The following is a 144179-nucleotide window of genomic DNA, read 5'->3' as shown; positions in this document are numbered from 1 at the left end:
CAAATCAGGGAAGAGTTTCTATGCATCGCGTTTAACAAGCACCACCAGCAGGTTCTTATCATCAAGGAAGTTTTGGAGACCCTAGTCTAGGAGGATGATTCTAGGCTCATATTCAGAAACCTGAAAACAGGGTCATGTGCTCCCAGGTGTGACCAGGAGTTAACATGCCTTTAGATGTATAATTTAGGTGAATTTGTTTTGTGAGGGAGTGTTGTCGTTCTCCCCAGTCATTTGGGAAGTGCAGTGTTGGTAGTGCATAACTTTCCATTCAATGTGTTCTCCACATGGAATTATACAAGGGCAGGGGGGATGATTTTGGGATGAAACTGTTCCACCTCAGGTCATCAGGCATTAGTTAGATTCTCATAAGGACTGTACAACCTAGACCTCTCACCTTTTGCTGTGTGGCCTGGTTCTCGACAGGCCACGAACCAGTAAGTATCTGTGACCTAGGGGTTCGGGACCCCTGATCTAGTCCATGTCAAATGATGTAGAAATTAAGGGGAAAAATATCTCACGGTACCTCTTTCCTCAAAGTAAGAGGATCTGCTGTCTCTAGTGAAGAAAGTCTGAGCTAGTCCCTAAACCTTCAGATCATCTGAAGTAGCTTATATCAGACGTAGGTTCTGGGAAATATATCATATTCTGACTGACACATAGTGCTCATAGGTGGGGCTTGGTGATCTGACTTTAGCACAGAAGGAGATAATCAGTCAAATTCAAGAACCACTGATCTGTTCTACTCTTGTTCAATAGATGAGTAAACTCAGTAATAAAGTCAAAGTGATGCATTAAGTCAAATTTGTGGTAGGTCTTCGACTTGTCTGCAGCACTGAAGTCTGTTCCATGTGAAATCACATAGAACTCTTCTGATCTCTCAGAAAGTCTGAAGGGCAGCGCCGTCCCCCTGAGTCGTAGAAGAAACATGGGGCTTAGAGAAGTTTTCTCAGTAATGACTGACATTCTTCACTAACACTGCCTTTCATTGCCTCCTCTCCTCACCTGTCAATTAATCAAGAATGGCTCCAATCAATGGATTCTAATCTCTGAGCCACACACAAAGACGAGGGTTGGGGTGGGGGGAAATTGTCGAGACATTGCCGGGAGAATGGAACGGCTCAGCTATTGTGACTGGCTCATTGTGGGTCGCAGATAATGAAGTTCTTGCAACAAGTCCGCATGAAATGCAGAGTCGTGAGCATCTTATAAACTACTGAATCCTGGCTTCATTATTATTTTCTTTTTCTAAAATTGTAGAAAAAGTAGTGAGGTTCCAAAATAATCTCCAACCATGCTCATCCACTAGTATCCATCGCCTGGCGTAGTCCTTCCTACGTTGAAGAGGGATGACTGTGTAACCGGTAACACATTGTGTGATTTCCACGGTCAGGCCACAAAAGGCATAATGGCTGCTGCTTGGTTGCCTGTTAGTTCATTACTGTGGGGAAACCAGCCACAAAGTTGTGTCGACCCTTAAGAAGTCCTAGAGAGAGGTCCACACAGGGAGAAACTAAAACCTCCTGCCCACGGCTAGAGCTATGCTGCCAGGCATGAGAGTGAGCCTCTTAGAAGTGGACCCTCCAGCCTCGGTCCAGCCTTCGAACAACTGCAGCCTCAGCCTCATGATGGTGTTTGTGCCACAAATTTCCTGTAAACTTCTGGATTTTCAACCTCCAGAAACTGTGAGTAAATAAATGTTTACTGCTTTAAATCTAAGTTTTGGGGCACTTTGTTATGCAGCAATAGATAATTAATGCAAATCTGTTGAATGATTGTCCTACAAGATGGTAGTCTTTTTTGCTAGAGAGTGACATGATTCTTTTGTAAGGTCTTTTAGGCTGACTGATGGCGCCATGGACACCATGGCAACCCCCGTGACCTGCACATACACCTCTGGATGGCCTCCTGGAATTAGAAAATCTGAAGTAACTGGAAGACCATGAAAAAAGGGAGAATGATCAACCCCTGAGGTGCCTAACTAACTTTGAGACATTCTCTATTGTTCCTTATTCCTGCCTCAATTGATAAGGCAATTCAACTTTATAACTGACCTTAGTCAACCTCGTGACTCCAGATCCTATGACCCTCCTCCCAGCTTGCAAAAACTGCCCTAAACTGTAACTTCTGTAACTTTCCACTGCCTACTTCAAACACATAAAACCAATGCCTGTCTCACTGCCCTCCGCTGACTCTCTTTTCAGACTCAGCCCATCTGCACCCAAGTGAGTGAACAGCCATGTTGCTCACACAAAGCCTGTTTGGGGGCAGGGGGGTCTCTTGATTCAGAGCACTTGTTTTAACATCTTTAAAGTCAGAAGAGGTAAGGGAAGCAACACAGGTCAGATTTACAGGCTGAAAAGTCAGGGTCAGGGCAGCGTGATTTCTGCCTGGGCCTTGTGTCTAACCCCTTCGATAACTGTAAATAGTACAAGATTCCAACTGGAAAGAAAGAACTCTAGCCAGAGCAAGAGGCAGAGTCCCTCACCCTGAGCGGAGCAAGTGTAAATTAATTTTCTTTATTTCTCTGGGCTGGGCCACAGAACTATGGCCTAGTCATGAATCACAGGGGACCTTTATTCCTACTGGGTGGTGAGGAGAACTGTGTCCTCTGGATAGAATGGAAAAGGCCGTTTTTGTTGTTGCTATTTTGTTTGTTTGTTTGCTTTTAATCCTAAGGGGCAGAGAGCAGAGACATCAGGAAGGAGCACCTTTGCTGACAAAGAGCAGAGCTCGGGCAGCTGCTGCTCAGAACCTGCTCCTTGCAATTGTAAGCCCAAAATAAAATTCAAGGGACTCCCAACCAATCTGAATGGACTCCCTCTTCGTCCAGGGCACCCTGAAATTTAACCTGAAAGACGAGTTCAGGCTGTGATGGGAAATGGAGCTTGGACATGCCTCAGTATTCCCCTCCAGCATCAACATCAACACAGACCTTAAGTCTCATAAGAAGTATGTACAGTCTGTTCTCCCTAAAGCCCCTACTGGGAGGCTTCATCTGCATGATAAAACCCACTCTCCACAACCCCTTAACATAACCCAGACATTCCTTCCTATAGATAATAACTCTTTTAACCAATTGCCGATCAGAATATTTTAAATCTACCTGGGACCTGGGAAGCCCCCCTTCATCCCCCAACCCTGCCCCTGCTTCAAGTTGCCCCACCCTTCCAGATCGAACCAATGGAAATCTTAAATGTATTGATCGAAGTCTCATGTCTTCCTAAAATGTGTAAAAGCAAGCTGTACCCCAACCACCTTGGGTACAGGTCGTCAGAACCTCCTGAGGCTGTCATGGGCATGTTCTTAACCTTGGCAAAATAAACTTTCTAAACTGATTGAGACCTTATGGTTTACACGATCAACAGGGACATCCACACTCTTTGCTGTTGCTTCTTAGTAACTTTTGGGAAAGATGCTATATTCATTTTCCATTATCGCTGTAGCAAGTTATCACCTACTGAATACTGAATGGCTTGAAACCATACAAATTCTTCATCATTTTACAGTTCTGGAGTGCAGAAGTCCTGTGGTAGGAGTTATTAAGAAATTATTTTAGGCACATAGAGAGGAAACGGGGGTCCTTAGAAAGTTTTTGTCTCTTTTAAAGCAGCTCCAAAATGTTTCTTGTCTAGCAGAAAAGCCCTGGCTCTTAGATTCGGGCAGGCAAACTTTGTTATTCAAATGCCAGCCATTAGGAACTGGGTCCACCGAGGCCTGCCATCTTTAATATGCAAATACAAGCCTTTAGAAACTGGGTCCACTCAACATGGTGATTCCCACGGGGTTCTTGTCCTTGCCCCAACATGTGCCTGGCAACATGGCTGCCCCCACATATCCCCACATGTATAGAACATCACGGCGCCCTGTATTTGCATATTAAAAGGCCAGGGTGGGAGGGCTGGTTTTATTTGCGGGCTATATGAGTGACATGACTGGTCAAACCAATCCCCTGAGTCCTGTGCAAATCAGATGCCACCTCGTTCAGCCTGCTTATGTAAGCAGCCACTCTTCCCTGGTACATCAGGTCGCCTTTCTCAGCTCTGTCTCTGTTTAGGGGAGCTTCTTCCTTCTTTCTTCTCCTTTCTTTCTTGCTTATTAAACTTCCACTCTCTACTCCTTAAAACTACTCCATGTGTGTCCACGTCATCTTCTTTAATTCAGCATGAGTCGAGCCCTGATGTTCCTACACTTGTTGGCGCCGTATCAGTTCCAAGCGGGTCTCATGAGGTTAAAGTGAAAGCATCTGCTGGACTGGCTCCTTCTGGGGCTCTAGCGGAGAAGCTGTTTCCTTGCTTTTTCTAACTTCCAGCTGCTGCCCACATTCCTTACCCACGGCCCCTACTTTCATCTTCCAAGTCAGCGACGTTGCCTCCTCCTGGCCCTTCTTCAGCAACAGGTACTCGGACAGATTCTTCCCTTGTAGGACCCAGGTACTTTGTTAGGGCCTGTTACCCGTGGAGGGTGACCAGGCTTTTGGGGCTTTGAACAAAGAATTGGACAAAACGCACCAACAAAGCAAGGAAAGAATGGAACAATAAAAGCAGAAATTTGTTGAAAATGAAAGCACACGCCACAGGGTGGGAGCAGGCCTGAGCAAGTGGCTCAAGGGACTGGTTTCAGAATTTTCTGGCGTTTAAATACCTTCTAGAGGTTTTCACTGGTTACTTGGTATATGCTGTATGCAGGGAAGAGGATGAAGCAAAGTTAGAAAGTCATTTACTCGGTGTATGTAAATGAAGAGGCGCTGAAGCGTTTCCATTTGCTTTAGTTCTGGGAAGTCCTTCGGTTCCCTGCTTCCAGGCCCTATTCTCCTGCCTCAGGGCCCACCTGGCCAATTCAGGGTCATCTTCCTGTCTCAAGATGTTTAATTTAATCACAGCTGCAAAGTCCCTTTTGCTATGAGAGGTGACGGATTCACAAGTTCTGGGGATTCGAACCTGGATATCTTTAGGGGCCATTATTCTGCCCGTCACAAGTACTTTTCGTTCATTGGAAAACATTCAAATGATAGAGTGTTTTCAGGCTATCTCCTTCGGAATAATTTTCTCCCCTAAAGTCCAATCCACGGGCCATTTCCCAGGCTGTTCTCTACTGATCCCACTGCTGAAGAAGCTGCTACATTGTCTGAGGTATATACCCTGCAGTTCATTATTGTGTGCCAGGAAAATTTAGGACAGGGACACCTGCAAGGAGTTTAGGAGTGGAGGTTTAATAGGCAGAAGAGAAGAGAAAGAGAAACAGCCCTTTTTTTTCTGTGAGACGAAGTCTCACTCTGTCACCCAAGCTGGAGTGCAGTGGCATGATCTTGGCTCACTGCAACCTCCGCCTCCCAGGTTCAAGCGATTCTCCTGCCTGAGCCTCCCAAGTAGCTGGGACTACAGGTGCATGCCACCATGCCCGGCTAATTTCTGCATTTTTAGAAGAGACAGGGTTTCACCATGTTGGCCAGGCTGGTCTTGTACTCCTGACCTCGTGATTCACCTGCCTAGGCCTCCCAAAGTGCTGGGATTATAGGTGTGAGCCACCGCACCCGGCTGAAAAGCAGCTCTTTCTACAGAGAGAGGGTCTTCCAGCAGAAAGGACCCATAGGTGGTGGATGTGCCAGATTTTATAGTCAGGTTTGAGGAGGCAGTGTCTGATTTATACAGGGCTCACAGATTGGTTCAATCAGGTATGATGTTTACATCAGGGAAGGCTGGCAGCCCCACCCTAATCTTATTATGCAAATGAACTCTCCTTACTATACACATGGCTGATAGAGAGAAGGGAAGATGGGGCTGCCATTTTGAACATGATTGGCACAACTGCCAGCATCTATGTCTGCAGCTTGATTTTATAGGCTGGTCTTCGTTAGAAAGGAAAATGGTTTGGGGCTGCTTTTCATTAAAAGGAAAACCTTACTGAGTGTGCGACCCCGGTGGTCGGTGGTGGGACCCCAAAACTCTTCGAGGAAGGCACCCAGTAAACACGAGGCAGGACACGCGGCTGCTGATGGCGACTTTATTGGGATCTCCGGGCGACTCAAGCGGGCAGGGAGGAATCGCGCGCGCTTTCTTTGTTCGGTCGGCTTTATAGGGACAGAGGGCCAGGGGCGGTGGAAGAGCTGACCTGGCAGGTAGTAATTGGCTAGGTTGGTTGCTGGGCAGGAAGCCTGCCGGGCGGGAGCTAGTGTGATGGAAGGTTACGGGAGAGCTGATGGGGCGGAAGGTGATTGGTTTAGTGAGTTGCTGGGCGGGAAGGTTGCTGGTCTTGAGTCGGGCCAGGGTAGAGTGAGATAAGGGACCCTCCCTGTGGGGGAGGAAGGGCCTCCCTTATCGGGAATTAGACCCTTTCCACATGGCTGGGGGACGGGGCCGAAAAGCCCTCAACCAGACACTGAGGACTTCCGTACCCTCACTATCTGCCTAAGTAATTTCTTCTTGACTCTAGCATCACTGGGGAAGGTGGCTGGGACTCACCTGCCAACTGATGGCTTCAGATGGCACCTCCTCCTCCCATCTGTGGCATCTGCCACTCCAATTTCTTCCACCTGCCATTTAGTGGAGAAAGGGCAACCTGGGATCGAACTTTTCCTTATACAGACTTTTAGGTGGTCCCACTCTTTTTAACCAGAGACCTCTACCGTCAGTTTTGAGCATTTCCAGGAGCCTGCTGCGGGACATCAGCTTGCTCTTCTTCAGCCTCCCACTTTTTCTTTTGCTGGGCACATACATTTTCTTTTCCTCCATTCTGCCAGCCAAGTTACTTTCTCTCATCCATTTTTTCATTATCAAACATTTTATTTTATTATTTATTTTCTCTTTTAAAAAAAGTTTTATCTTCTATTTTTTTCCTCTGCGAATTTGTTATATTTTTATATCTGCACAGACATTTCTGGGGCAGAGCAAAACAAATGCATGCCAATCCAACATGTTTAAATGAAAAGTTTTGCCTGGATTTTTGTGAGTTCTTTAACTCTTGGGCAGGGAAGTAGCAGGCAAAGAGCATGGAGCTAGATGTCAGGAGACGGGGTCTCACCCCAGCGCCTCCCTGTCCTGCTTTGTGGTGAGAACCCTCGGTAAGAATGACATCAGGGCGTCACGTCTGTGTCACACAGCTTTTCTCTGGCACCATTAACATCTCCCTGAGCTCACATCTCGCCCCTGCAAAGCCCTTCTCTAGCTTCCCAAGGCACGAGCGCTAAACCCCAAATCCTTACTGTGGCTTTTGAAACGCTGCATCATCCAGCTTGGGCTTATTCTGGGTTCCTCTTGTGTGACTCACTCATTTTTCGTGTTTTGGCATGGGTTTTGTTAGCCCTTCCTGTTTCCCCTCTTCTGGGACTCTTCCTTCTCTTCTCCCAGGCTGGGCAACTCCTGGTCATCTTCCTTCTTTGTATAGCCATCATCTCCCCCTGACAGGCCTTCCCTGAACCCCAAGTCTACGCCAGGCCCATCTATTATCACACTTTGAGGGGGAATGGGAGTTTGTTAGGCTGCAAAAGTGAATCGTAAAACCCACATGCAGACGTATGTCATCAGCCTCTGCTGCACCCGCTGGGATCAATGAGGCCGGAGACAGTGTCTAATCTGTTCACCACATGCATCTGGTGAGCCCCTAGCACATGACCTGGGGGCAGCAGACAATGTTATGTGCATGAAGTGCCCATTTCCTCACCTGTAAGTGGGCTGCAGGCAGAAGACAGATGTGAGTGCTCGGAAGTATTGAACATGCTATGGTGTCAGAAGCAATATTCACATTTGAGGATGCCTGGGCACTCACGTGATGAGAAGCCTCTTTGCTCCTTTATCGACTGCTTCTTAAGGTCTTCTGTGATTTTTCAGTAGAGAACAAAAGGGCACAAAAAGGAGAATGGAACTTATCACTTCACTTGTTCACCTCTCCAGAAGGCCTTGATGTCCAGGGTCTAGTGTTCTCGGAGTGAGAAACTGAACGCCATGGCTTGTCCCAGAGCCAAGTATGGGAGACCAGCCAGGGACCTGGAGCAGCTTCCTCCTTGCTGGCCTCCTGGGCTCAAGGGGAAACATCTTCCTCTTGCTTGCATCATGTTAGGATCCAGCGGCCCACCGCAGACTGGGTTACTGGGTTCTCCTGGAAGACAGCCTCAGCTCAGCTGCAGTTATAATTAAGAATCAGGAAAGTCCCCGCAGACTAGATCATGTTCTGATTCTCTCTCTTTTGGAAATAATTAAAAAGGAAGGGATTTGGGGTGAGTTCTGAGTCCCCCGATTTGAAACCAGGGGAATGGATGAGTGATGGGCGATAGAGCCCTGTATTGGGAATGTGGAGAGGGCTGGCCCAAGTGCAGTGAAGATCAATGAAGTACAAGAGGCATATTTAATCGATAAAACAGCGCCTTTTCTCATTTTCCTGTATAACCACTTTTCTTAAAAAAGAACAAATGGATTCTATCAGGTAACGTTAAAGAACTAAATTCTATCAAGTTAGTGTCGCTGCATGATGTCATTCATTTACCAACCACTGCCACTTTGATATTATTTTTATCAGTGGGACTTTCTCTTAATCTTTTTCTTTTGAAATTATTTTAGACTTAAAGAAGAGCTTCAAAAATAGTACAGAGTTTCCATACATCCAACATCCTATCTCTCTTCAGTCACCATCTTAAACGATCATAGAACTGTCATTCAGAACTGAGACATTAACCTTTATATGATGCTATTCAATAAAGTACAGAACTTATTTTGATTTCACCAGTTTTTCTTTTTCCAGTAATGTCCTTTTTCGGCTCCAAGATTCCCTGTTACATTTTGTCACCTTGTCTCTTTGGTCTCCTGCAATTTTTGACAGTTCCTCAGTCTTTCCTTGACTTTCATGACCTTGACACATTTGAAGAATACTGGTGAGGCATTTTATAGAACAACCCTCAAGTTGAGTTTGATATTTCTAGTGATCAGATCAAGACTATATGTTACTAGAAAGCAGAGATGGCATGTCCCTCTCAGAGCATCTTATGAAATGATACCGTCTTTCAATTTGTGTGTTTTGGTGATGGTGGCCTTGATCGTGTGACTAAGGGGCCTCTCTACTGTGGAGCTGAGTTTTCATTCTATTTTGGGGAAGATACTTTGAGACTATGAAGATATCTGAAATGGTTTGGCTCTATATCCACATCCAAATCTCACCTTGAATTGTAATCCCCATAATTCCCAGTGTCAAGGGTGGGACCAGGTGGAGGTAATTGAATCATGGAGGCAGTTTCCCCACGCTGTTCTCGTGATAATGAGTGAGTCTCACGAGACCTGATGGTTTTATAAGCATCTGGCATTTCCCCTCTTGCACTCATTCTCTCCTGCCGCCCTGTGGAGAGGTGTCTTCTGCTGTGATTGCAAGTTTCCTGAGGCCTCCCCAGCCCTGCAGAACTGTGAGTGAATTAAACCTCTTCTCTTTATACATTACCTAGTCTCACATATTTCTTCACAGCAGCGTGAGAACTAATACAGTATCCTATCTCTGCATCAAGTTTTACTCCCTAATTTTAACATTTATCAGTGGATCTTGCCTGCACTGATATTACTCTGTGGTTCTAATGGTAATTTTGGATTTTTCTCTTTCCTTCTACATTTATTCACTGGAATTCTTCTGTAAGGAAGGGTTACCACGTCTTCCCTTGACTTATTTATTCGGTTATTTATTTCTTTCAGTATGGACTCATGGATGTTTATTGTATTCTTTGAGTTATAATCCATCACCATTGTTATTTATTTTATGTAATTGTTTCCTCAGGTTGTTCTAACTCTGGCCATTGGGAGGTTGGTTCCCGTCTCCTTTCAGTATGTGTGCTATTTTGTTCAGTGTTTTCTTATTTTCTAGCTCCACAGGATGGTCCAGGATCATCTTACATGTTCTTTGTTCCAGTCCCTGAATCAGTCATTTCACTAAGGAGCTCTGACATTATTATTATTATTATTATTATTACTATAGAATGGTATTTAGAAACCAAGATGTGTGTGATAATTGTGCTCATTGATACCAGGGTCTTGTTGCTGCTTCTAGGCGCCCTCAATGCATAGAGCTAGGAATATATTTATGTAACACATGCATATACACGTCTATGTTTATTCCTTTAGTTTTCAGTGCATATATTAAAATAAAACTGTAAATCTGTATTGCTCCAGTTCCAAATCCAGCACCACAGAGTTCTTCCCAGTCTCTCCCTTTTCTTGAAGAATTTAAGTCTTCCTTCAACAATGAGAGATATTTTTATTACTTGTATTTATTTATTCAACCCCAGAACACAGAACAAAATAGTTCCAGAATTCCCAACTCCTGTGACTTGCTTTTTATTCACAGCCCGTGAGGATTCTTTATCTTTTCTCAGTCACTTTAGGTTTTTGCTTCTTTCAGTCTTCAACATGATTATTTTCAGATTATGATCTCCAGGGACTGGTGATTTGCTTCTACACGTGTCTTTTTAACAGGCTGCTTTCGCCCCTTTAGCCTGCGTTCCTCCGTGCTGTGCTGCACCTGAGTCTTGCCCTCTTCAACAAGGCTGTAGTAGAGGCTCTTGTTTTGTCTCTGGCAGTGGGGCAGGGCCGGTGTGTTCTTTGTTCTCTTGGACATTGTGGACATTGCTTCTTGGAGATTCCCTTATCGTGTTTTCCTCACACTAACTCATTTCTCTTTCTCCCCCTTCCCAAGTGCCTCACTTTCTAATGCTACCTTCTCTTTACATGTCTCCTATTTTCTTTTAAAGATGAAGCATGATGGAAATACAGAATTTCTTTCAAAACCAGTAATGACATTTCTGGGAGATTCTCTTCACTTCCATGCTATTTAAAATTCTGTTTTGAAGTTGGATGACCTTGAGAATTTTTAGTACACGACAAATCTAAAGGAATTTCTGGTGATTTAGCATAGGAAAAATATTCCTAATTTCTCATGAGTTCCACTCGGGTCATTATTTTGGTAATTTATATGAGAGAGGGGCTTCCAATTAACAATACATTCATCAGGAAATTATCACTTCAAGAATATCGAAGTATTTTATGTTTTTATAAACTCCTGAGGGCAAATATGAAAATGCACTCTTGGGCCCATCCTCTCATTAATCCACACCTTAAATAGTATGGCAGCCACAGTAGTGAAAACAGAAATAAAAGAAACTCCACAGGAAATGCAGTCTGAACTGCCAAATTGAAGGCTTTTTGGTATTTAGAAAATAATACTAAAAAGTGTTGGTAATCACTAAAAGCCAACATTGCACTCGCTTTTTCAGCTGAAAGTTGAAATGGAGCACAGCTGTGAGTACCCGGACCTTCCCACACTGCTCTGTGAAGACCCAGGCTTAATGAGTTTACTGACTCCAGGCTCCGTGGGTTACAGGTTTCCCATTTTTAGCCCCTGTTCTCGTAGCTGAGAGCTCAGACGTCCACCCAGGTCTCACTTAACCCTTGCGTGTAAGTTTTTCACATCGATTAGTATCAATTTGTCATTTATTCACCCAGTGATTCTGCTTTGCTGTTGGCTGGTGGTTTCGTCGAGCCTAATGATGACCTCTGTGGGATGACTTTCCGTCTCTGTATCTGCATGCTCAGTGTTTCTCTGTAAACACCTCAGCTGGAGAATGTTAATGCAGCTGTCACAGCATGCCGGGTTGGTAATGAGAGAGGAGGCAGGCAACTTAGAGGTGTTTGTGAGATCCCGCTCACCCCTGCCCTCTCTCTGCTGTGGGAAAGAGGATCAGTCGCTGCTGACGGTCCTTACTGCTCTCTTGGGGGTGGCAGCTCATCTTCATCCATCCTCTGGGAGGTGTAAAATATTTATTGCACCTGCAATCTACACACCACCCAATGACTCCTGGAAAGAGACACACATTCCACTGAGGGGCAACGTCAGTAAGCCGAGACCTCAGGATCATCAGGTGGGCATGATCAGCACCAAGCAAGACCACCTGCTTAGTGAAAAGAAATGATCCTAAAATAGTTCAATGGACTGAGTGTGATCTGTCTATATTAGCTACCTCCAAATTCATGCTTCACTCAGGCCTTTATCACATCTCTTACTCTTTCTTAGTTTAGATATATTTCTAATAAACTTCTCACCTGGTCTCACAATCTGAATCGGAGATATTCGGGGAGGATGAGGAAGTGCCTTCCTTGACTGCCTCACTCGGAGCCTGTATAAGCTGGGACAAGTGATCTCAGCAGCCTGGAAGCTGGGTTCATCCTCTATGTGTGGAGGGCCTGGAGTAGATGCCTGCTAGAACCCCTCTGGGTGAAATATGTTACTTTGCTGCATTTTGTAAACCTTCCCAAGCCCCAGCCAGGGGCTAGGCACGATGAACCACTGAGTGAAGTCAGGCTGGCTGCAGAGAGAAACAGCACGGGAATGACAAAGAGCAACTTCTTGTCTGCAAACCATGGGTCACTGCTAAGGTCTGAGTGTTGTTCCCTCCCACAGACCCCACATTTGTATGTTGAAATCCTAATCCCCAAAGTGACGGTTTTAGGAGGTGAGGCCTTTTGGGAGGGGATTACATCGTGAGTGCAAAGCCCTCATGAATGAGAAAGGGCCCTGATTAAAGGGACCCCAGAGAGCTCACCTGCCCCTTCCACCATGTGAGAACACAGGGAGAAGGTGCTGACTGAACCACAGAGCCGGCCCTCCCCAGACCCCAAATCTGCAGCATCTCGATCTCAGACTTCCCACCTCCAGAACTGTGAGAAATACATTTCCGTTGTGTATAAGCCTCCAATCTATGGCATTTTGTTATAGCCACCTGAATAGACTAAGACAGTCACCAGAGATCAGGGACATCGGGGAATTCTCCCCTGATGAGGTGAGGTAGACTCCGGAAGGACTGTTGGAAGAAAAGGACCTCCCGAGAGAGAAGCTACCCGGGGAAGAAGGTTGGTTCCATCTGACTCGATGAAGCCTCCTGTCCCCGAGGGTCCTCACAGGGCTGAGTCCCATTGAAAAGACTCTCATTCTAGGCCTGGAATGGAAGTCCTAGGGGACTTCCTGGGAGAAGCCCACTTCCTCCTGTGTTTGGGCTACAACAGGAATGACCTGGAAGGTCAGCTGCTTAATGAAAACTGTAGGCAGCTGGATCTGAAGAAGCCCAGCCTAGGCTGAGTGTTAAGTAGGGAAGAGACTTTGCCGTTGAGTTCTGCTCACAGAAGGCGGAGACAGCTGCTGTCCATACAGAGACGAAACCAGGGAGGCTCTGACCACACAGCAGTTTTTGGAAGGCATTTAATAACCCCTGTGATTTCCTTCCCCATGAAGCGTGAAGACCACTGGCTGCTAGGGCCTCAGAGAGGAGGCTGGACAATGGTGCTGGCTGCCTCCTGTGTCTCCACCTGCTCGTCACCAGGCCTCTCTGCCCAGTGCCCTGCACGTGGCCCTTGCTTAAGGAGTGGCCCCTGCTGCTGCTGTGATGACCCGGGGCCGGTGCTCTTGGATCTCAGAGATGGGCAAGATCAGTGTGGGTAGAGCAGCAAGGACATCCTTCATGAGAGATGAGACATGCTGGGCACTGGGGGAGTCACTCAAGTTTTATCTTCCACTAACAATAGAAGACAAAATGGAATGCGTAGGAGGAGAACCAGAGCATAGAGAGGTCAAGAGAGGAAATGAGAAGGGAGTGAAAGTGATGAATGCCATGGAGGCGAAGTCGGGGATGCAGACAGGAAGGAAGCTCCCATGCCTTTTAAAAACCCTTCCTTAGAGACAGTGTATCCTGTGACATCCTGGACTTAATCATTTTGATGATCTCACTGGTGCACCTGAGAATGAATTGGCATAATAATAACTCACACAGAAATAACTGGAAATTAGCAAAGTACCTAACAGTCCTGGTGCAGGAAGATGCTTAAGAGCAGTAGGCAAGGAGCGTTCAGGAACCCATAGAGGTTTAGTGCACCCAGCAGGCTGAGGGGAGGAGCGGGGTGGCTTCCGCAATGTCACTCACGAGTCCAAGCCGTCCCGCCTGCGGGAGCCCCTCCCTGCCTCCCAGGTAACCACCCACACTCGGGTGCAATGACACTGTCTCCCCAGCACACCCACATGTGCCTTGTTCAACTGCTCCCTGGCCATGTACCCTGCCTGGAAAGCTCACTTTTCTTTGTCCCCACTCATCCGAGTCTTCCCTTCAGATCCCTCTCTGGTCCTGTCTGCAACATGAATCCTTCTCTGAGTGCTCTGTGAACCCTGAGCTCGTGGTCACCTCCATACATAAGCATTCTGTAAGGATGATTTCATGTGTGAATTTTGTGACTGTATCGTGCTGTGCTGTTCTACCCTAGATTTCCCAATGCCTTTCAGAGAGCTGGAGGACACGGGGCACACCCAAGACGTAATCCTGTTGGCCCCACTCCGTGGTTCAGAGTCGGCACCTTCTAGCTGCGTCCTCACATGGTGGACGGGGCAAGTGAGCTCTCTGGGGTCCCTTTACTAAGGGCCCTATCTCATTCATGAGGGCTTTGCACTCACAAGAAGGGTGTGACAAACACAAGAAAGGCACAATGATCTACCCCTGCTGTGTTCGTTGATGTACTGGTAGGTTTCCTAAGATGATCTTAAGGATTAGTGTCTGAGTAAAGTTAAAATTCGTATTTCCTCCTTCATTCTTCAGGAATTTTTGGAAACTTGAACAGCAAAGACTCACCCAAACTTCAAATTCCCCACTCTCTAAAGCAATGCTTCGTAAACCGTCTTTTGCAGCAGAACAGAAACCCTTCCAGAAAGGGCCAGGCAGCGCAGGAGTGTCGAGTGTAAGCTTTGGGTTTGGATGTTGACTGTGGGCTTTGGGTTTGAACGTGGTCCTAGCAAGTATGGGAGAAAGAGAGGTAATGTTTCTTCATCTGTTAAGTGAGAGTCATAGGTAAGAGAGAGAGACAGTGCACACAGAATTCCAGACACATGGTAAACAGCCCTAAGTGTTGACTGTTGATAATTATGATTTATTCAGGAATCTTCAGACCCTCCTCAAGCCAGTATCCTCTGTTTAGCATAAATGTTAATTATTACAAAATGATTGAGGTCTCATTGAAAGTAGGATTGAGCTGCATTGCCCATCAGGTTGTCAATCAACTGCCACAAGCGACATTCAGTTACTGAAATGCTTTGCCTCTGTGTCCACCCAAATCTCACCTTGAATTGTCATTGCCATAATCGCCACGTGTCTAGGGTGGGACCAGGTGGAGGTATTGGATCATGGAGGTGGTTTCCCCCATGCTGTTCTCATAATAGTGAGTGAGTCTCACAGGATCTGATGGTTTTATAAGTGTCTGTCATTTTCCCTGCTTGCATTCACTCCATCTTACCGCCTATGAAGAAGGTACCTGCTTCTCCTTTGCCTTCCACCATGATTGTAAGTTTCCTGCGGCCTCCCCAGCAATGCGGAACTGTGAGTCAATTAAAATTCTTTCCCTTTTAAATTATCCATTCTTGGGTATTTCTTCATAGCAGTGTGAGAATGGACTAATACACTTGCCTAAATGAACAGGCAAGTAATATTAAATAAAGCCTTGACACTCTGTCTTGTTGATAAAACTTTTAGTAAGAATAAATCCTGGGATATGCTGATTAGGTAATAGCAATATTAACTGTAACACTTTGCAAACAATCTCAGGAGAGACCTATCCAAGGTGGATAGTAAATAATAGATATTTGCTTGGGGTTATTCAAGGGGAAGTGCCATGACCCAGTGCCAAGAGAGAGGAGAACTGGGCTTGGGCAAGGCCGGGGGGAAGTGCTCCAGCCACAGGGTCCAGGCTAGCATCTGTGTGCAGCACACAATGTCACCCCACAGGACACACGGAGAAGGGCACCTCTTCCCTGTGCTGTTCTTCCCAGTAATGCAGGACCCCAACCGAGTCAGTGGAAAGCATCAGGCATCTGGCTGCTGCTTTGTCTTTTTTGCTGCATTTATGCCAGAGCTCACTCAGGCTATGTCATGGGGCACTGCAAGGTCTTTGAGAGTAACCGGCTGCAGGAAACATATATCTTCATTAGAAATAACTGTAGATGCAGAGACTCCCCTCTATTTACTCCCCAACATTCTCTTCTGAAGCAGACCTCTCTGTAAACCTGTAACCACACTGAATGCCTTTGAAAAACATCCTTCAAAAAGATCCATAGGGAACTTTTGCTCTTCTCCTGTAGTTTTAGAGTGCTTCACAGACTTTTTTTTTTAAACTTAAGTCAAAAACTCGGTCCACTTGGAGACTAAATTATTCACATTCACTCTAGAGCCCTTCTTAGCTGCCATTGCCAAGGGTATTTGGATGTCCACACTGTAGATCCTTGGCTTGTCTTTAAAATTATTTTTGACATCCCTTTTGCCTCTTCTCTCCAAGTGCTCAGAAGGTGCACAAGGATTATGCCTTTCACCTATGATGTACAGAAGGCTGTCCCAGGTGTTGAGAGCTTAAAGAAAGCACTGCATTCAAGTTTCCTGGAGTTCTGTGGGGACAGTGAACAAAAAAGATCGTGTTTAAGGAGCACAAGCAGACTGCGCCCTGCTGTCTGCAGTGGTCAGAAAAGGCTTAATGGACAGGCGATATGGACTCCACAGGGCTCCGCAGGAGGTGGGACTGGGGGGAGCAGGGGTGTGTTCTAGGGTAAGGGAGGATTGGGGACAGGGTCTCAGATCAGAGCATCCGAGGTGGATTCTGAGAACAGTGGGCCAACGCAGCTGCCTGGAGAGAAGGATTCTCCCTGGAAGTAATCTTGAGGATACATGGGGGTCTCACATGCCTGAGAAAAGAGTTTGGGTTTTATTCGACAGATAATAGAATAACAAAGACTATGTTTAGGAGGCGTGACGTTGTGATGATGTTGTGGGAATGGACACATGTCAGGGTGCTTTACTTCTACAAGTGAAGAACTTATGAGGGCTATTGTAAGCATTTAAGGTCAGTTTTATCCGATGGCAACTGCAATAGGATAGGAAGATTAGAAGACATGTCGCGATGAAAGCTTGGATAACACTGTTACTTGCTGAATATGGAAAGAAGAATGAAGAGGAAGCATTGTCGGTGCAAGGCAATGGGGTGGCCGGAAACCTGGAGCCTGCTGTTCTGGTACAATGTTTTCTTTCACCAGCTAGCCCTGTGACCTAGGAAAGCTGGTGACTTCCTTGAGGCTACCATTTAATCATAGATGAGCCAATACCAATAAAATGAGGCCTTCCTTCTCAAGTGCACTTGAGAATGAAATGAGAATTGATATGAAAGCATTTTGAAAAGTCAGAAATATCACTGAAACAATTATCGTCATTAATATTACTGTGCAACTGGAATCTTTCCGATTCATTAATTTTGCAAGCCCAGCTGAAGGGAGTTGGAGGACACACATTTTGCCAGCGTATGTCTGTTTCTGGAGGAAGATCAAAAGACTGCTTTGCCTCATTGCAGGAAGGGAATTTCCTATTTCCAGGCAAAACAATAAAAATGAGCAATCTCTCCTGAGCTTGTCTCCGAAAGACATGATTCTCATAAAAATCATAATTGAGGCATAACCATATGCAGTGCGTGAGCACTATGCCTAGCTCCCCTGCTGTGGGAGGACGTTTGCCCTGGCCGTAATAAACATAAAGTACCAGATAAAGCCACAGTCTGCATGATCACTTGGGCAAAGCACTCGCTCCACTGCTGACTTTTGGGGTTTAGGCTTCCAGAACACTCTAACTTCCAAGCCCCATATGAGAGCTGAGAGCGCTATTGCACACCTGCATGTGTGGCTTTCAGATAGGAAGAACTTGCATGAGGGCATGGGGCTCCTGGGCTATCTTGCTGACAACTTGGTCCTCCTTCCCTGTGCCTTTCCCAGCCAGAGGTCAGCAGATGTGGGACCGAAGGCAGGAAGGTGTTGGGGCAGATGTTGTAACTGTGGGAATGACCCGTCTTTACATCAGTCTTTACATGATGGATGGGGACATACCCAGCCTTCAGGCTCAGCTGTCAGAATGGTCAAGTGTCCTGCAGATGTCAGGGTGATTCGTGTTGTCATTTTGCCAACTCAACATTAAAATGAGGGGGTAATGAGATCTCAGTAGGTGTTTGTTGTGAGTGCTGTGCATCCCATACTGTGACAAATGTTTCACATAGATTCTCTTATTTAATCTTCACTGGCACCTTCAAAAGTAGACATTCTTATAATGCCTGCTTTGTGGCTGAGAAAACAGCCTGGAGAATGCAAACGTTTTTATAAAGCTTCAGAGCTAATAAATGGTAGTTCCAGGATAACAGCAAAGCTGACAACGCACCTAAGAATTTCACTAATTTTGGAAACTTTCTGACATCCTGGGAATGAAAGTCCTTGCCCCACAATTTTACCTCTATACTTGGCACATGCTAAGCACTCAGAAAGAATTTTTGGATTGATTCATCACGAGTGGAATGAGGGTGGAAATATAGCATCTGCAGCCCAGCATGAGAAGGAAATTAGTTGGACCAGAGCCTCCGAGATGATGGCAGCGCTGAGGCTGACCTTGGGAGAGGAGACAGGGACACAGAAGCCATACAGAACTAAAGGAAGGATAAATCAGAGAAAAGCAGAGAAGATAAAGCAGAAAGAGTTGAGAAAGTGGAGGGAAAAGCAGAGGCAGCTAATGGAATCGAGTGTGAGGCCTTAGAAAACTTGACTTCAGGTACTTAAGACCACGCTGTTCCCAGGTAATGGCTTTCTTATACATTCATATTGAAGTAAAGAAATGGGCCCAGGCCAGGAGCAGTGGCTCACGCTTGTAATCCCAGCACTTTAAGAGGCAGAGGAGGGCGGAACCCCTGAGGTCTGGGGTTTGAGATCAGCCTAGACAGTATGGTGAAACCTCATCTATACTAAAAATACAAAAATTAGCTGGGTACCTGTAATCCCAGCTACTCGGGAGGCTGATGCAGGAGATTCGCTTGAACCCAGGTGGCAGAGGTTGCGGTGAGCCTAGATCGTGCCACTACACTCCAGCCTGGGTGACAAGAGTGAAACTTCATCTCAAAAAAAAAAAAAAAGAACAAAAAAGAAGAAATGGGTCCAATTGGGCAGTTCATAAATTAAATGTGTGTCTTGCAAATAAAAGCTCTGGATATCTTTGCTGAACAAGAATACTAGGTACATAGGCTGTGGGTTTATTTTGTCAACTTTGCATGTCTTTGCTCCCTTTCTTCTGAGAAAGGGAGTGAAGCTGTTATTGAGAGGACACATACCTCTTTCCGGTGTCCCTCCTGTGGCAAAAGCCCCACAGAACCAGGTGGTAATTCGCCTCTTCTGGGAATTGGGGAGACTGTGTTATAGGCCTGCCTAATCCTTCAGGGACACTCAGCTGTCTCAAGCAGCTCCTCAGCCCCTTCCTAGCGGCGGGGGTGGGGGGGTGGGGGGCGGGGTGCTGTCTGTAGTCCTTTCTCTCCTAACTTATTCTTCCAACGCAGACATCTCGCCTTTGGTCCACTGTGGCATATTTTTTACTTTATATTTTATGGTCCATGAAGCAAGCCAATCACTTTTGCTTCAAATTGTAGGACATCTCAGGAAAGACAATAAATACAAAATTTTCCACTTAGGCAGGCCAATCCTCCCTCTTTTTTTACTGAGTCCTTGTATGGAAACTCATGGCATAACAAGACCCTTAAGACACAGATAATTTTTCACTTACAATTTAATTACAAGCAAAACACTTGAGAGGAAAACAAGCTGTGTTTCGGTCAGAAGTTGGAAGGTGATGGAGGAAGAGAGAAAGCCCAGTGGTGATGGCGGGAAGGGGAGGTCACTGGGGTTTCCAGTCGCGGGTGGCTCTCAGTAAAGCTAGGTGTGTAGAGCTAGGAGTCACGGCTTCAATCCGTGCTGCCATTTCTCCTCCACATCTCCTCACCCCCAGGCCTGTTCCTTTTCAAAGCTCTGAGTGCCTCCTTTTGTCAGGACTTGTTTCAATGCTGGTGGTGACTTAGAGACCTGGGGGAGTCCTGCAGGTTGGGATGTGCCTGTGCAGAAGAAAAGAGCGTGACATGGGCCAAAGAAAGAGAGAGAGATGGCCTCAGCTGTGATCTTTATGGGTTTATAGGGTCCTGTGCGCCGGTGTAAAGACCTCAACACCACAGTGGTGCTGGGAATAAAAAAGTGCTTTCCAAATCCTAAACAACCGCCTTAAGAGAGGAATACCTTCATAAGTTTAGAAATGCCTTTGAACTGATAATGAAGTCATTTCCCCTTCAGGCTGTCCTGCAGTTAGGTGTGGCCCAGGTGCAGAGTTTTGGACGATGGAATGCGAGTGTCCTGAGGTGCACCGCTTCCCCACTTCCCAAGCTAGGTCCTCTCTGCTCCTCCCCACTCCCCATCCTGATAAAACAGCATGGCACTGGTACCAAAACAGATACAGACCAATGGAATGGGACAGAGGCTCAGAAGCAACACCACACATCTACAATCACCTGATCTTTGACAAACCTGACAGAAACAAGTAATGGGGAAAGGATTCCCTGTTTAATAAATGGTGTTGGGAAAACTGGCTAGCAATGTGCAGAAAGCAGAAACTGGACCCCTTCCTGACACCTTACATTAAAATTAACTCCAGATGGATTAAAGATCTAAACATAAGACCTAACACCATGAAAACCCTAGAAGAAAACCTAGGCAAAACCATTCAGGGCATAGGCATAGGCAAGGACTTCATGACCAAAACACCAAAAGCATTGGCACCAAAATAGACAAATGGGACCTAATTAAACTCCAGAGCTTCTGCATGGCAAAAGAAACAATCATTAGAATGAGCCGGCAACCAACAGAATGGGAAAAAATTTTTGCAATCTACCCATCTGACAAAGGGCTAATATCCAGGATCTACAAAGAACTAAAACGGATTTACAAGAAAAAAACAAACCCATTCAAAAGTGGTTGAAGGATATAAACAGACACTTTTTTTTATTGCATTTTAGGTTTTGGGGTACATGTGAAGAACATGAAGGATTGTTGCATAGGTACATACATGGCAATGTGGTTTGCTGCCTTCCTTCCCATCACCTATATCTGGCATTTCTCTCCATGTTATCCCTCCCCAATTCCCCACCCCCCACTGTCCCTCCCCTAGTTCCCCGCTACAGACCTCAGTGTGTGATGCTTCCCTCCCTGTGTCCATGTGTTCTCATTATTCAATACCCACCTATGAGTGAAAACATGTGGTGTTTGGTTTTCTATGAACAGACACTTTACAAAATAAGACATGAGGCCAAAAAACATTTGAAAAAATACTCGCCATCACTGGTCATTAGAGAAATGCAAATCAAAACCATATTGAGATACCATCTCACACCAGTTAGAATGGTGATCATTAAAAAATCTGGAGACAACATATGCTGGAGAGGATGTGGAGAAATAGGAACGCTTTTACACTGTTGGTGGGAGTGTAAATTAGCATTGTGGAAGACAGTGTGGCGATTCCTCAAGGACCTAGAAATAGAAATACTATTCAACCCAGTGATCCCATTAGAATCAAAGAATTATAAATTGTTCTATTAAAAAGACACATGCACACGTATGTTCATTGTGGCACTGTTTACAATAGTAAAGACCTGGAACCAACCCAAATGCCCATCAATGATAGACTGGATAAAGAAAATGTGGCACATATACACCATGGAATACTACGCAGCCGTAAAAAACAATGAGTTTGTGTCCTTCATTGGCACATGGATGAGTCTGGAAACCATCATTCTCAGCAAACTGACACAAGAACAGAAAACCAAATGCTGCATGTTCTCACTCATAGGCCGGTGTTGAACAATGAGAACATGTGGACATAGGGAGGGGAGCATCACACACTGCAGTCAGTAGCAGGGGGCTAGGGGAGGGACACTGCGGGGTGGGGAGGGGTAACATGGGGAGAAATACCAGATATAAGTGATGGGGGGATGAAGGCAGCAAACCACCTTGCCATGTATGTACCTATGCAACAATCGTGCATGATCTGCACATGTACCGCAGAACCTAAAGTACAGTAAAAAAAAAAAAAAGTACGGTGCAGCCTTGACAGCTGTGTGTTGGACATGGTGGCTTCTCTGGATGACAAGAGTTTGGGTCTCCTTATAGACCAGGAGCGCTGCCAGCAGGTCAGGAGCACTCATGTCGAGTATTATGTGAGTGAGGAATGAATCCGAAAATGTGCCATAGCTCAGACACAAACGATTCGTTTGTTATGGTAACAAATGGACTTGAGAGAGCTCCCTGTTTCTCAGGAACACCGTTTTTCATTGAAAATAGCAAAAATGAATCTAGGTTAAAAAGAATAACCCATTCTGAGGCAGGCCAGATTTTATTTTATTCTTTTTACTGATAAGTAATAATCTTACACATCTATGGGGTGTGATATTTTGATACACGCATACAATGTGTGTCGGGTGTCCGTTGCCTCATTTATCATTTCTTTGTGTTGGAAACATTCCAAATCTTCTCTTCTAGTTATCTTTTGAAACATATAATAAATTATTGATAACTACAATCACCCAGCTGTGCTGTCAAACACTAGAATGTATTCCATCGAACTGTCGTTTTGTACTCATGAATCAACTCAGGTTCCATTCCACTCTCTACCTCCTTGAGATCGACTTTTTTAGCTCCCAGATATGAGTGAGAACAGGAAGTACTTGTCTTTCTATGCATGGCTTATTTTACTTAATCTTTAACAAATATTTGAGTAAGCAATTATTTTTTGAGGGCGCTTCATGCAAAAGAGATGTCTTTAATATGGCCATATCTCTGCCCTCATGAGGCTTACAGTCAATAGTTATGTAATGAATGACTTTAATATATTCAAGGGGACAGCTATGAGACAATATAACAGGATGACCTACTCACTCTTTAGGGCTCCATAAAGACTTCTCTGATTCTACAATTTAAAGTTATAATTTACAAAGTGTGTGCTAACTTAGTATCTGTCCAAGACAGTAGTATGTGCAGGGGTCCTGAGTCGGAAAAGACCTTCACTGGAACGGAAGGATGAACAGGGTGACCAGAGCACAGTGAGTCAAGGGAAGGGGTTCCTTACAGCCAGATCCTCCAGGGTTTCTTGGACCCTGATGCAGGTTCTCCACAGCAGCCCATTCATGTATGTAACCTATTACATACTTTGAACAAGAAGTGATATACAAATAGCACTTTAGTTGCTAGGTATGAAATGGTTTCGAATCCATCAGAAATGGATAGCAATTAGGAGCCTATTGTTCTAGTTCAGGTGAATGATGATGGCTGCCTTGAAATAGTAGTTGGTAGAGATGGCGGAGGTAAACTGATAGAGATGAGATCCCTTGTGTGGAAACAGAAATGACAAGACCTAGGGAGGGATTGGGCGTGAAGGTTATTGATGGCAGGAAGAGGAAATGACTCCCAGTTTCCAGGGTCGAACAGTCTGTTCATGGAGATGAGAAGGGCTGGAGGGCAGCAGGCGGGAAATCTTACACAGTGTGAATCCCAGCCCAGGGCATTCACCTCCTCCAATATACATCCCCTGGGATGTCATCAGCTGAGGATTGGATTTTGAAAGATAAACATGTTTTAAATCAAATAAAAATATGTGGGGGTTACGGAGAATGAGAAGAACTTCAGATGATGCTGTATTCATGCCCTTCTATTTCAAATAGTACCTTAGCAAAAATTCTAGGTCTTATTTTGTTTAAATAACCATTTTGATCTTTTATAAAACTCCAGTGGAATGGCATTTTCTCAAATAAAACTCTTCTGGGATTACCAATGAATTATTTACTACATACATTGCTATGACTTTTTGGAATTCAGGACATGGGAATGACGGCACCAACAGAGCCCAAAATGTAACCAGTTGCTTTCCCAAACGGTGGCTCAGAAATCGGAGGGGAGAAAGGACTATTTCTCAGTTAGAAAACTTGTCAATACCTCGTATACTTGTACAATTTACAGAAACAGTGTCAGGTGCTCTGGTCTGGAAAAAAGAAATGCAAGTAAAACTTGCAAATGTTCAAACTCTGGTTCACGCTACCTCTTGCAAGTGTGAAAGAATTTAAGTTTTTTTTATTATTATTAAAGAGAAATAGCTCTATGAGAACGAACAGCCTATTATTTGCTTTAATTTTATATGCATTGGGTACACATATAAAGTTTATTAAGCTGTAAAATATTGGTTCTTGTTTTGAATGAAGAGTTGTATATTAAAAAATGTGAGAGTTTAAAGGGAACTCCCAATCATTTCTGCCTGAGAATGAATGAGTGTAATCAGTAATTTTTATCCCTGTGACAGCTGAGGAATAGTGGGCAGAGAAGATATGATTTTAGATATTGGGAAAAGACGCACTGGGCATTTGAGGGTAGTCAGGAGAAGCAGGCTTGTGCAGAGGGAGAAAGGGAATATCATACGAGTGCTTTTCCAAATGAGGATGTCTCCTTTCTCGACATCTTTGCAGCCACACAATGTAAGACAGCAAATTTGCATGCTTAGGAGATATTTATTGAATTGAAGTGCAATGAAAAATGTACAAGAGATACTGTGCCTATTTTAATCCTAGGATTGGTCCCAAATTTTAAAGGGCCAGACAGGTGGATTCCTGTGCTGGCTCTTTCCACAGGCTCCTCTGCGGGCTCTGGGACTGCAGAAATGTCCTGGAAGAGCCACTGACCCGAAGGACTCCAAGGTCATCACTCACTGGATAGTAGAAGTTTCTTGATGTTTGCTTGAGTGGAGGTGGGGTGAAAGCCCAACTACTCACCCTCTTCTACCTATGTGGTAGAGCATAGGTTGAAGCAGGCTGTTTATTTGGGGTCTTTGATTATTCTTTAGGGCTGTGTTTGATAAGAACATTTTCCCTCATCTGGCTTAACAGAGACACAAGCAATGCAGAAACCACTGGAAAATGTGTAGTGAAAGGTGACTTCTGACTCATAGAACGGAAAGGGTTTTACAAATATTTAAGGTAGGCACAGGCAATTCTCTCTCTCTCTCCTCTCTCTCTCTCTCTCTCTCCATTATCTATCCGTCACCTGTCCATACAGATAGAACGGATGTAGCGTGTGGGAATCACTCTTAGAGAAAAAAGAAATAGTCATTTTGGCCCAATTAAATGAGAGAATGCACTTACCAGTAATTGGTTTTTGGAAGAGTATGGGAGTGGCATATTTGGGAGGCAAAATCTGGTTCAGTTTTGAGTGTTCTGTTTGAGATGCCTATCAGACATCCGGGAGAGAGGATTTATGCAGAACTCAGGGGAGAGGCCACAAATGTTTGACCACCCCTGCCTATGGATGGAAGTTAGAGCCAGCTGAACGGATGAGGTGAGCTTGCAGATAAATGTAATAAAGGCAGGAGGCATTTGGAGACTGAGTCTTCATGCAGTGCCATGTTTTGGCATTGAGGCTGGGAAGGAGTAGGGTGGCAGGAGGAGAAATGAGAAAATGGAGAGAATGGGTTTTTGGAGGTCAAGTGAAGGCAATGTGTTATGAAAATGAGAGGCGTCATTGGCATCAAATGCTGACTTAAGATCATCCTGGAAAAATGACTGTTAGATTTGATGACATGGGGTTGACTTTGCCGAGGGTGATTTCCCTTTTATTGTCAGTCCAATGGAAGTGATTTCAAAAGATAACGATGGAAAAAAGATGGGGTTCAGGGATTGTAGTTGCTTTTGATGAGTCCTGCTATAAAGGGAAGAAGAGGATCGGACAAGAAGCTAGAGAGGCACGTGAGTTCAAGGGAGGTTCTTTTCTTCCATTGTTTTTAAAGATGGGAGCATCTCTGCATCTCCTGTGCCATCGCTCTGATGGTGGTATGATATCTGGGAGAGGCAGTGGCATGCCGAGCTTTGTGGGCACTCCCTGGTAGCTTTGCCAAACAGGGCTTCCTCATGCAGCTGTGCGTATTGGACGCTGCACAACTCCAGAGGAAGCTATTTACATTCATTTGAGGTGAACGGTACCCTGTACAATGGTAGCTCTTTCTTCATAGGTGAGTGACACCAGGGGCATATGGGGTTTATTGTTCCTCATTTTACTGATGCGGGAATTGAGGTGCAGATGAGTCCAGTGACTTTCCTGATTTCACCTTGCTATCAGTAATGGAACCAGATTTTGATTCCAGCGTTTGTAACTACTCTTGAGTTCAGTGCTGCCTCTTGAGTGCCAAGATCCCTCTGTCCCTCTGAGGCTATTACTAATAATCAAAAACAAACAAACAAACATTAAAATGCCCTTGAAGGGAAGAGAGTCAATGTATATACGATAACAATTTACAAACAGAAGCTGTCTTTGATGTTACAGGCTTGCTTCAATTTTTTGATGGCTTCTGGCTGTCCATTATTTCAGAGTGAGAGATGAAAGTCATTAGAAGCCATGTGTCCGTGGTCACTGAATGCTAAGATTCCATTTAGGGTTGTTGTACTGGGACCTGATCATTTCGTTAGAGAGATCCCAAAGTATCAGTATTTATAGGTCTTTCACCTTGGGCTAGATTATTTCTCTTGGGAAGCTCCTCCAGCCTCCTGCCTGAAGTGTCTGGCCACCAGTATCCTGAGACCAAAGCAAAGTAAGTGGGCTGGGATAGCCTCCTTTCAGTATTTGGGCTTTATATTAAAGCCTTTGTTTCCAGCCCCTTGCTATGACCTCCCAGCCCCTTGCTAAAATCTCCCACTGAATCTGAAACTTCCAAACCCAGAACCTCCAGTTCAGTAATTGTATTATTATAGAAAGCTTTTGCACTTTAAATCCTCTCTGTCTACCTCTTACTCTAGCCACTGCTGTGATGACGAATCCCACGCAGGTGTGGCTAGTCTCACGCAGGGGCCCTAGGCAGCACTTGGACCCCAACTCCTGCCCCTGCCCCTGAGCTTTCTGGGGCGTAGCAGTAGAAACCCAGTGGGCACTGGCACAGGGCAACCTGGCAGGGCAGGGAAGACGGTAGATGGAGGTCAGTGGTAGACGGAGATGAGAGAAAGTGCACCCCTCTTTCCTCACCCAGGGAAGATGGTTCTGAGCCTCATTTCACAAGCCGCCTTAGAGAGTCCCATCGGATGGAGCAACTGTCACCCACAACCCTGGCCAGTATGATGATGACCCTGGCCGTTTCACTTTTCACTTCTGCGGTTCCTTCACTCCTGCTTCTTGGGATCATATTCCTAGATAAACGACTCACACTAAGTCCTTAGCTCAAGTCCTGCCCCCCGGGGCATGCATATGAAGAGATCGGTATTTGCATAGAGGCACAGCTTTCAGGATCTGGGTTGGCCGAGTGGCCGGGGAAGGGGACAGAGCCATCTGAGGTTGTAAGCATTCTGCAGGCAACCATTCCGCATCTCCTGTTTTTAGCCCCACCCCATAGTCCTACTTTCAGCTCAATTCCTGAGGCTTCCTCTCAGTTCGGTGTGTGAATCGCCCTGCTTTTTATTGCTTTCTTTCTCCGCAAGAGATTAGGTTTCAGCTTTTTCCACTGTGATATATTATTTACCACCCATGCATCCACGCTGCCTCTTCTGACATCTCGTTGGCGTCTCTCATCTCATCTCAGCTGTTCTTGTTGGCCTTGTGGGTTCCTACCTTCCTGTCACACATTCGCCTTCTTTTTAGGGGGCCTTCCAGAGGGACGGTCCGGAGATACACACGCTTCTTCTATGCCATCCTCATCTTGGGTCTTGGCATTTTCTTTGTCTCATACACACTGTCTCATCAAGAGCCCGAACCCTGAGCTTTCATTATTTGCAACTTGTGATTAATGAGATCTGGGGAAAGACAACAAATGCCTCAGAGCCTTGATTTCCTCATCTGTAAAATTAGCTGTGTGAATTGATCTCTGAGATCCCTCCTCGCTCTAAAGCACTATTGATTATCTAACCTCCACCTTTGACCCTCTGAGAAACTCACAGAAGCCACTAGTGCTCAGTATCTAATGGCAGAATTTGATGAATGCTTTGGTTTAAGGAACCAAAACGTGTGCACTGCCTCCCAGGAAATGCCTGGATGGATGAGATTTCCATCTGCTCAGGCCCTGGAGACAGCTTGTATTAACTCGGCAGGAACCTTTCACATTCAACGTGTTTTTGTCTCTCTAGATAGTTTCTCTCCTTTGGCACCTTCAGAAAGCTTTGTAGGACATCAGCCTTCGATTTTATAGAAACTCCTGGGCTGCTACATTCAGTTTTCCTTTTTCTAGGATTACTTATCGTCTAACATGGATTTGGATAGATGGGTCAAAAAATAGACCCTAAAACCATGACCTATTTGCACGTGCACACACACTACATACACACACACACACCCCACACACACCCCACATACACACACATACCACATACACACCCCACATACACATGCACACCACATACACCCCATATACACACACACCACGGACACACACACCACACACACCCCACATACACCACATACACACATACCCCACACATACACACCCCCACACACCCCACATACACACACCACACACATACACCCCACATACACACACACCCCACCCACACATACACATCCCACACACACACCCCACATACAAACACACACCACACACACCCCACATACACACACCACATACACACCCCCCACACACCCCACATACACACACACCACACACATACACACCCCACATACACACCCCATATACACACCCCCCACATACACATACACACCACATATACACACACTACACACACCCCACACATACACACACCCCCCACACATACGCACACCACACACACACCCCACATACACATACACACCACACACATACACCCTACATATACACACACACCACATACACACACACCCCACACATACACCCCCCCACACACCCCACATACACACAACACACACAACACACACACACATACACATACACGCAAACACCACATACACACCCCACATACACAAACCACAAACACACACCCCACATACACATACATGGACACACCACATACACACACACACACCCCACATACACATACCACACACATACACATACACATACATGCACACACACCCCACATACACACCACACACACACCCATATACACATATATGCACACATCACATACACACACATCCCCCACATACACACACCACACACTACATACACACACCCCACATACACATACATGCACACCCCACACACACTACATACACACACACCCCACATACACATACACACACACCCCACATACACACACACCACACACACTACATACACACACATACCCCCCACATACACACACACCACACACACACTACACACCCCCCACATAGACATACACACCCCACATACACACACCACACACACTACATACACACACATACCCCCACATACACATACACGCACACCCCACATACACACACACCCCACATACACACACCACACACACTACATACACACACATACCCCCACATACACATACACGCACACCCCACATACACACACACCCCACATACACACACCACACACACTACATACACACACATACCCCCACATACACGTACACGCACACCCCACATACACACACACCCCACATACACACACACCACACACACTACATACACACACCCCCACATACACATACACACCCCACATACCCCACATAACACACACATACACTACATACACACACACACCCACATACACATACACACCCCACACACAAACTACATACACACACACCCCCACATACACATACACACCCCACACACAAACTACATACACACACACCCCCACATACACACACCCCACATACCCCACATAACACACACATACACTACATACACACACACACCCACATACACATACACACCCCACATGCACACACCACACACACTACATACACACACACACCCCACATAGACATACACGCACACCCCAAATACACACACCCCACATAACACACACACCACACACACTACATACACACACCCCACATACACATACACGCACACCCCACACACATACACCCCCCACACACACACACGGGTTGGGGAATGGAGGGAGAGGGAGAGCGAGCGCACGGTGGGAATATGTCATTGTCTTGGAGTCCTACGGTCTCCCAGGCATCAGTGAAGCGTATTTGCAGTCTGGGGACAGGGCTGGCTTCTCTCTAATTCGTTTATTAAATCCAGTCCTCACTCTTCTCATTCTCCCTTTTTTCCCCTACAAATAATTTGCCATCCAGTGTGTGGTAGCTCTAGAAACCGTTTTTGAATTCTCATCCGAGCTAAAGAACATGACAGGGAAGTATCTGGTGACATTCAACCGAGAATAGCACCTGTCCCTCCCTGTCTCCACCCAGAAGCCCAACCTTCAAACTCAGCTCAAGTATCACTTCCTTTGAAAAGATTTCCTTAATTGTCCCAGACAAGGTGAGACACTCCCTCCTATTTTTTCTCCTCAATTACATCATAATTCTATGGCAATATATACATGCTTCTCTTAAAATAAATATCACCTTGAATTATAACGCTAGATGAGAAACAAGTTAGTAAATTGAGACTGATGAGTATGTCCTGGAAACAACAATACTGTATTTCCTCATTTTATGGAGAGGAGCTTGGTGGTTATATAGGCATTGCTTGAGGAATGAACTAAAGCTGGCTGCGTCGTGCATCCATTAATTTTTCACTCCATCCCCTATGAGAAGGTGCATTTGAGGAGGCTGAGGAAGGAAATTCCTTTGAGGAGGGTTTTCAGAATAATCAGACACTTCCCTCCATGTGGCTGCCTCACCACCGCCACGGGGAGGGGGAAAATGGGATGTGCCGTTTTTGCCTCATGATGAGCGAAAGGTGACTCAAGAAAACCACGTGGAGGCTGCACACGTTTCCCCTGGAGTGTGCAGAATCCACGGCCTGGCATCTGACCCCCAGGTGGGCTCAAGGAGAGAAGCTCGAGGAGAGAGGACGTGGCTGCAGCTCCATGGCCGGCAGCAAAGCCGAGAGAAGCGTCGTCTCCACAGACAGCAGCACGCAGCCGCGCAGCTTCTGAGCATTCTTCTTTTTGGAGATGCCTGGGGAATGTCTTCAAATGATCCCTTTTAGGAAGATCGCCCTGGGGGAGAGGAATCCTGAGACGGAGGTGGTCCACAGACACTTGGGGGCAAAGGAGGAGTTGCGGGGAGTGCTGGGATGAGGCGTTGCTCAGCTGGAAGGACGCAGAATCTTAAGAAATACAGAAAATGCAGAAACACAAGAGGAGGGAGAGGCAGAGATAGAGACAGAGAAAGACAGAAACACAAAGATGGAGAGACAGACAGAGACAGAGAGACAGAGATAGACAGAGACACAAGAGGAGGGGAGATAGAGAAGGGAGGGCTGCACCTTCCCTCTACCGCCCTGTAAATGTAAAAGGCACCTTCTCTCCCGATGCCCTTGGACCGTCAGCCATAGGAACTGGTGAGGCAGGGATGAAATTGAAGAAAAAGTAGCCACCGACCACATGTTCCTTCATGGCCTTCCCTGCCCGGTGGCTGACGCACGCGCTCCTCTGCTGTTCCAGGTCTTGTTTGCCCCCTGACGGACGCCCAGCTCTTTTCTGAATCCTGCAGCCTGAATGCCTTTTCCTCTCCCTTACCACTGCCACCCCCAACCTTCTGAACTCAGCTGAGGCACACATTTAATATGATTTTACTCCCGGACGGTTTCTGTCTCTGAAATTCTTCACCCACGGTGGGCACTAACATGGCTAAGGGCGGGACACAAGGCGCATGGGTGTGGCAGCACCCCGTGCAGGACAGGGGAAGCTTGCCCATGGCAGAAGCTAAACTGGTCCGTGGAGGGTCTGCCAGGTGGGGAATACGGTCCAAGTAGCACACAGCTGTATTTGATTCAGACAGAGGTTGGCGGAAGCAGAATCTCGAATGAAGACTGCAGAGTTCTGCTGCAGATCAAGGAATCTGGGAGTGCGGGGTCTGGGACTTGCTACCACATAGCCTGTCCTGCCAGGCTGGGTGTCAGCAGGAGAGTCTTGTGCTGGGAGAAGGAGCACTGTGTACTGGAATGGGTAAACAAAGTGACACTTTTATTTATTCATCCATATAATTCAGTTCCACTTTAAAAAAAATTAGGTGTGGTTGACATGATTCTGGACTCATGGTTTTCAAACATTTATGTGCAAAGGCTTCACTTGGGGGACCTTATTGATATCCTGATTATTCCAAGTCTTTGCTATTGTAGACAGTGCCACAGTAAACATACGTGTGCATGTGTCTTTATAATAGAATGTTAAGGATGAGTTCATGTCCTTTGCAGGGACATGGATGAAGCTGGAAACCGTCATTCTCAGCAAACTGACACAAGAACAGAAAACCAAATACTGCATGTTCTCACTCATAAGTGGGTGTTGAACAATGAGAACACATGGACACAGGGAGGGAAACGTCACACACTGGGGACTGTCGGGGGGTGGGAGGGCTAGGAGAGGCATAGCAGGGGGTGGGGGGATTGGGGAGGGAACATTAGGAGAAATACCTAATGTAGATAACAGGGGGGATGGATGCAGCAAACCACCAAGGCATGTGTTTACCTATGTAACTCCTGCATGTTCTGCACATGTACCCCAGAACCGATAAAAAGATACTGATTATTGGAACTCACACTGTGATTCGACTTTAGGGTGGGCCCTGGAAATATGTACTGGAAGTTTTCCAGGTAACACGATACACGTTCCCCAGACCCCCAGACCCTCAGGCATGTGACTGAACTCCCACCAATTTCCATTTTCCTAGATGCTGAACGCAGACTTTGCCTTTTCTGCTTCTCCCTCCCAGTGTTATGTAATTAAAGCTAAGCCTGTGAGCAACTCAAGAGGGGCTGCGGGATGGAGGCTGCAATTAGATTTTTCTGCAGTAGCATGACAACGGATTATTTCAGCCCTCAGAGAGGCAGATGGGGACTGATTCTAACAATGGGCAGAAAGGTCTGTGAGTCACCCTCCCGTCTTACCAAATGTTTGCCCACATGGAGGATTCGCTCCATCACTTCTTAATGGTGCTATGAAAGTGTGCTTCCTCCTTGGCACTGCCTGCTGAGTAACTTATAGGCCACAGAAGAGGAGGCAGGTAACTGGGTTTTGTTTTTTGTTATTGTTGGGTGATTCAAACGCAGTTGTTTTCTTGTCATTCCTGATTTCTGGAAAGTGCACTGGTCTGACACATCCACACGTGGAAGCCAGAGGATGTTTACAGTTTATCTGAAAAGTAACTTCTTTCAAAGCTGTTTTTCTTTCTGCACACAGAAGAGATTAAAAATAGAAGCCATTAGCCCCAGAGGGAGTGGCGAGCAGAACCCCTGGGTGCAGAACAGCTTAAGTAGTTTAAAACAAACAAACAAACCTTTCTCCTCTATTTTTAGTAGAGAAGGAAGTATGCCCAACGGTGGACTTAAAAAAAAAAAACAAATTAAAAAAAAAAAACTGTGGAGATTGTTTGTTAGTGGCGCAAATCATTTCTCAGACACTCACTGAAGGGATGACTTGGATGCCACGTTTGCAAACAGAAAAGATGCTCTCTAGCAGATGCTAATGTGGCCTTTGTTTTTTCAAGGAATGGTCAGTTTCTAGATGACCTGTATTGTATCATTCTCTCCCTTGCTCAGTGCTGCTATTTACAACCTCAACAACAGAACAAAGCAGGTCAGCTTGTTGTGGTACTGAAATTACACGGTTAGCTTCACAAGTGTTGTGGCTAAATGGCCCCTGTCATTCATTCATTCATGTCTTCATTCATTCATTCATTCATGTCTTCATTCATTCATTCATTCCGCATATGTTTATAAAAAACTTGATGCTGGATATTGTTCTAAGCCCTGGGGATACAGCTGTGAGCAAAGCAGCAATAAATTTCTGTGATAAGGTTAGAGTTTGATTCCAGGGCCCTTCCATTAGTGTTTGGGTATGACTTTGGGAGAGGTGACAAAACTTCTTGAACCTGAATTTCCTAACTTGTCAGATGAGTTTATTGTGTTATGAGTGTTTCTGGAAACTTCCTCCTCACTGCCAGGAGCAGTGGCTCATGCCTATAGTGCCAGCACTTTGGGAGGCTGCAGTGGGCAGATCACTTGAGCTCAGGAGTTCGAGACCAGCCTGGCCAACATGGTGAAACTTCATCTCTATCAAAGATACAAAAAATTAGCCTGGTGTGGTGGCACACATCTGTGGTCCCAGCTACTCAGGAGGCTGAGGTGGGAGGAGGGCTTGAGCCTGGGAGGCAGGTTTTGCAGTGAGCTGAGATCTCACCACTGCACTCCAGCCTGGGTGACAGAGTGAGACCTTGTCTCAAAAAACAAAACAAAAAAATCCTTCATTGTAAGAATCCCCAGGAATACTTGGTGAGCAGAAGCAGCTCCCCAGAGGCTCTGATTCAGAACGTCTGGACCAGCTTCGTCCAGTGGAAATATAATGTGAGTTACCCATTCAATTTCAAATTTTCTAGCAGCTATAGTTTTTGAAAAGGAAAAAGAAGTAGATGAAATTAATTATAATATATTTAATCTACTATATTTGAAATCTCAACATTTCAACATAGAACCAATTTAAAGTAGTAACGAGTTATTTTGTCTTCAAAATCTATTGTGTATCCTGCACTTATAGCACAACTCAATTCAAAGTGGCCACATGTCATGTGCTCAGCAGCCACCGGTGGCCAGTGGCCAGCATATTGGACAGTGCATGAGGCCTTGGAATCTACATTTAACAAACAGCCCAGGTGGCTGTTATGATGGAGAGTGTGGAGAGAGTCATCCAGGTGCTCTCTAAGCAATCTCCCAGCTCTAATACTCTACCAGAATATGAAGGGTTGGGGGAAGCACATTAGTGGGTCTACCACTCAACTGGCAATTAACACGTATTCGTATTTTCAGAACATCAGTCTCATGACTGATTTTACTTTCCTCTGTTTTCTCTCCCTCCCATCCTCTATGTCTTTTAAGCTGACAAGCTGACAATACTTAACGGTACTGGAGATAGAGAAGAGAATTTCAAATGATCAAGGGGATAAGAAAGCTGTCTTATAAGGATAAACTACAAAGAACAGAAGTTTCCAAGCTAGAAAAACCAGGCTGAGGAGTGAAAGCGATCAAAGTCTGTAAAGTCATGAAGTCGATGGAAAGAATGAACATGAATGTTTTAAAATCCAAAAATAGCACAGCAGGAGCTATTGGGAAGCCTGAAGACAAAATAATGAGAAAAAAATACGTTGGGCAGCAGATACAGAAGTTAGAGAACTCATTCCATATGGTATAGCAAAGGCTAGATTGCAAACAATTCAAATAATGTTGTGGCATGAGTCATACCTTCTTATAATATCCCAAGACATTCTGTATATCCTTAGTAAGTAGAGTTAAGTTTGATTTTAGAAAGAACACTTTCCATCTGTCCATCTATCCTCCTGCCCGTATATCTGTTCGTTACATTTTACAAGGATCTAAACGGTTACTACAAGAAAGTTGTGGATGTGCTGGACAAGCTTGGTTTGTTAAGCTTTCATGAGACAATACTGTGTGACAACCTTTAGGAAATACGAAACCTTGTTAGAATCGTAAAAGTACACACTATCAACGCTAGCGGAAATCATTAACATGATATTTTCCAACTTGATTGTTCACGTTAATGGCTCAACGGTTATGTATTAGTGACCTTAGACCAGAGCTGGAATTAGAATCAGTAGCCCAGCTCCCAGCCAAAGCCCTTTCCATGTTAGCAGGTTTTGCAAACAATGACCTTTCGTTGCTATCTAGTTTGCAGAGTAAGTCAGCATAAATTTGACATTTTATTTCTTGGTATTTGATTGAGATGCCTGAAATACATCACATTGAACTGAAAAACATCAGAACTAGTAATATGCAAAAGTGATTTCCAACTTGTAATTGAAGATTCAGTGTTAAAGAAAAGTGTTCTGGGTGACCTCAGAGGAGAGGCTTCCATTTCTCCTCTTTCTTTTTGATATGCTCTACTTTTGAGTTCTTTGCACATTACTTTCTGCATCTGGAATAGGCTTCTCACTCATTTCTCTCCATTCGGTCCATGGTATTGTTTGGCAGTGCATCCCACCCAAATCTCATCTTGAATTGTAATCCCAGAATTCTCATGTGTTGTGGGAGGGACCTGGTGGGAGATAATTTGAATCATGGGGGTAGTTTCCCCAATATTGTTCTCATGGTAGTGAATAAGTCTCACGAGATCTGACGGCTTTATCAGGGGTTTCCGCTTTTGCATCTTCCTCATTTTCTCTTGCTGCTGCCATGTAAGAAGTACCTTTCACCTCCCACCGTGATTCTGAGGCCTCCCCAACCATGTGGAACTGTAAGTCCAATTCAACCTTTTGTTCTCCCCGGTCTCAGGTATGTCTTTATCAGCAGCATGAAAATGGACTAGAACGGTAGATTGGTACCAGTAAAGTGGGGTGCTGCTGAAAAGATCCCCAAAAATATGGACGTGACTTTGGAACTGAGTAACAGGCAGAGGTTGGAACAGTTTGGAGGGCTCAGAAGAAGACAGGAAAATGTGGGAAAGTTTGGAACTTTTTAGAGACTTGTTGAATGGCTTTGAACCAAATGCTGATAGTGATATGAACAATGAAATCCAGGCTGAGGTGGTCTCAGATGGAGATGAGGAACTTGTTGGGAACTGGAGCAAAGGTGACTCTTGTTATGTTTTAGCAAAAAGGGTGGTGGCATTTTGCCCCTGCCCTAGAGATTTGTAGAACTTTGAACTTGAGAGAGATGATGTAGGGTATCTTACAGAAGAAATTTCTAAGCAGCAGAGCATTCAATCTGTGACTTGGGTACTGTCAAAGACATTCAGTTTTAAAAGGGAAACAGAGCATAAAAGTTTGGAAAATTTGCAGCCTGACAATGCAATACAAAAGAAAATCCCATTTTCTGAGGAGAAATCCAAGCTGGCTGCATAAATTTGCATAAGTAATAAGAAGCCAAATGTTAATCCCCGAGACAATGAGGAAAATGTCTCCAGGGCATGTCAGAGGTCTTCATGGCAGCCTCTCCCATCACATACCTGGAGGCCTAGGAAGAAAATGTGGTTTTGTGTGTGTGTGGGTGGGTGGGTGGGGATGGGGTGGGGGTCCAGGGTCCCTACGCTGTGTGCAGCCTAGGGAGTTGGTTCCCTGCATCCCAGCTGCTCCAGCTGTGGCTGAAAGGGGCCATCATAGAGCTTAGGCTATGGCTTCAAAGGGTGTAAGCTCCAAGCCTGGGCAGCTTCCAAGTGGTGTTGAAGCTGCAGGTGCACTGGAGTCAAGAATTGGGGTATAGGAACCTCTGCCTAGATTTTAGGAGGCGTATGGAAATGCCTGGATGCCCAGGCAGAAGTTTGGGAAATGTGGGGTTGGAGCCCCCACACAGATTCCCTCTGGGGCACTGCTTAGTGGAGTTGTGAGAAGAGGACCACCATCCTCCAGACCCCAGAATGGGAGATTCACCTACAGCTTGCATTGCGTACCTGGAAAAGCCACAGACACTCAATGCCAGCCTGTGAAAGAAGCCGGGAGGGAGGCTGTACCCTGCAAAGCCACAGGGGTGGAGCTGCCCAAGACCATGGGAACCCACCTCTTGCATCAGTGTGACCTGGATGTGAGACCTGGAGTCAAAGGAGATGACTTTGGAGCTTGAAAAATTGACTGCCCTGTTGGATTTCAGACTTGCATAGGCCCTGTAACCCCTTTGTTTTGGCCAATTTCTCCATTTGGAATGGCTGTATTTACCCAATACCTATACCCACATTGTATCTAGGAAGTAACTAGCTTGCTTTTGATTTTACAGGCTCATAGGTGGAAGAGACTTGCCTTGTCTCACTTTGGACTGTGGACTTTTAGGTTAATGATGAAATGAGTCAAGGCTTTGGGGGACTGTTGGGAAGGCATGATTGGTTTTGAAATGAGAGGACAAGAGATTTGGAGGGGCCACGGGTGAAATGACATGGTCTAGCTCTGCGTCCCACCCAAATCTCATCTTGAATTTTACTCCCGAATTTCCATGTATTGTGCGGGGGACCTGGTGGGAGATCATTGAGTCATGGAGGCAGTTTCCCTCATACCGTTCTCACGGTAGTGAATGAGTCTCACGAGTTCTGATGGTTTTATCACGGTTTCCGCTTTTGCTTCTTCCTCATTTTCTCTTGTCATCACCATGTAAGAAGTACCTTTTGCCTCCTGCCATGATTCTGAGGCCTCCCCAACCATGTAGAACTGTAAGTCCAATTAAACCTCTTTTTCTTCCCACTTCGGGTATATCTTTATCAGCAGCATAAAATGAACTAATACAGTCCACATTCTGTGATCCCCACTGTATTCATTGGAATAGAATGGATATGCTGTAGTGGCAAAACAAAAGCCCTGGAATCTCAACCCTTTGATGGGTAAAGACTGTATTTCTGACAACATGTCAGGTATGGGTTGAATGGGTTCTCTGCGTGGGCTCTTCTGCGTGCTCCTTTGCATAGGTCTCCTGCATGGGTCTCCTGAAGGTTCTCCTGCTACCACCTTTTCTGCATCCCCTCAACCTTTGCTTCCCCTCCTCCTCATTTTTCCCATTCATGATGTTAAGTATGATGCTTTGCTCATCACAGGTGATCAGCATGGGTTGGAAGTTAGGTGTTAGGCTTCATTGAAGGCAGAGGGATAAAGGCTACTTCGATCACCCATTTGAACAGAAATGGGAGTCATGGCTTAACAGCTAAATACCTGAGAAAATCATGGGGCTGCAATTCACTATAAGTGCATTAATCTTTGGTCAACATGTTGTCCTGATTATACAAGTGAATCTAGTCCCAAACTGCCTCGTGATTCTAGACTATAGAAGGGGACCACTCTACCATATCTTGGAATATTGTGTTCATTTCTGGAAGCCCTGAAAGTAGAGATTCAAATAAATGATTAGGTGAAGGAACTGGGTCCTGGAGAATCATGAAAAACATGACTTACTTGCAAATATTTGTAGGCCTATATTATAGGCTGCTAAGTTGATGAAAGTTAATTTGTTTGACCTCCAGGAGCAAAGTATAATTTATAGAGAGAGAGTTTTGGATTTCATGTTCAGAAAAATGTTATTAATGATGGGAAGTTTCTAAAGGCAAAGTGGAGCTGTGAGTTATTGTCCATACATGGGCAGGAGCTGGTGTATCTTGCTGAGGTCGTAGTAGCGAAAGTTTCAGCATCGGACACAGCGTGGGAATCAGTGCTGCGCTTTGGTTTCCTCCCTGGGATTCTGTTACACCATCTTGTCTTTGAGTCTTAGATGAGCCAACTGAATTTGGCTTTTGTGCATACAACAGGTCTTGAAGAAAACAGTGTCCCTCTTAGGCCTTTAATAACTGTGAGGGGAAGGTTTGTCTTCAGAGTAAATTCTTAGAAGTGGGGTTGCCAGGATGGAAACCAAACGCATATGTAATTTTGTTGCATGTTGCCAAATCCTCCTTCACAGAGATGGTACCTTTGCTATTCCCAACAGCAATGTAGGAGAGTGCCTATTTCCCTACAGCCTCGCAGACAGAGGGCACCGTCAGACTTTTAAGTTTGCCAATCTAATGGATGAGAAATAGTATTGGTGTTTTGACCTGTACTTCTCTTCTGATGAGAAATCTGAGCATCTTTTCATGTTATCTTTTGTGCATTGTTGCTTTATGTCTTTGCTAATTTGTTTATACATTTTTTTTTTCATTTTTTTCTCTAAGTTTTTAAAAGATATTTCAACTTAGGAGTATTAGTGATGGGTGATGAATACTGAAAATGTTTTCTCCCAGTGGTCATTTGCCTTTAACTTCTTTGCTTACGGGGTTTACCATTTTGAGTAGTTTGTGTATTTGCTTATTTTTAGTTTTTTTGCTTTTGACATGCAAAAGTTTTATGTGATCACATTTATCTTTTGGTTTTCTGTATGGGGATTGTTAATAATTAGAAAGCCTTCCTCCATACTCAAGGAGGAAGGAGACAGATCGCGCCACTGCACTCCAGCCTGGGGGACAGAGCAAGACTCTGTCTCAAAAAAAAAAATTGAGTAACACTAAAATGCTTGCATGTGGAGGGAATTAGCAAAGGGAAGGGCTGGCGGAGCTGAAGTCAGAGAGAGAGGCAGGGGCGTCATGCCTTGTGGCCCCAGTGACCACAGATGTACATGAAGGGATACTCAAGGTGTGGAGGGATTCCGTCATGTTTTCTTCTAATGTGTGTATACTTTTTTTTTTTCACTTTCATATCTCTGATGTATCTGGAGTTTATTTTTCTGTGTGGTATGAGAAACAGATTTAATTTTGCCTTTTTCAGAATTGTTCTCCAGTTGTTGAAACTCCTCTTAGGCCTTGGATGACTTTGGTGGGTGGTGGGAGCAGACATATACCTGAAAGAAGATGTAACCGTTTTGTTCCAATGTTTCACATTGGCCCTGCCCTGCTGCCTAAATCTAAACTCCTCAGGTGCTCTCAGGCCTGGCTGGGGCTCCACCTCTTCTCTGTGTGCTGCAGACCTCAGCCTGGCCCATGCTCTGCACTCCTGAGGCTAGTGTTCTTTGCCACGGAGGACAAAGCATCCCAGAAGATCCTCAGGCGCCATGTGAATTGTTTCACTCACGTTAGTGCGATTGCCTCACATAAATGGTAAAGTCCTTGAAGGCAGCAGCTCTGCTCTTCTATCTCAGGTAACCCCACAGCACCAAACTCAGACATGAGAACACAGTGAACGTCGGCAAGTGCTTCTGGAGATATCTGTAGAAGCGAACAAGACACGCTATCTCCCTGAAACATACACGATTCCTTCAGCCCTGTCTCCTTGAGTAGCTGCTGTGTGACAGGCACTGTGTGACAGGCATAGTGTGATAAGCACGGGCACAGCAAAAGCAAAGTCCCCTGGGAGCACAGAGTGCGGTTGTGGACACCAGCAGTAAATAAAAAAGCAGAGATGCAAGGTCATGGCATGGCAGGTGGCATGGACTTCAGTAGGAAGAGCAGCGCAGTGGGATCAGGGCTGTGCTCTGTAACGTGAGTGACTTGACTGAAGTGGAGGGAGGAGCCCAGTGAAGACATGGAGAAGGTGCACGCAGGTAGAAGGTATGGAGGTGAGGATGCTTTGCTGAGAGGGAAGGATCTTAGAGTTTGAGTAACAGCAAAATGCTTGCGTGTGGAGGGAATAAGCTAAGGGAAGGGCTGGAGGAGCTGACGTCAGAGAGGCAGGGGCTCTATCCCTCGAGGTCCTATTGACCACAATAGGGAGCAGAAGCGTGGCCTCTGCGCCGTGGCATCTGTGGAAAACAGAACATCAGAAGCAAGTGTGGATGCAGCAAGGGCAGCCAGGAGGCTGCTGGCATCCAGGCAGACACGCATGTACACCTGTGGCTGAGGCTCAGTGGGAAGAGTGGAGGGGGTGACAGTGGTTAGATTCGGAATCTGTTTTGAGGATGAGGCCAGCAGAATTTTCTTCCGGGTTGAATGTGAGAGTGAGGGAAAGAGATTCAAAGATGATGCCTGTGTTTCTGGTCTGAATAACTGATAGATAACGATGCCACTTTCTCGTTTCCAAGTGACCTGGCATCTCATGATTTCCCTGCTCATAGCATCTGGGTACTGTCAGGTAACTGAAGCAGGCTGAACCTTAAAATGACCACGTCTCCAAGGTTGTAACCGGGGAAATAAATGCCGTTTGCTCCTAACGGCCTTCATGAAGGATTTGGAGGCGCTCATGCCCATCCGCTCTGGCAGGCATTGATTCAGGGGAAGATGTGCGGCTCAGAGGGAGGTCGGCTCCTGTGCATCTGCTCGGATGGGCAGTTGGTAGAAACGGGCAATGCTGACCTTAAACCAAAGTCAGGAAGGGTCGGCCTATAGGGCAGAGGAGCCACCTGGCCTTTTCTCATGTAGGAAAAGCTTTTCACACTATCCTCTAACTGGTTCACTCGGCAGCATTTAGAGTGGGCACTGTGAGCCAGGACGAGTCCTAGGGGCGCTCGCTGCTCCCCGGAGAAGGGTTCAGCCCGTGTTGCAAGGTCAGATGAGTGGATTCTGTGGTGTGGACGGTGGAGAGCCATGAGGGCAGAGCAGATAGGAGCAATGTGTCTCAGTGTTAGGAAAAAAAGGAGCAATTCCATAAAAGGGGTCCTTAGCATCTGGAAGAGAATATGGACCAATTCACAAAGAATGAATTTCACAAACAGAATTCCAAGCATTAAAAATGTATTGGGTATGCTTGTAATCCCAGCACTTTGGGAGGCCGAGGCAGGTGGATTACCTGAGGTCAGGAGTTTGAGACCAATCTGGCCAGCATGGCGAAACTCCATCTCTACTAAAAATACAAAAATTAGCCGGGCTTGGTGGTGGGTGCCTGTAATCCCAGCTACTCAGGAGGCTGAGGCATGAGAATCGCTTGAACCCAGGGGGCAGAGGTTGCAGTGGGCCGAAATCGCACCACTGCACTGCAGCCTGGGTGACAGAGCGAGACTCTGTCTCAAAAAAAAAAAAAAGTATTGGGGAATAAAACAGCAGTGTAAGACCTCAGGCCTTAAGGAAAAGGTGATGGCCAGTGCTTAAAGGAAAGAGAGAGCCTCAGTGCCCAGAAGGCAAGTTAAGAACCTACAGAAACTGGTGTTTCATTTGGCCTCCTCTCTAGGGATATGGCAGAAAGGCAGTTTGAGGGGCATATTATCATAGTTGACATAAGTCCCTGATACTATGGCCCAGGACGCTGAGATGTCACTCTCCAACGAAAGGACTAGACCCTGCGTCTGAGGCTGATGGTTAAGTGCTTCCATCTGCAAAGAGCAGTTACTGGGGCGCTGAGCCAAGAACAGCCACAGCAAAGGTTCACTGTGAGTGAGTGATACCGCTGGGGATTAGCCAGACACAAACACCACCATAAAGAATGCCACGTATAAGCATAGGGCTTTCCTCTCCATTTAGGAACTGCTGTCCTGGGAAACTCAGTTCTGTTCGTGTTGCTTCGTGTTGGCCAGTCAGCGGTGCCAGCTGGAAGGGCTCAGTGGTGTGGATCAGGCAGGGTTACGCACCGACAGCAAAGTCACGGTAGGGAGACCACATACAAAATGTGACCCGAGAAAGGATCCAGGAGAAAAGTGTCTTGCTTGGCACAGGAGTCTGAGACAGCTGGATTCGTCTTCAGTCTGTGGATCTGGTGGTCAGCAGAGTAACCAGATACATTCTGGGTGATGGTTACCTATTTGTGTCAACTTGGCTAAGCCACAGTCCCCAGATATTTGGTCAAACACTCTTCCGGGTGAGCTTTGATGGTTTTGGGGTGAGATTAACATTTGAACAAATAGACTAAGTGAAGCAGGTTGTCTTCTGTAATGACGATGGACTTCATTCAGTCAGTTGCCTGAACAGAACAAAAGGTTGACTCTCCCCCCAGTAGGAGAGAATTCTCCCTGCGTGGTGCCTAGAGTGTGGGGCATCAGCTCTTCCTTGTTCTACAGCAGCTGCTGCTCTTCAGACTCAGACCGGACCATTGACTCTGCAGAGTTTGGACTTTCCAGCCTCTATCACCTGTCCGTGTGTCTGTGTCTGTCTGTCTGTCTACCTACCTCCCTCCCTCTCCTGTTGGCTTCTGTTCCCCTAGAGAGCCCTGACTAACACAGCTTATTTTGGGATTAGACAGAACTCCCAACAGTTTTGCCTGGTGGAAGTCTGCTCAACAGCTGCCAGGTTCCAAGGACAAGTGTCTGAAAACGGAGAGGGAACCAGCCAGAAGCCCGTATCATTTTAAGTCCTGACCTTGGAAGTCGCTCAGGGCTTCTTCTGCCAGGTTCTCTCATTAGAAGTGAGTCACTAAGATGACCTGTATTCGAAGAAAGGGAAATGAGAGTTCCTTGTTCATGGAAGAAATATCAGAAACTTGCAGACGTGTTCTCCGAGCTCCTCTCCACTCTCTGGCCACGGATTACTTATATTTCTCCCACCCTCTTACCTCCTCTCGAGATCCCACGTGTCTTACCTGTTGTGGGATTAGCCTCACAATCTTGTCAACTGAGTATGTCCAAGTGCAGGTCAGCTGAGTGAACTGCTGAAGACGTGGACGAAAGAAACAAATGACCCTGTTCTCCCGCTCTGTAAATCCTAAGAGCACTGAGGGAAGAAACTGTATCTCTTTTTAGCCCCCATGATGCTTAGCACAATAAATAGTGAAGGTTGTTAAGATATCATCTTGTATTTTTTGTCTAAAGCGGTAAACATAAATAAGTAACAAAGCATCTGCATCCCTCCTTGCTGTTCCCAAGTACAGAAGTCCCCCCTCCATCCCGTTTCACTTTCCTCACTTTCTGTTACTTGCAGTTAACCATGATCTGAAAATATTAAAATATTAAATATTAAAATATGTTCAGAGATAAACAGGCCATGTTCATATAACTTTTATCCAAGTAGGTTGTTATATTTGTTCTATTTTATTATTGTTTATTGCTGTGAATCTCTTACTGTGCCTAATTTGTAAATTAAACTTCATTATAGGTATGTATGTATAAGAAAAACAATAGAAGCCGGGCACGGTGGCTCACGCCTATAATCCCAGCACTTTGGGAGGCTGAGGTGGGCAGATCACTAGGTCAGGAGTTCGAGACCAGCCTGACCAACATGGCGAAACGCCATCTCTATAAAAATACAAAATTAGCTGGCTGTGGTGGTGCATGCCTGTAATCCCAGCTACTCAGGAGGCTGAGGCAGGAGAATCGCTTAAACCCAGGAGGTGGAGATTGCAGTGAGCTGAGATTGTACCATTGCACTCCAGCCTGGGCAACAAGAGCAAAACTCCACCTCAAAAAAAAAAAAAAAGAAAAGAAAAGAAAAACAGTAGATAGAGAGTTTGGTACTTTCTGCAATTTGAGGCAACCACTGGGGGTCTAGGAACGTCTCCCACTTGCCATTGAAGGTCAGAGGGTTGCGACAGTGAACAGTGCAGGACCCCAGAGTGAGCCAACACTCGTGCTCTCTACACATTGCAGTAGCAGTCAGCACTCACGGTGGGAGGGCGTCACAGCACAACGAGAGGGCTCTAAACCCTCCTAACTTCCCAAATGACTGTAGCAACTGCACCTTGCTCCCGGGCCCTGCCTAGCCAAGGCTTCTCTGCCTTCGGGATTTAAAACCAATTGGAAAATCAAAGTAGTAGCTTTGTATAAGCGGTCCCCAGCTACTCTGTTGGCTACTTTTACAGCCAAATCAATCCTGGTTAATGAACTGAGATAGTGAGAGGGTGGAGACACTGTCTTCAGCTGGACCCTTGTTCTGACTCTATAGGACCAGGGATGCTTGGGAATAAAAGATGTCAGCCTCCTCCTCTCCCCCCCAGTCTTCCATTTCCTACCCCTATTTCCAGCAAATGTTTCAGAGTGCCCACACATGCGCACTCCTACAAGAGTCACTTGGGCTGTGTGCTTTCCCCACCAGGCTATGAAAGTCAGACCATGTGTCCTGAGTGCAGGAGCTGAGAAAATCCCATAAACAGAGTCCTAATATAGGACTAGTACCATTCCACCTCTCGGTCAGAAATTTTCTGGAGACCAATAAGGAAGCACAGAGAATGTTTACACTGATTGACAGTTTCCAGTTCCTGCCTACCGTGTACTGGGTGCCTTTGAAGAGCTGGATACTATCCTAAGCATTTTACACATTTTATTCATATTCTTCAGACCCTTGCAATGTAGTTGTGCAGATGTGGGACCTAAAGCATGGAAAAGTTGAATAGCTTGCCTAAACTCTGCACAGCTGGGACGTGAATGCAGTCCCTCCTGAGTGCATTTCTCAGCTTGCCATGTAAACCGACATCCATTTGACCTGCTTGTGCCTGTCACCTTTGCAGCCGTCTGTGTAGTATTCCCAGCTCTCCATGAAGTCATCAGTTTGCTAAAAATAATTGCTGTGGCTGATGGATTTTTAATGTAGCGTGCTGTCTCTGGCCCCTCCCCAGAAGTCTACGGCCAAGAAACGGAGTGGCTTTTGGAGCTCCTGCTAATGTTACCAGACTCTAGGGCTGAGGCCACGGCTGGTCTGATTTCTGCCTTTTTATTTTTAATGAGGTCAAGGGCATCCACTGGCAAAGCGGAGGGGGCCGTGTCTCCCGACGGTGTCTGGGTACCTGGAGCTCTCCGTTGACCACTCTTGTTTCTTTTGCTTCTCACAAACAGCTCGAGGCCAGAGGCAGAGACATGACTCATAGCTAATTCTTGTAGAGCATATCGTTCAGACTTGGTTACCTCCAAATTCATTAAGAGAGAGAAAAAACCTCTGTGTCTTTCAAATGCCGTCTGTTCTTCATGTCCAAAAGGCCATTTCCTCACTAGACTCTGTGAAGTGGGCCTTGCCTCTAAGCGGGCAGTAGACAGGCAGGGAGAGCAAACTGGACTCTGAGACACAGAGTAGCAGAGGGGATGTCCTGTGTCTCAGGCTGGGTGCAAAACTGGTTCTAGACTGGGAGGTGGAGGTTGCAGTGAGCAGATATCCCACCACTGCACTCCAGCCTGGTGACACAGTGAGACTCTGTCTCAAACGAAACCAAAGCAAAACAAAACAAAACAAAAAACTGATCTAGAGACAGCTTCGACTTGGAGTTACCCCAAGAGAGACATGGTAGGAGACTCCAGTCGTGCAGAACATAGCATGGTCTAATGGGGAAAACATCAGCTGAGGAGTCTGGAGACTTGAGCTCTAGTTCGGGTTCTGTCAGAAGCTAGCTCCTGGGCAAAGTGCTTCACCCGGGAGGACCTGTTTTCTCATCTGTGGCATGGGGATGATAATTCCCATCTCATCCCCTTCGTGAGGATTGTCGGTGTAAAGTCATGTATGGAACTTGGTTTGTGAAATTGTAGTTGAAAATGCTTCTGTCTGTCCTCTCCGTGGCCTGGCTTCTCGGCCCTGTTCCTGGGCTTCTGTCTGTCCTCTCCGTGGCCTGGCTTCTCGGCCCTGTTCCTGGCTTCTGTCTGTCCTCTCCGTGGCCTGGCTTCTCGGCCCTGTTCCTGGGCTTCTGTCTGTCCTCTCCGTGGCCTGGCTTCTCGGCCCTGTTCCTGGGCTTCTGTCTGTCCTCTCCGTGGCCTGGCTTCTCGGCCCTGTTCCTGGGCTTCTGTCTGTCCTCTCCGTGGCCTGGCTTCTCGGCCCTGTTCCTGGACTTCTGTCTGTCCTCTCCGTGGCCTGGCTTCTCGGCCCTGTTCCTGGGCTTCTGTCTGTCCTCTCCGTGGCCTGGCTTCTCGGCCCTGTTCCTGGGCTTCTGTCTGTCCTCTCCGTGGCCTGGCTTCTCGGCCCTGTTCCTGGGCTTCTGTCTGTCCTCTCCGTGGCCTGGCTTCTCGGCCCTGTTCCTGGGCTTCTGTCTGTCCTCTCCGTGGCCTGGCTTCTCGGCCCTGTTCCTGGGCTTCTGTCTGTCCTCTCCGTGGCCTGGCTTCTCGGTCCTGTTCCTGGGCTTCTGTCTGTCCTCTCCGTGGCCTGGCTTCTCGGCCCTGTTCCTGGGCTTCTGTCTGTCCTCTCCGTGGCCTGGCTTCTCGGCCCTGTTCCTGGGCTTCTGTCTGTCCTCTCCGTGGCCTGGCTTCTCGGCCCTGTTCCTGGGCTTCTGTCTGTCCTCTCCGTGGCCTGGCTTCTCGGCCCTGTTCCTGGGCTTCTGTCTGTCCTCTCCGTGGCCTGGCTTCTCGGCCCTGTTCCTGGGCTTCTGTCTGTCCTCTCCGTGGCCTGGCTTCTCGGCCCTGTTCCTGGGCTTCTGTCTGTCCTCTCCGTGGCCTGGCTTCTCGGCCCTGTTCCTGGGCTTCTGTCTGTCCTCTCCGTGGCCTGGCTTCTCGGCCCTGTTCCTGGGCTTCTGTCTGTCCTCTCCGTGGCCTGGCTTCTCGGCCCTGTTCCTGGGCTTCTGTCTGTCCTCTCCGTGGCCTGGCTTCTCGGCCCTGTTCCTGGGCTCTGCCAGCCCCATCTGCTTCCTTCTTGGCCTTGTCTGTGCAGTCAAGTCTGCTCACATCCACATGAGCCACGGGCTTGTACACCCGGCTCGTGCCAGCTTGGACACTTGGCCTGCCTGGAGGCCCCAGCCACACTACTGCAAGTTTTACTTTGGGGAACTCATGTTACTGTCACCTGGAAAGATGGGAAAAGGCAGGAGGCAAATATTGTCACTAAAACAGATGCTACCACTAAAAGGCTTCCAGCACTTTGGGAGGCTGAGGCGGGTGGATCACGAGGTCAGGAGATCGAGACCATCCTGGCTAAACATGGTGAAACACCATTTCTACTAAAAAAACAAAAAATGAGCCAGATGTGGTGGCACACACTTATAGTCCCAGCTACTCAGGAGGCTGAGGCAGGAGAATTGCTTGAACCCAGGAGGCAGAAGCTGCAGCAAGCCGATTCAAGTGATTCTCCTGCCTCAGCCTCCCAAGTAGCTGGGATTACAGGCACTCACCACCATGCCTGTATAATTTTTTTTGTATTTGCAGTACAGAAGAGGTTTCACCATGTTGGCCAGGCTGGTTTCGAACTCCTGACCTCAAGTGATCCACCTGCCTCAGCATCCCAAAGTGCTAGGATTATAGGCGTAAGTCCTTAACTATAGCTTAAATATCTTATTTCATTTCCTGTGTCTTCATGGAGTCTTTTTTTTTTGAGATGGAGTCTCACTCTGTATTGTTCCTCTCCCTGTGTCCATGTGTTCTCATTGTTCAGTTCCCACTTATAAGTGAGAACATGCAGTGTTTGATTTTCTGTTCCTGCTATAGTTTGCTAAGGATAATGGCCTCCAGCTCCATCCATGTCCCTGGAAGGGATCTCATTCCTTTTCATGGCTGCCTTGTATTTCATGGTGTATATGTGCCACATTTTCTTTATCCAGTCTATCATTGATGAGCATTTGGATTGATTCCATGCCTTTGCTATTGTGAATAGTGCTGTAAAACAAATGTGTGCATGTATCTTTATAATACAAGGATTTATGTTCCTTTGAGTATACAGCCAGTAATGAAATTGCTAGGTTAAATAGTATTTCTGCTTCTAGATTTTTGAGGAATCTCCACACTGTCTTCCACAATGGTTGAACTAATTTACATTCCCACCAATGGTGTAAAGGGTTCCTTTTTTTCTACAACCTCACCAACATCTGTTGTTTCTTGAATTTTTAATAATCACCATTCTGATTGGTATAAAATGGTATTTCATTGTGGTTTTGATTTGCATTTCTCTAATCAGTTATTTTGAGCTTGTTTTGATGTTTGTTGGCTGCATGAATGTGTTCTTTTGAGAAGTGTCTGCTCATGTCTTTGGCCCACTTTTTAATGAGGTTGTTTGTTGTTTTCTCTTTGTTCAAGTTCTTTATAGACCTTTGTCAGATAGATACTAGACCTTTGTCAGATGGGTCGATTGCTAAAGTGTTCTCCCATTCTGTGGGTTGTCTGTTCACTCTGATGATAGTTTCTTTTGCTGTGCATAAGCTCTTTAGCTTAATTAGGTCCCATTTGTCAACTTTTTCTTTTGTTGCAATTGCTTTTGGTATTTCATCATGAAATCTTTGGCTGTGCCTATGTCCTGAATGGTATTGCCTAGATTTTCTTCTAGGGTTTTTATAGTTTTGGGATTCACACTTTAGTCTTTAATCCATCTTGAGTTAATTTTTGTATATGGTGTAAGGAAGGGGTCCAGTTTCAATTTTCTGCATATGGGTAACCAGTTCTACTGGCACCATTTATTGAATAGGGAATCCGTTCCTCATTGCTTGTTTTTGTCAGGTTTGTTGATGATCAGATGGTTATAGATGTGTGGTCTTATTTTTGGGTTCTCTATTCTGTTCTACTGGTCTTTGTGTCTGTTTTTCTACCAGTACCATGCTGTTTTAGTTACTGTAGCCTTGTAGCATAGTTTGAAGTCAGGTAGCATGATGCATTTACCTGACTTAAAGGATTGTCTTGGCTGTATGGACTCTTGGCTATATGTCTTGGCTATTTGGCTCCCCATGAATTTTAAAATAGTTTTTTTCTAATTCCGTGAAGAATGTCAATGGTAGTTTAAAGGGAATAGCATTGAATCCATAAATCACTTTGGGCAGTATGGCCATTTTCATGATATTGATTTTTCCTATTCAGGAGCGTGGAATGTTTTTCTATTTGTTTGTGTCTTCTCTGATGTCCTCGAGCAGTGGTTTGTAGTTCTTCTTGAAGAGGTCCTTCACTTCCCTTGTTAGCTGTATTCCTAGGTGTTTTATTCTCTTTGTAGCAATTATCAATGGGAGTTCATTCATGATGTGGTTCTCTGCATGCCTGTTGGTATATAGGAATGCTAGTGATGTTTGCACATTGATTTTGTACCCTGACACTTTGCTGAAGTTGCTTATCAGCTGAAGAAGCTTTGGAGATGAGACAATGGGGATTTCTAGATATAGGATCATGTCATCTGCAAAGATAATCTGACTTCCTCCCTTCCTATCTAAATACCCTTTATTCCTTTCTCTTACCTGATTTGCCTGGTCAGAACTTCCAATACTATGTTGAATATACGATAAACCCACAGCCACTATCATACTGAATGGGCAAAAGCTGAAAGAATTCTCCTCGAAAACTGATACAAGGCAAAGATGCCCTCTGTCACCACCCCAATTCACACTTTCAAATAATATATTAGTCAAGAAAAAAACAGAAAACTGGAAAATGAGTTGAATAAAAATAAAAACAAATATATCAAAATGTCTCGTGTGTTAGTTTCTAATGTATTACATAGAAAGTCATAACCGTCCTTGTTTAGCTCTGTGATAATGGAGGTGGACTTTGTAACTATTTCACCACTGCCAGTTAGCCAATGTTAAGGCTGTCAGTAAAGGATGCTAAGGAGGAATAGTTCTTACATTTCTGTTTACAGTACATCCCACTTGCTAGTATCCTGCAAAGAAGATTTTGTCTAGTTCTAGACCCCTGAACGCTTGCAGTTTTTCTTGTGCTACACTTCTGCAGGATGCAGTTTTCTCTGACAGTCACCTTTTACAAAACTTGTTTATTCCTGTGCCAAACTCCTCCAGGGTGAAGTTGCCTTCACTATCTAGTTCTACAGGGGCTGTTTCTCCCTACATCTGACTCCTGCAGAAGATTACTTCTCCAGGATCTAGTTTCTGATTCTGTGTTATCCAGAAGCTTCCAGCAGCCAACAACTTCTACTAGCATCTCCTCCAGATGCTGTACAGTGAAGTTCCACTGGCAAGACATCTGTCGATAAATGGCCTCTCTTAGAACCCTATCGGCAGACTATACTGCAAGTTCTAAAGTGTGGAACATCCCTGCAGATGGCTTTCTCTGGCACCCCAAATGACATATTTAAGCAGTTTCCACAAACTCTTAATTTCAGCAACTTGTCAGTCATCCAGTAAGCTGTGGGTGTGCCCTTTCCAATGAAGTCTTGATTGGAGTTTGGAGTGTGTGTGAGATTTTTCTTCAAGTGTTGTATTGCAGTCTTATGGTTGATCTTTAATCCATTATTCCTGTATTATTTGGAGTCCTCTTTTATGCTGCTTACTAGACAGTTCCTCTTGTTCAAATCCCCTGTTAATGATTTTCAGTGTTAAGCACTTGTTAAAATTAATCCATGTTTCCCATTTCCTGCTTGAATCCTGATATGTATGAAAGTCAGTTAAAGGAGTGCTTATGGGGAAATTTATAGCTTTAAATTATTGTAATAGAAGGAAGGTCTAAAATTAATAATCTAAACTTCCAACCCAACAAGTTAGAAGAAAATTGAGTCCAAAATAAGTATATAAAAGAAAATAAATGATACAAATCAAAGAGGAAATAAAATAGAAAACAGAAAAACAATAGAGAATATTAATGAAACATAAGTTGATTACTTGTAAATACCAACAAAATTGATAAAGTTTTAGCAGGAGCTACCAAAAATAAAAGAAGATACAAATTACTAAAATGAGTAATAAGATAGGAATGTCTTTCAGACTTCGCAGAAATTAACAGGATATTGGGGGATATGATGAGCAAATTTGTACAAAAACATTTAAAAATTTGGATGAAATGGGCAATTTCATAAAAAGACAAGTAAAACTGACTTAAGGAGAAATACAAAACTCAAATAGACCTATAATAAGTAAATAGATTGCATCAGTAATTTCAAAATACTTTCATAAAGAAAAGTTCAAGTTCAGAGGGCTTCATTTATTATTTCTATCAGACAACTCTGGAATAATATAATACCGATTGTACAAACACCTTTCAAAAGATAGAGGAGGAAACACTTCTAACTAATTCTGTGAGCCCAGTTTTGCACTGACACCACAAGCCAGACAAACATCTCAAGAAAACAAAATGTTATTTAAATATCCTTTATAGATATAGACACAGCAATCTCGAATAAAATATTAACAAATCAAAGCTGGCAGTATCAGAATAAGGTTATACGTTATGACCTTGTGGAATGTATTTCCAGAATGCAAGTTTGATTAACATTTGAAAGTCAATTAATGCAACATACGAATTATCAGGTAATTATTTCAGAGACATACAGCAAATGTTTGATACAATTCAACATTCATTCATGACTTTAAAAAACAAATTCTCATCAATCTAGAAATTGAAGAGAATTTAGCCTGATAAAGGGCATCTGTGAAAAAAAAAGGAAAAAAATGTCAGCTAATATCACACATAACTTTGAAAGCCTGCATGTTGTCCACTTAATAGGAGACATAGACAATTCTGTTCCACTGTTTCTACTAGTAGATACTGGGCTGGTACAGGAAGTTCGAAGGCAAGTATAATATTTAAAGGTGTCATACTGGGAAGGAAGACGTATAACTGTCTTTGTAGAAGAAATAATCTTGTTTGCAGAAAATCCAATGCAATCTACAAAGAAGGAAGATCTGATATGCACATTTAGCGAGGTTGCAGGATGCAAGATCAACATATTGAATTAATTACATTTTTATAGGCTAGCAACACAAAGTCCTATAATGCAAATAAGAAAAGAATTCCATTTACAATAGCATCAAAAATACTGAAGTAAGAACTGAACACTGAAACTACAAAACATTGTTGAGAGAAAATAAAAATACAAATAAATGGAGAGATGATTGTGTTCAAAGATTAAAAGACTCAATTTGTTAATGGACATTTTTTCAACATTGTCCTATAGATTCAGTGCAATTGTTATCAAAATTCTTTAAGCTGTTTTTGTGGAAATTGGCAAGCTTATTTTAAAATTTGTATAGAAATACAAATTACCTAGGATGGCCAAAATAATTGTGTAAACAAACAGTTTTAGGGCCTCCACAGCATAATATTAATAAAGCTACAGTTATTAAAGAAAATAAGCTGCAGTTATTAAAACATGTAGCATTGGTGTGAAAATACACACTGAGATCAACAGAACAAAACGATAAGTCTGGAAGTAAGTTCTTATCTTTCTGGACAGTTAACTTTTGGCAATGATGCATTCATTATTCAATGCATAAGAAAACAAATTTTCAATGCATGATTCTGAAATAATTGTACCTCTATATAAAAAAAACAGCAAAGAGAAAGAAGGAAGGCAGGCAGGCAAGAAGGCAGGGAGGGAGGGAGGGAGAAAAAAGAAGGAAATAGCTGAGTCCCCTACCTCACACGAAACATTCACCAACTGATTCTGTACGTCTTAACTTTGTCTAGAGTACTTCTATCTCCACCGCAGCCTCCTTAGAAGATATTATTTCTCACTTGTATAAACCTGAGTTTCCTCATCTAATCAGTCTATGCTTCCTAAAAACATTCTGAAATTTTTGTCAGAGTGAACTTTTTGAAAACTAAAGAAGATGTTTTAACCCAGTTAAGAACTTATTAATGGTCTTTGAATAAAGAGAAAGAGAAAAAACCCTTAACATAGCCAATAAATTCAACGCAATATGGCCTCTGTATTTTCCCCAGTCTATTCTTTTTTTTTTTTTAATTTCCTAGCACTCTCCTCAAACCGAAAGAAGGCCAGTGGTTGCTCAAACTCATTCTACTTCCTCTTGTTACAGAGCCTTTGCATATACTGCCTGAAAACTTCTCTCTGCCATTCATAACTTACTTCTCATTATTTTACTTTAGAATCCAGTGCAGTTTCTCAAGGAAATTTTATTTGTTGCATTCCTGTAGCACCAGGTGTCTCTTGTATTTCCTGTATAGCATTTTCACATTTGTAATTTTCCAATTATAATATTTCTCTTCCATGCTAGACATAAACAGAGGGACTCTATTTTCATTCACCATTTTATCTCACTACTTAGCACAGTGTTTGACAGAACATCTTCAATAAATATTTACTGAATAAATTGGTGGCTGAATAAATGGAAAATTCTTAGATTGATAAACACTAGAAACAAATACAAAACTAAAACCCCTTTTGTACTAACTCTGTAAGTTCAAGAATTGAGGTTCAGCCAACTTCAGAGCACTCGTCTCTGCTGTCTCACTTGGCAGTGGTAGAGATTTTGGTGACTTGGGTTTCATCTAAAATTCCCCTCAGTAGCTAAGCAATGCCAAGCACACAGAAGGCCCTCGAGGAACAACTGTTGAGTTACTTGGTGCATTGATCAAATTTGTTCTTTGTAACCAGATTAGGTTTTAGGATTCCCTTCTTCCTTAAGAAAAGCTAATGATGACATCTGAAATAGACAACTTTACAGTGTGCCCTGAAGGCTCAATGCCTTTTAATCAACTGGACTCCGTTGATTCCAATAATGATATCGATCCATCCCTCCTAATTCAAAAGAACCTGCAAACATGTGCTTGTTGAGAAGACTATATCTACTTTGGCTCTATTTTCCTTTGATTAATATTAGGTGTGTAACCAAGTACATGCCTCATCCCCTGTCGGAGGAGATGGCATCTTGTTAGCAAGGCTTTTCCTTGTGCCATCCTGTGTTTGAAAAAGGCTTTTTTCAATTGCAACAAAAGCAAAAATTGACAGTGGGATCTAATTAAACTAAAGAGCTTCTGCACAGCAAAAGAAACTATCATCAGAGTGAACAGACAACCCAAGGCTTTGGACAGGTTCACCCCAACTTCATCTTCACATCAAACACCTCTCTAGTGGCCTCTGCTCATTAGATCTCATCTGTAACAGGTAATGGGGATCAACGAAATCATAGTTTTTCAAACTATGAGACACTGTTCATTAATGGGTTGTAAAATCAATTCATGGTTCACAATAAGATTTTTAAATATGCAATAGAATAGTGAAGACTAGAAAGCATTAGAAAACAAGATGATTAGTAAGTCTTGTATCATGTGCATATGTGTGTGTGTAGTGTGTGTGCACACGTGCATGAGGTCACAATGTAAAATGCGTGTCTTTACTCAGGTCAGTAGGCACAGGTATATAAGTATGTATTTTCTTCCCTCCTTAACTGCTATTTGAGGATGTTTAATGTGTTTTATTAGTTATATCCATTTCAAGTAATTAAAATCAGTTAAAATCAGAGGAATCTTTAAGTAGTAACCCGAAGGCTGAGTTGACCGTGTTGTCTCATGTTTAAAAGTCATATGGTAAATCCCTTTTCTCAGCATAATTGTGATGGTTGCTGGAGCTGAGGGCCAAGTCTTGCGGAAGTGTCCACCGCATCATAGCACAGCATAGGTACCGGATGGAAACTTCTTTGATTATCCTTGGTGATATGATCTGGCTCTGTGTCCCCATCCAAATATCATCTTGAATTGTGATCCAAATTGTAATCCTCATGTGTTGGGGGAGGAAACTTGTGGGAGATGATTAGATCATTGTGGGGGGTCCCCCCATGCTGTTCTCATGATAGTGAGTGCATTCTCATGAGATCTGATGGTTTTATAAGGGTTTTTCTCCCCTTCACCCTGCTCTTCTCTTCCTGCTGCCCTGTGAAGAAGGATGTATTTGCTTCCCTTTCTGCCATGATTGTAAGTTTCCTAGGCCTCCAAAGCCCTGCAGAACTAAGAGTCAGTTAAATTTCTTTCCTTTATAAATTACCCAGTCATGGGGAATTCTTATCATCAGCATGAGAATGGTACCAGGTAGTGGGGCGCTCCTGTAAAGATGCCCAAAAATGTGAAAGTGACTTTGAAACTGGGTAACAGGCAGAGGTTGGAACAGTTTGGAGGGCTCAGGAGAAGAGAGGCGAATGTGGAAAAATTTGGAACTCCCCAGAGACTTGTCGAATGGCTTTGAACAAAATGCTGATCATGATAATGGACAATGAAGTCCAGGCTGAGTTGGTCTCAGATGGAGATGAACATGTTGGGAACTAGAATGAAGGTGATTCTTGTTATGCTTTAGCAAAGAGACTGGTAGCATTTTGACCCTGCCCTAGAGATCTGTAGAGCTTTGAACTTGGGAGAGATGATTTAGGGTATCTGGTGGAAGAAATTTCTAAGTAGCGAAGTGTTCAAGAGGAAGCAGAGCATAAATGTTTAGAAAATTTGCAGCCTCGGCCAGGCGCAGTGGCTCAACCCTGTAATCTCAGCACTTTGGGAGGCCAAGGTGGGCAGATCATGAGGTCAGGAGATCGAGACCATCCTGGCCAACATGGTGAAACCCTGTCTCTACTAAGATGCAAAAATTATCTGGGTGTGGTGGCGTATGCCTGTAATCCCAGCTACTTGGGAGGCTGAGGCAGGAAAATCACTTGAACCAGGGAGTCGGAGGATGCAGTGAGCCAAGATTGTGCCACTGTACTCCAGTCTGGTGAGAGTGAGACTCTGTTTAAAAAAAAAATTGCAGCCTGACTATGCAATAGAAAAGAAAAACCTATTTTCTATGGAGAAATTCAAGCCTGTTGGCAGAAATTTGCATAAGTAACCAAAAAACCAAAAGCCAAATATTAATCACCAAGATGATGGGGAAAATGTCTCCAGAGCATGTCAGAGATCTACGCAGCAGCCCTTCCCATCACAGGCCAAGAGGCCTTGGAGAGAAAAATGATTTCATTGGTTGGGATCAAGGCCCCCCTGCTCTATGCAGCCTCAGGACATGCTGCCCTGTGTCCCAGTTGCTTCAGCTCCAGCCATAGCTAAAAGGGGCCAAGGTACAGTCCAGGCCATTACTTTGGAGGGTGCAAGCCCCAAGCCTTGGTGGCTTATGTGTGGTGTGAGTGCACAGAATTCAAGAACTGAGATTGCGGAACCTCTGCCTAGATTTCAGAGGATGTACAGAAATGCCTGAATATCCAGGCAGAAGTTTGCTGCAGGGGTGGAGCCCACGTGGAGAACCTCTGCTGGGGCAGTGTGGAAGGAAAATGGAGAGTGGGAGCCCCCAAACAGAGTTCCCACTGGGGCACCGCCTAGTACAGCTGTGAGAAGAGGGCCACCATCCTCTAGACCCCAGAATGGTAGATCCACTGACAGCTTGCACTGTGCCCCTAGAAAAGCCACAGACAATGTCAGCCCATGAAAGCAGCCAGAAGGGGTGCTGTCCCCTGCAAAGCCACAAGGACAGAGCTAGCCAAAGCCATGGGAGCCCACTTCTTATATCAGTGTGACCTGGATGTGAGACATGGAGGCAAAGGAGATCATTTTGGAATTTTAAGGTTTAACGAGTGCCCTATTGTATTTTGGACTTGCATGGGGCATATAGCCCCTTTGTTTTAGCCAATTTCCCCATTTGGAATGGGTGTATTTACCCCATGCCTGTTATCCCATTGTATCTAGGAAGTAAATAACTTGCTTTTGATTTTACAGGCCCATAGGCAGAAACGACTTGCCTTGTCTCAGATGAGATTTTGGACTTGGAATTTGGGTTAATGCTGAAATGAGTTAAGACATGTTGGGAAGGCATGATTGTGTTTTAAAATATGAGAAATATGAGATTAGGGAGGGGCCAGGAGCGGAATGATACGGTCTGGCTCTGTGTCCCAACCCAATCTCATCTTGAATTGTAATCTGAATTGTAATCCCCATGTGTTGGGGGAGGGACCTCATGGGAGGTGATTAAATCATGGGGGTGGTCTTCCCATGCTGTTCTCATGACAGTGAGTTCTCATGAGATCTAATGGTTTCATAAGAGGATTCCCCCACTTCGCTCAGCACTTTGTGCTGCTGCCCTGGGAAGAGGCATGTGTTTGCTTTGTCTTCCACCATGACTCTAAGTTTCCTGATGCTTCCCCAGCCCTGTGGAACCGTGAGTCAGTTAAACCTCTTTCCTTTATAAATTACCTAATCTTAGGGATGTCTTTATTAGCAGTATAAGAATGGACTAGTACACTCAGCATGCTTGAAATCACTCATAATTTTTAACATGGAAGTGGTATTCCTTCCAGGCACTGTGAGGGGCCATGCTAGGACATATCGTATGAGAATTTGCCCTGTGTGTCTCTGAGTTCACCATATCAACATTCCTTCATTTTGAAGCACTCTCATTTCTGGTGCCCTGCATCTGCCTCATCTTTGTGTTTCTGTGAATCAAAACATTAGTTAATTGGAAGCAGCTTCACCAGTGGCAGGAGCAGATCTAGAAACTGATAGAAAGTTGCAGTCCAAGCCAGGCACAGTGGGTGGCTCACACTTGTAATCCTAGCATTTTGGGAGGCTGAGGCAGGTGGATCACCTAAGGTTGGGAGTTCGAGACCAGCCTGACCAACATGGAGAAACTCTGTCTCTACTAAAAATAGGAAATTAGCCGAGCATGGTGGCACGTGCCTGTAATCCCAGCTACTCAGGAGGCTGAGGCGGGAGAATGGCTTGAACCTGAGAGGTGGAGCTTGTGGTCAACTGAGATCATGCCATTGCACTGCACTCCAGCCTGAGCAACAGAATGAAACTCCATCTCAAAAAAAAAAAAAAAAAAGTTGCAGTCCAGCTTTTTAAAATACCTTCTGGTGCCAGAAGTTGCTTATTACTTGTAGGTGGTGCCAAGGAATATGCCAGGAAGCAAAGGAAACCAAGAGTTATTGGGCAGAGGCCCTTGCATTGAAAACCGCTACAGTGATTAGTGGCTTAGACTTTGCTTGTACATCTGATGTTCCTTGACCTTGGCTAATTACAACTGTGGGCTTTTGAGTGATTTCAGACAAAAAAAATATATCAAAAGGCAATAAAAATAATCATTTCTGAAAACACCACTGCCTCCTCATTCCCTAGAAATGAGAGAGAATTTGTATTTCTGGAGTGAGCTGATCAGCATTGGTGGCAAGTGATGGGCCAGTGACCTTGGGGAGCAGAGGAGCTGTGGAGGGGCACAGGTGGACATCATTCACTCTCCTAGGACCTCTTCAAGCAGCTCAGATCATGTCTTTGCCAGGGGACCAGACCTTCATTGAAATGGCTTGTCCAAAGTAGAATCAGGCTGGTTTAAAAAAAAAAAATGGTACAGATGTTGGACCCACTGGCAATCATTTGGAATCAGAGTGTGTTTTCTGTGGGTTCTTTGTGTGTGCAGCTTCAGGTATAGGAAAAAGCAGCAGTCAATAAGAGGGTGTTCTTAAGTTGACGTGACTGACTCCGAATGAGGCTAATTGAGTCCATTCTCCAGGGAACAAGCTAGGGACCTTGAAGATGGCTTAGTCTCAGGAATTCGATGCAGATCTCTAAAGAAGGTGCAACTTTCTAAAGGCACCAGAAGTGTTGTCTCAGTTCATCAGTGCTGCTATCACAAAATACCATAGACTGGGTGGCTAATAAACAACAGAAATTTATTTCTTCCATTTCTGGAGGCTGGGAAGTCCAAGATCAGGCAGATTTGGTATGTGGCGAGGGCTTGCTTTCTGGTTCATAGACGGTGCTTTCTCACCTGATGGAAAGGACAAACAATCTCTCCTATGTCTCTTTTATCGGGGCATCAATCTCATTCACAAGGACTCTACCCTCATGGCCTAAGCACCTCCTGAAGGCCCTACCTAACCTCATCACCTGAGGGCTTAGGATTTCAACGTATGAATTTTGGGGGGACACCCGTATTCAGACAACAGTAGCTGTGATGAGGCTCAGTAGACTGAAATCCAGAATGACCTCTGTCCTCTTACCCTGTTATAAGACCCTGCAAAAGGCACTGACAAGATCTTTTGAATATTCAGCTGCTTTGACTGTGAGGTGAATAGTGGGTAGATGAAAGGGGTCTGTGCAATAAATGGTGAGATGGTCTTTCCTACTTCACAGGGATTTTAAGTGGAGTAGATGAGGAGGCACATGGGCACACCTCATTGTATTAAGCCTTCACAGATGCTGCATTTTTTTTACACGTTGGAGGTCTGTGGCAGCACTGCATGGAGCAAGTCTACCAGCACCATTTTTCCAACAGCATGAGCTCACTTCATGTCTCTGTGTCACATTTAGGTAATTTTCACAATGTTTCAACGTTTTCATCGTGATTATATGTGTTACGGTGATCTGCAGTCAGTGACCCCTGAAGTTACTGTTGTTATTCTTTTGATGCTTCACAAACTCTGCCAATATATGATGGCAAACTTAATCCATAAATGCTGTGTATGTTCTGACTGTTCCACTGACCATCCATTCCCTGTCTCTCTCCCTCTCCTTGGGCCTCCCTGTTCCCTGAGGCACAATAATATTGAAATTAGGCCAATTAATAACCCTTCAATGGTCACTAAGTGTTCAAGTAAAAGGAAGTGTCACATATCTCACTTTAAATCAAAAGATAGGATGATTAAACTGGTGAGGAAGGCATGTAAAAAGCTGAGGTGGACCAAAAGCTAGACCTCTTGCACCAACAGCTAGCCAAGTCGTGAATGCAAAGGAATACGTCTTGAAAGAAATGTAAAAAGTGCTACTCCAGTGAACACATGAATGATGTGAAAGTAAAACAGCCTTGCTGACAGGGTGACAGTTTCAGTGTCTGAATAAAAGATCAAACCAGCCATAAGGTCCCCTTGAGCCAAAACTTAATCTAGAACAAATCCTTAACTCTCTTCAATTCTATGGGAGCTGAGAGAGGTGAGTAGAGTCTAGGAGAAAAGTTGGAAGGCAGCATAGGGTTGGTTCATGAAGTTTAAGGAGAAAAGCCATCTCCACAACATTCAAGTGGAAGGTCAAGCAGCAAGTGCTGATGGAACAGCCGCAGTGAGTTACCCAGAGGGTCTAGCTACGAGCCCTGATGAAGGTGGCTGCACTAAACAATACATTTTGAATGTCAGTCAAACAGCCTTCTGGAAAAGTATGCCATCTAGAACTTTCCTAGCTAGAGAGAATTCAAGGCCTGGCTCCAAAACTTCAAAAGGCAGCCTGACTCTTTTCTCAGGGGACAATGTAGCTGGTGACTTTAAGTTAAAGACAGTGCTCACGTACTGTTTCAAGAATCCTAGGGCCCTTAAAATTATGCTAAATCTACACTGCCTGTGCTCTACAAAGGAAAGAACAAAACCTGGATGAGAGCACGTTCATTTACAACATAATTTACTAATATTTTAAGCCCACTGGTGAGACCTACAGCTTAGAAGAAAAGTTTATTTTTAAAGCATACTGCTCATTGACAATAGACCTAGTCAGCCAAGAGCTCTGATGGAGGTGTCCAAGGAGATGAATATTGTTTTCATGCCTGCTAACACAATATCTACTCTGCAGTCCATGCATCAGAGAGTGATTTTTGACTTTCTTTCTTTTTTTAATTTTTAGTTCTGGGGTGCATGTACAGGATGGGAAGGTTTGTTACTTAGGTAGATGTATGCCATAGTGGTTTGCTGTACCTATCAACCCATCATCTAGTATGAAGCCCAGGATGCATTAGCTATTTTGCCCAACACTCTCCCCGCTGCAACCTCCAGACTGGCACCAGTGTGTGCTGTTCCCCTCCCTGTGTCCATGTGTTCTCATTGTTCACCTCCCACTTGTAAGTGAGAACATGCAGTGTTTGATTTTCTATTCCTGCCTTAGTTTTCTGAGGTTAATGGCTTCTAGCTCCATGAGGACATGATCTCATTTCTTTTTATGGCTGAATAGTATTTCATCGTGTGTATGTGCCATATTTTCTTTATCCAGTCTATAGTTGATGGGCATTTGGGTTGATTCCATGTCCTTGCTATTATAAATACTGCTGCAATGAACATATGTGTGCATGTATCTTTGTAATAAAATGACTTATATGCCTTTGGGTATATCCCCAGTAATGGGATTGCTGGGTCAAATGGTATTTCAGGTTCTAGATCTTTGAGAAATCACCACACTGTCTTCCACAATGGTTGAACTAATTTACATTCCCACCAACGGTGTAAAAGCATTCCCATTTCTCCATAACCTCACCAGCATTTGTTGTTTCTTGACTTTTTAATAACCACTATTCAGACTGGTGTAAAATGGTATCTCATTGTGATTTTGATTTGCATTTCTCTAATGATCAGTGATGTTAAGCTTTTTCTCATATGCTGGCTGCATGAATGTGTTCTTTTGAGAAGTGTCTGTTCATATCCTTTGCCCACTTTTTGATGGGGTTGTTTGTTTTTTTCATGTAAATTTGTTTGATTTCTTGTAGATTCTAGATATTAGATCTTTGTCAGATGGATAGATTGCAAAAATGTCCTCCCATTCTGTAAGTTGCCTGTTCATTCTGATGACAGTTTGTTTTGCTGTGCAGAAGCTCTTTAGTTTAAGTAGATCCCATTTATCAATTTTGCTTTCGTTGCAATTGCTTTTGGTGGTTTCATCATTAAATCTTTGCCCATGCCTGTGTCTTGAATGCTATTACCTAGATTTTCATCTAGGGTTTTTACAGTTTTGGGTTTTACATTTAAGCGTGTGATCCATCTTGATTTAATTTTTGTATAAGGTATGAAGAAGGGGTCCAGTTTCAATTTTCTGCAAATGGATAACCAGTTCTCACAGTACTGTTTATTAAATTATTAAAGAGAAAATGCTCTCTCTCACCTCTCCTATTCAATATAGTATTAGAAGTTTTGGCCAGGAAAATCAGACAAGAGAACTAATTAAAGGTAAATAATCAAATAATCAAATAGTAAGGGAGGAGGTAAAAATGTCTTTGTTTGCATATGACATAATCCTATGTCCGGAAAACCCTATTGTCTCAGCCCAAAAGCTTCTTAAGCTGATAAGCAACTTCAGCAAAGTCTTAGGATATAAAATCAATGTGCAGAAGTCACAAGCATTCCTATATACCAGCAACAGGAAAACAGAGAGCCAAATCATGAATGAACTGCCATTGACGATTGCTACAAAGATAATAAAATATCTAGGAATCAGCTAACAAGGGAAGTGAAGGACCTCTTCAAGGAGAACTACAAACCACTGCTCAAGGAAATCAGAGAGGACACAAATAAATGGAAGAACATTCCATGCTCATGGATAGGAAGAATCAATACCATGTAAATGGCCACACTGCCCGAGTAATAGGTTCAATGCTATTCCCACTAAACTACCATTGACGTTCTTCACAGAATCAGAAAAAGACTGTTTTAAAATTCATATGAAACAAGAAGAGATTCCCCTATAGCCAAGACAATCCTAAGCAAAAAGAAGGAAGCTGGAGGCATCATGCTACTGGACTTCAGACTATACTTACAAGGCAACAACAACCAAAACAGTGTGGTACTGATTTTGACTTTCAAGTCTTATTACATGAGAAGTATATTTTGTAAGACCATAGCTGCCATAGATAGTGATTCCTCTGTGGATCTGGCTGGGCAAAGTAAATTGAAAACCTTCTGGAAAAGAGTTTTAGGTGAAATTAGGAACATTTGTAATTCATGGGAAGAGGTTTAAAACAAAAAACAGCATTACCAGAAGCTTGGAAGAAGAAGAAGTTGATTCCAAAACTGATGGATGATTTTGAGAGGTTCAAACTTCAGTGGAGGAAATAACTGCAGACGTGAAGGAAATGGCAAGAGAATGGAGCCTGAAGATTGACTGAACTGCTGCGATGATGTCATGGTAAAACCTGAATGGATGAGAAGTTGCTTCTTAGGGAGGAGCAAAGAAAGTGGCTCCCTGAGATGGAATCTACTCCTGGTGAAGATGCTGTGAGCATTGTGGAAATGCCAACAAGATATTTATTTATTATATTAACTTAGCTGATAAACCAGTGGCTGGGTTTGAGAGGATTGACTCCAATTTCAAAATAAGTTCTGTTCATATCTGTACTGTGGGTAAAATGCTATCAGACAGCATCAAATGCTGCAGAGAAATCTTTCATGAAAGTGTAAAAATCAATCAATTTGGCAAGCTTTGTAGTTGTGTGTTTTTTTGTTTTTTTGTTTTTGAGGCTGAGTCTTGCTCTCTTGCCTAGGCTGGAGTGCAGTGGCATGATCTTGGCTCACTGTAACCTCCTCCTCCCAGGGTTCAAGTGATTCTCATGCCTCAGCCTTCTGCATAGTGGAGATTACAGGCTCCCACCACCACGCCAGGGTAATTTTTGTATTTTTAGTTGAGATGGGTTTTCACCATGTTGGCCAGGCTGGTCTCGAACTCTTAACCAAGTTATCCACCCACCTAGGCCTCCCAAAGTGGTAGGATTACAGGCATGAGCCACCGTGCCTGGCCTGTTGTCTTATTTTTTTAAACTGCCACAGTCACCCCACCCCACCACCCTGATCACTCAGAGCCGTAACATTGAGGCAAGACCCTCAACGAGCAAAATGATTACAACTCACTGACGTCTTAGCTGATAGCATTTTTAGCAAGCAGAATATTTTAAAATTAAGGTATACACCTTGTGTTTTAGACATAATGCTATTGCACACTTAATAGACGATTATAGTGCAAACATGACTTTTATATGCAAGAAACCAAGAAATGCACGTGCCTTGCTTTATTGCAATATTCACTGTAGTGTGTGGTCAGGAACTGAACCTGCAGGATCCCTGCAGTATGCTTGTACACTGTTTGGGAAGCCAGACATGTCCATGTTCATATATTTAACTTGTCATTGTTTCATTTCTTCTGAAAGCAGAGGTTTTCCTGGAAAAACTGTTACCAAATGTTTAAATGAATTCATCTTAATCCCTACAAGAAGTAGTCTGCTGACATGAACCACCTATAACTTTGTTCCAGTACAGCGGGATTAAGAAATAATCTCCAAATTAAACTTCATTATACAGTCTAATGTTTCTTCTTATTAAATTTTCAATTGAATAGTTGGGTTTATTAAAAATAAAAGAAAAATGGAAAATTATTTATCAGGCATCCTTCCAAGTGCTTCAAGCAATTATTAATTTTAAAAAGCTATTTAAATGATGAGAATGTATTTTTTTAAATCAGAAATGCCTATTCACCATCATCCCATAAAACTTTAATGGTGAAATATTATGTGCTTTTCATCCCATTATTGTGCAAATGAATTATGTATAGAGATGTAGCTGGTGTGCCTTTCCTCATTTACATTTATGAGTAGGTCTCCATGCAGATGGTGTGTTTGGTGAAGCAGGAAGGCAGAGGCCAGCAACAATCAATAGAAGGGACCGTTTGAAGTCTGAGTTGGAATAACGGAGGAAGAATTTGACAAATGCAATGACACTTGACCACTCTGGCTCCTGACAAACAATACCGGCCACTCGCACTACATATAATTCCAGTCAGCCACTGCTGCTACAAAGCAATGCTTATCTTATTGCTGAACTGATCTTAGAAATAACTTTTCCAAACAGTCCAGATAGCCCCAACACCTCCTTTTACAAATGAGACTGAGATGTGTGACCTCTTGCCTAAGGTTCCATAGCCCTGTCCCTTGTGTCTGTGTCCTGTAACCCTGGCAGTAGTGTGTGCTTAACTGCTACCCCTGGGTCCATTTGAAACTTGGCCTTTGGAGTTAATGATAGCGGCCTGGATCAGAGCACAGAGCATGGTAAAGAACCCAGGATCCACCACGCATTCTGCAGCTGATCTCTGAGTCTGCCTTGCAGGGCCTGCTGGGTTTTCTGCTCAAGGGGCCTGGTGCTGGATTTTCACCTTGCCTCCTGTCTCTGGCCCAAGTTCTCACACGTTAGTCTACCCACTCCCTGCAGGTCTCCATGGAGCCAATGGTTTGAGAAGCTGGCTGGCCACTCTCTCTGGCTGTCTAGGATCCAGGGCTGCCCTGGCCTCTGCTCATCATGCGGAAGCCCTTTCTGCACCCACGCTTTGGTTTTAGTGCCTGGAAATGTAACTCCACATGGCTGAGCCAACATTGATGGTCCTCGGTGTGACTTGCCGGCCAGGTGGATTCATCCTCTGAACAAGCCTTCCTGCTACTGGGTGGATTCCTGCCACATGCTTGAGTGGTGCTCTTTGTAATTCCTGAACCCTGTCTTCAGGGAAAGCCGCTGCTGGCTTTTACACTCGCCCAAGTGTGGCTGTCTTTGTCTTGCTCGGGTTTGTTCTGACTGCCCCCAAAACCCATCCGTTAGCAATCTGATCTACTCCCCATGTGTAGGAAGTAGCTTCATCAGTCCATGGCCTTGCTCTCCAATCTCCCTTCAGCTCTTGGGCTTGATAGATGCGTGGCCCTTGTGGACAGTGGTCTCATCCACCAAGTTGTCCGTGCTGTGGTTTCCGGGAGGGTGGCTGCACTGTGAACTCATGCCAAGGGGAAGGCAGCCTTTCCTCCCGCCCTGTGTGTCCCTGTCCTTTCTCTCCCACATGAAAGTTTAGCAGAGTGCACCCCAAAATGCTTTCCCTCCTTTCCTGACGTGTCCCAGGCCTTTCCGGTGTGTTCTGCTTTCTTTTCTGTTCCTGCTCTTCTCTGTTTGGAGGTTCTGTCTTTTGAAACCTGGGTTTCCTGGGTTCTTTTGCCAGCGGTTTTCTGGCTTGATTTGGCCAGTGGGAGACTCATGCCAGGGAACATCCCCCCTCTCTGTTACAGGCAGGGTCTGTGGCAGTGGCTCTTCCTGCCACAGGTTCCCACTCCTGCCAGGTAGTGCCTCCCTCCATGACCCCAGTGTTAAGGTACTAAGCCTCCCACTAAGGTCCCAGCACCCAAGACATGCACACTCTGCTTGGGGAGCGTCATTGCTGTATCTGGAGTGCAGTGGTGCAATCTTGGCTCACTGCAACCTCCGCCTCCCAGGTTCAAGTGATTTTCCTGCCTCAGCCTCCCGAGTAGCTGGAACTACAGGCATGCACCACCATGCCTGGATAGATTCAGAAAACCACAGGATGGGAGTTAGAGCCTCTACAACCATTAATTGAGATAATTGAGACTTGGGCTAATCTGAATACGCAGTTCTTAATTAAAGGGAAACTTGTACCACCATCATTAATTTACATCAAATTGTCTCTCCAAACTCCACGACTGCTCTAACCCGTCTACTAGGCCCTCTATCTAGCCTGCTCTATCCAGCCTGCTCGGGCAGGCTGGACACAGTGGCTTACACCTGTAATCCTGGCACTTTGGGAAGCCACAGAGGGAGGATTACTTGAGACCAGGAGTTCAAGACCAGCCTGGCCAACATGGTGAAACCCCATCTCTTCTAAAAATATTAAAAACAGCAGGGTGTGGTGGCACACACCTGTAGTCCTAGCTACTCGGGAGGCTGAGGCAGGAGAATCACTTGAACAGGGAGGCAGAGGTTGCAGTGAGCTGAGAAGGCACCATTGCACTCCAGCCTGGGTGACAGAGCGAGACTCTGTATCAAATAAAATAAAATAACAAAAAAAGAGAAAATGCCTGAGCAATAAATACACAAATAATGTATAATTTATACTCTCAAATAGCTTATAGGGCATAAAATACAGACTACAGCTAAATGACATAATTTGAGATATAGACAAAATCTACTGTATAATGTCCTAAGCCAGAAGAAATGCTGTGTGCTGAAGTTGATTGAGCATTTTTGTGGAAGACCTAAAACTTGAGATGGATCTTGAAGAAATATTCAGTTTTAAAGCTTATTCTTACTTGAGATAGACATATGGAGAAATAGATCCATTAAAGAAAATTTGGAAAGAAAAGATTTGAGGAGGCAAACATTTCTTATAGTCCCCTAAGCCTTCGATACCTATACGTAACAACCACAACAAGGTAGCCCATTATCTTGGTTTATTTCATGTATCTCAACTAGAATTTATCCTCCATCTGGCACTAACACAGTTTTGAGACATCTTAAAAATTAAGCATAATTAGGAATAAGAAAAAAATTTTTTTAATTATAGTAACCTTTCTAATGCCAAGTAAAAACCTACTGCTTGATTTCAGCTAATTGATCTTATTCTTCTTCGCCTCCTTGTTGCCAAGGCAAAAGAGAAAAATCATTAACTTACATTTCTGCTACTTTCTGAAGACAAACTTTCTGCTTTATGTATCGGCTTTATCCTGTTACTGAATACAAATGAGAATGCAGTTAGAAAAACCAGGTAACATAGTAGACAATGCATTTAAATACACATTTTTAAAACGTTCACACATGTTGTCCAAATGGAAGAGGGTACACCTCTCAGTTACATTAGTTGCCTGCAAAATTATTTTTACTATGTTATAATACAGTGTGTGTTCGTTGTGATCTAATGTTCTGGCTTCATCCAGCAAAAAATCATTAAACATCCATTGTACTGTCAGTGAATGTGTGCATTAGATAGCCCCTTTGAAATATCAGATGTCTCAAGTGGACCTTCACCAGGTGCTTGATTGTCATTTATCCAGCTCAGCCTGCAGCACAGAAATTCTTCGAGGCTCATTAATATAAGGGAGTCTGAGGAAGAGCTGTCATTCTGATGTGTAAGACTAAAATTTAGCACAGGGAGCTGCAGGGGAATCTGCAGGACAGGAAGTAGAAGTAATGGGCTCTCACTTTTCAAACTAAAATGGTCTTCTCTATATTACAGGACACAGAAATCCAGACTGTCAAAACACATGCCCCGGCCAAGGCAAAGTGCAAATCAAATTCTCACTAATTTCTTTACTGATTTTACTGACTTATTGTGAACACAATTGTATATTAGTGGATCACAAGAATGAGTAATATATTAAATTCATAGCCGAATAATCTAATACATTTCCTGGGACTATTGTCTATTTAAGTCTTTTAGTATATCCAACTACAACGATTTAATTTTTATCTATTTGAGTCTGTGAAGCTTAATTCAAACTGTACTGGCTTTGAATTTTAAAATAGTAGTTATTACAACCAATATATTTCTCTGAAAGGGAGAACAAATCCATGGCTTTGATAAAAAGCTGTTTATTCTTCCCTTCAACTCCAGACCAAAGGGAACATAGGGCAGGGGGAGGCATTTCTCTGTGGGCAAAGTCAGAGCCAGTTTTTGAACTCCTAGTGAGGGTGCTGATTGGAGGGTCATTTCTTCTCAAGAAAATGATTCACAAAGCTGCTTTATTGGGTGGTTTGTTTAAATATTTCCTATCTTTCTTTCAATTGCTTATGTCCTGAGAAATGAATTTGACGCAGAAACCAGGGCTATAGATACTAGTGACCACCTCCTTTATCCAGGTGGCTTTTGCTGTTTAATCCGTCTCTTTCCATCTTCCTGTGCTCTAGGAATCCTGCCTCCTCAGATGTTCCTACAAAGAAGTAAACAATCTCTGAGAAGCCTCAATGTTGAACTTTATTCTGGAGAAACAGGAAAGGCCTATAAATAGAGCAATGCTTGAGTTTATATCAACTGTCTGACAAATTACTATAAATTAGCTACATTCCAAAACCATTTTCAGAAATAAAATCATCTTCAAAATTTAAAATGAGCCATCAGTATATGTTAAGATTCATTAAACATTCTTCATATTGTTTTTATACATATTTTAAAAGTAACATGGGCAGAATAATTATGTCTGGAATATACTCACTTCTTCCCTGGGTACTGAGGTCCTAGACATCACAGAACAAATTCTGCTAAGTGAACAATATTCTCTGTTTTCTTTCTTTTATTTTAAAATGTCTAAAATATCAGTCCAGATATGTTCACAGGTACTTTTTTTTGCTTAATTTATACTAGATTTTCTAAACATTTTTTTACAAAATAAAACATAAAATTCTGCGGTAGATTAACAAATTTATATGCTACAGATCATTGACCATTTCCATGTTATTCTATTCCACTGCAGAAAATAAATGTATCCATTACAAATGTTAAGATATTCAAAAGTATAATTATGGAATTTCAAAATTACATTTTTACACATTTGAGGGTGCTCCATTTAATTTATCAGGTTTCTTGCTTTTGAAGGAATAAATCTCAGCCCCTTCTCCTTAATGGTTTACTTTAAATTACAATTTACTAAAAGCTATAAAATCTAAAGTTATTCTTGTCATATTGGTTGTTGAAAATTTTGAATAAAATGATTTGCACCTGAGAACATTTAAAATCTAATCTTTAAGCAATTTTGAAATATACAATGCATTATTATTAATTATAGTCACCATTCTGTGCCGTAGATCACTGAGGCTTATTCTTCCTGGCTAGCCAAAATTTTGTAACCTTAGATCAACATCTCCCCTTTTCCCATCCACCCTCCTCTCCTGCCTCTGAAAACCACCAAATGGGTAAGTGTACTAGGTGATGGAGATGTCAGTTAGCTTGCTTGACTCATTCCACAGTGTAAGCATACATGAAAATATTACATTGCACCCCACAAATACAGACAACTATTACTTGTCAATTAAAAATAAAATTGTTAGAAAAGACTTGCACCTGACTTTCAAGATCAGGCGATCCAAATTTTGAGGATGAATTTACTGCAGACTGAGTTTAATACCGTGGCAGGCCCCTTAGGCTGATTTATAGTGAAGTGCTTCAAAGGCCCCTGCATTTCTCCTACCTGGATGATGATAGGCCCGAAGACAGAAAATGGGTGCTACTGTGCTCATGTATTTTATTGGATTCAACATCGGGTTTTTTTAACCAAAATTTTGTAGTTCAGTTTCTCTCTCTCGCTCTCCTTCCATTCACATGCACATACACATTTAAACAAATTGTGCAATTTTACAATCAAAGTAGAAGTTACCGTGGTTTTCCTAATCAGTAAAATGCCATTTCTACATCACTCTGTTCTACCAAAATTTGCAATGCCACCATAAAACCAAATAATTGCGTGTGTTTAATAAGTAAATACAAAATATATAAAACTGTTGCCATTTATCTATTTGTAAAGTTGTACTGCGTTGAAGGAATTGAAGTTTTAAGTCATCCCTTGCTAAATTTTCTTACACACACACACACACACACACACACACACACACACACACCCGGAGAAGAATATGATTAATGACTAATTCAGAAGAATATTTCTTTGATGAAAATAAAAACTGCTTTGCAGAATGAAATGAAAATACAGTTTCTATAACTGTGAAATCATGATTGGGGGCACAGATCTTTGTGTCCTGTTTTCATGTGGCCAGTGGCCTCATTCTGACTTCTGAGACTCTACACTGGGGCTCGACGCTGCCTTCCTGCTGGGGTTTGGAATCTTGCCTCTGAATCCCAAATCCGGTGGCTGGGATCTCCTAACGGTCCCAAATCCCCTAACATGCACCACCCATTTGCGTCTTGGGATTTATGCAGCTGTTCTCCATTCCCCTGCTGGGATACCGTCCACTTACAGGATTTCCCTTCCATGTTCTGCCCTTCTGAACAACCACCAGCCCTCTAAGGCCCCTTTCTCTGTGATGAACGTACAGCTGCCTCCTGGCCAGCATTCCTGTCTGTCTCCCTCCCTCATCCCGTGATAAATCGAGGTGTTACCTCTCTCCTCCGTTAGCCTTATTCAGATAAGCTAAATGTCTCCATTTCCTGATCACCTAATATGCAATGAAAAGCTGGCATCGTTAGAGGAAGTGGTCAGGAGAAAAATTGGTGAATAATTAATTTGAGGTGTTTGAGGATAAAGGTCACCTTTTAAATCTACTCTTCACAAATGCTTTCCCAATTAACTTCACGAGTGAGTTTATATCCTGTCCAGAAAAGTGGGTTCCAATCTTCGCCAAATAATTCTGGAAGCAAGAGACTTTCTCTAGGGGAGTTCCCCTTGTCATTGGGTGATGGCGTAGGTAAGGTTACTTAGTGTCACTGTGGTAGGGGCCTGGTGAGTTGGCAGGACTGAGAGGGTGTCTCTCATTCCCGATGTGATTGTTAGAGCTGTGGCAAGATCACAGTCTCATTGACCCGGGGTGCATGGCAGGCTCCCAGCAAAGGATGAAACCAGTGAGACAGAGACCCAGCAAACAGAAGGACTTGGATTTAAGGGTGTTTCAGAGTTTAGAAAACACATTCATAAACATGTGGAAGCCTCCCACACAAGGGATAAGGCACAGTGCATGTATTAGGAGCAATAAGCAAAGTCAAATCAGAGAGCCGTGGTGTCAAGACCCTGGGTCCTAGTCCAAGGCTGATTGAGGATATTATTCTGGCCCAAGCAGACTTGGGGATGGTTGGAGAATATCAGAAAGAGAGATCACTCCCAAAGCAACTCATATTCCCTTGGGAGCCTCCTCTCTTGAGTAAAGAAGTGGAGAAGGAACTCTAGCCTGGGGTTTATTTGCAGGGAACAGCCTGAGTAAGCTCAGAGAAGAGAGAAGCTTCTCAAAAGGGGGCTGGATCCTCCCCACTCCCAGACTGTGAGTCTCATACCTGTTATTTTTAGCAGGAAGAAATTGCAGACCTGAGCATCAGGTCAAAGTATAGGCTGGCGCCCAGGTGAGCAGTGCAGTGCGGAGAAGAGGAAGGAGAAGGCAGGCTTCTCCAGGCAGTTCTTCTGGGAGGAGAGGATGCAGTTTGGTTCAGTTTGGTGTGAGGGATGGGGCACTGAATGCAAGGAAAGGATGATGGCTATGGGCTCACAAAGGCAAATCCTGGCATTTCTTTTAGACCATAAATGACGCTCATCACCTGGAGGAAATAAATCCAAGAGAAACTGTGCATTCCAACATGTCAGTGAAAATATTCCCAAGCTCAAAGGCTCCTATGGTACTCGGCATGCAACAAAACTCAGTTTCAGGAGAAGAAGGGCCCTCCTTCTGAAACTGCAGATGGAGCAACAGGAGGACCCGGATTTAGTCAGAAGACAGAAAAGAGGTTTCAACTTTTGGGCTCGTCCTAACCATTGCTGAGAAAGCAAGGCATTGTGATCACCCCATTGCACACAGGAAAGAAGAATAAACAAATTCAGGAACAAAATAAATCTACACGCAATGCCTTCACACAGGTGACGGTGTCCCTCTTCTCATCTACATACTAATGTCCCTGTCTTGTTAATGTGACCCTCCCTCAACTAGTTCTGACAATCTAAGAAAGAGTATAGCAACTAAAAATCCAAGCGTTACAGGGAGACCGTGTCTTCATTTACCAAAACCCCACCACTGACTTAGCTGGGCCGCTATGGGCAGGCTACTTTACATCTTGGAAACATGCCTTCATCTCTAAAACGAATATAAGCAAAAAACAACGCATAGAAAATGGGCAAAGGACATGAAAAGACACATTTCTTTGTTGTTTTTTTGAGACTGAGTCTCACTCTGTTGCCCAGGCTGGAGCGCAATGGTGCAATCTTGGTTCACTGCAACCTCTGCCTGCCAGATTCAAGTGATTCTCCTGCCTCAGCCTCCCAGGTAGCTCGGATTATAGGCGACCACCACCATGCCCGGCTAATTTTTATATTTTTAGTAGAGATGGGGTTTCACCATGTTGGCCAGGCTGGTCTCAAACTTCTGACCTCAAGTGATCCACCCGCCTAGGCCTCTCAAAGTGTTGGGATTACAGGCGTGAGCCACCATGCCTAGCCGAAAAGACACTTTTCAAAAGAAGACATACGTGTGGACAACAAGCATATGAAAAATGCTCGGTATTGCTAATTATTAGAGAATGCAAATCAAAACCACAATGAGATACCAGCTCACACAAGTCAGAATGGCTATTATTAAAAAGTCAAAAATTAACAGATGCTGACAAGGTTGCAGAGATAAAGGAATGCTGATACACTGCTGTGGGGAATGTAAATTAGGTCAGCCACTGTGGAAAGCAGTCTGGAGATTTGTCAAAGAACTTAAAACAGAATTACCATTCGACTCAGCAAGCCTATTCTTGGGCTATACCCAAAGGACTATAAATTGTTCTGTTATAAAGATACATACACACGTATGTGCAAAGCAGCACTATTCACAACAGTAAAGACACGAAATCAATCTAAATGCCCACTAACAGTAGACTGGATAAAGAAACTGTGGTACATGTACACCATGGAATACTATGCAGCCATGAAAAAGAATAAGGTTATATCCCTTGCAGCAACACAGATGGAGGCCATTATCCTAAGTGAACTAATGCAGGAACAGAAAACCAAATAATGCATGTTCTTATTTAGAAGTGAGAGCTAAACACTGAGTACATATGGACACAAAGAAGGGAACCACAGACACTGGGGACTACTTGAGGGTGGAGGGTAGAAAGAGGGTGAGGATAGAAAACTACCTATCAGGTACTATGCTTATCACCCGAGTGACAAAATAATCTGTACACCAAACCCTGGCAACATGCAATTTGTTTCTATAACAGACCTGTACATGTACCCCTGAATCTCAATAAAAGTAAAAAATAATGAAGACCTCTTTGGCTTGCTAGGTTTAGAAAATAAAAATACAGGACACACTGTTAAATTAGTGTTGTAGATAAGATACAAACCCTTTTTCGTAGAACTCTGTCCCAAATATTGCACGGGGCCTAACGATACTATTTATTTGTTGTTTATTTGAAATCTGAATGGAATTGGGTGTTCTGTGTTTAATCTGACAACCCTAACAAGGTTTCACTTATCATCCTAAAGAGTTCCATCATCAAATGCCAGCATATTGTGTGAACAGAGTAAGCATTAAAATATTAATCACCATCATTTTCATTCTATAAAGATGACCTAGTACAAACTACCTGTGTAGTAAGTTAGGGAATTGAGGCCTGCAAAGTGTATGCTACTTACCTGAGATCATACACAGTTTGCTTTTTTAATTTAATTAGTAATAAAACTGAGACCTCTTGCCTTGTCACTGCTGATTTTTCTATAGTATTTAGGTCAATAGTCCTGGTGAATGGGAAATCCCTCCATAGTGGTCCTTTAATTATGCCTTCCCCCAGCCTAATGCTGCGTTCTTACTATGAAAACGGTGGCCAGAGCAACAGCAGCCATTGCACCTCCTGGGAGCTTGTGAAAACACGGAGTAGCAGGCTTCATCCTTCATCAGAATCAGCATTTTAAACAGAATCCTCCAGGGATTTATTTGCACATTAACGTTTGAGGAACTGTTTCCTGGCTCAGCCTCAGGCCTGTTTCCAGCCTTTACAAGACTGGTTCTTGGTCCTGGTTGTAGATTAGAATTACCTGAGCAGGTTTTAGAAAATACTGGTGTCTAAACTGTACTCTGAAGATTTTGACTTCACTGGCCTTGGGGTAGGCTCTGGGAACTGGTGGTTTTCTTTCAACTCCCAAGTGATTCTAATGTCTTTGCTTTGAACTACTGATTTAAGAAGAGTTTTCCCAGCTAAGGCAAAATGTACTGAAATAAATTGATGTTTCTAATGACATATATCTTCCTTTAGCATTGACAGACTGAATATATGGCCAGATCATATTAAAAAAAAAAAAAGAACTCTGACCCACAATCCTCAGCAATCAGCCTGGGAGGCCAGCCCATCCTCTACAGAGACCTTATCCAACCTGCCGCCCGCAGGCTGCATGTGGCCAAGGATGGCTTTGATTGCTGCCCAACACAAATTCATAAACTTTCTTAAAGCATTATGAGACTTTTTTGCAATTTTTTTTCAGTTGGTCAGTTATCCTTAGTGTATTTTGTGAAAGGAAAATATCCTGTAGCCCCAAAATCACTAAGCTAAAGGGAAAAGTCCAGCTAGGAACTGCTTAGGGCACATCTGCCTCCCATTCTGTTAAAAGTCACCCCTCTACTCACTTAGATAAATGCTTATCTGGTTGCCTCCTTTGGAGAGGCTAATCTAAAACTCAAAAGAATGCAACCATTTGCCTCTTGTCTACCTACAACCTAGAAGCCCCCTCCCCATTTTGACTTGTCCTGCTTTTCCAGACTGAATCAACATTCATCTTATGTAGGTTGATTGATGTCTCATGTCCCCCTAAAATGTATAAAACAAACTGAGTTCTGACGTCATCATGACGTCCTGAGGCTGTGTCCTCAACCTTGGCAAAATTAACTTTCTAAATTAACTGAGACCTGTCTCAGATTTTCAGGGTTCACAATTTCATGTGTGGCCCAAGACAATTCCTCTTTTTCCAGTGTGTCCCAGGGAAGCCAAAAGATTGGACACCCCCTGACTCCAGTAACCAGTCCAGAAAGCCAGCTTGCTACCTACAATCCAGACTTACAGGCAGTCAGACCACTTTCTCCAGCAACCAGCTCAGGAACCCAAACCATAACCCCTCTAACAACTTGGTCGAAATGGCCAGGGCTTGATTAATCACTGACAGCTTCCCAGATTTTTATTTCTACTTCTAACTTAAGACCAATCTAGAGAAGGACAAATATGGTCCACTAACCAATTGCCCAGGATGCCCTGTTTCTAATTAACCAACCCCAGCTTCTTGATGCCAACAGCCCCAAGGGGGTCACCCCTTCTGCCACCATAAGGCTTTCCCACTGCCATGCCTGCCTTTGAGTCTCTGTCAATATATGAGCGATGCTGGTTGACTCCCTTGCTACAGCAGGCGCTGAGTAAACAGCCTTTCTCATTCTGGTTTGATCGGTCTTTGTCCCGAGCCTGCAGCTGAAGATGAGCTGGCTGCAGGATAAGCATGTGGGTAGGAGGGAACAGACTTTCAATATACCATGAAGACTTCGATGCTTGCCTTTCTACTCTTCTCAGCCCTGCCTCAGCAAACAGCAGGATCAAAGTTAGACAGACTCAGCCATTTGTCTACTCAAGCACCCAAGTCCTGCTCCTTTTTTCTCCTCTGTCATCTGACCTGCCCCATTCTGGCCTGTGCTTCTGAGAGTCCTTGTAGGGCATAAGCTCTGGAACTTGAATGGCTTGGTTTGAACTGAAGCTCCATAGAAGAGCTGTGCAACTTTGAGTAACAAGATGAATCACGTTGTGCCTTGGGCTCCTGGTTCCGTCTCTGGGGGTGTGGAGGGAGTTGAACGATGGGTGCCTCTGAAGCACTCACTCCTGGCCAGGCTCAGTAAGTCCTCTGCGAGTATAAGCACCGTTCTCATCATTCTGCAGGGGCTGTTTTTTCTCCTCACTTTGTCATTCAAGCAAAGACAAAGACTCCCTTCCTGCTTGAATCAAGGCATTGTATGTAACGTAATTTACTAACAGAAAAGGTAGGGCTATATTGCTTAGGACTGCTGTAACAAAATGCCACAGACGGGTGCCTTAAACAAATAACATTTCTTTTCTTTCAGTTCTGGAGGTTCGAAGTTCAAGATCAGGGATCCAGCTGATTCCGTTCTGGGTGAGGGCTCTCTTCTTGGCTTTCAGGGAGTCACCTTCTTGCTGTGTTTTTATCTTATATGGTCTTGTCGAAAGAGATCAAACTCTCTGGTGCCTCTTGTAAACACAATAATCCCATTGGATTGGGGCTTCAATCTTATGACCCCATTTAATGTTAGTTACTTCTTACTCCAAATACAGCCACACTAGGGGTTAGAACTTTCACATGAATTCTGTGGGCACATATAGTCCAGTCCATAACAGAGACATGCTTTAAAGAGAAAGAATGAACATAAAAGTACATACCGGCTGGGCACAGTGACTCATGCCTGTAATCCCAGCACTTTGGGAGGCCAAGGCAGGCAGATCACTTGAGGTCAGGAGTTTGAAATCAACCTGGCCAACATGGCAAAACTCTGTCTCTACTAAAGATACAAAAATTAGCCAGGTGTGGTGGTCCGTATCTGTAATTCCAGCTACTTGGGAGGCTGAGGCATGAGAATTGCTTAAATCCAGGAGGTGGAGGTTGCAGTGAGCTGAGCAAGTGACTGAACTCCAGCCTGGGTGACAGAGCAAGACTGTCTCAAAGGAAAACAAAGCCCATGTCAGGCATCCTTGTTCCAAGCTCTTTGTGGTTCTTGCTGCTGGGAGGCCCCCTGGTATCTCATTCTCTCCTCAATCCAGTGCAAGCAGGGCTCACACTCATTGTTTTGAGTAGCTGCTCTTGTTTCCAGAGTCCCAGGTCCTCTTGTTTCAAGCTCTGGTTGGTCCTTCGCCCCTTCTGTCACCCAGGCTTTCCAGAGGCTGTTAATTCATTAACATGAGAATCACTTCTGGCCCCATGGGTACCTTTTACAGCATCAAGGATTGCTATTCAGCTCTCCCTGTTTCAATAGCTCTTTACCTTACTTCAATCTTTTCAGGATATGAGACATCAGGCTTTAAAATCCACTGAATGGGCAGCCTATAATCCCAGCACTTTGGGAGGCTGAGGCAGGCAGATCATGAGGTCAGGAGATCGAGACCATCCTGGCTAACATGGTGAAAACCTGTCTCTACTAGAAATACAAAAAAAAATTAGCTGGGCATGGTGACACGTGCCTGTAGTCCCATCTACTCGGGAGGCTAAGGCAGGAGAATCTGTTGAACCCAGGAGGCGGAGGTTGCGGTGAGCCAGGGTTGCACCACTGCACTCCAGCCTGGGTGACAGAGCAAGACTCTGTCTCAAAAAAACAAACAAAAAGACCGAATGAATATCACCTTCATTTGTTCAGACCTATTCATTGGGCTCCCACCATGTGCCAGGCATCATGGTGACTGACGGGAGTGTGGCAGTGAGTAGAAGGAGCAGCTGTTATCACGCAGTGGACACTTGTGGAAGAGAAGAAAGCTGCCTAGACCAGGGGTCAGGGAAGACATTTAAGGGAAATGACCTGTGAGCTGAGGTCTAAATCACGAATTAAAGTTTTCTTCGTTAAGCGTATGTGTGTGGGGAATCCTTGGATGGAAGGAGTAAGACATTGGAGAGACCATTCTGGAGAGAAAGACCACGTGGAGAAAGATCCATTATCAGAAGGAAATAAAACATCAGGACTTTATAGTTATATTAGTCAAGGTTCAACAAGGAAAACAGAAACTACCTGTAGTTCTTAAACCAGAAGAAACTTGGGAGGAAATTGCTTACGTTGATAAAGGGAAAGCTAAGAACCAAGGAGGTGAACTTATGACGCAAAAGGGGTTGGCACCCGCAGGCAGCTGCTCCTAAATTCAAGTTCTTAAATGTCAGAGGTTTTCTGCCCTTCAAAGTACACCATAAGAAAATTCAAAGACGAGTTACAGGCTGTTAGATGGTATTTGCAAATCATATCTCTGATAAAGGATTGATATGCCAAATATATAAAGAACACATATATTATTATAAACAACAATAATAACAAGCAACTTGACTCAAAAATGGGCAAAAGACTTGAGTGACATTTTACCAAAGAAGATATACAAATGGTTACTAAGCACTTAGAAATGTGTTAAACATCAATAAACATTAAAGAAATGAAATTAAAACCACTTCACACACACACTAAAGATGTCTATAATTTTTAAAAAGACACACAATACAAAGTTGATACTTCTAGGATTTGAAAACCTGGACCTCGGCTGGGCGCAGTGGCTTATGCCTGTAACTCCAGAACTCTGGGAGGCTAAGGCAGGTGTATCACGTGAGGTCAGGAGCTCGAGACCAGTCTGGCCAACAGGATGAAACCCTGTCTCTACTAAAAATACAAAAAATTAGCTGTGTGGTGGCAGGCACCTGTAACCCCAGCTACTCGGGAGGCTGAAGCAGGAGAATCGCTTGAACGCAGGAGATGGAGGTTGCAGTGAGCCAAGATCACGCCATTGCACAGCAGCCTGGGCAACGAGAGTGAAACTCCATCTCAAGAAAAAAAAAGAAAGAAGAAAACCTGGAACCTCATACATTGCTGGTGACAATGTAAAATGAAACAGTCACTTTGTTTGGCAGTTTCTTAAAAAGGTAAATATAAACTTCCCGTAAGAACTTGTTATTATGCTCCTAGGAATCTACTTGAGGGAAATAAAAACACACATCCTCAAAAAGACTTGTATGTGAACGTTCACGGCAGCATCCTTAAAGGCAGTCCAAACTGGAAGCAACCCACGTGTCTGTCACCTGGTGAATTCAGGGTCTGGTGTCTCCATGCAATGCATTATTATTCAGCAATAACAGAAGAATTACTGACACCTGCTACACCGTGGACAGACCTCCAGAACATGCTAAGTGAAGCAAGCCAGACGCAAAGAATCCTCATTCAGTACAAGGTTATGGAGCCAGAAGGCAGACTGGTGGTTGTCTGAGGCTGGTGATGGAAGCATTGGCTGACTGCAAATAGGGTGATGGGAAGTTTTTGGGGTGATGGAAATGCTGTGAAGTGGATCGTAGGGGATGGCTCAGCTGCACACATTTACTGGAAATCATTGCATTGCGCCCTTACAGTGAGTGGAGTGAGGTTAAATTATATCCCAAAACAGTTGTTAAAAAATGCAAATAGACCAGCCTGACCAACAGAAACCCCATCTCTACTAAAAATACAAAAATTAGCTGGGCATGATGGTGCGTGCCTGTAATCCCAGCTACTCAGGAGGCTGAGGAAGGATAATTGCTTGAACCTGGGAGGCAGAGGTTGCAGTTAGCCGAGATTGTGACACTGCACTGCAGCCTGGGTGACAGAGCCAGACTTCCATCTAAAAAAAAAATGCAAATAGGGGCTGGGCACAGTGGCCCACACCCATAATCTCAGCACTTTGGGAGGCTGAGGTGAGTGGATCACCTGAGGTCAGGAGTTCGAGACCAGCCTGGCCAATATGGTGAAACCCCGTCTCTACTAAAAATACTAAAATTAGCTGGTCATGGTGGCAGATGCCTGTAATCCTAGCTACTCGGGAGGCTGAGGGAGGAGAATCGCTCAAACCCCGGAGGCAGAGGTGCAGTGAGCCTAGATCATGCCACTCCACTCCATCCTGGGCCACAGGAGCAAGACTCCATCTCAAAAAAAAAAAAAAAGAGTTACAAATAATATATCTTGTTGCAATAACGTAGACTCTGCTTCTTCCGTCAACATAGCTATGTTTTCTCTCCTGTTCTCTCTCTCCCATTCTGTGAGTTGCTCCTGAAGCTTTTCCACCCATTCCTGGACAGCTTTGTGGTTCCATTTCTAGTTAAGTTCACAGGTTTAAATACCTCACTAGAACATGATGTTCTTCATTCTGAAAACTGCTTTCCTTCAAGCAATTATTAAGGACTCTCGTCAAGGCCACCCTTCGTGCCAGCTGGCTACAAGTCTCTGTGCGCCCTTGGACCATCCATCACAGAGGAGCAACATCTGCCTCGTGCTCCTGCCTTCGCTGCTTTATAAAGCAGAGGGAAATCGGAGTCCTGTGCCTGCCTCCCTGTCTCTAATGCTTGTACTCAGAGCCACTTTTCTGACCCAGAGCTAATATAAACCTGGCCTCACTCCTCCCTCTGCAATTTGAAACAACAGAAGAACAAGGACAGCGCAGAACCTTTTAATGGGTTTCAAATCTCCAACAGGATTGTGCACAGACAAATGGTCCACAGATCATCACGAAGTAAAACAGGAGGCAAGAGAAAAGGCGAAAGAAAAAAACTGGCAAATCCTGTCTCTGGGCTTATGCTCAGGAGCAGCTCAGTTTTTTTCTTTCCTTTCTTTTCTATAAAAGAAGAGAAGTGGCCGGGCGCGGTGGCCCACGCCTGTAATCCCAGCACTTTGGGAGGCCGAGGCAGGTGGATCACGAGGTCAACAGATCGAGACCATCCTGGTCAACATGGTGAAACCCCGTCTCTACTAAAAATACAAAAAATTAGCTGGGCACGGTGGCGAGTGCCTGTAATCCCAGCTACTAGGGAGGCTGAGGCAGGAGAATTGCCTGAACCCAGGAGGCGGAGGTTGCGGTGAGCCGAGATCGCGCCATTGCACTCCAGCCTGGGTAACAAGAGCGAAACTCTGTCTCAAAAAAAAAAAAAAAGAAGAGAAGTGTCCTTTCCACGCTTGAGCCTATCAGGGTGAGATCTGTCATCTTTATTTTCAAACAAATTAACAAACAGAAAAAAACACTCATCCTCTCTGCCTCCCACCCACACCCCCCAAAAGGTAAAAATAATCTTGAACTCTGGCCCATAAATGAGGTAAACGCAAACATTTTAGTTTCGACTCTGCTACTGTGTGACCTTAGGCAAGACCCAAAGACTGAACAGACTCATTTTTGTCCAAGAATCTCCTAGGAAAGAGGAAATTGTCTTCTTAGTTGCGTGAAACTGAACTCCGACAGTAGATCTAGTAGCATGTTGAAAAAAGAATTTCAACGTACTGTGATTAATGTCATATTTCCTAACCCACTGAAAAGAAACTAGATGTTGGTATTCAGAAAATGAGTAGAATAATTTATTCTCTTTTATTAATTACTTAGTATTCTGACACCTAGGAACAGGCATAGGTAAAAGCATGTAGACACAATTAATTAAATAATTTATCACACAAAACATGATTAAGGAGAGAAAAGACGCAGTGGTCATTGTGCTGGAACCACAGGAGTAAGAAGAATTGTCTTGGGCCCTCCTTGAAGTCTGTTTGGTTTCACCAATTTAAGAATTTCAAATGGAGCTCGATTTGCTTGGCAGACAAGCTGGCGTGGGTCCATCGGGAGCCTGGGCGTGGGAGGAACATGCATGCCAGTGTGAGTGCCGATGGAAGGAGGGGTGGGCAGGACTCTCCCTGAGGGAGAGGCACTGGAAAGCCCCCTTCCCACACCTCCCGGAGCTGCTTGACCAAGTCCCGCAGATAGACAGCTTGTATAACAGAAGTGGGTTTTTTCACAATCCTAGAAGCTGGAAGTCCAGGATGGAGACATCCGTTACTCCCGGGCCTCCCTGCTGGATTTGCAGAAGGCCGTCCTCTCTCTGCATCTTCACGTGGTCGTTCCTGTGTGTGTGCCCGTGTCCTCATCTCCTTGTCCTATAATGACAGCAGTCAGGTTGGATGAGGGCCCATCCCTATGGCCTCATTGTATTTTAGCTACTTTTTAAAAGACCTTATCTCTGTATACAATCCCATCCTGAGGTACTGGGGGCTAGGATTTCAGCACGTGCCTTTCGGGTAGACACACCATTCGCTGCATAATGTGGCCTTTCTCACACACCTGTGACTGGAGCCTCGATGGCGCCTCAGTCAGAGCTGATCACCCAAGTACCCCTAGTCTCTGCCCTCCCTGGCTGTGCTGTGACCCCGGCATGGCCTCAGGAGACCTTGGCAGAGCTCTCTACAGCAGCCACCTCTGTGCTAACAGAGGGTGGGAGCCAAGAACCAGGGAGCAAGACTGGGAGAAATGAATTGAACAGTCTCAAGGCCTACCTGCCAAATGCAGGCCCTGTGCCTTTAAACGGACCATTCCTTTCCTTTTAAGCCTGTTCTTGGTCTCCCCCGCCCACCTCTGCGGAGACCAGGGGCTGAGGCCAGTGGGGTGGCGTTTGTTTTGGTGACCATGTTTATGTTCTCACTTCAGGCAGCTGACAGGAACACACTGCTAATGAGAGCTTTGCCTGTTAGGGAGATGCTGCTTATGCAACTTCTGAAGAAAAAGAACAGCTGCCTGTGTACTAGGTGTTCACAGGGAGGGAGGGAGCTTTTTGGAGCCTCTCCAAGGAGGAGGAGGAGGGGGAGAAGTTGTGGCTGGTCCTCTAGCTCTGTTTATGAATCGTCTGCCCAGGCACAGCCCCGTTGTACAAGGTCACATCCTAGAGTGACAGAGAAAGGAGTGGGAAGATGCCATCCTGGTTCTCGGTGTGTTTAGAGCCCAACAGTAGTCACAGGTTAAACAATGTCACATTAGAACTCCCCAGGAGGAAGCATTCAAATAGCAAAAAAGCAAAGTTAGGAAATGTAAAATGTAAACTAAATATATGATTTCACCCCTTGGCTTAATTCCTCAGATCCCACTAGGGTGGTGTTCCAGGGGTGGCCCCTGAGTTTTTGGGGGAACACTTTTTTCCCAGAGAACCCCTCTGGTGCCTTCTGATGAGCCACGTGGCGAATCTGAGGAAGCTGCCATTCTGACTTAGTGAAACAGAATCACAAGGATGGCTGGCGTTGCAGACCTGCAGAGGCCCTGTCATCTGAGAAGGTCTTTGGACCTTACTTTCAGTGCTCTGGTCCAGGGTGTCTCCCAACTTGAGCTTCTGGAGCAGCAACTCCATCCACAGCCTCAGCTGTGCACTGGGGGAGGAGCTCTGCTGTAGACATGGTGGCCTCCCTGGCCAACCTACGCAAATTGGAGCTGAGCTGAGGGCCACCCACTGCACTTGGTCTCAGTCCACATGGCCCTGATGGTTCAGAAGGTGACTTGGAGTAGGATATAACTTCTTTTTAATGAAATGGCGTAGACTATAACTTAATAAGGCATTGTTTCAAGAACTAGCTAGTTTCCCTGTTGGGGAAAGTGGTACAGCGTTCAGGCAGAACCATCCTATTTAGATTGCAATTTGTGAAATATTTTTCAAAAGGTTAGTCCTCCATGCCCGCTGTTTGCATGCTGGGTTTGGACTTGGGAGTAGAAGGATGGAATTGACAGTGGCAGGTACAGCACATGTGCACACCGAGACCCTGTGAGAATGTGGTTTGAATATCCAAGATACCAATGTTATTTACCAATGAGACATGGGAGCCTTGGTGAGTACTGATCCCAAATCAAAGAAACTAGCGTGTCTTCCTGGTGGAATGCCTCACTCCACCCTCCAGGTCCTCAGAGCACTTTCTCCACAGCACTGTGTGCTCCAGGCACGATGCAGAGGGTCACAGACCTCTCTCTACGGGAACCGTCTCTCAGGACGCAGAGCAGGGGTGAAGGGCATGAGTGCTGCTGTTGGGCACAGGTGGGGCCCAGTCTCAACCTTGCAGCTATTATCTCTGCAATCCTGGGCAGGCGCCTTAGTTCCTCTGGTTTTTGGTCTTCTCATTTGTTAATATAATAACAGTAATAATAATAATAGTAACTCTTCCCCAGGGTCCTTATAAGGATTAAACGAGAAGATGCATGCACAACATTTGACACAGTAAGTGCTCAGTAAGTGCTATGTAATTGCTATGAATATCCTGGAGGCTAAACTGGACATCCTTATGGTTAAAAAAAAACACAGAAAATAGCACTTTGCTCATATCCCTAGTGTCCAGCAGAGTGTTATGTAGTAAATGTTCAGTAAATAATGGTTAAAAAGATGAATAAACAAATATATTCATTGGAAATCAGATTCCACAGATATATGCACATTTGGCCTTTTTTAAAAAAATAATGTAAAGTATCTGTTCATATCCTTCGCCCATTTTTGAATGGGCTTGTCTGTTTTTTTCTTATAAATCTGTTTTAGTTTGTTGTAAAGTCTGGATATCAGCCCTTTGTCAGATGGGTAGACTGCAAAAATTTTTTCCCATTCTGTTGGTTGCTGATTCACTCTAATGACTGTTTCTTTTGCTATGCAGAGGCTGTGGAGTTTGATTAGGTCCCATTTGTCTATTTTGGCTTTTGTTGTCCATGCTTTTGGTGTTTTGGTCATGAAGTCCTTACCTATGCCCATGTCCTGAATGGTTTTGCCTAGATTTTCTTATAGGGTTTTTATGGTGTTAGGTCTTATGTTTAAGTCTTTAATCCATCTGGAGTTAATTTTAGTGTAAGGTGTCAGGAAGGGGTCCAGTTTCTGCTTTTTGCACATTGCTAGCCAGTTTTCCCAACACCATTTATTAAACAGGGAATCCTTTCCCCATTGCTTGTTTTTGTCAGGTTTGTCAAAGATTGGATGGTTGTAGATGTGTTGTATTGCCTCCGAGTCCTCTGTTCTGTTCTATTGGTCTATATCTCTGTTTTGGTACCAGTACCATGCTGTTTTGATTACTGTAGACTTGTAGTATAGTTTGAAGTCTGGTAGTGTGACGCCTCCTGCTTTGTTCTTTTTGCTTAGAATTGACTTGGCTATGTGGGCTCTCTTTTGGTTCCATATGAAGTTTAAGGTGGTTTTTTCCAGTTCTGTGAAGAAGGTCATTGGTAGCTTGATGGGGATAGCGTTGAATCTGTAATGCAAATCAAAACTACATTGAGATACCATCTCACACCAGTTAGAAGGGAGATCATTAAAAAATCTGGAGACAACAGAGGCTGGAGAGGATGTGGAGAAAAAAGAACACTTTTACACTGTTGGTGGGAGTGTAAATTAGTTCAACCATTATGGAAGACAGTGTGGTGATTCCTCAAAGACCTAGAAATAGAAATTACATTTGACCCAGCAATTCCATAACTGGGTATATATCCAAAGGATTATAAATCATTCTACTATAAGGACACATGCACATGAATGTTCATTGCAGCACAGTTTACAATAGCAAAGACCTGGAACCAACCCAAATGCCCATCGATGATAGACTGGACAGGGAAAATGTGGCACATATACACCATGGAATATTATGCAGCCGTCAAAAACGATGAGTTCGCGTCCTTTGTAGGGACATGGATGAACCTGGAAACCATCATTCTCAGCAAACTGGCACAAGAACACAAAATCAAACACTCCATGTTCTCACTCATAGGTGGGTGTTGAACGATGAGAACACATGGACACAGGGAGGGGAGCACTACACACTGGGGTCTGTCGGGGGGAAATAGGGGAGGGACAGCAGGGGGTGGGAAGTTGGGGAGAGATAGCATGGGGAGAAATGCCAGATATAGGTGAAGGGGAGGAAGGCAGCAAATCACAGTGCCTTGTGTGTACCTATGCAACAATGTTGCATGTTCTTCACATGTACCCCAAAACCTAAAATGCAATTAAAAAGTAATAATAATGTTAACACAGAATAATTCATTTAAAAAGAGTTTTAATAGAGAAAGAAAGGGAACATTACATCCAGAGATTCTAGTGGAAGAAAGTTCCTGTATTTATAAATAATACTTAGTTGTAAACTGTATAGCCACCAACATATGTCTCATATATATTTATTTGGGCTTCACCCGAGATGAAAAATCAAGAGAGCAGTAGAACATAGTGTTAAATAATATAGATTTTGGAGCCAGCCTGCTTGAGTTCAAATCCCAGCTCTACCACTTTCTAGTAGTCTGACATTAGCCACTTAACCCATCACGTTGGTGTCGTCATTTTCTTATCTGTGCATATCCCATAGGATTATGAAAATTAAATAGGTTAATTTGTATAAATTACTTTTATACTGCTTCCTATGTATCAGCTACTATTCTAATGTTAACTGTTATAATCTTGATTTTTTTTTTGCTTTCCATTGAATTTGGATATTTATTCATCATCTCAAAGAGGCCTGCATAATCTGTCTTTTGCTGTGGGATTTAAACCACAAACTAAATTAACCTCCAGGATTATAATCATGTTGGTAGCTGAGATTTGTAACAGTGAAACAATAAGAGAACCCTGAAGTCTTGTGCTAAATGCCGAAGAACCTCCCCACCTCTTATGACATAGTCTGGGAACTCAGGACATGGGAAAGGTTGAGCCGTGGCTCCTCAAGGATGAGCGGGATCTGCCCAGGATGAGAGCCCTGGCTGGGATGGTGCAGAGAGGGTGGTGGGGGCAGATAGGCAAAGCTGTGGAGGTGGGACCCACAAAGAATATAACTGGGATGTGGGAGGGAATAGAGAAGTCCTACTGCGGTGGGGGCTTCGTGCAGGGCAGAAACAGGATGAATGGCTGAATGGGAGCTTGTCTGCCGTGGAAGCCCTGACAGAAGGCCTGGCATGGGGAAAGCACAGCCTGCTGAGTGTGCGACCTCACTTGACATGAATACTGCCTGGGGAATTCCGGAGGCAAATAAGCCCCCATTTGACCTTGAAGTGCAATCCAGAGCCATGGCAGGGCCAGAATCGCATGTGAGCCTCCTGCTGTCATGGACCCAGGGCCTTTCTCACTCCAGCTCTGGTGTGAATGTGCTGGGTTGTTCCCTGTGTCCCTGAAACCCAGCTCATCGCATCCAGCATGGAGAATCAGGTCGACTCTCCCTTTTCCAAAACGCTTTTTGAATTTTGGAACATCTGCGTTTGGGACCCAAGTCTAAATGGAAAATCCATTAATGTTTCAAATACACCTTAAACACATCGCCTGAAAGGAACTTTTGACAATATTTTTAGTCTGTGATAGAAAGTTTTGACTGTATTTTTACTGAGACCCATGACATGAAGTCAGATGTGAAATTTTCGATTGTGGCATCATGTCGGTCCTCAAAAAGTTTTGGCTTTGAGGAATTTTGAATTTCAAATTTCTGTATTAGGGATACTCAACCTGTACTCAATTCACTGGATTAATCCAAGGATGGAGAAGGATGGAGCTAGAGAATTAAGGTGGTTGGGGCTGGAAAGGAGTGAAGAGGCTCCCACTTGTAGGGTAGACAAGGGCCTAAGCTGGAAGGCTGGGGAGTCGGTGGCTGACACCCTTTGCTTCTTTTAGGATGGGATCGCTTTGCCTTCTTTTTCCTGTACTCGAGCCACACTGCCCCTGCTGTCTTAGGACATTCTTGCATTGCTAAAGAAATACCTGAGACTAGGTAATTTATAAAGAAAAGATATTTAATTGGCTGACAGTTCTGCAGGCTGTATGGAAAGCATGACACCAGCATCTGCTTCTGGGAAATAGGAAAGAAACATGAAAAGCAGCTTAACAGTCAAAGGCAGGTTTATTTTGGAGACTAAACCTGAGAGGAGCATTCTCTCTTACAGTCTGAGGGTATTTAAGGGTTTAGGAAGGGGGCAACTTATCACAGGCTTAGAATGTTTCTATGTGAGAGAAGGTTTATTGCAGAACTGGCATATTTTCGGTTGGAGGGGGGTTTACCTTAGGGTTGGAATGTTTCTGGTTATGCTGACATTAGCCATTAGGCTGATCTTTTGGGGCTGGGTTTAGGTAGTTTTTTAATCAAGGGGAACTTAAAATGGTGGTGTTTGTCTAAGATGGTGATGCTCCTGCTCTGTCACTCAGGAAGCTTTAAGTCATGGCAGAAGGTGAAGTGGGGGCAGGCTGGGAACAGGAGCCACAGGGAGAGGAGGGGCTGCCACACACTTTTAAATGACCAGATCTTGCAAGAACTCACCCACTATTGAGAGGACAGTGCCAAGAGAGATGATGTTAAGCCATTCATGAGAAACCGCCCCAATGACCCAATCACCTCCCACCAGGTCTCACTTCCAACACTGGGGATTATATTTCAGTATGAGGTTTGGACAGAGACACAAATCCAAACTATAACACCTGATGATGCACCTCCGACTTCTCCAGTGGGCCTTTTCTGAGAAGAGGCACCGTTGGAAAGAATCTATCATCTGGCCTAGAAGAAGATGAGTCATGGCCACTCTCCATGAAATGTTATGGGAGAGTTTCCCAAACTCTGGGGAGAAGGCACCTTCCCCCCTCCTTTTTTTAGGCCGAAAGAAATTACCAACAGTTTATGAAGGAGTTCGGTCCAAACAACTTACCAAACCCTTATGACTTAATAGCTTAGTACTTCCTTCTTAGAGGAATACATTAATCTAAATAGTATCATATTAGTCCTTGCCATAATTACTTTCCCTGGCAATGCTGGTGCTGCACGGTGGAGGCAAATCAGGCTCTCATTTCCCCTTCCACATTGGTTTCCATGTGGTGTTTTTTGTTTTTTGTTTTAATCACAGCAGCCACCAAAATCCAACTTTGCAAAAATAAGGCAGTGCCGTCTGATGCTGGGGCGTCTGTTACAGAGTGAGCCGTGTGTGATGTATAGCAGGGGTGCAGGATTGTCATGTTTCCCTTGAGTATTTAAGGCCTCCAGAGGGACCCCTAGGAGTCCCCGAGAACATGGGTGCATGTCTGGGGCCCCCAGGATCAGGGGCAGCCCTGGGTCAAAATGGAGAGGTGGGTTTGCTGATACCAGGCTTCCCCCTCGGCGCTGCCTCAGGTCTCCATGGCTGTTGTGGCTCAGGGCACCCCCTGTGGCACCTGGCTCAGCCACAGAATCACTAATCCAAGTTCAACCCCTCACCCTTGGAACAGAGGTCTCCTTGAAACAACCCTCACAGAGGGTCCACGGATGTCTTCCCTCGAGGGAAGAGTTTTACTTGACTGCTCATTTCACGGTTCCAGTACGGCTGCAGTTGCCCAGCACTGGCCTTGCTTCTGGTCAAGAATGTTACCCAGAGGAAGCGTCCCCTTTCCTTCCAAAAGCCCCTTCCCTGACAGTCCCTCTGTGAATGACGCTTGCTGAAGGTGGAGCCTCTGTCTGGTCACCCCTCAAATCACACTGAGGTGCGCATCTCCCAGTCTTCTAGAACATACTTCTCCTTTCATCCGTCTGTTTATTCTTGTTTCCTTGAACTTAGCTTTTCAGGACCAAGAACGTGAGCCTTCCAGATGTGTGTTCCTTCACGTGCACATTTCTTAGCAAGAGGTGGAGACAAGCCCAGAGCGACACCCTCCCCAGGCCCCTTTGGGAAGACGGTCACCCACGGGCCAGGGCTCTTGAGACTGATTGGGGTGGCAGCCCTGGCGGTGAAGCCCAGTAAGGCCCTAGAGACAAGGCCCCAGAGACGACCTTCCTCTCCGATTGAATTGGTCCCACTCATCAGAGCTGAAATGCACTTTAACGGGCATTTGACACTTCTCCACGCTTCCCACAGAAACTGTGGGCTCAGCATTGGGCTGCAGGGTGCTATAGGGCCACAAAAACAGCTTGAGATTTAGCTCCTTTCCTCAAGCATTTACTGTTTAATCATGGAGCCTGACACATGAATCTAACAGCAGACACGTTGGGAGCATGCAGGTGCCTGCCTAATCAGAAAAGGAAGAACCACAGTCGTCAGCACACAAAGCTCTCCCAGCGCAGAGGCTTCCAGGGGGATTAGGAGATACTCCACGCTAAGGTGACTCTGGGCTTGGCCTCGAACACAGGTGATTTGGGGGAAAGGATTAAGGACTGCAGGAAGAGGACAATATAATAGAAATTCCCAAATAGAATGAACACAAACGTTCTGCAGAAGGAGCAGAGCTTAGGGTGTTACTTAAGACAGGGAGGTATGAAGGGTGGACAGACATTAAGGGCCTTGGAAGGCAGGCGGGGCGTGGAGACCAGGTGTCACCGCGAGCTGGTGAGCCTGGGACGGAGGCTGGAGGAGCTCCATGTTCCCATCACTGGTTTGTTCCGACTGCCCACGCCTCGGCTCGATGCCTCCTTGTAAGCTTGTTTTGCAAAGTGTTGTACTAATTACCACCTGTGAGTCCATCTGTGTACCCACAAAGGCCTGCAGCCTCTGACACCCGCTCCCCCACCACAACAGGAGTGCAGGCCACAGCCTGTTACCAAGGGCTGGAGCCAGGAGAATCTCCACCTGGGAGCTGCGCTGCTATGAGGCCAGATCGGGGCAGAAAGTAGAGCAGCAGGTCCTGTTTCAGCTGCTGCCACTGTCCTCTTTCAACTCACCCACCTGGCCATGTTCATTCACACGCACACACAACATACAACACGCACACTGCGCACAGCATGCACTACACACCACATGCTAGATACACACCAAACAACACACAGAGCATGCTACAGACACAACACACTCCACACACATAACACACTCCACATACTAAAGGCACAGTCTATTGTGTGCTACACACAGAACATGCTACACATATGACATACTTCACAAACACACACTGCACACACACCTGACACACTATACCCACACACTGCACACACACCCGACACACTATACCCACACACTACACACACACATCGTATACACACTACACAAGCAGCACGCACACGTAGCCTTTCATGTTGCTTTGCACAGAGTCTGTCTTCCTGCACGTCTAGACTTAGCAGACACCTAATTTAGGACTTTAGCCAGGTGTCTGAAGCTAATCTGATAAGTTATGAAAAGTTGAATATGCAATAGCATTTTCTTAACTATTTTCATTTCCACTGGGGCTTTTTATGCTGTCTTGGGCTCTCTGGCCCTTCTTTAGCCTTGCCCACATCACACAGAAATTCACATCTGGCCAAGTGCGGTGGCTCACTCCTGTAACTCCAGCACTTTGGGAGGCTGAGGCAGGTGGATCGCCAGAGCTCCAGAGTTCAAGACCAGCCTGGGCAACATGGCAAAATCCTGTCTCTACCAAAAAAAAAAAACCAAAAATTAGCCTGGCATGGTGGTGCACACCTGTGGTCCCAGCTACTTGGGAGGCTGAGGTGGGGGGATCACTTGAGCCTGAGAGGTGGAGGATGCAGTGAGAGGAGACTGTGCCACTGCACTCAAGCCTGGGCAACAGAGCGAGACCCCATAAAAAAATTAACATTTTCGTGGTACAAGTGTTGCTTGTTACCCTCCTCTTTTGTACCACTGAGGAAATAACAGATATCAAATACAATGAACACAGAGTTCAATGCGTCACCACCACCCACTCCAACACACTTCATTTTCCCCATGGGATTTTTAGTTCTGTGAAAGCAATTTCCATCCAATATTTGGGGAGAAAATATTAATCCAGTGAAGAAGCACAAATGCAGGTGTCTTATACTGAGAATGTGCTGCCTCTTTGGTAAAGTAATCTGAGTACACATTGAATTGGAAGTATGTTTTGGGGATTCTTATTTATTGCTTCTCTGGTATAACCCACCTGAATCCTGATCCTTCTCAAGTCTTCTCCATCTTAGTAAACAGGACCTCCAGTCCCCACTGTTCAAGCCAGAAACCTGAGCATCCCCCTTGCCCCATTCCCCCTCAGTATCTGCATCTGACAGCCAGCCATAAATCCACCTCGGCTATTCTTTCGAAGAATTCCAAGTACATCTACTTTTTAGACATCTTACTGAGAAGTGATGGATGGGGAACAGGGACTGGGGAATTGGAAGCGCTGCCAGTTGACTTGTCTAAATAGGACAGTGAACCTGAGACTGAACTGGGAAAACATTCCTGAACTCCAGGCTCTGCACAGATGGTTGAGCCAGAGTCTTTGGAAGACTAAACAATGTATCATTTTCCAAAGATGATTGCAAAGGAATGAATGAAGAGGAGAATTAATACTATAATTTTATTATTTCTTAATTTTTTCAGTCAATGTTTTAATATAAAGCTTGAAGGTTTCACCAGTTTGATACCATGTTACATGTAATTGCTATAAAATAATCATGCTTTGTGCAGCCCTAGAACATAGTAGGAATGCAAATGTTTGCTGACTGACTGAATGAAGATGGAATTAGTGAATGGATAACAGAATGATTGACTGGTGGTGAGGAGCTTACATTTCTAAATGTTGACAATAGCCCTCTGATCAGTTGCCTCGGCAGTCACAAGAGTCAGAAACAGTACCAGTGATAATATTTTATTCATTTCTTGGAAGCTATTAATCAAAAAATGGGAAACAGTCAGGGATGTTGCAGCTCCATAAGGGAGAAATACACATTAAGAGATGCCATTTAGTGACATAGATGGTTAAATACCTAAAGACTACATTTGATCATTCGGCCAAGAAATATCGATTGAATGCTCACTCTGCATTAGGCACAGAATTAGGGCTGGGATGGAGCAGTAAAAAAGCAAGCCAAAATATGCCTGCCATTAGGGGGCTTATGTTCTACCAGGAGACACAGGCAATACGCAATAAACATAAAAGGATTATATATATAATGTGTGCAGAGCAGTATACATAGTTGTGTGTGCATGTATGTGTGTACATACATAAGTTTACATATGTGCACATATATAAAATGTCATCTGTTAGAAGGTGATAAATGACATGGGATAAGTGACTGAAGGAAGGGAATGGGTGATCAGGAGCTCCTGCGTAGGCATCAGGGGAGGCTGCAGTTTGGAACTGGGCATCGGGGAAGATATCACCAGAAGCTGTTACTTCAGCAAGCACTTGAAGAAGGGGAGAGAGAACCGCCCGGACATCTCTGGTAGAGCGTCTTAGGCCGAGGGAATCACTAGCTCAAGGGTCCCGGGGTAGGACATACCCGGAGCGGCTGAGGAAGAGGGAGGACAGCTTCTCCCAGGAAGAGCCAGCCAGCCTGGGCCACTGAGTTTGCTCAAGGCCATGGGAGCCTCATGGAGACAGAGTTGGTGATGGGCACTTTGCTGATTCAGAGAAGAGTGAGCAAAGACAAGTTTGCCTCTCTAGGGTTTTCAGAAGAAACGTTTCTGGTTATATCTGACAATATGAGCTTTTGGGTGTCTCCCATTTGCTGTAAAAGAGAGACTTGTATGAGTTAGAGCTTTCTGGGGAACAGAATCTATCTATCATCTATCATCTATCATCTATCTATAGATATATATATTCTGTGTATGTGTATAGTGTAGATATATATGTTTTGTTTATTATATATATATACACACACACAAATATATATATATATATATGATCTATTCTATATATTAAGAGATTTGTTATAAGGAATTTGCTCACAAATTTGGGAGGCTGAGATGTCACAAGACCTGCAATTGGAAAGATGAGGACCCAGGAGAACCGATGATGTCATTCCAGGCTGAGTCCAAAGGCCATAGAACCAGGAGATCCTATGGTCTAAGTTCTAATCTGAAAGCCAGCAGACTAGATACTCAAGAGTCAAGGTTCAGTTCAAGTCCAAAAGCAAGAAAAGGCCCATATCCCAGCTCAAATGGTCAGGCAGGAGGCATTCTTCTTCCTCTGGTGAAGGCTGGCATTTTGGTTCTATTTAGGCCTCCAACTGGATGAGGTCCACCTCCATCAGGGAGGACTCCCTGCTTTACTCAACCCATCACTTCAAATGCTGATCGCACCCAGCATCATCCTCACAGACAGACCCAGGGTAATGTTAGACCAAGCATGTGGGACCCCATGTCCTAGTCGTAGTTGACACATAAAATCAACCATCTCTACTCTCCATCTTTTAGCTTTCATTTACTTAATCTCATTTAAGGATCATGTCTGGCTGTGTTTGGTGCACGTCAACCCTGTAGGCCACTCCCTGTTGACAGGGGGACAAAATACCGTCGCTGATTCTGTCATCAGGGAGCAGTAGGTGGGTCACTTGTTGATGGTCCCAACAAAACCATGCAAGAGTAGTCCCCCACAGAGAGAGGGTGCCAGATGACAAAAGCAATACAAGGCCATTGCAGATGAAGTTTTGCACAGGAAGTGTTTATACTTGTATGTATATAAGGTGCTTTACTCTATATTATCTTATTTGATTCTCACAATCACATGTGAGATAAAGGTTTGATGAAACTGTACCCTGGAGAGATGAAGTGGCCTTACTTAATTGTGGTCAGAGAGCTGCAGAAAGGAGAGAGACTGCTGCTCCCAATCTGAAGTGACTTTTGGCATCACCTGGCAGGAAGAAATGGTCCCATTGGAGTCATTGCCTTTTCTAATGTCCTGTAACCACAATGGCTATGTAGAAGTGATTTAGAGATTGGTGGGTACCAGATGTGGTCCCAAAACTGCTAAGCTAAGGCCTGTTTGTTTGATACTTCCATCCTCGTTTCCCTAGCTCTCGCTGTTTTCCCTGCAATTCCAGACCCAGGCTTGCTTCCTTCCTGTTAATTTTGTGCTTCGTACCTGTGATGGTTAACACTGAGTGTCAACTTGATTGGAATGAAGGATGCAAAGTATTATTCCTAGGTGCGTCTGCGAGGGTGTCACCAAAGGAGGTTAACATTTGGGTCAGTGGACCCAGAAAGGCAGACCCACCCTCAGTCTGGGGGGCACAATCGAATCAGCTGCCAGCGTGGGTAGGATAAAAGCAGGCAGAGGAGCATGGGAGGACTTGACTTGCTGAGTCTTCCGGCTTCATCCTTCTCCCGTGCCGGAAGCTTCCTGGTCTCGAACGTCAGACTCCAAGTTCTTCAGCTTTTGGATTCTTGGACATTCAGCGGTGCTTTCCAGGGGCTCTCAGGCTTTCAGCCTCAGACTGGAGGCTGCGCCGTCGGCTTCCCTGCTTTTGAGGTTTTGGGGCTTGGACTGGCTTCCTTGCTCTTCAGCTTGTAGATGGCCTCTTGTGGGACTTCACCTTGTGATCATGTGAGTCAATATTCCTTAATAAACTCCTTTTCATATATATGTCTTTTCTATTAATCCTGTCCATCTAGAGAACACAAACAATACAATACCTTTCTAACCACAGAACTCCCATCCTTACCCACCTGTGACTCCTAAGATCAGGCACTTCTCCTTCTCCAAGTTCTTTCTTTCCCTGTCTCTCTCTTTGTTTTTTTTTGGAGACAGAGTCTTGCTGTGTCGCCCAGACTGGGGTGCAATGGTGCGATCTTGGCTCACTGCAACCTCCGCCTCCCAGGTTCAAGCAATTGCCTTGCCTCAGCCTCCTGAGTAGCTGGGATTATAGGCACCCACCACACACATGGCTTTTGTAGTTTTAGTAGAGACAGGGTTACACCATGTTGACCAGGCTGGTTTCGAACTCTTGACCTCAAATGATCTGCCCACCTCACTTCCCAAAGTGCTAGGATTACAGGCGTGAGCCACCGCACCCAGCCAAGTTCTCTTTTTGAGTAATTAACCAGCTGAGTAATGTAGACTTCCTAGGATGGTTATCAATACTGAAGTCATCTGTTATAGCTGCGGGTGTGTAATTTAGGGACTCTCCTAGAGATAGTGCTTTAAGACAATGGGAAAAAAACCTTCTATGATAGAAATTGTATTATCTGTGCTTCCAAGAACAAGAATGATATGGCGGAATCAGACCAGAAGGTCAGGAACCAGGGTCTTAGGGCACCTATGAGATTCCAGACACCTTCACTCTCATCAGACTCAGCCAGCCCCCGATAAAGTGGCTGAGGAAGCAGTCATTTCGCTACAGATCAGGGGTCTTGGCTGTGGGATCCACAGATGGAACGAGTCGGGAAGCTGGCCAGCAGGAAACTGGGAGCGCAGTCACTCTCTGGGCCATCCTTGCATCTGTGGCCCAGCGTCTGCACTCCCCACAGAGCCTGGCTGCCTATGGGCTTGCCTTGCTTTCAGCACTGCTGTTAATGGAACGTCTTCACTGCAGTGTTCTTTTTCTATTTTTTATTTTGAGACGGAGTCTTGCTCTGTCTCCCAGCTAGAGTGCAGTGGGCTCACTGTAACCTCCACCTACCAGGTTCAAGCGATTCTCCTGTTTCAGACTTCCCAGTAGCTGGGGTTACAGGCATGTGCCACCACATCCAGCTAATTTTTGTATTTTTAGTAGAGATGAGGTTTCACCATGTTGGCCAGGCTGGTCTCAAACTCCTGACCTCGGGTGATCCACCCACCTTGGCCTCTTCTCCAGATGTTCCCTTCTCTTTGGAATTGAGAGGCAAAATTCATCCCCTTGCTGTGCTTTTTCAAGCATGATTAGGGAACTTTGTGATTCCATTCAGCAGAAATTTACGAGTATATGGGAAGGGTTGGATTCCACCCCACCCCAGGCCCTACTGTTTAAAAAGCAGACAAGAGACAGGAATGGCTTTGAAAGGGCTCCTCGAAGGCTGGCCCAGAGGTTGCCCCTGCTGATACGAGTCACAGCACTGGGAGCACATGAGGAGCGGAGAAGCAGCGCAGACAGGAGTGAGTGCAGGTTCCCTGTGATGTCTCAGGGCACGTGCTCTTTCCAGCGGCTTCGCTCCCAGTCACATGGCCCCGGAGCTCCAGCGCACCCAGGGAGCAGGGACTCAGCGTCTTGTCCTGCCGCCGACACAGCAAGGACTTTAAAGACAGCTCAGCAAAACTTTCTTTTCTTCACTACTTTGAATTCTCAGTGTCATTCCCTCCCAGCTTTTAAAGTGATCCGTGTTTTGAAAACAAGATGGCACAAAGGTGTCATATTTTAAATGCACTATTTTTTTTTCTGAATTTACTCTTCATATTGCCCAGACTTAAAGGGCACTTGATAACTGAGTCTCAATAGGTTGACTGTCACAGTATTTAAATTTTGTTTTCAGACTTTCTATTGTTTTAAACAAAGTAAAATTATAGTTATTCATTGATACATCCTTATCTTCTTCTGCCTTTACTAAATTTAGTCATTGAATAAGAAACCTAAAGAGAGTTTAGTTTTTGATTTAAATAAACAGGAATGGCTGGGCACCGTGGCTCATTGGCACGTAATCCCAGCACTTTGGATGGCCTAGGTGGGCGGATCACTTGAGCTCAGGAATTCAAGACCAGCCTGGACAACACAGTGTGAAACCCTGTCTCTACCAAAAAATACAAAAATTAGCTGGGCATGGTGGCGGGAGACTGTAGTCCCAGCTACTCGGGAGTCTGCGGCAGAAGAGTCACTTGAACCCAGGAGGCAGAGGTTGCAGTGAGCCAAGATCATGCCACTGCACTCCAGCCCAGGCAACAGAGCAAGACGCCATCTCAAAAAACTAAAACAAAAAGCAAAATCAAAACAAACAAAAACCAGGAATGCTTGGAGCAATTATTTTAATGCCATCCCTTTCTTTTGAAGAGGCTATCTTCCATCGGCAGTAATATCTCCAACCGTTAATTTCTCTGCCTTCTCCTTAAGTAAAATATGTCATTTTATGTTCGTTCAAGCTATGATTCTCACGTGAAGAGCGATAATGAATAAAAAATTATTTATCTCAGTAAAGTGACTAGTAAACATGGAATTCTTCCTGGTCCTGCCTTATCATTCATTCATTCATTCATTTTTCCACCCAACATCTATTAACTGAGGACCCCCTCTGTGCAAAGCACTATACTAGGGGTGGGTGGGTACTAAAGGTGAGTAGAACAAGATCCCCAACCTCATGGAGAGAAGATGATTCTTTCGAAGCATACACGAAGGGAAGAAATCATAGCTAGAGAAGGGATTCAGGAAATGAGGTGATGGCATTTAGATTTACTTACACTCAGAGTTGATGTCACTGCACCATTGAAGGATCCCGAGAATTCTGTGCTGATAGGTTCATGCAGGTCAGGCTGCTGGTCTCTCATCAGAAGTGGGCTTAGATGTGGCCCTCCCATAAAACGTGTGGCCACGTGCAGGACTGCCATCAACATCTCTCATCTCTCCTTCCTGCTTCTGCACTTAGCAGTTTCTTCACAAGCTCGGCATACCTTGGTTTGGACCTTCTATGTGCCTACAGAGGAAGAGGGCAAAAAAGAATAACTAGATATTTGAAGAAATCCTGTAGCATGAAAAAGAAAGATGGAGGTAAGCAGAACAACCAGCAGAAACAGACAAAGAAATAAAAGAAAAATTTAGCATCTTCCATAAGAAAATGTAGAAACACTTATCAGTTCACAAAACCAAACAAAACATGGTGTGAAAAAGACTCAATTAGAAAGCAAGAATTCGTTCTTGGAAGATAAAATCAGATTATATTTCGGAGGAGAACGTTGATTAATAACTCCGTGTAAGGGTTCAAAGGGAAGACTGAGGAAGTCGTCTAGAATTTAGAGCACAAAAATAGAGCATGGGAAAATATGAAGAAGGACAAGGAGGCCAGAATTTTAATCCAGAAGCTCTAACATTTAATTAATACAACTTTCAGAAAGAGGGACCAACAGGAATACAAACAGCTGATAATCAAATACTACAGAAAATTATCCAGCCCCAAGTGATAACTGAGTCTTCACATTGCAGGAGGCCTTCAGGTGTCAGGAGGGATGAATCCAAAGATACCTGTAGCTGGATATGCACTTAGGAAATGACACAATGCCAGATTGAGGAGACGATCATAAAAAGCTTTGAGAGCACACACAAAAAAACAGGTTGCCTACAGAGAACCGAGGCTTTAGCTGGTGTCAGACATTCCATCAGCGAAACACAGTGAAGTGCCTTCAGAACCTTTTAGGAAAATTATTCTGAACTTAGAATCTGTACCAGAAAGACTCTCAATCATGCCTAAGAGCAAAATCACATCACTTTCAGCCAAAAGAGAAAAAAATTGTACCTTCTAAAGCCTTCCCAATGAAGTCTCTTGAATTCATACTCTAGCGAAATACTCCTGAAAATGAAGGAAAGGGAAGATGTGGGTATCAGAAACAGAGAAATGAAGCCAAGAATTTACTGAAAAGACATCCTAGGATGATCGTCTGGTTGGAGGGTGTGCAAACCATGTGTCCAAATTAGAGCAGGAAGTCAGTGAGCTTCAAGGACAGTGTCTTTCTGAGGAAAGTGGAATGGTGTGCAGACGGTGTACAGAACAAGAATAGGGAATATCGTGAAGATGATGTAAGTTTCAGCTCCCCTCCCTACCCAAATAAAGTCCATCTGAAACTCTAGGAAAAAAGCTGCATAAGGAAATTATAGTATAGATATCAAGAAAACTAAAGCAGAGCATAGGACCCGCAGTTGACTCTGGAAATAGAAAAATGAAGACTGCGTTTCACCACGAGCCTACAGATAATGGTCTTAAGTCATAAGAATTGTGTCACTGAAATTCTAGAAAAGAAGTGATTACATTGTTGGCTTTTCAAATTTTCAAGTTATAAACAAAGCATAGAAGGCTTCATTATGGATACTAAAAAGAGTGTAAATATTATTAATATTGATAAAATATAGAGTACACAGAATTTGAGAACAGAGGGGTACAAATTCTCTAAAAGTATGGGTTCAAAAGATATTTATGAAGGCCAACAAAAAAAGATACAGACTTAAAATATGTACTTAAGTTTTAAATAGGACCAATTTGAGGAACTAAAAGGCAGTGATGTAATTGTAACAACTTGCAATGAACAGAAGGTGGAAATCAAGATGGGAGTGCTGAATCCTTTGCTCTTACAGATAGAATTCAACAAAAAATCAGGAAATAGGGAGACAACATATAATTTAGCAATGTGGAAATAACCATCAGAAGAATCAAAGCTGCAAAGACGTAGAAATGGTTATCTCCTGGAAAGGGACCAGGGGACTGTTACAGGACTTTTAATACTTGTGTTCCATGGTTTTTAATATTTGTTCAAGTATTACTTTAATAAAAATTATTTATTAAAATCTGTTCTTCAACTAAAGTGACTTCAGACATCTTCATCACATAGGCAAAGCTTGGTAGTCAGATAATCAATGACAACATAATTATATAATCAATATGCAGGTATTCATAGTTCCAGATACACATAGGTATGCAAAATATACAGTATGAATCTCCTCTCTTCTGCTTGGTGCCTTCGGGGGAACCTAACCTTTGCCTAAAATGATTTTCCCATTGTAATTCACAGATTATTTAGATTTAATTCACATATTTATTCTATTGTCTTGTCAGCCCAAGAGTTTGTCAGCTTGAAGATTATGTAGCATATCCTAATTCTAATCTGTTATGTGTGGACTTTAAAATTCAAATAGATTGGCTTTTTCTCTTATTTCCAAATTCCAGTGGCCATTTCACTTTTTTACTGAGGCATCTCAAGGGAAAAATAGGGCTGGTTTGGGATGTAAGTAGTCATAAATGTAATGTGAACTATCCAATTAGGTTATGTATAGAAGAGAGTGTCCATTACACGTTGTAACTGGGGTGGTGTAGGAAGCAGAAGTTAGAAATGCAGGGATAAGCCAGTAGGAACTATTTTCTTGGACGTTCTGGCTTTGAGCGTCCATATGTGCTGTTGCCATTATTATATGTGGGGAATGCTGCCACGCCACCCCTGCCTGGGCATAGAAGGCAAATGACCACCCTCATTATTCGATTATGAACCGATTACTATCCTGTCTGTTAGTCTCAATTTTCTTATCTGTGAATATGGGAATAATAATGATGATCCTGCAAGGCTGTTGTTAGGATTAAATAATAGAGTTGATGTAAAGCCTTCACCCATCAGATGCTAAGTCCCAAGTGCCAGATACTACATAGTATGATTCCATCAGCTTTTAATGTCTGAATGGAATCCACTGGGATTATTTGTGAGCTTAAGTCGTACATATTATGAAGATAGCTAAGTGATTCTTTTATTCAGTGGACCACACAACCATTGTTTTCGAGTGACCAAGTGTGCATGAATTTTAATTTAATTTTTGAGATGGAGTCTCACTCTGTCACCCAGGCTGGAGTGCAGTAGCTCGATCTTGGCTCACTAAAACTGTTGTCCCCCTACCCCTGAGTTCAAGCAATTCTCCTGCCTCGGCCGCCTGAGTAACTGGGATTACAGGTGCACACCAGCATGCCTTGCTAAATTTTGTATTTTTAGTAGAGATGGGGTTTCACCATGTTGGTCAGGCTGGTCTTGAGCTCCTGACCTCAAATGATTCATCCGCCTTGGCCTCCCAAAGTGCTGGGATTATAGGCATGGGCCACCGTGGCTGGCCAGTACATGACTTTAGATTAGCTATTCTCAAGAGATAGAGACTATAATAAGATCTTGGAGAGGAGGTGGAAGTGGGAATTTTATATTTATCACAAGAGGTCATATGATTAAGAAAAGATTGGACAGAAAGCAAATACTGTATGATTTCACTTATATGTAGAATCTAAAATCATCGAACTCACAGAAGCAAAGAGTAGATTAGTAGTTACCAGGGACTAAGGAGAAGAGGAAACAGGGAGATGATGGTTAAAAGGTGCAAAGTTTTCATTATGCAAAATTAACAAGCTCTGAAGACCTACTGCCCACCATGTCCCTATAGCTAACAATTCTGTATTATGTACCTAAGATTTGCTAAGAGAGTAGATCTTGTGTTCTTATCATGAAAACCTCAATAATAAAAATAAAAGGAGCAGGAGAAAACTGGCCTTGATGGTGGTGATGGTTTCACAGCTCTATACTTAACCCCAAACTCACTGAGCTGTCCGTATTAAACTTATGCAGCTCTTTATACTTCATTATATCTCAATAAAGTGGTTAGAAAAAATGGTTGGGACAATAACTCTCTGAAAACTTTGATTAAAATGTTATTTTGGTATGCAGAAGGCCCTTAATAGATATTTATTGTCTATTATCTAAATAGATTGCATAAATGATCCATGCCGCCAAAAGAATATAGGTTTTCCACATTCATTTCCTATTGATATTTAAATTGCCTCTTTAGACTTGAATTGGCATGTAAGCCAAACTGTAATTGTCTGCAGTTATTAAAATATAATCTACTTTTTTTTGAGACGAAGTCTCGCTCTTGTCATCCAGGCTGGAGTGCAACGGCGCGATATTGGCTCACTGCAACCTCCACCTCCCAGGTTCAAGCGATTCTCCTTCCTCAGCCTCCCAAGTAGCTGGGATTACAGGTGCCTGCCACCATACCCAGCTAATTTTTGTAATTTTAGTAGAGACGAGGTTTCACCGTGTTGGCCAGGCTGGTCTCGAACTCCTGATCTCAGGCAATCTGCCCACCTTGGCGTCTCAAAGTGCTGAGATTACAGGTGTGAGCCACCATGCCCAGCTTATAATCTACTTTTTAATAAGAACCTGACATTTAAAAAATTCTAAGCTTGGCCGGGTGTCGTAGCTCACGCCTGTAATCCTAGAACTTTGGGAGGCTGAGGCAGGCAGATCACAAGGTCAGGAGTTTGAGATCAGCCTGGCCAAAACGGTGAAACTCTGTCTCTATTAAAATACAAAAATTAGCCAGGCGCAGTGGTGAGTGCCTTTAATCTCAGCTACTCAGGAGGCTGAGGCAGGAGAATCACTTGAATTTGGGAGATGGAGGTTGCAGTGATCTGGGATTGCACCATTGCATTCCAGCCTGGGCAATAGAGACTCTGTCTCAAAAACAACAAAAAATCAAAAAGAATTGTAAACTCACGTTATTATTGTAAGAATTATAAGTTACCCTTGTAACTATTTCTGTTAAAGCTCAGAACATGCACACACCATCCACTCTGGCTTCATGTGCCTGTTACATTCTAATCCAGGCAAAGGAAGACGGCACTAAGACACCTGGTAACTCTCAACAAGGAAACCATTTCAGAACCTAAACAACATGACAACCGCGGGCCTTTAGTATAGATTAAGCTATTAAAATGGTGTATTGCACATTTTGCAAGGTGCTTTTATAAAAAGTAGTTTTCGTAGATGAGCATTAATTATACCGAAAATTAGCAATAAGACCGTGAGAAGCTTATTGCAGTACACAAATATTTGTTACAGTGGGAGTGCGAGAATTCTGGAAACGGATGCTGCGTGGTTGTAGCTGGGGGCTCTGGGCTCAGAGGAGGTGCTCCATGGGCTGAGACCCGGATCTCTGAGAAGGGGTCCCATCCTGCTGGTGTCCTCAGGGGTGCCACGAGGCTGATGTCAGAGTAACTGCACTTAACTGTCAGCAGGGAGAAGGAGCATGGTACAGTGATGCTGACGGGGAGAGGAAACCAACAGGAAGTAGACAGGCAAGACGAGTCCTTTCTTCCTCCTCCAGTCCCCCAGTCTCTTGAGAGAGACCCTTATTGGTAGAGCTTGACAAGAAATCAATTGGCAAAGAGAAAATGTGGTTTCCAGAATTTCAGCCCCAGCACAAAGCAGAGAAGAGTACAAGGGTGCTTCGAAGCAGAAAGAAACCACTTTAATTGCTTGCTATGATTGAACTATGGTGAGCTTCCCAGATCCCCATACAACCCACCCTTTCAAAGCAAGGCACTCTGTCTGCCGGATGCCTGGGCTGTTGCCTGGTGTATTCGTCTGTTTTCATGCTGCTGATAAAGACATACCCGAGACTGGGAAATTTACAAAAGAAAGAGGTTTAATTGGATTTATTAAATTAATAATTTAATTTATAGTTCCACCTGGCTGGGGAATCCTCACAATCATGGCAGAAGGCAAGGAGGAGCAAGTCACACCTTACATGGATGGCAGCAGGCCAGGAGAGAATGAGGAAGACACGAAAGCATAAAACCCTGATGAAACCCTCAGAACTTAAAAAACCTATGTTTTTAAATTTAATAATAGCATTTTTTGGGGTCACTTTTTAAAAATTTTTGAAAACTTTTAGGTTCAGGGGCATATGTGGAGGCTTGTTATACAGGTAAACTTGTGTCATGGAGTTTTGTACAGATTATTTTGTCACCTAGGTACTAAGCCTACTACCCACTACTTGTGTTTTCTCATCCTCTTCCTCTGCCTACTACTCTCAAGTATGCCCCAGTGTACATTGTTCCCCTCTTTGTGGCCATGTGGTCTCATCATTTAGCTCCCACTTATAAATGAGAACATGTGGTTTTGGTTTTCTGTTCTGGTGCTAGTTTGTTAAGGATAATGGCTTCTAGTTCCAGCCATGTTCCCACAAAGGACATGATCTTGTTCTTTTTTATGGCTGCATAGTATTCCATGGGATATATGTACCACATTTTCTTTATTCAATCTGCCATTGATAGGCACTTAGGTTGATCCCATGTCTTTGCTATTGTGAATAGTGCTGCAGTGAACATTTGCTTGCATGTGTCTCTATGGTAGAATGATTTGAAGTCCTCTGGGTGTATACCCAGTAATGGGATAGCTGAGTTGAATGGTAGTTCTATTTTTTAGCTCTTTGAGAAATTGCCACAGTGCTTTTCACAATGGTTGAACTAATTTACACTCCCACCAACAGTACATAAGCATTCCCTTTTCTCCATGTCTCGCTAGGGTCTGCTATTTATTGACTTTTTAATCACATCCATTCTGACTGGTGTGAGATGGTATCTCACAGTGGTTTTGACTTGCATTTCTCTAACCATCAGTGATGTTGAGCAGTTTTTTTCATGTGCTTGTTGGCTGCATCTATATCTTATTTTGAAAAGGGTTCATGTCTTTGGTCCACTTTTTAATGGGGTTGTTTGTTTGTTTGTTTGTTTCTTGTAAATTTGTTTAAGTTCTTCATAGATGCTGGATATTAGACTTTTGTCAGATGGCTAGTTTGCAAGTATTTCCTCCCATTCTGTAGGTTGTCTGTTTACTCTGTTGATAGTTTCTTTTGCTGTGCAGAAGCTTGTTAGTTTAATTAGATCTCATTTGTCCATTTTTGCTTTTGTTGCAATTGCTTTTGGGATCTTTGTCATGAAGTCTTTGCCTGTGCCTATGTCCTGAATGGTATTGTCTGTGTTGCCTTCCAGGGTTTTTATAGTTTTGGGTTTTACATTCAAGTCTTTAATCCATCTTGAGTTAATTTTTGTATACAGTAAGGAAGGGGTCCAGTTTCAATTTTCTGCATATGACTAGCCAGTCATCCCAGCACCATTTATTGAATAGGGAATCCTGTCCCCATTGCTTGTTTTTGTCAGGTTTGTCAAAGACCTGATAGTTGAAGGTGTGTGGTCTTATTTCTGGGTTCTCTATTCTATTCCGTTGGTCTATGTGTCTGTTTTAGCACCAGTACCATGCTGTTTTGATTATAGTAGCTTTGCAGTATAGTGTGAAATTGGGTAACATGATGCCTCCAGCTTTGTTCTTTTTGCTTAAGATTGCCTTGGCTATTTGGGCTCATTTTTGGGTTCCATATGACTTTTAAAACAGTTTTTTCTAGTTCTGTGAAGAATGTCACTGGTTGCTTAATGGGAATAGCATTGAATATGTAAATTGCTTTGGGCGGTATGGCCATTTTAATTATATTGATTCTTTCTATTTGTGAGGATGGAATGTTTTTCCATTTGTTTGTGTCATCTCTGATTTCTTTGAGCAGTGTTTTATAATTCTCATGGTAGAGATCTTTCACCTTCCTGGTTAGCTGTATTCCTAGGTATTTTATTATTTGTGTGGCAATTGTAAATGGGATTGCATTTCTGATTTGGCTGTCAGCTTTGATGTTGTTGGTGTTGACTGATTATCTCATTCACTTTTATTTATTTATTTGTTTTTGAGTTTTTCTCTCTGTCAACCAGGCTGGAGCACAGTGGTGTGATCGGAGCTCACTGCAGCCTCAATGTCCCAGGCTCAATTGATCCTCCCACCTCAGCCTCCCAAGTATCTGGGACTATAGGCATGTGCCATTACACCTCGCCAAGTTTTGTATTTTTTTGTAGAGACGAGGTTTTGCCACATTGCCCTGGCTGGCCTTGAACTTTACGGCTCGAGCGATCCACCTTTTTCAGCTTCCATAGCACTGGGATTACAGGCCTGAGCCACTGTGCCCTCCTTATTCTTTCTTTTAACATGAACTTTAAAGCTCTACATTTCTCTCTAAGCACAGCTTCCACTACAACCCACACATTTTTAAATATGTGGTACTTGCTGATAACACTAAAACAACCTCTAGGTATCGAGACCAGTAGGGTTATATGAAAGCATGTTTTTTGGAAGGATCAAAAATACTCTGCTAACTCTCTGTACTTAAGGCGTATTCTTGGATCATCTAAAAAAGGTGCTCAGTTTTGGAAAGGTTAAAATAATCATTATTTTCTGTTGCTTTAGTTTTCCTATAACTATTTTTCAGTCCCAGAAAAAATATAACTTATATTCTGACTTGTTCCCCTGACAGTTCTTAATTTTGCCTTTTCCGAATTCAAGTCCTAAATCAGAGTAATGAAAATGTGATTTTTGTAACGTTTAAAACTATCTTTGTGTTTGTTGGAATGTGCAAAAAGTAACACAAAGATCTGTGGTTTTAGTTTATAAAAGAAGGACAATTAAAATAATTAGAGCTGACCTGACATTCAAACTACGGTTAACTATTGGGAGAATTCTTTTCTGTTTTACCAAACTTAAGATTAAATGGGGGTAATTCTGACAAATTAAAGGAAGAGTTCAGTCTTTTCTGTTTTATGTGATAGAAATAAAATGTGTTCATATATATGTTTCAAAATATATTTTAAAGGCACAATTCAAGTACAAAGACTATTTTAATATTGTTCCATAGACTGGTGCAATAACTGTGGACTGACTTTTGTGCTTGGGTTTCCAGGCCTTTGTCAATTAGATACGATCTGGGATGATCATGGTGCACTTGATATAGGTTTGCAATGTTCCCTGCGCTCTCACTGTTTCTATTCCCATTGTTTACATACTTATGAATTAGCTGAATATTCTGCCTTGATCACTGTGATACATTATCCAGAGCTTCTCAGTCTTTGGTAAGGAAACTTCACTCAAATTCTAAGGCTGTTTCTGGCACTTGTCTCATCTGTCAAACTTGTAACCTGGCAAAACTGTAAAAGTGGGGCCAAGATGAGAAGCGTTGTCTCAAGTCACATTTAAATAACCACAGATGAATTGCATTCCACTGCTTCAGCTGTGAAAATTGACTATGTTATTGACTAGTTATTTTATACCTGTTTCCCAGTGAGCAGAAGTCTTTCTTGGAGAAGCAACTACTGTGGCAATAGTAAAATATTTTTCTAGACGTTGTATTTCCAGTATGGGTATTCCATCTTTCTTCTCCAGTGGCAGGAAGAACCATGCCGTAGGAACTGTTTGTAAGAGACTTTAAAATCTCCGCCTTTGACTCAAAAGCTGCACATTCCATACCAACCAGAGTCCTCTGGGGGAAAACTGAAGGAGTGAATGACATCCTCTGGCCGCGTTATTCGAAGAATCCCGATTTACCTCGCCTGAGATTCTTTCTTTGGTTCGCCTGGCTATACGTTCTTCTTCTCGGGACAATGTAGGCTATCACCTCATGATTTAGTTACCAGGTGTTCCTCTCCTATTGGACCTTCAGAAATGGCTAAATCATTGTAGCCCTAGTCCTACAGTAAGCAGATCCATACTCCACAGACCCCACTGCATGACCTATCACCAGCTGACTTTGCATGTTAGTGAAAACTTTAGAGCCACAGTGGGAAGAGCCTTAATAGATATCGTTGACCACAAACACAGCGATTAAACTCCAAGGATTTGATCTTTGGGCCCAGGTTTCTCCACTGAAAAGACCGCACTTTCCTGCTCCATGAGTCCCGCAGCATTTGCTGGAAACTCAGTCTTGGGAAAACAATATCTTCTGATCGTGACCAAACATTGATATGGTTTGACTGTGTCCCTACCAAAATCGATCTTGAATTGTAGTTCCCATAATCCCCACGTGTTGTGGGAGGGACCAGGTGGAGATAATTGGAATCAAGGGCTTGGTTTTCCCCGTGTGGTTCTTGTGGAAGTGAGTGAGCTCTCGTGAGATCTGGTTTTATAAGAAGCTTGACCCCCTTTTGCTTGGCATTTCTCCTTACCACCACCCTGTGAAGAGGGACGTGTTTGCTTCCCCTTCAACCATGATTATAAGATTCCTGAGGCCTCTCCAGCCATGCTGAACTGTGAGTCAATTAAACCTCTTTCCTTTACAAATGACCCAGTTTGGGGTATGTCTTTATTAGCAGTGTGAGAATGGACTAATACAGACGTAAAATCATTGTCTCACCTATTTATTTGCTTTGCTTTTCCTTATAACTTGCCAAATGCTTTTCTTCGTTTAACCTAGTTTATTCCCTACTTAACATAGTTTTGAACATCATCAAACCTGCACCTCTTAGCCACTTTCTTTCCTGGATAATTCCTGAAGGTCTTGCCGCATGTTAAGAGGAATTCTGATAGCTCGTCTCTTGTTTTGTTTTTCTCTTCAAACTTCATTTGTGGTATCCCAGGCAGATAGTTTGGGAAATATTATTTTCTGATTACAAGAACACTACATGTTATGGGTTGAATTGTGTCTCCCCAAAATATATGTCAAAGTCCTCAGAATGTGACTTTATTTGGACATAGTGTGCTTCAGATATATAATTAAGATGAGGTCATATGGGAGTGGGATGGGCCCTAATCCAAAATGACTAGGATCACATAGAATGCCATGTAACAGCAGAGGCACAGATTGGAGTGGTGCAGCTATCATCAGAAGCCAGCAAGAGGCAAGAGGGGATTCTACAGTCTCAGAGGGAGCCTGGCCTGCCGACACCTTGATTTCAGACTCCTGCCCTTCAAAACTGTGAGTGAATTTCTGTGGTTTTCAGCCATCCACTTTGTGGCACCCTGTGATTGCAGTCTTAAGAAACTAAAATGATGTGTATTTAAAAATAAAATTGCTAGGTGTGGTGGCTCATGCCTGTAATCCCAGCAACTTTGGGAGGTTGAGGAGGGTGGATCACTTGAGGTCAGGAGTTCGAGACCGGCCTGGCCAACATGGCGAAACCCCATCTCTACTAAAAATACAAAAATTAGCCGGGCGTGGTGGTGCACACCTGTAGTCTCAGCTACTCGGGAGGCTGAGGCAGGGGAATCATTTGAACCTGGGAGGCGGAGATTGCAGTTAGCTGAGATTGTGTCACTGCACTCCAGATAATTAGTTTGATGTACGTATTCGTCAGCTTTTGCCACTTAGCAATCCACCCAAACACTTACTTCAAAAACCAGCAATTTATTTAGCTCCAGATCCGATGGGCTGACAATTTGGGGGCTGAGCTCAGCTGAGCATCTTTCCTTGTCTCAGCCGGGCTTCCTCATGGGTCTGTGGTCAGCTCTGTTCTGCCAGGAGGTTGTTGTTTCAGGGACTTGGAAGAAAGTGGAAATATCCAAGGTTCCTGAGGACTTGGCTAGGCACTGTCACACCATCCTCCCTTCTGTCCCACTCAGAGTTAAACTTGTTGCTTAGGGATATTTGAACAAGGTTGAAGGAGGTAAAAAGCGAGACTGCATCTTAAATAAAATAAAAATTAAAACAAATAAAAATTAAATAGAAAGGCTAAATTTAAAATTACCAAATTTAGTCTTTTATATAAAGACTAAATTTAAAATTACAAAAATTCCACCGTAAAGAAGAAACTCTTGTTAACATTTTGGTGAGTATTCTCCCAGATATCTCTCTAGGCCTGTGTGCCTTTGTTAACATCTGTGTAAAGGTATACATGAGAGGTCACTGGGAAAAATGGGACATCCCATTGTCTTACATGAAATGCAGTAAAGCTAAAGAATTCACCGAGTCTTTATAAATGGTCGTTCCAAAACTCAGGCTGAGATTTTGTGTAGTTAAGGGCAGAGGGCCACATTAGTGCGACTCCAATGGGCGACTCGCTTATTCCTTCTGGATCTTAGGGTACAGCCTGTAAGAAGGGGATGGAGGAAGAAAGCCAATTCTGTTTGCAAGACGTGAAATAGCTGCACTGCTTTGAGCAGTGGGCTCTATGCAAATTGCGAGGCACTTAGACATACATTTCTCTTTCCTCTTTATGGATCTCTGATAATTAATGCTTGCCTTTGAGAGGTTTGAAATATGTATGCAGGTGCGTATGTGTGCAGGAGGTGGGTGGTATATGTGTTTGTATGCATCACTGTATGGCTATAAACTGTTCTTAGCCATTGAATAACTTAGAAAGATTATCTGTAATGCTCCCCAAACCAGTGTAGGTGTGTGTTCATCCTTATATCTTTGCCAATTCTAGATTTTGTCAGTTTAAAAAATATTTGCAAATCTAATAGACAGAATATTGTTATTATAATTTTCAGTCTTAATACTAAATAAAATGTGTCTATTCATCATTTGTAATTCTGTGATAAATTTGCCCTTTGCCCACTTTCAACTTTGCAACTTCATCTTCTATTGATTGATTGATTGATTGAGAGTCTCACTCTATCACCCAGGCTGGAGGGCTGTGGTACGATCATGGCTCATTACAACCTCAAACCCCTGGGCTCAATCAATCTTCCTGACTCAGCCTCTCGCGTAGCTTGGACTAAGAGTACACACCACCGCACCCAGCTAATTTATTTTTATTTTTATTTTGTAGAGACAGGGTCTAGCTATGTTGCTCAGGCTGGTCTGGAATTCTTGGTTTCAGGCAATCCTCCTGCCTCCACATTCCAAAGTTCTGGGATCACAGGCATGAGCCACTACACCTGGCCACATCTTTTATTTCATAATTGATATATAAAAACATATTACAATAGACAATAAATTAGAAAATATAAAATACAAGTTTTCTCGCAGATTGGTTTTTGCATTTGAATCTTGTTTATTGTAGCTTTCTCTACAGACATTTACAGTTTTTTCATGCTAAAATTTGTTATTCTTAAAAATGTTTTCTTTTTGTTATGATAATAAACTGGATCATATAATTCAGATTTAATTAAATAACCATTTATAAATATATCATCAATTATTGTATTCTGCATTTATTTTACATTTTACTATTTGATCCTTCAATACTTTATTTTTATTATAAGGAACGAAGTAGAGATAGAGCTTTGTTTTTCTTTGACAATGCTAGCCAGTTTTAAGACTATTCATAATTCATCTTTTTTTAACCCCATTCCTTAGAACACTATCTTTTCCGTACACTAAATACCCGTATGTATTAGGGCCAAACAGAACTACGTGTCAGGGGATTTTTATAGATGAATTTGACAGGAACAATTGTTAAAATAATGTGTCATCTAGTTAGGTATTTGAGATTCCACTTCTAAATATTCTGGACTCCTACCACTCACAGAGAGAAATAAGTAGCAACCCAGTGACTGCAGAGAGTGTGGTGGCCTTTGCGGTGCTCAGTTACTAAACACGTGTTCGCTGGGTGCCTAGGATGCGCCTCGTACTGTTTTAGGGACTATGGACACACTGGGGCTTCAGACAAGCTCCCTGACCTTGTGGAGTTGACCTTCTCTGTAAGTTTACTCTATAACAAAACCGCAGTGGGTCTGCCGGGTTGATAAATGAGTCCTGGTTTAATGGTTTCTAGCTTGTTGGCTTATATTATTTTCCTGGTTGTGTGCTCCTGGAATGTTCCATGAGTTTGGGGGTATGGATGGGGGCAGGAACACACCTTTACCCCAACTCTGCTTTTGGGGAATGAGAAAGAAGGAACATCTCACAGAAGAAGAGGGAGTGCTCCTGTCTTAGGATTTCCACATTATGAGAGTGGATGGATTTCTGAGATTCGGATGCCTAAGTCACATCTCATGAAACATGTTTTGAAGTTTTCTTAAAAAAAAAAAAAAAGTGTTTCTCCTAACAGTTAGACTCCATCCTGTTTTCACTGCATTTCTGTTTGGAGACGCTGTTGAATTCCAAATCTTGTAAAGCTTTTATTAGCTTTACCTGAGAGGGTATAATGCAGATGATGAGAAATAAATAATGGATTAAAATTTCTCCATATTAATATTTATTAACCTAGGTAATTTGAGTATATCTATTCTTGCCAGACCTAAGGAAATGAAACCAGACAACTAGCACAGGGCACTGGATATCACTGAGTTGGTCATGACCAGTAATGTAATTATTGGCCAAGTGTTCTCCAGAGAAAACGTTAGCTGCTTGGACGGTCCAAGTTGGCAGAAATGGAAAAACCTGTAGGTAAGAAGCAGCTGACTCATCCCTCTGCTTATCTCTGCCTTCTCTGGGCTCTTCAGGACACACAGCTGATCATGTAATTATCTACTGTTTTGCTTAGTTCATTATTTATGGGAATGTGAATTGTTATTATTAACTAGATGTTATGCTACTTCAGGGAAGACTCGGTTTTGCTTTTTATCTCCTTCTATCCTTGTTCAAATATCCCTCAGCCACAGTTGAACTGTGAGGGGGACAAAAGATGATATTAGTTTGATGTACATATTGGTCAGCTTTTGCCACCTAGCAATCCACCCAAACACTTACTTCAAAAACCAGAGGTTTATTTGTCTCCCGATCCAGTGGGCTGGCAATCTGGGGGCTGAGCTCAGCTGAGCGGCTCTCTTGGTCTTGGCTGGGCTTCCTCACGTGTCTGTGGTCAGCTCTGTTCTGCCAGAAGGTTGTCCCTCCAAGGGCTCTGAAGAAAGTGGAAATATGCAAAGTTCCTAGGCACCATCACATCATCCTCTCTTTTGTCACATTCTGACTGGCAAGCTAAGTCACGAGGCCATCTCAGACTCAGTGGATGGGAAAATCAATGCCACCTTTTGATGAAATCATCAGAAAGTCACACTGCACAGGGCATGGGTACAGAAAGGGGAATAATTGCTGCGACTTTTCACTCTGTCACCTGTTGCAAATATATTTTTGTCAACAAGTTATGACACCTAAATTATACGTAGGTGAAATAATCTAAGCAAAGCCATTCTAGTGACTACTTTGTGTTAGAAGTGTTGATATCAAGCATGGAGACAGTATCGGTGCTCTAGGGATGCATGTATTGATAGCTTGAATTTTCCCTGCTCTCTGCATTTTCAAGCAAAGAAGTCAGGAATGACTCCATCTTACTTTCAGAATGATTATACATCTTAATTTCAGAAGGATTATTTTTCCAGGAAGACTGGGATTTGGACAGTTCTACATCAGCCCTAAGTACTGACCCTATAAGCCTGGCACAGCCAGGAATCTATAAAACAAAGCACCAATGACTTCCCCTAAGCAGGTAGAAACTTGCCCAAACCCGTTCCAAGCCTGCAAACTTTACTTAATGTGTTTATTTGTAAAGACCTGTGATACTGCAGGGGGAAATTAAGGACTTCAGAACAGACAAAATGATATTTGAATCCTTGAATAATTAATTGTATGATGCATGGAAAAGTAATTTATTTCTATGAGCCTTAGTTTTTCTATATGTAAATGTGGGAATAACACCAGGCTTATTTTGAAGATGAAATCTACAACATGAACATAGCCACTGGCACATATTGGGCATCTGATACATTTTCATCCCCGTTCATTTCTTTATCTACTGAAATTGTCTTTTTTTGTTGTTGTTGTTAAAGGTGGACATTTTATTTTCTTTAGAGATAGGTGGGAAGTCTGTTGTCTCTTCATTTATCATTTGAGGCAAGAGAGAAGTCAAGGAGCCTTTGTCTCTCAGCGCTGGTTTACGTCATAAGCTCAGGTCATTGTGATGATCCAGAGAAGTCTACAGTCTGTCCTGAGCCAGTGTCCTCCCAGCACCGAGAGCTACAGTGTGACAGTGTCTAAACTGCCATTGCTGGAACCATTTGTTATTTGCTAAGAATGTTTTATAGAAACCAGACCTGACCCCACCTTTTTGGTAAAAAAGAGGGAGACTGCTAGCTCTGGGCTCTTCGGGGCCTTGATCAGCTGACACTGGCGGGGAAGGCAGTTATGTGGGCCTGCTTTAGGGCTAGGTGTAAGGATAAGCAGAGTGAAGGCTGCCTTCATAGTCTGATATGAACAGTTCCTGGAAACCCACCTTGTCCCACTTCTGCTGCCAGTTATATGGAACAGAGACACGGAAAGACCACGTCTTTTAGTATGAAACAGCACCAACCACCCAGCTCCCCAATGGAAATAACGTTTCTCTGTCTCCTTTTCTCGTTTCCCAAATCCAGTAGTTAACCCCCAGGTCCTATCATTCCTATCCCTCAACCATCGTCTCCAGGGATCAGCTTGTGCTTAACTTCATGTAGCACCTGCTTCACTGTTGAATAAATAAGCGCTTTATTAACCAATCTCCCCAGTTGCGTGGTAAGTCTGTTGCAGGCAGACTTTGAGTTTTATTCATAGCTGTATCTTAGTACTTGGCTCATGTACTACATGGATTAGTACGAAGTACCTAGTGTATTACTCCATTCTTGTATTGCTATAAGAAAAACCTGAGACTGGGTAATTTATAAAGAAAATAGGTTTAATTGGCTCATGGTTATGCAGGCTGTACAGGAAGCGTAGTGACACCTGCTTCTGGGGAGACCTCAGGAAGCTTCCAGTTACGGCAGAAGACACAGGGGGAGCAGGCACATCACAGGAGCAGGAGCAAGAGAGAGAAGCGTGGGGTGGGGGGAGGTGCCACACACTTTTAAATGACCAGACCTTGCCAGGTGGGGAGGATGGCACCATGTGGCAAATTCCCTGCCACAATCCAATCACACGTCCTACCAGGCTTCACCTCCAGCATTGAGGATCACATGTTGACATGAGATTTGGGCAGGAACAACATCCAGACTGTATCACTAGCTCATAGCAGCTGCTTCAGTTATGTCTGTAGAATAAACCAATTACTCACAGCTTTTGGCTAAGCCATTATTTCATTAAAATACTGGTGCGTTAATTGACTGGGTAGGGAGTGCTCTGAATCCTGATACTAACAAATCACTTCCACCCTACTGTCTTTAAGATATTTCTTATGTATACAGAGGACACAATATACCGAATTGAGGTAGTAGGCTGAGAGTTTTCTCCAATACACAAATAGTAATCATGGTCGAAAATTATCTTCACATGGTGCTTCTATCTTAGGTGACGTTTACAATGTTTGTACATACTGCTTTTTAAGTCTTTTGTATGTTAGAGAAGGTTGCCAATTTAGCATCTAATGTTTTCCTGGGCAAGACAAGTTTGCATGTGGGGCCAAAATTGGTTCTGCAAGTGGCCTCTGTCCAAATCTGTGAGCAGAGAAAGGCAGTGGAGAAAGATCAGTTATAATTCTATTATGAAGACTAAGGCATTTGAATTATGATTTGTGTTTTCTCAGTTATTTGTTTTCATATCAGTAATCACTGAGAAACACATCGAGCTTTAAAAGAGTTAAATGCCACCCCGCCCCCACCTCCACTCACAGGCAAAAACCAGCTGTCTCATCTGTTTGCGTGACAGCTGTTTACACATACCCACAGGGGCGCTGGAGACGTGCGGTGTTAGGGAGACGGCTCTTGGCATAAAGTCAGCAGATTTGGAGTCTGGTCCCGGCTCTGTCGTTCTTTAGCTGTGCCATTTTGGAAGTCACAGGCTCTTGGTCTCTTCCTCCCTAATCTGTTGGAGCTGGAGTGTGATGACTAAGAGTGTGTTCCTAGCAGGAAACCATGTTAGGGGATATTCTTCAGAGGAAGCAGCACCAGTGCTGGGGCATAGTAAGACCGTCCTCACAGAGATGCCAGGAATAATGACATCATTTACACACAGGTGGGGAAACCACACTTCCACAGATTTCTTCCCGGCCTCTGGAGATTCTTGAGAGTCTCTGAGTGAGACCAGTTCTCCTAGTTCCCATGTGGCTGAGAGCTGTAGCTATTTCATTACTCTGATTTTTATTTTATAGCCCAGGAAGGCCAAATGGTTAAAGCCCCAACTCAGTCCCCAAGTTAAGCTCTTAGGTGCCAAGGACACTGAGCTGTCTCCCTAGGTCATCACATTTCAGGAGGAATAAAGCACAGCTCCCAAGGGATCCTCAGGCCCTTGGAAAGGTGTCGTTATGTACCGAAGGGTTGGCATAAGGACCACGTTTTCAAGGAGAGCATTGCAGGAGGGGAGAGGAACTGCTGCCTCCTTTCCCCATGTGAGCAGAGAAAAGTAATAATTCTTGGACACTCACCTGTAGGGTGTCTGACTACTCATGTAGTCAAAATTCTCATGGGCTCTTATCACAGGAAGGCCAACATATTTGTCATTTGCTATTTCTTTAAGAAGAAATCAGGATTAAATGAGTTAAGATGAATATTAAAAACCCAATCAGAGACCGGTCATAGTGGCTCACGCCTGTAATCCCAGCACTTTGGGAGGCTGAGGCGGGTGGATCACTTGAGGCCAGGAGTTTGAGACCAGCCTGGCCAACAGGTGAAACCCTGTCTCTACTAAAAATACAAAAAGTAGCTGGGCATGGTGGCATGTACCTGTAATCCCAGCTACTCGGGAGGCTGAGGGAGGAGAATTGCTTGAACCCGGGAGGCAGAGGTTGCAGTGAGCCGAGATCACACCGTTGCATTCCAGCCTGGGAGACGAGCGAAACTTCAAAATAAATAACGTTTTAAAATATAAAAAGTAAAAACCCAACCAGAAGATCTGCAGTGCAGTGCCCACCACACAGGAGCAATGGCTAGTGTCGCTTTTCTCCCCACACCTCTACGTTTAGGCCAGTGCAGGGTTGGCACGCGGTAGCTGCTCTGGTTGTTAAATGAGTGAGCCTGGCCTTGTCCTTCAGGCCGAGGCTACTGAGAGCAAATGACTGAGTGACAGAGGGGTCACGGACAGGGTCGTAACTTTCTCATAGTTTCTTTCTGAACACGCTGCTTGGAGCTTTCGCAGTGGACTGCATGGTTTTGATTAATGTAACTGCACTCAGTCATATAGTATCTAATTTTTAGCACAAATAAGTTCCATGGTCTTCTTCTGCTGTTTTCCTCTGTGGTTCCTGGAAATTCTGACCAGCAAAGCGTTATTCAGGTAGCACAAGTTCCTCGCCTCCTAGGTTATTTCCAGATGACTCTTCCCTGAGTGTACCCTCCAAACACGGGCTTGGGGGAAGCATGGCAGTACCACCAGCAGTGCATGGGATATCAAACCCTCCTGGAATGATTGGCACTCATCCTCTTCCAAGCAGGGGTCTGAGTGGACCCGTTAGGGCTGATGTCCACAAAAGAGCAGAGAAGCGTCTTCCAGCTCCAGTGAGAAAACTCGCAGGGAAGGATGGAGGTGGCTTACTGCAGTTTAAACTCTGAGAACTGAAAACTGATGTAAACAGGATGAATATTCTGCTACCTGCGTCCTGGCCTCTGCTTCCACAATTAGATTTCTTTTGGCACCATTTTCCTTAGGGAGTTTCTCTCCATAAAGCTGTGTAGAGAGGGTATATATCTCTCTCTCTCTCTATCTCTATCTTTATAATATATATATATAATCTTTTTAATTTCTGAGATGGAGTTTTGCTCTTGTCACCCAGGCTGGAGTGCAGTGGTGTGATCTCAGCTCACTAGAATCTCCACCTCCTGAGTTCAAGTGATTCTCCTGCCTCAGCTTCCTGAGTAGCTGGGATTACAGGTACCTTTCACCACACCCGGCTAATTTTTGTATTTTTAGTTGAGACAGGGTTTCACCATGTTGGTCAGGCTGGCCTTGAACTCCTGACCTCAGGTGATCTGCCCACCTCAGCCTCCCAAAGTGCTGGGATTACAGGCATGAGCCACCATGCCCAGCTTATAATCAAATTTCATATATATATAACCTCCAACTTTATTTCTAGTTTATCAATATGCCAAATTTTTAAATTCATCAGTATACGCATCATGATTCTTTCTGAGAACATGGATTCCTCCTCTTGACTCAAGTTCCTCACTGTGGCCCAGCGTTCTGCATCCTCCCCCACCCCACACTGCCTTCCCCTCACCCACCCCACACTACCTTCCCCTCACCCACCCCACACTGCCTTCCCCTCACCCACCGTGCCCTCACCAGCCCAGGGCTCTTGTTCATTTTCCTTTCTTCCTCTTCAAGCCCAACTCCTTCTTCAAGACTCAGCTCCAGCTCTATGTCGAAAATGAAGCCCTTCCTTGACCCTTCCTCCCTTCAAATTCTCTACATCTCTTTAATCTATGTTGTAGAATTTAGCACCTAATTATATTCTGACTTCGATTATTTATAGTTGCTGCATGCAAATAGTGGTAGACCACGCCTCATACCACAGTGACCTCCTCGTGCCCACCACCTGATGCCTTATCCACGTTAGGCACTTAATTAATGTGGGCTGAGTGACTGGCCCATTGATTGACAGCAAGCATTTAGCAAAACCTTGACCTGATGCTTTACAAACCTCTTTACCACGCATTTTATTCTGACCACTGAAAATGCAGTGCAAGGAGCACTTATTCCTGCCTTCAAAAAGATTGGTAGAAACGATGCTTTTCCCAAGAGCATTACTCCCCTTACAGCATATCTGTTCCAGCATCTGTTTGGGGAATTTCAAAGTGATTTGTTATCTGTTCGTGAGATTTCTTTCAATCCAGGACTTGGCACCTAAAATGGGCACATCCATGAAATATCAAAGGAAGAATAATTTCAAACCACATGAGATATTCTCAAGTTGGGTAATTGCACATCCTTAGGGCACTTAGTCTCTTAGATTGGTTATTTATGTTTTATGTAATTTATTTCAAGTGAAAATCTTTAACATATACTTTCAAGCATTTTTGGAATATTCTTTTAATGGTCACTATTCTAGCCAATTGATTTTAAGTCAGAAAATATTTCTTTGGAACAGAGACTTAAGCAGACCCATGGCTCCTACTCTCAGGAAGTTCACACAACACTGGAGAGTCAGAAGCATCTGAGAAAACTGAGTGCACCTTGCAACTGCCTGACAGAGTAAGAGCGCATGCCGTGGCCATGAGGGGAATCTGCTGTGGCAGATGAGAGGATAATGGGTGACTCCATCTCCGACTGTCGGAGCTGGGCTTTATGGCTGATGAAATTATTCCTTATTAACCAGATGTTAAAATAACATTTATGGAAAACGCAGGGTAGGTAGTAGGCAAGGTGCTTTCTTATGAAATGTGGGTTCTTGATTTTAACTAAACATCAGAGGAAACTGTCTTCAGTCAAAAAAAACCAGACTTGTCACTGCACTAAGACAGAGTACTTAAAACCTCATCATATCTGTCCTACCATGGGGACAGTAAGAGGGAAGCCGTCGGCACAGATTCACAGTAGTCCCTCTGGGAAGGAGCTATTTAGCCTGCTGTGCATCTGAGCCTTTGTAGTCATGAACTCGAGTGCAATTGCAGGCAGGCCTCCAGCTCACCATCCTAGCCTCCCTCTGTTATGACCTCAGGATGTGTTCTTCAGCCAGTTAAGCAATCATGTCTTGAAAAGAAGGGAAACTCTTAGGACATTTGGGAACCAGAGGAGTAAGGTGGGGGTGAGGCCAGGAGGGAGGAGAGCAGAGCTATGGGCAAGGGTTGATTTTCCCTTTCCTGTTCTAATGTCCTCCTAATAGAATCTCCACACTAAGTAGTTTACTCCGTTGATTTTGTGGGCCCTTGGTGTGTTACTGGCCTCGACCACAGGGGCAGTGAGCAAAGCTGACCCGAAGTGCAAAGCTCCTTGAAGCTCTTTCCAGTGGGCTCCCCTGCATGTCCCATATCCCTGCATCCCCAGACACCAGCACCTGCTGCTTCTGTAATCCAGTAGTCAACAGGAGAATATCTGATGAAAGCACTTCAAGGCGAGGCCTAAGGAGCTCTCCGTGTTACCCTCCCAGAGTCAACATGGCCTATTTGTGAGAGTGATATAATACCGGTGAGACACGTGGCAGTGGAAACCCTTTAACACTGCCTACCTCATTTGCAGCTCATTGTCACCTGGAGGAGTGTAGCATGCAGGCATGACTGTCACTATTCTGTATATGGGGAAACTGAGGTGCTGGTGGTCACAGGCCACCAATAACCCTGTTGGAAACATTTTCACCATATTACAGCTCATTCCCATAATTCATTAAGGCACAGACAAGATCATTTGTATTTGTTTAACTGTTTTTAAATTTCAACTTTTACCTTACATTCAAGGAGGACATGGGCAGGTTTGTTATCTGAGTGTAATAATACTGCATGATACTGAGGTTTGGGGTAGAAATGATTCTGTCACCCAGGTGGTGAGTATTAATACCCAGTAGGTCGTTTTTCAGCCCTTCCCCTTTGCCCCCGTCTCTCCCCTTAGTGGTCCACAGTGTCCACTGTTTCCATCTTTATGTTCATATGTACCTGATGTTTAGCTCTTACTTATGAGTGAGGATATGCAGTATTTGGTTTTGTTTCTGCATTAACTTGCTTAGGATAACAACCTCCAGCTACATTTATGTTGCTGCAAAGGACATGATTATTTTCTTTTTTATGGCTACATAGTATTCCATGATGTATATATACCATATTTTCTTTATCCAATCCACTGTTGATGGGAGCCTGTGTTCATTTCATGTCTTTGCTATTATGAATACTGCTGTGATGGACATACTAGAACGTACTGATGTTGACATTGGCCCATGAGAGGTACAAGGGAAAGCCTTCAGCTCACACCTCGGAGTCACCCTCACTAAGTAGAGGTTCAAATGGAACCTGTTCTAGGGTTAATGAAGACAACCACCCACGTGATGTCTCCTGTAGTTCATAATGAGACCATGTATTAGTCTGTTTTCACACTGATGATAAAGACATACCTGAGATTGGGAAGAAAAAGAGGTTTAATTGGACTTACAGTTCATATGGCTGAGGAGGCCTCAGAATCACTGCAGGAGGTGAAAGGCACTTCTTACATGGCAGCGGCAAGAGAAAAATGAGGAAGATGTGAAAGTAGAAACCCCTGATAAAACCATCAAATCTCGTGAGACGTATTCAATACCATGGGAACAATATAGGGAAAACTGCCCCCACAATTCAAATTGTCTCCTACAAGGTTCCTCCCACAACATGTGGGAATTATGGGAGTAAAATTCAAGATGAGATTCGGGTGGAGACACAGAACCAACCCATATCGTTCTGCCCCTGGCCCCTCCAAATCTCATGTCAAAACCAATCATGCCTTCCCACCAATCATGCCTTCCCCTAAAGTCTTAACTGATTTCAACATTAGCTCAAAGTCCACAGTCAAAGCCTCATCTGAGTCCCTTTTGCCTATGAACCTGTGAAATCAAAAGCAAGCTAGTTACCTCCTAGATACAATGGGAGTACAGCTATTGGGTAAAAATAGCTGTTCCAAATAAGGAAATTTGGCCAAAACAAAGTCGTTACAGGCCCCATGCAAGTCAAAATCTAGCAGGGCAGTCAAATTTTAAAGCTTCAAAATGATCTCCTTTGACTCCATGTCTCACATCCAGGTCATGCTGATGTAAGAGGTTGGCTCCTATAGTCTTGGGGAGCTCTACCCCTGTGACTTTGCAGGGTATAGTCCCCCTGCCACCAACCCAGCTACTTTCATGGGCTGGCATTGGGTGTCTGTGGCTTTTCCAGATGCACAGTGCAAGCTGTTGGTGGATCTACCACTCTGGAGTCTGGAGAACAGTGGTTCTCATAGCTCCACTAGGCGGTGCCCCAGTAGGGGCTCAGTGTGGAGCCTCCAACCTCACATTTCCCTTCCACACCGCCCTAGCAGAGATTCTCCATGAGGGCCCCGCCCCTGCAGCAAACTTTTGCCTGGGCATACAGTTGTTTCCATACATCTTCTGAAATCTAAATGGAGGTTCCTAATCCTCAATTCTTGACTTCTGTGCACCCACAGGCTCAACACTACGTGGAAGCTGCCAAGGTTTAGGGCTTGCATCCTCTGAAACCATGGGCTGAGCTGTACCTTGGCCCATTTTAGCAATGGCTGGAGCAGCTGGGATGCAGGGCACCAAGTCCCTAGGCTGCACACAGCATGAGGAACCTGGGATCAGCTCACAAAACCATTTTTTCCTTCTAGGCTTCTGAATCTATGATAAGAGGGATTGCCATGAAGACCTCTGTCATGGCCTTGAGAATTTTTTCCCATTGTCTTGGGGATTACCATTCAGCTCCTTGTTACTTACACAAATTTCTATAGCCAGCTTGAGTTTCTCCTCAAAAAAATGGGTTTTTCTTTTCTACTCCATTGTCAGCCTGCAAATTCTCTGAACTTTTATGTTCTGTTTCTCTTTTAAAACTGAATGCTTTTAACAGCACCCACATCACCTCTTGAATGCTTTGCTGCTTAGAAATTTCTTCCACCAGACACCCTAAATTATCTCAAGTTCAAAATTTTACAAATCTCTAGGGCAGGGCCAAAATACTGCCAGTATCTTTACTAAACCATAACAAAAGTCACCTTTGCTCCAGTTCCCAACAAGTTCCTCATTTCCATCTGAGACCACCTCAGCCTGGATTTCCTTGTCCGTATTATCAGCATTTTGGCCAAAGCCATTTAACAAGTCTCTAGAAAGTTCTAAACTTTCCCACATTTTCCTATCTTCTGGGCCCTCCAAACTGTTCCAATCTCTGCCTGTTACCCAGTTCCAAAGACATTTCCACATTTTTGGGTATTTTTTCAGCAGCACCCCACTCTACTGGTACAAATTTACTGTACTAGTTCATTTTCACACTGCTGATAATGACATACCCAAGACTGGGAAGAAGAAGAGGTTTAATTGGACTTACAGTTCACATGGCTGGTGAGGCCTCAGAATCATGGTGGAAGGCAAAAGGCACTTCTTACATGGTGGTGGCAAGAGAAAAGTGGAGAAGATGCAAACGTGGAAACACCTGATAAAACCAACAGTTCTCATGAGACTTATTCACTATCATGAGGACAGTATGGGGGAAATCACCCCCATGATTCAATTATCACCCACCAGATCCCTTCGACAACACATGAAAATTATGGGTGTACAATTCAAGATGAGATTTTGGTGAAGACACAGAGTCAAACCATGTCAGACCCCTTGCTGTGCTTCCAAATATTTAATACAATAAAACTCCCCAAAAAGAAGACGAAAAGAAAAGGCAAGACAACTAGACTGCTCATTAGGCTTTTCAGAGTCACATGGTAGAAGCTCACGTTCAAGATCAGCTTCTGTTCATTTTCTGTTTGGATCCATCTTCCTTCCAGGAAAGAGCACCTGAGGGCAGAGTGGCCACCTTTCCTTGTTAAACACAAAAGCAACGAAATCACTTTCCAAAACCTACAATTTCCAACTCCCTACAATTGTAACTGCAAGTATAATGTTAGTGTTAACAAGAATCCTCTGAAAAAACATGTCTAAACACAGCATTCCCAAGAAGTATGTAGTTTTTGTTTTCTTATTTCTCTTAAATTGTGTCATAGATAATAATATTCCTGCAAAACTTAGCAAGTGAAATAATTTCCTTAATAGCCTTCCCCCTTTCTAGATAAGAAACAGTATTTTTTTTTTTTGTTAATGGGTTTATTAAAGGGGAATAATGGCAATAATATTTGGCATTTCTTTCAGGACTTTTTCTTAAGAGAAAGGATTTGAACCAAGAAAAGATAGTGACCATGGAAAGACCCTAGTATTACATCAGACCCATTCAACATAAGACAATAGCCAAGCACCTACTGCCTGGGGTGCCAGATGAAGGATAAAGTGGAGGTTAACAGTGAGATGTGTGATCCTCCGGTGATGGAACCTGGTTGTTTCTGTTGGTGGGGAACCAACGTCTCCTGTGAGAGACAAGAAAGCCTCTTCACAGAGTGTGTGGCCACCGCAACTAAACATTTCTCTCGTTTCTGAACAAATTTTCTCTCTTGATCAACATTTCTCTTGTTTCTGAACAAATTTTCTCTCTTGATCAAATTTCTAAGATCTAAGCCACTATTTTCAGTTTAGGTGGAAAATACACTCCTTTTAAGCTGAACCACCCTGCCACTAGGAGGATGGCTTTGTCAAGATTCTCAGGGTCCCTCTGAGGCACCCCTCAGGCTTCATCCTGCACCCCCTGCTTACCGTGGGCATCTGCTGCTGAGAGGCCACGTCTGCTTTTGGCATCTGGCTTATGATCTAATGTACAACATGCAACAGGGACGTGGGCTTCTGTGAGTGTGAGGGCAAGGCGATTCAGACACAGCCTCCAAATCTGTTTCTTGATCCTCACGTGTGGGTCAGCTCCAGGTCAGGAACAAGGAAGGGATTGATGAGCAAGCAAACAACAAAAACCCCCCAAATACAAACACACAAAATAAACAGAAATAAAGTCGATGTGCAAAGACTTGGCAGACCCAGCCACTGAGCCAAAGGATGTTTTCCCTAAAGATGAATTCTTCTTATACTGAAAGCACTTTGTAAGGCAACGAATAGTAGGCATTTACATGCAGCAAATAACTGGCCCTATTAAGTTCCAGGACATGTGGGGCTTGGCCTCCTTTCATTTATTCAGCCCAATTCCCACCTGCGACAACTACCACCATGGTCAGGGCAGTGATGCCAGCGTCCCAAAGGGTCACTGGATTTTGGTTTTGATGTCCCAACACAGAAGATTCGAACACTGTCAACAAGAATCTTTGTCTAAAGACTAGATCAGGGCCGGGCGTGGTGGCTCACGCCTGTAGCGCCAGCACTTTGGGAGGCCAAGGCGGGTGGATCACGAGGTCAAGAGATCGAGACCATCCTGGCCAACGTGGTGAAACCCCGTCTCTACTAAAAATACAAAAAAATTAGCTGGGCGTGGTGGCGCATGCCTGTAGTCCCAGCTACTCGGGAGGCTGAGGCAGAAGAATTGCTTGAACCTGGGAGGCGGAGGTTGCAGTGAGCTGAGGTCGCGCCACTGTACTCCAGCCTGGCGTCTGGTGATGGAGTGAGACTATGTCTCAAAAAAAAAAAAAAGACTAGATCAACCAAAACGTTCACTTAACCAGGAGGTCCACCTACTCAGGCCCTTGTTTCCACATACCACAGATGCCTTTGGTTTTGAACAATAGAGGTCTAACATCTCCAGCAGAGCCTCGTTGCTAACTAGAAATTATCGCATCTCACAGGACAGCACAATACAGAAAAAAATGGCATTTTATGTTGACATAATTATTGTGGTTTATTTTCAGGGACACAAATTGTAACGATTCAACTGATAAATTTAACACAACTTAAAATTACATGTAGTCGCCACAGACAGTGGCATGAGCAAGGGTTGTCAGGGAAAATGCAAGTCTTCAGCCATTTAATACTTTTTCCAAACTTTTTATTGTTGTCTTTAGTCCTAGCAGCATCCTTCGAATTAAATTTTAGGAGACGTTAGTAAAAGGAGCTCTCTTTTTGTTTGCTGGTGCCTAAAGCTTTCTGTATCTGTGGCCATGACCCTATCATGTTCTGTTTCTTGGAGGGGTTTTGGGAGGTTCACCCTAAGCATGACTTAATCCACCGGTCTAGCTTTGGAGACCTGTGAGAGGCCTGTGAGAGCATGGGTTCTAGAGAGGGGCTACCACATGGCCAGCTCTGCCACTTACACGCAGTGAGACCTTGCAGGTTACTCCACTTCTCTGTGCCCATCTTACAACTAACAAGATGAAGTCGCAGGGTTACTTGAGTTTCTCATGAAAAGATTAGGAAGTGTCTCAACTAGATTAGGTGCTCAATAAATTTTCACTGTTATTAAGGAGGGAAGAGGGATAGACATTTCAACAAAACAAGCTCCAAACAGCATAGGTCATTATGTGAGATGCAGTAAAAACACAATTTGATAGACTACACCCTCTGGAAACTCCTGAGTTTCAAATTCTCAAAGTTTGAAATTATTTAAAATTAGCAATGCTTACACATGAATAATAAAATGAATGGTTACCTATGAAGTAATATGTTACCTTCAAATTAACATTTTAAAAATTTTATGGATACATTTTAAGGTAACAAATAGATTAACCAGATGTTTACTCCATTCCTTTTCATGGGATCTGTCTACAGGCTAAGAGAAACAAATACGCTTATTTTTAAGTGAGACACATGACTAAGACGTGACCACTTGGAAGCTCTTTGCAAAGGAGCCTTTAGGGCCAGCAACTTGTGTTTCGGGAGTGTGAAGTGAATGGAGATGTGAGCCCTTTGATTTTGGGTGTGTTCTCTGAGGTATGCACAGAAATCACAGAAGGTTTTGTCATCGTCAGTCACTTTTGCAAGAGATCGTAACCTGTGAGTCACTGGTGTGCTAATTAAACTTGGGAGCAACCCAGTGAAGTTCCAAAATGTTGGCAAAAGTCACTGACACCAAGAGCGAGATACTAGAGGTGTTTCATCTTTTCTTGTCCTACACAAAAGCATGACGAAGATGTTAAGGATGTGAATATCCGCCGCTGAAGAGCTTGGGAAGAAGACCAACCACAGGAGCTCTTCTGCCGGGAACCCCCGCCATGCACTTGGACGTCCTGTCCGCCCTTTGACCCAGTTTTCCCAGGAAGGAAATGGACGTGATGCAGGATTCTAAGTGGAGGCACAGCGCTTTGGAGGGAATGGCCACATTACGAGAAGGTTTCTTTCTTTCCTGCCACTCCTCTGATGTCCATTTGTCTCTGTGTAGAGAGAAGTCCCTATAAAAGCCTCACTATAGAGAGCTTGGGGGAAGGACGGCTTCTGTTTCTGTCTCCAGGCAGGCCTATTAGCAACACTCCATGAGCGGCAGAGTCCTGCACAGCACGCGGAGACCGTGTCTATAACCCTCCCTCTCCTTTTCTGCTGTATTTGTTCTTAATAGTATTATCACTATCTGGCATAAAATGTAGCTATTTGTTCATGTTTTCATACTATCTCTTTCCTCACTAGAATATAAGCTTTGGGAGAGTGGGGTGTTTTGTATTTGCTAATACCTAAGATTCCTGGTGCGCCGACACACACCATAAATCGTTTATGAATATCGTCCTCATTGTTTCACTTGCAGTTTGACTGTGAGCCATTTGTCTACAGAATGAAGAGAGTCACTCCTTTGCTTTCTGTTTGCTTTTGCTGAAATCGGAGCAAGTGCACTAGGCTGAGCAAAAAGGACAGCCCGGGGGCTTGGGACAGTCTCTTGGGGAAGGAGAGGTGGTTTCCTCTTTTACGTATTTTCCTGAATAGAGAGGAATTTCTCTCGATTCTCAAGGAGGCTCATAGAGTGGAAAGCCTCCCTCTGTCTATTTGGGTGGCCAGCCAGCCAGCGGGGCTTACAGCAGCTGCGGCCGAACATTTGCAAAATAGGAAATTAATTTTTGACTTCTCTGAAACATTTTTCCTTTGTGAGACCTGTAGCTGCAACACGTTTTAATTTGCATTAGAATGCACTGCTTTTTAAAAATTCTATCAATTACGCTTTTAATAGTAGGTATATAAATCACTATCAAACCTACCATTAGAGAAAAGGAATTCCAAATAAAAAACACAATGAATATATAGTATAGCCACTCTGGAGAACAGGATGGTGGTTCCTCAAAAAAGTTATAAATAGAACTACCACATGATCCAGCAATTCTACTGCTGTGTGCATATCCAAAATAAAGGGAATTAGTGTATTGAGGAGATATCTGCACTCCCTTGTTTACTGCAGCACTATTCACAACAGCCAAGACGTGAATCGACCTAAGTGAATGAATGGATAAAGACCATGTGGTACATGTACACAATGGAATGTTATTATTTTTTTTATTCAGCCATAAAAACAAATGAAGTCTTGTCATTTGCAACATGAATGAAACTGGAGGACATTATGATAAGTGAAATAAGCCAGGCACAAAAAAACAAATGTTGCATACTGTCGCTAATATGTAGGAGATTAAAAAAAATGAACTCATGAAGATAAAGAATGGAATGATGATTACCAGAGGCTAGGAAGGCTGCTGAGGAGAGACTGATAAAGATGAGATGGTTAATGGGCGCAAAAATACAGTTAGAAAAAATAAGATTTAGTGTTTGGATGACTATAGGTCATGACAATAAGATGACTATGATGGTAATTTATGGTATATTTCAAAACAAATACTCTTGAGGTGATAGATCCCCCAGTTGCCCTGATGTGATCTTGCACATTGTATGCTTGTATCAAAATATTACGTGCACCCCCGAATATATACAAAAATTACGTATTTGTGAATAATATAATTATGATAATTATGATTATTAATTAAGACATTTTCAATAAAATGAAAGGTAACTCTTAAGCCAAAAAAGGTAAATCTAAGCAAAAATATTGTTATTCAAATGGGTAACTATACTAAAATTATCAAATTCTGGATTTGCTTGCTATTGATATGAAAAGGTGTTGTGTTAATACATGGAAATGATATCTGAGGTCTCTTCAAGATTCTTCTAAATCTCTTCCTCCTTTTCTCACCCCAACTTTTGTTTCCTTTTTCCATTCTTCCACCTTCCTCTACAGAACTATGTCCTCCAGAATGGTCTGTCAATCCTAGTACAGAGGCTGCTGCCTCGAGGGGAGACATGGCTGCTCACACCTCGTGGTGTAGGAGCCGGCAGCCTCTCACCTCAGGCATCCTGCAGACCACTCACCACCTGCAATCCCCGCAGGAACAGCAGAAATCCTCAACAACATTATTACCAATTAACACGTAAAACAGGGTCCCAAGGAAATAGAGGAAGGGAGAAATAAACACTGATTGAGTAAGAAGGTCAGCATTGATCAGTCGTAAGTGGCCGTAATGCCTGTGGGGAGAGGCAGTAACCCTGCAGTTATTGGGCAAAAGGAAGGCCTCCAGGAGGCCAGGGCCAAAGAGCAAATGAACCACCCAAGAGGTGAGAAGCACCAACCATTTCACCTTATTGGAGATTATACAGGCCAACTTTGGTCTTCATTTCTTCTTGTTTTGGTTCCTTCAGGGGTAAGGTTAAGTTGTTTTTTGCAATCTTTCTTTTTTACAAAACATAGGCATTTATTTCTGTGAACTTCCCCGTGGTACTGCTTTTGCTATGTCCTATAAGTTTTGATAAGTTGTGTTTTCATTTGTATTTATCTCAAAATGTTTCTGATTTCTACTTTGACTCATTTGCTGTTTAAGAATGTATTTTTACTCCTACCAATGGTGTAAAAGCATTCCTATTTTTTCACATCCTCTCCAGCATCTGTTGTTTCCTGACTTTGTAATAATCGCCATCCTAACCGGTACAAGATGGTATCTCAATGTGGTTTTGATTTGCATTTCTGTAATGACCAGTGATGATGAGCTTTTTTTCATGTTTGTTGGCTGCATAAATGTCTTCTTTTGAAAATTATCTGTTCATATTTTTCACCCACTTTTTGATGGGGTTGTTTTTTCTTGTAAATTTGTTTAAGTTCTTTGTAGGGAGAACTGCCATATGATCCAGCAATTCCACCACTAGATCTGGTGAGAACTCACTCACTGTCCTGAGAACTGCATGGGGTAACTGCCCCATGATTCAATTACCTACCACCGGTTTCCTCCCATGACAAGTGGGGAATATGGGAACTACATTTCAAGATAAGACTTGGGTGGAGACACAGCCAAACCATATCAAATATCCTGCTTTGTCCTACTTGTTATTGAGTGTTTTGTGCACTTCCTACATGTTTTGGGTAAAATAATAAAATTTTGTCTTCTGTTGGGGTTAATATAGAAATGGAGTGAGTGGGTTATAATTCTACTGATGTCACTAACTAGCTTTGCAACACTGAAGAAGCTACAGTGCCACTTCAATACATAGTTTGCTCATCTGTAAAAGACTATTTACATGGCAGCATCACCTTTTAATGTAAACATGAGGTGAATTTCTCCTGATCTGGGTGAATTGGGTGAATTTACATGTTGTAGAGAAATTGAGCAAAGTCTCTCCCATGGTGACATCAAAGACTACGGTGCCAACGTTATTATTTGAATGACAACTTTATTGTATTTATAAAAATGATACATGCTCACTATAAAACACTCAGAAGATTCAGAAAATTAAAAATAATAAATTTTCTCAAATCCTCAAAAATAGTATTGTTGTTATTTGGTAAGTGTCATCTCAGATATTTCTCTTCACAGATATATAATAGAAGGACAAAGAGGAAGAGAAAGAAATTTCTAAGTATGGATTCAGTCCATACATATTATTTTAAGTTTTAAAAGTATTACATGTAATAGCTCTTAATTCTATCCAAGAGAGAAAAAGTTAAGGAAGAGTTGAAATTCAGATTAATATTTATTCCTCCCTTAGAAACTAGTTTCCATAAATTTGTTCAAAGCCTAAGAAAGATTAGAGAATCAAATACCTCTTACACAGCACTCAGATCTTCACGGCCTCACTTGTCCCCTGTTGGAGCCTTCCGTTGTCCCACAGCAGTTTTATAAAGACGCAACGTGCTATGCTGGGCACTTCTTCTCCCACTCGGGTTTCTCTGTGGCTTTCACTATAGGAACCCACTTAGCACAGAGTTGACCCAAAAGTGCAGAGGATAAGTTAACACCCAGGATAAGACTTTTTAACTAATGGAAAATTAGAGTTAAATTGTTCCTCCTACTTTCTCCACAGTCTCAAGCAGTGTGATCTTAAGATGCAATTTTCAAGTTTCTTGGGGTTACATTTCCATGAATCGAGCAAGCATTCACACTTAGCAATGGCTCACCTGACAACTCACCTCTATACGGCCTCCTCCTACCTTGCCCCCTCCACTTATATTCCTTATTCCAGCCTCTGGAATTGTACTTCCTCAAATAGTATTAGCACATCAGCCCTACCTTCATTTTTGTGCTCTGAAATTCATTGAATTCATTCTAAATAATTAATTGAATTTATTCTAAAATAGTGGCACTAGAAATGGCACTCCTCAAAATCTTTAGATTGTTAGGAAAATAGCCTGTCAAAATGATGTTTTCGTATTTTTGAACTCATTACTGGCAATAGGAATCCCAGTGCTGGTGGTAAGAGGAATGGTGTTCACAATCCCTGTCATCCATGAAATTGCCTGTGGTTAATTGGAATAAGATACAGTTGGCATCTGGATGTGTGGGGATTGTAATGTGTAGTATTAGGGAAGCTAATGTTTATAAGGACTGTAGAGTGGTTCAGCCTCATTAATGACATTGGAAACATTTAAAAAAATAAACAATAGACTCAGGGCATCAAAGTACTAACTTAAGACACCCTGTAAAAGTCAAAGGGCCTTGATCGCATTCATTTGGAGGATTTTCACCTCTCATAGCTTTAGGATGAACTTTCAAGATGAAGTTCACAATCACACCATAAAGTGTTGGGCTGAAAAAAAGACAGAATGCAGCCCACACAGGTGACTAATTAGAAAAATCATGGGAAGCAGAGGCCTCAGGTGGGGACACTGAATGATACGGTTTGGCTGTGTCCCCACTGAAATCTTTTCTTGAATTATGGCCCCATAACTCCCACATACTGTGGGAGGGACCTGGTGGGAGATAATTGAATCATAGGGGCAGTTTCCCCCTTACTATTTTTGTAGTAGTGAGTAAGTCTCATGAAACCTGGTGGTTTTATAAGAAGTTTTATCTATCACTTGGCTCTCATTCTCTCTTGACTGTCACCATGTGAGACATAGCTTTCGCCTTCCACCATGATTGTGAGGTCTTCCCAGCCACATGCAATTGTGGGTCCTTTAAACCTCTTTTTCTTTATGAATTATCCAGTCTGAGGTATGTTTCTATCAGCGATGTGAAAATGGACTAATGCAGTAAATTGATCCTGGTAGAGTGGAGGGCTGCTGTAAAGATGCCTGAAAATGTGGAAGCTACTTTGAAACTGGGTAACAGGCAGAGATTGGAACAGTTTGGAGGGCCCACAAGAAGACAAGAAAATGTGGGAAAGTTTGGAACTTCCGAAAGACCTGTTTTTGACCAAAATGCTGATGATGATATGGACAATGAAATCCAGGCTGAGGTGGTCTCAGATGGAGATGAGGAACTTGTTGGAAAATGGAATAAAGGTGATTCTTGCTATGTTTAAGCAAAGAGACTGGTGGCATTTTTCCTGTGCCCTATAGAATTGTGGAACTCTGAACTTGAGGAAGATGATTTAGGGTATCTGGCAGAGGAAATTTCTAAGCAGCAAAGCATTCATGACTTGGGTGCTGTTAAAAGCATTCAGTTTTAAAAGAGAAACAGAGCATGAAAGTTTGGAAAATTTGGCTGACCACAGTGGCTCACACCTGTAATCCAGCACTTTGGGAGATTGAGGTTGGTGGATCACGAGATCAGAAGTTCGAGACCAGCCTGGCCAATATGGTGAAACACCATCTCTACTAAAAATACAAAAATTAGCTGGGAGTGGTGGCATGCACCTGTAGTCTCAGCTACTCGGGAGACTGAGGCAGCAGATTGCGCCAGTGCACTCCAGCCTGGGCAACAGAGCAAGACTCCATGTCAAGAACATTTTTCTTTGGAAAATTTGCAGCCTGATGATGTGATAGAAAAGAAAATCACATTTTCTTAGGAGAAATTTAAGCCGGCTGCAGAAATTCACATAAGGAATGGGGAACCAAATGTTAATGCCAAGACAATGGAAAACATGTCTCAAGGGCATATCAGAGATCTGTGAGGCAGCCCATCCCATCACAGGCCTGGAGGTGTAGGAGGGAAAATTGGTTTTATGGGCTGGGCCCAGGGCTTCCCTCTTGTGTGCAGGCTAGGGACTTGATGCCCTGCATCCCAGCCACCCAGCCATGGCTAAAAGGGACCAAGGTATAGCTCAGCCCATGGATTCAGAGGGTGCAAGCCCCAAGCCTTGGCAGCTTCCACGTGGTATTGAGTCTGTGAGTATACAGAAGTCATGAATTGCCATCTGGGAATCTCCATCTAGATTTCAGAAGATGTATAGAAATGACTGAATGTCCAGGCAGAAGTTTGCTGCAGGGGTGGGGCTCTCATGGAAAACTTCTGCTAGGGGAGTGCAGACAGGAAATGTGGGATTGAAGCCCCCACACAGAGTCCCCACTGAGGCACTGCCTAGTGGAGCTGTGAGAAGAGGGCAAGCAACCTCCAAACCCCAAAATGATATATCCATTGACAGCTTACACTGGGCACCTGGAAAAGCCATAGACACTCAACACCAGCCCATGAAAGCAGCTGCGAGGGAGACTGTAGCCTGTAAAGCCACAGAGGTGGAGCTACCCAAAACCATGGGAACTCACCTCTTGCATCAGTGTAACCTGGATGTGAAACATGGAATCAAAGGGATCATTTTTGAGCTTTAAGATTTGACTGCCCCACTGGATTTTGGACTTGCATCTGGCCTGTAGCCCTTTTGTGTTGGCGAATTTCTCCCATTTGGAATGGCTGTATTTATCTAACGCCTGCACCCCCATTGTATCTAGAAAATAGCTAACTTGCTTTTGATTTTACAGACTCATAGGCAGAAGGGATTTGCCTTGTGCCAGATGAGACTTGGACTTTTGAATTTCAAGCTAATGCTGAAATGAGTTAAGACATTGGGGAACTGTTGGGAAGGCATGATTGATTTTGAACTGTGGGGACATGAGACTTGGGAGAGGCCATCAGTGGAATTATATGGTTTGGCTGTGTTTCCACCCAAGTCTCTTCTTGAATTGTAGCTCTCCTAACTCCCATGTGTCGTGAAAGGAACCTGGTGGGAGATAGTTGAATCATGGAGGCAGTTTCTCCCATACTGTTCTTGTGGTAGTGAGTAAGTCTGATCAGATCTGATGGTTTTGTAAGAGGTTTTCTTCTTTTGTTTGGCTCTCATTCTTTCTTGCTTGCCACCGTGTAAGATGTGCCTTCTGCTTTCTGCCATGATTGTGAAGCCTGCCCAGCTAAGTGGAACTATAAGTCCATCAAACCTTTTTCTTTGTAAATCACCCAGTTTTGGGTATGTCTTTATCAGCAGAATGAGAACAGACTAATACACTAGATAAGCCTGAGTTTCTTTAAACCACAAATTCTTTTTAGGATGCAAGAGCAGCACTCTCTTTTTTGTTGGAGAAGGGTAGCCTCTCCTTGCCTGAAGAAGGCCCAACTTCACCTGAAGCAAAGGCTTCACCTAAGAACACTTGATTTCACTACAGCATCAGAGTCTCTTAATGGCAGAATTGACCAAATAGAAGAAAGAATTAGTGAGCATGAAGACAGGCTATTTGAAAATACAGAATCAGAAACAACAAAAGAAAGAAGAATAAAAAGAATAAAGCATACCTATAAGATGTAGAAAATAGCTTCCAATGGCAAATTATTGGCCTTAAAGCAAGAGTTACTGGCCTTGAAGTTATTGACTTAAAAAAAAAAAGGTATTGGCATTAAAGAAAAGGTAGTGAAAGAGATAGGGGTAGAAAGTTTATTCAAATAAATAACAGAGAACTTCCTAAACCTAGAGAAAGATACTAATATTCAAGTACAAGAAGGTTATAGAACACCAAGTCAATTTAATCTAAGGAGACTATCTCAAGGTATTTAATAATTGAACTCTAAAAAGTCAAAGAAAGGATCCTAAAAGCAGGAAGAGACAATGAACAAATAACATACAATGGTGCTCCAATAGGTCTGGCAGCAGACTTTTTAGTGCAGGCCAGGAGAGAGTGACATGACTGTTTAAAGTGTTGATGGAAAAAGACTTTTACCCTAGAATAGTATATTCAGCAAAAATGTCCTTCAAGCTTGAAGGAGAAATACATACCTTCTTGGACAAACAAAAGCTGAGGGATTTCATCAACATCAGACCAGTTCTACAAGAAATGCTAAAGGGAGTTTTTCAAGCAGAAAGAAAAGGAGGTTAATGAGCAAGAAGAAATTATCTGAAGGTACAAAACTCACTGGTAATAGTAAGCCCATACAAAAACAGAGAATATTATAATGGTGTAATTGTAATGTGTAAACTGCTCTTAAGTAGAAAGATTAAATAATGAATGGATCAAAGTCAATAACTACAACAACTTTTCAAGACAGAGAGAGTATATAATAAGACATAAATACAAACAACAAAGAGTTAAAAAGTAGAGAAATGAAGTTAAAGTATAGAGTTGTCATTAGTTTTCTACTTGCATTTGTGTTTGCTTATGTAATCAGTGTTGTCATCAATTTTAAATAACTGGTTATTTGGAAGACTCACAATAACTACAAATTGAACAACACAAAAAAGATACACAAAATATTAAACGAAAGAAGTTAAGTAATAGCACCAGAGAAAATCAACTTCACTAAAAGGAAGATGGGAATGAAGGAAAGAAGGAAGAGAGATGACAAAACAACCAGGAAACAAATAAGATGGCAGGAGTAAGTCTCTACTTATCAATGATAACATTGAATGTAAATGGACTAAACACTTCAGGCAAAAGACATAGACTTGTTGAATGAATAGAAAAAACAAGATCCAATGATCTGTTGCCTACAAGAAACACATTTCACCTTTAAAGATACATATACACTTAAAATAAGAGGATGAAAAAAATATTCTATGCCAATTAAAACCAAAAAGCAGTCGTAGGTATATTATATCAGACAAAATAGATATCAAGACAAAAACGGTAAGAAGAGATAAAAAAGGTTATTATATAATGATACAGGGATCAATGCTGCAACAGAATATAATAATTCTAAGTGTATATGCACCCAATACTGAACCACCCAGATATATCAAATAAAACAAATATTTTTGGAGCTAAAGAGAGAGATACATATTAATACATAATAGCTGGAGGCTTCAGCACTCCACTTTCAGCATTATACAGGTCTTCCAGACAGAAAATAAATGAACATTGGATTTAATCTGAACTATAGAACAAATGGACCCAATAGACATCTACAAAACATTTTATCCAAAGGCCACAGAGTACATATTCTTCTCTTTAGCACATGAATCATTCTCAAGTATAGACCATATTTTAGGACACAAGTAAAAATAAATCTTAAAACATTCAAAAAATTGAAATATCAAGCATCTTCTCTGACCACAATGAACAAAACTAGAAATCAAGAATAAGAGAAGTTTTTAGACACTATTCAAGCACCTGGAAATTAAATAATATACTCCTAAATGACCAATGGGTCAATGAAGAAGTTAAGAAGAAAGTTGAAACATTTCTTGAAACAAATGATAATGGAAACACAACATACCAGAATGTCTGGAATACAGTGAAGGCAGTAGTAAGATGGAAACCAAGTGCCTGCATCAGAAAAGAAGAAAAACCTGCAATAACCAAATGCTGCATCTTCAAGAATCAGAAAAACAAGAGCAAGTCAAACACAAAATTAGTAGAAGAAGTGAAATAATAAAAATCAGAGCAAAAATAAATGAAATTGAAATTAAAAAATACAAAAGATCAACAAAACAGTAAGTCTTCTTTTTTAAAGATAAAGAAAATTGACAAACCTTTAGCCAGACTAACAAAGAAAACAGGGAGAAGGCCCAAATAAATAAAATCAGACATGTAAAAGGAGACATTATAACTGATACCACAGAAATTCAGAGATCATTACTGATGGCTACGATGAGCAACTATATGCCAATAAATTGGAAAAACTTAAAGGAAATTGACAAATTCCTAGACACATACAGTCTACCAAGATTGAACTATGAAGAAATTCAAAACTCAAACAGACCAGTAACAAGTAACAAGATCAAAACCATAATAAAAAGTCTCCCAGCAAAGAAAAGCTCATGACTTGATAGCTTCACTGCTGAATTTACCAAACATTTAAAAAACCTATACTGATCCTACTCAAACTATTCCAAAAAATAGAGGAAAGAATACTTCCAAACTCATTCTATCAAGCCAGTATTACCTAATACTAGAACCAAAGACACATCAAAATAAGTAGATTATAAGCCAGTATCCCTGATGAATATTGATGCAAAAACCATCAACAAAATACCAGCAAACAAATTCAAAAATACATTAAAACAATCATTCATCATGACCAAGTGGGACAACCATGTGATCCATATGATACATTGATGTGAAAAAGAATTTGATAAAATTCAATATTCCTTCATGATAACCCTCAAAAAACAGGTTATAGAAAAAATATACCTTAACATAAGAAAAGGCATATATGACAGACCCACAGCTAGAATCATACTTCATAGGGAAAACTAAAAGCTTTTCCTCTAAGGTCTGAACATAACAAAGATGTCATGTCACCACAGTTGTTCAACACAGTACTGCAAGGCCTAGCCAGATCAATCAGACAAGAGAAAAAAAAAAAAAGGCATCCAAATTGGAAAGAAAGGCGTCAAATTGTCCTTGTTTGCTGATATCATCTTTTATTTGGAAAAACATCACGACTCTACCAGAAAACTATTAGAACTGTTTTTTTAAAATTCAGTAAAGTGGCAGGATACAGAATCAACACATACAAAAATTAGCAGCATTTCTATATGCCAACAGTGAACAAGAAGTCAAGAAATACAATAACCACAAATAAAATTAAATACCTAAGAATTAACTTGACTAAAGAAGTGAAAGGTCTCTACAATGAAAACTCTCAAACATTGATGAAATTGAAGAGGACATAAAAAATTTAAAGATATTCTATGTTGATAGATTAAAAGAATCAATATTGTTAAAATGCCCATACTATACAATGCAATCTACAGATTCTATACAATTCCTATCAAAATACTAATGACATTCTTCATGAAAATAGAAAAAGCAATTCTAAAATTTATATGGAACCACAAAAGACCCAAAAAGCCAATTATCCTAAGCAAACAGAACAAAACTGTTAAGTGTGTGTCTTTCTGTGCCTGGCTTATTTTGCTTAACAGTTAATTTAATTGTACATTTAAAAATAACTAAAATCATATAATTTGATTTCTTATACCTCAAAGGATAAATGCTTGAGATATGTTGGATACCACATTTACTCTGATGTAATTAATATACATTACATGCCCATAGCAAGACATCTCATGTACCTCATAAATATGTACACCTACTATATTATGTACTCACAAAAATTAAAAATTAAAAAAAGGCCACAGTACTCACAGTGATCTACAGATTCCATGCAATTCCTATCAAAATCCCAATGACAGTTTTTACAGAAATAGATAAAAAACTTAAATATGGTATCTCAGGGGATCTCAAATAGCCAGTCTTACAATCTTAAAAAATTATAATAAAGTTGGAGGCCTAACATTTCTTTATTTAAAAACAACTATGAAGCAACAATATAATCAAGATGGTCTAGTACTGGTGTAAAGATAGATGTGTTGACCAATGAAACAGAATAGAGAACTGAGAAACTTTGCCTTTATTGCCAAATGGTTTTCAACAAGGTTGCCAAGACTACTCACTGAGGAAAGGAAGTCTCTTCAACAGAAGATACTGGGAAAAGCGGATATTCATGTGCATGAAGGTGAAGTTTGTATATACCACATGCAAAACATTAACTATAAATGGACGACAGACCTAAACATAAGATCAAAAACTATGAAAATCCTAGAAGAAAATATAGGGGGAAAGCTTCAGGACATTGAATCTGACAATAATTTCTTGGATATGATATGATATCACAGGCAATGAAAGCAAGAATAGACAAACAGGACCATATCAAACTTACAGATATCTGCACATCAAAGGAAACAAAGTGAAAAGGCAATCCATGGAGAGAAATGAAATATCTGAAAACCATCTATCTGATAACAGGTTAATATATATGTCCATATATATGAAACTTCTGCAACCCAATGACAGAAATGCAAATAACCTGATTTAAAAGTGGACAAAGTACTTGAATACACATTTTCCCAAAAAACATATACAATGGCCCACAAGCATATGAAAAGATGTTCAGCATCACTAATTATGAGAGAAATGCAAATCAAAACTGCAATGAGATACTACTTCATGCTCATTAGAATGGCCCCCATCAAAAGAATTGAAAATGAAGATATTGGAATCCTCGTGTACATATAATGGAATATTATGCAGCCTTAAAAAAGAGAAATTTGTTTCACAGGATACTGTATAGCTGGACCTCTAGGGCATTATTCTAAGCAAAATAAGTCAGCCACAAAGGGAGAAATGCTGTCAGAGTCCATATGAAATACCTAAAGTCATCAAAATCATAGAAATGGAAAGTAGAAAGGGGATTGTCAAGGACTGGGGAATGAGTGTTCATGAATATGAAGTTTCAGTTTTGAAAGATGAAAAAATTCTAGATATCTGTTTCACAACATGTGAATATACTTAACACCACACAACTGCATATTTAGAATAACTACAATGGCCAATTTAATGTTGGGTGTTTTTTTTAACCACAATAAAAAAAAAAATGTAGGATTCTGTAAAGTGGCACATCCAGAGGCCCTTCTCTTCTCTTGTAGCTGTCTGCGTGATAAATAGGAGTTTTAATTTTCTCCTTGAGTATGTTAAAGAGGTGCTCCAAATTGTAAGTTATTAGGGAGAATTTTAAGGATGTTGGTGATTCAGCTTTCATCATTACTGCCTCTGGGGAGGGGGGAATGGGGATGGGACAAGATGTGGAGCCACACTGAGCTGTATTATAACTTCTTTCTTTTGCTTGTATCTCTTATATAGGGGCATTTTTTATAGGTATAACATGGTATATTAGGTTAGATCCCTTTCCTTGTTTGCTTATTGTAATAGAATTTTTTTTACTGGGTATTTATTTATTTACTAGGTACTTAGGGAAGGGAGATGATGTGATCTGGCTTCATCCTCCCATTTTTAATACATCTTGTGAGCGTGCTTGCATGTTATTTGATTTACTAAGAAACTCATTGCTATAATATAACTTTCTTTATATTATAACCAATTTAATATACATTGAGCATGTACTGTGTCCCATACTCTGGGCAAAGTACTGAGGCTACAAAGAGAAATAAGATACACTGACAGTTTTCATACCCCCAAACTTCTTAGTTGAAATCCAATCCCCAGGACAATGGTATTAGGAGGTGGGGCCTCTAGGAGATAATTAGGTCAGGAAGGTGGGGCCCGAATGAACGGAATTAGTGATATTTTAAGAAGAGGCCAGAGAGCTAGTTCCTCCTCTTGCCACCATGAGAAGTCAGAAGTCTGCGGCCTGGAAGAGGGTGCACACCAGAACCCAACCGTGCTGGCACCCTGGTCTCAGACTTCCTGCCTTATGTGAGGATAAATGTCCATTGTTTAAGACCCAGCTCAGGACCACTTGTTATGCAGCTAAGCTGACTGAGGCACTGACTGACAGTCCCTTCTGAAAGTAGCAGAACAGTTCAGTGTGGTGAGCACAGGGACCCCATACAACATCCAGGCAAGGTCTGCTCAAGGTCAGCAGGGAAAGAAGGGACAAGGATTCTGTTTGTTCTAAAGCCAGGTTGCTGGGCAGGAAGGCCAGGACTTGGGACCCAGAGGAACATGCGTGTTTAACCTCGCTCCGTTACAACAGCTTGTCTCTGGAAAAGATTGACGGCAACCCACTTGGAGACGAGGGCTCAGAAAAGTGCGCTTTGTAAGTCTTTCTCTATGTGTGACTCAAGGTAGTTCTTTCTAAAAAGCAGGTAATAATTCTTTTCAAAATCTTAACAACAGTGAATTAGAACAGTGATAATATCCCATGCTGTTAGGAAAGGAGAAAGGGACATTCTGTTCATGTTACTGAAACAACTATAAATTGCTTCAGTGGTTTTAGAAAACAACTTGACAGAACCTATTAAAATAAAAATACGCTTGCATTTTGACACAGAAAAGCACCTTTGGGGAATCTATCCTACCGATGTAATGCCATCAGTTTATAAGCCTAGGTAAGATTGTTTACTGAAGCATTATTTATACTGCTGACAAAATAGAGAAACTGGTGTATCAACTGTCAGAACATGGAAAATGGAATGCATCTTAGTACATCCATCTGTAGAATATTACAAATCCATTAAGGAATGTAATAGCATAGTGTTAATTGAAAAAGACCCTTTGCTGAGTACCATATATGAACTGAGAAGGTCTTTCCATTTAGAGTGTGTGTGTGTGTGCTCTCCGTGTCTCTGTTTGTGGCTATGTGCGTTTTTATTAGTACAGGAAACAGTACAGAAGGCGGTATACTAAGGTTTTAACATTGATTGCCTTGGAGAGGGGGTGGGTAACTAGGGAAGGAGGAAGCTATCATTGTCTTTGACTTTGTGATTCCCTGTGGGCAAATTGTTGATTTCGTTTGTTGTAACAAGCAGCATGCATGACTTTTGTAGTTTGAAAGGAAAATCCAATAAGGCAAGAAGAAATAAAATAAAAATCTTAATTGTTTGTGGCCTAGGGGCCAAAAACGTCAGGCTCAGGGTTGAGGAATGTCCTCGCCCACTGCATAACTTTCATGTCACACCCCCTGGCCCCTCGTGCCCATGGTCATCCTGCACCGCCCAGCGGGCACCAGTAGCGTGAGTGTTCATTCTGAGAGCACCCATCAGTGTGAGAGACGCAGGGCTGCTGTGTGTGAGTTCTGGGATAGTCACTCAGTTCTCTGTGAATCTATCACTCGTGTAGAGCCCTAACTCTCTCTGGAAACAAAGCACCGAGGTAGGTAAATGGAGCGCGTAAGCAGGGTAAGACGTTCAGTGCCGTCACACTGCACCTTCTAAGTGACCTCTGTTCCTTTAGCCTAAACACAACACTCCAAAAAACTTCTTAAACAATTTCCAGGCAGGGCACGGTGGCTTACACCTCCCAGCACTTTGGGAGGCCAAGGCTGTAGACCACCTGAGATCAGGAGTTCGAGACCAGCCTGGCCAACATGGTAAAACCCCGTCTTTCCTAAAAATATAAAAAAATTAGCTGAGCATGGTGGCTTTCACCTTTAGTCCCAGCTACTCAGGAGGCTGAGACAGGAGAATCACTTGAGCCCAGGAGGTGGAGGTTGCAGTGAGCCAAGATCACACCACTGTACTCCAGCCTGGGCGACAGAGCGAGACTTTGTCTCAAAAGAAAATTTTCCATTTCAAAGTCGTATTAATACAACTTTTCATAATCCTAGATAAAATCTGTCCAGGAAAGATGTTTTCCCGTCAAGTGCACAGCATAAAAAACTGGGGCTGCCCTAGTCCATGCAGAAAAGAATGAAGCGATAAGGGAATATTCCTTCATTCTCCATCTTATATGACTTGCTCTTGGCAACTGCCATGTTTAAATGAGGCCTTCATCTTCAAAGCTTTCATGGAAAAGACTATTATCCATAGTAAAAATGTTCAAGAAAACTCGCATTTCTAAACAAGTTGTAGGGATCTATTACAAAGCCCCTTTAAAAATTCAAACAGTATGCATGATTTGTAGCTGATGCAGGGGCTTCAGGCTAGACCTGGGAGTGTACCATGGTGAAGGAAATGAGAATCGGTCTGATCTCTTGACTTTCCCTCGCACAAGGCTTGATGCCGTTTCATTCTACAAGAACTCTAAAGGTGCCTGAGCAGAAATCCACAAAGAATCTTTTCAAGCCTTCTGTTTTCTGCTTAGCATCAGAAAGAATTATCCAGTAGGTCAACTGTTTTCTTTCAAGAATTGTTCAATTTATGCCATAGTCTGCCCAACATTTAAAAAACAATTTCTCTTTTACATAGTAAGATACTATAGGCGATTAAGTGATTGAAAACCCCTGCCTTCTAACATAGGCTGGAGATGATGTGGGAAGAAATAAGAATGCCACAGAATTAGTGGGGGAGGGGGATCCAAAATGACATTTTACAGCGGCATCCTTTTCCCTGGGTGGCTTTGTCACAATGTCACTTGTGGGCACCTTGGGCCCCTTGGGCCCGAGTCTCAGGAGGTGTCCCCTGCCTCCACGTGTTTTCATTGTTCTCTTTCACTGCCCCTTTGTTACCCAGTGTCAATTTCCTCTTCCTCTGGAGCTGCAACAGGACATTCATCCTTTACTTGTCACCAGGTGATGAGGCTGTTCCTCTGTGCTTCCTTGACACTGAGCCTCAGCCTGATGAGCTGGAGTAGGAGGATTCAATCCTCAGGGCGTGAATGGTTGCTGTGCAATGCTGAGCAAATTGCTTAACCTTTCTGGATCTCAGCTGCCTCATCTTTTAAATAAGAATTTGGGGCTAGGCTTGGTGGCTTACATCTGTAATTCCAGAACTTTGGGAGGCTGAGGTGGGTGGATCGCTTTAGCCCAGGAGTTTAAGGGCAGCGAGAGCAACATGGGAAACTGCCTCTACAAAAAAATAAAAAACAATTACCTGGATGTGATGACATGCACCTGCAGTCCCAGCTACTTGGGGGGCTGAAGTGAGAGGATCACTTGAGCCCGGTAGGTCAAGGGTACAGTGAGCCTTCATCATGCCACTGCACTCCAGCCTGGGTGACAAAGAGTGACCTGTCTCAAAAAAAAAAAAAAAAAAAAAATTGGCCAGGCATGGTGGCTCACATCTGTAATCCCAGCACTTTGGGAGGCTGAGATGGGTGCATCACAAGGTCAGGAGTTTGACCTTGGCCGATATAGTGAAACCCCATCTCTACTAAAAATACAGAAAATTAGCCAAGTGTGGTGGCAGGTGCCTGTAATCCCAGCTACTTGGGAGGCTGAGGCAGGAGAATCATGTGAACCTGGGAGGTGGAGGTTGCAGTGAGCTGAGATTGCACCACTGCACTCCAGTCCTAGAGACTGTGTGAGACTCTG

The 144179-nt window shown here is 43.4% G+C and overlaps 1 long non-coding RNA gene across 3 annotated transcripts in view; it reads left to right on the top strand.

Annotated features, from left to right (window-relative positions):
* LOC105710390 (uncharacterized) overlaps window positions 1-3288 on the top strand; it is a 6166-nt gene extending 2878 nt beyond the window's left edge. For 2 of the 3 annotated variants that reach the window (XR_010345338.1, XR_010345332.1), the window contains exons 2-3: window positions 1-1682; window positions 1829-3288. The exon at window positions 1-1682 is cut by the window's left edge. This is a non-coding gene — a long non-coding RNA (uncharacterized LOC105710390). The remainder of the gene's footprint in view (window positions 1683-1828) is intronic. The other variant, XR_010345337.1, reaches the window with a different exon arrangement.
* The last annotated feature ends 140891 nt before the right edge of the window (window positions 3289-144179 follow it).

This window comes from Aotus nancymaae, unplaced genomic scaffold (assembly GCF_030222135.1).
Source record: "Aotus nancymaae isolate 86718 unplaced genomic scaffold, 86718_ANA_hifiasm-v0.15.2.pri h1tg000002l, whole genome shotgun sequence".
Classification (NCBI taxonomy): domain Eukaryota; kingdom Metazoa; phylum Chordata; class Mammalia; order Primates; family Aotidae; genus Aotus; species Aotus nancymaae.
The sequence above is the reverse complement of the archived record's forward strand: the minus strand, read 5'-3'. Positions and strand labels throughout refer to the sequence as shown.